Below are 110,804 nucleotides of genomic sequence, written 5' to 3'. Positions count from 1 at the left end.
TCTGCCTCCCTTGGGACCTTGGGCAGTCCACTTCCCGTCTCTGGGCCTCAGTCTCTCTGATGGGACCCTCAGGGTTGCTGTGAGGCACCCAGCAAGCACTGAGGGTGGATGGGCTACTCTGGAGCCTGCAGGAAGCTTGGTGTCCTAGCAAACATTTCCTCTGAGGGACTCAAAGGCCTTACACTCAACACATTCTGGAGACCCATCCCATTTTTCAGATGGCAGAACTGAGGCACCAAAGTATGAAGAAGCTAATTATCATTTAAGGGGAATTGCAGGCACCTATGCACGCACTGTTACTCCACCATGATCCAAAAAGGAACAGGTTTGCTGCTCAAATCTGTGAGAACAGCCGGGAGGGTAGGGTATAAGGAGGGAACATCAATAAAGAAGACTAAGTCATTGTCTTCTTCTGGGTTGTGCATACATATCCCTCCCCTGAGCTACTGCCCCACCTCTTTTCTCCTTCATAGTTAAACGTCTTGAAGGAGGAGGGACTACTTCAAACTCTACAATGACTTCCCACTGCAAATAGAATAAAATCCACTCCTCACCCTGGTCCAGGAAGCCTAGTACCTCTGACGTCACAGCCTGCCATCCTCTCCCCTCATACCTTTCGCCCCAGCCCCACAAGGCTTCCTTATGCTTTTACACCAACCTCAAATTGGACATGATGTGCTATTTTTTTACATATTGTGAAATTCAATTCGCTAATGTTTTCCTTTAAGAATTTTGCATCAGGAATTTCCTGCTGGTTAAGACTGCGCTCCCAACGCAGGGGGCCCAGATTCAATCCCTGGTCAGGGAACTAGATCCCACATGCCAAAACTAAGAGCCCGCAAGCCGCCACTAATACCCACCGCAGTCAAATAAATAAATAAAAATTTTTTTTTTTTTTTAAAAAGGAGGGATTGCCCTAGTGGCGCAGTAGTTGAGAATCTGCCTGCCCATGCAGGGGACATGGGTTTGAGCCCTAGTAGGGGAAGATCCCACATGCCGCGGAGCAACTAAGCCCGTGTGCCACAACTACTGAGCCTGCGCTCTAGAGCCCACGAGCCACAACTACTGAGCCCATGTGCCACAACTACTGTACTGAAGTCCATGCGCCTAGAGCCAGTGTTCCACAACAAGAGAAGCCACCGCAATGAGAAGCCCGTGCACCGCAAGGAAGAGCAGCCCCCGCTTGATGCAACTAGAGAAAGCCTGCACACAGCAACGACCCAATGCAGCCAAAAATAAATAAATAAATAAATAAATTTATTAAAAAAAAAAAAGATTATGCTAGCCCTGGGTCTTCCCTGGTGGTCCAGTGGTAAAGAATCTGCCTTCTAATGCAAGGGAGGGGGGTTCGATCCCTGGTTGGGGGACTAAGATCCCACATGCCGAGGGGCAACTAAGCCCGTGCGCCACAACTACTAAGCTTGCACGCCTCAATGAGAGCCTGTGTGCCGCAAATTACAGAGCCCACATGCTCTGGAGCCTGTTTGCCACAACTACAGAGCTCACGTGCCCTGGAGCCTGTGTGCCACAACTAGAGAGAGAAAACCTGAACGCCACAGCTAAGAGAGCGCCGCAACGAAGAGACCACCAGCTGCAACTAAGACCTGATGCAGCCAAGAAAGAAAGAAAGAAAGGAAGGAAGGAAGGAAGAAAGAAGGAAAGAAAGAAGGAAAGAAAGAAAGAAAGTAAAAAACAAAGCCAAAAAAATCTGAGCCTGTAGTTTTCTTTGTAGGAAGACATTTAATTACCAATTCCATTTATTTAATAGCAATGGAATTATTTAGGCTTTTCATCACCTCTTTTTTTAAATGTATTATTTCTTTGTTTTTTCTTTTTTTAAAATTTATTTTATTGAAGTATAGTTGATTTACATTCTGTTACTTGTTAAGTCTTTCACTAAATTATATTTTTCTAGGAAGTTATCCATTTAATCTAAGTTTTCAAATTTTGGCACAGAATTGTTCATAATGTTCTTATTATCTTTTTAATCCATGTGGTTTTGCTTCTTTTCACCCTTAATTTTATTTGTGCTTTCTCTTTAGTTTGTCTGAGTTTGTCAACCTTATTAGAATTTTCAAATTACCAATTTTTGGCCTTGTTATTCCTCTTTACTGGTTTTCCTGTTTGTTGTTTATATTCTCAACCTTGTGCTCTTGCTTTTATTAGTTTCTTATTTCTTTGGGTATATTTATTATTTTTTATAACATGTTTATTAAAATATAATTTGTATACCATGAAATTCACCCATATAGAGTATACACATTTCAATGGTTATTAGTGTATTCACAGAGTTGAACAGCCATTACCACAACATTTTCATTGCTCCAAAAAGAATTCTGTACCCATTATATGTTCCTCTCCATTTCCTTCCCTCCAACCCCATCCCTAGACAACAACTAATTTACTTTCTGTCTCGACAGATTTGCCTATTCTGGGTATTTCATATAAATAGAACCATATAATACGTGGGGTTTAGTGTCTGGCTTCTTTTCATTAGAATAATGTTTTCAATGTTCAACCACGTTGTAGCATGTAACAGTACATCATTTCTTTTTATGGTTGAATAATATTCCATTGTATGGATATACCACATTTGGTTACCTCTTCATTAGTTGATGGACATTTGTGTTGTTTCCACTTTTTTGCTTTTATGAATAATGATGCTGCAAACATTTTTGTGCAAGTTTTTGTGTGAACATGTTTCCAATTCTATTGAGTACATACCTAGGAGTAGAATTGCTGAATCATGTAGTATTCTATATATTTTTTTAAATACATTAACTCAGTCCTCACCACAACTTAAGACGTAAGTACTATTATTAGTAGTATTATTTTTTAATTTATTTTCTTTGGTTGCCCCAGGTGTTAGTAGCAGCAGGCAGGCTCCTTAGTTGAGGCATGCATGTGGGATCTAGTTCTGTGACCAGGGATCGAACCCGGGCCCCCTGCATTGGGAGTGCGGAGTCCTATCCACTGCGCCTCCAGGGAACTCCCTAGTATTCTATATTTAACTTTTTGAGAAACTACCAGATTTCCACCGTGGCTGCATCATTTTACAATTCCACCAAACATGTATGAAGGTTCCAATTTCTTTATGTCCTCCCCAACACTTTTATTATCTGTCTTTTGTATTCTATCCATTCTAGTGGTTGTGAGGTAATATCTCATTGTGGTTTTGACTGCATTTTCGTGATGCCTAATGATATTGATATCTTTTCATGTGCTTATTGGCCATTAGTATATCTTCTTTGGAGAAATGTCCATTCAGATCCTTTGCTCACTTTAAAATTGGGTTGTCTTTTTATTATTGAGCTGTAGGAGTTCTTCATATATTATGAATGGATATCCTTTATCAGATACATGATTTGTAAAACTTTTCTCTCTTTGTTTTGGTTTTCTTTTAATTTTCTCAACAATGTCCCTTAAAGCACAAAAGTTCTTAATTTTGATGATGTCCAATTTATCTATTTTTTCTTTTGTTGCATGTGCTTTTGTTGTCTTATCTAAGAAACCATTGCCTAATCCAAGGTCACAAAAATTTATGCTTATGTGTTCTTCTTTTTTTTTTTTAATTTATATGTTTAATTTATTTATTTTTAGCCACGTTGGATCTTTGTTGCTGTGTGTGGGCTTTCTCTAGTTGCAGCGAGCAGGGGCTGTTCTTCCTTGCGGTGTGTGGGCTTCTCATTGTGGTGGCTTCTCTTGTTGACGAGCATGGGCTCTAGGTGCGCGTGCTTCAGTAGTTGTGGCACGCGGGCTCAGTAGTTGTGGCTCGCGGCTCCAGAGCGCAGGCTCAGTAGTTGTGGCACATGGGCTTCGTTGCTCCGTGGCATGTGGGATCTTCCTGGACCAGGGCTCGAACCCATGTCCCTTACATTAGCAGGCGGATTCTTAACCACCGTGCCACCAGGAAAGTCCCTATGTGTTCTTCTAAAAACTTTAGTTTTAGTTCTTATACTTAGAATTTGATCCATTTTGAGTTAATTTTTGTATCTGGTGTGAGGGAGGGATCCAACATCATTCTCTTGTATGTGGATATCCAGTTGTCCCAGTACCATTCTTTGGGTTTATTTTGCTATTCTGTTTCTAACTTTTTACAATAAGTGTTTAGCTCATGAAGTTCTCAGTCTTTCTTCTCTTCTAAAGTAAGCATTTAAAGTTACACATTTTCCTTTAATTATTTTTTACTTTTTAATCTCAAAATAATTAGTAAAATTAACAATCCTAAAGAGGTTTATTCTGAGGCTTCAAGAACACCTTGGCACACCACTCTGTACCACCCTCTGCCAGGTATACAAACCCAAATTTAATAAGTGTAGGCTTATACTAGTCTTGAAAGACTATCTTATTATTAATTTAATAGGATTGACTCATTCATTCAACAGATATTTGTTGAGTGCCTACTGCATAGCATTATATTAAGTTCTGAGAACAGAGAAGTAAAATAGAGTCCTGCCATCCCAAAGCTTACTGACAATTGAAAGGAAGAAAAACTGAAATACTGCATGATAAATGTTAGGATAGGATATGTAATACACGTTGGAAATAGGAAACATAGGAGTAAAATTAATTTTGAGATTGTGAAAGGTTTTCTGGAGGAAATTGCTTCCTTCAAGGACCTGAAAGATGAATTGGTAGGAGCTTGCCAAGTACACAGCAGAAAAGAGTGTGCTGGGCCATTGGAGCAGCAAGTGGAAAGATCCAGAGGTATAAAAAAAACCTTGACCTTTTAGAGGAAGGAAAGGAAGTGTACTGTTCCAGGAGCAGAGAGTGTCAGGGAAAGGTACAGGATAAACCAGGAGAGGTCTACAGAGACTAGACCGTAAAGGACAATTAAACCATATTGGGGAGCTTGGGCTTCATCCTGTAATAGTTGGGAGGCCACTGAAGAGTTTTAAGTAGGATTGGGACAATAGCAGATTTGCATTTTGAAAGTTTTGCTGTGGCTGCAGAAAATAGATGAAGGGAGAGAAGGTCAAGACCAGTGGCCAGGAGACCCTTACAGAGGTTGCAGCAGTCATCAAGTCCTCGATTAAGGAGTGTCCAAGGAAATGGAAAAGAGGGAAGACTTAGGTCTTGGTGATTGACCAGATGTGAGAAAGGGGGTGGGACACAGAGGCTGACTCTCTCGTTTCTGACCTGGGTGACTAGGTACTGTCAGATGTGACAGCAGGTTGGGGGGAAGACAGTGAGGTTTTTGTTTTTTTTTTTAAGGTTTATTTTTTTAAAAAATTTTGACCATTAAAAAAAATTGAAGTATAGTTTATTTACAATGTGTTAGGTTTGGGTGTACAGCAAAGTGCTTCATTTATATGTATAAAAATATATCTATTTTTTTCAGATTCTTTTCCATTATAAGTTATTATAAGGTATTGAGTATAGTTCCCTATGCCATACAGTAGGTCCTTGTTGTTTCTCTATTTTATATGTAGTAGTGTATATATGTTAATCCCACCCTCCTGATTTATCTCCCCACTCCCACCCCGACAGTGTGCTCTGATCACAGTAGCTTGAGGTGCTTACAGGACACTTCTTCACCTCCTGGCCTTATCTGAACCCGGCTCTCTTCTAAGGACTCAGGTTCCTCAGCCCTCTCAAGGGAAGGCTGTCTTCTCTCACATTTCATGGATCTCTGGGCCAGTAGGCTTAGCATAATCTCCTGGTTCCTCACTGCTGCTTCCTAGTCTTTCTTCTCCTTTACCTTCACAAACCGGAGCTCTTTGAGGTTAATGCCATCTCCACTGTACCACTTATTACTCGTCTTTTTTTTTTTTTTGGCCGTATCGCTCCGCCTGTGGGATTTTAGTTCCCTGACCAGTGATCGAACCCTTGCCCCCTGCAGTGGAAGCACGGAGTCTTAACCACTGGACTGCCAGGGAAGTCCCACTTATTACTCTCTTTATTGCTATTATCTGTGGACCCATTCACCAATAACTTTGTCTCCTGGTTCACAGCCTTTCCCTTCATTCTACTCCACCTCTTGTCCTTGGGGACTTAATTACCCACTACCCATGTGGAAGACCTTTCCAGTACTCCTGCCTGTCACCTCCTTGACTTCCTCTCCTCCCCTCCCCACCAGCCAGCCTCTCCTATGTTCACAGGAGACCAACTCACCACCCATCACTATACCTCAACTGAATTCTAGATTTCAAACCACCCACCCTGACCACCATTTCCTGTCCTTCCAGCCAATTTGCTTTAGTGTCTATACCACACAACTCTTCAAACTCATCAAGACCCCATTATTTGTATCACTTTTTCACTATCAGCTCCCTCCCATTTTCACTTCCTTCTCTACTCAGCTTAGAGAAGAGTCCATTACTACAGGCACTCTCTTCATACAACTTCAATGAACTTGCCTGTCTGTCTCCATCTCAATCTCCAGTTACTTGACTGGTTAGCCCCCAACCCTAAGTGTACCCCAGCTATCAGAGTTTTTCGTGCCTACACCTGAGCAACTGAAAATTGCCAGAAAAAAAAAAAATTACCGGGCTGGACCTACTGGTTCCTTTTTCAGTTCATGACCACAAACCTCAAATAAGCACACGACACTGAGATCTCTATTTTTCCGTCTTGCATTTAGCCTTCAACCCACTTTGCTCTGCCTGCTGTCAATATTGCTCCATCAAAATCCTTCTATCAAGGTCAAAAACAGCTTCTCAGTTTCAAAATTCAGCGCGTGGTGGGGGAGGGGGAATGTGAAAGGAATCAAAATGTACAAACTTCCAGTTATAAAACAAGTCACGGGGATGTAATGTGTATCATGGCGACTATAGTTAATAATACTGTATTGAATAGTTGAAAGTTGTTAAGAGAGTACATCTTAAAAGTCTTGTGAGAAAAAATTTTTTTGTTAATTATGTATGGTGATGGATGGTAACTAGATTTATTGTGGTGATCTCAGTGTATACAAACATGGAATCATTATGCTGTACACCTGAAACTAATATGTCAATTATACCTCAATTAAAAAAATTCCAAAGGCAGAATAGATTATATAAAGATTTCTCTGAATAAAATGGTGTTAATACTGAGACCACCTGCAGGTTAATGCTGGAAATTTCTTCATTGAACATTTTCCTAAAAGATTTGAAAGACCAAGTGCACAAACATCCAGGTGTGAAATGTTACTAAATTCTTTCAGGTAGTGAAATGTGAAACAGGTAGTATGGTCATGCCTGGGTGAGTTGTTAAGTAACTTAATATATTAAGGAGACAGAATGCAGCCTTTTACACCTGCTGTTACGGGAGGCTGTACAGTACAGTGGGTAATAGCTCAGGTTTTGGCAACAGACAGTTGGGGTTTCACTCCCAATTCCACCATTTACTATGTTTTAAGAGGATTTGACATCTGAGCAGGCCACTGAATCTAAGCCTCAGTTTCCTCATCTGTAGAATGGAAATAATAGGGTTAATGTATGTAATCTGTGAGGTAATGCATCAAAGTGGTTATTCAGTTACTTTGTACATAGTGAATGTCCAATAAATGCCAGTTGTCTTAATTAAAAAAAAAATTCAGTGCATCCTTCTCAGTCTTCATCTTTCTCTACCTCTCAATACCCTGTTGCAGTTGACCATTCCTTCCTCCTGGGAACATTGGCTCCTGTCTTGGCTTTTGTAACACCACACACTGGTTTTTCTCCTTTGTGTTCATCCCTGTTTGGGGAACTAAGATCCTGCAAGCCGCATGGTACAGTCAAAAAAAAAAAAAATTTTCAGTTCACTCTCTCCCTAGGAAACCTGATCTCTCAAAATTTGTATCTATAGATCTATAATCTATAGCCTTGGCCTCTCCTCTGAGCTCCAGTCTTATGTATGCATATGCTAATTTGACATCTCTGCTTGGATGTCTAATAAAGAGCTAAAATATAACTCATCCAAAATAGATCTGTTTATATCACCCACTTGAACCTGTTGTTCCCGTCTTCCTTTTTGAAATAAAGCCAGTTCTTCCAGGGGTCATAAACCTAGGAGTCGTCTTTCCCCTTCACCCACATTCAATCCATCAGCATGCCCTTCCTATTTTACTTCCAAAATTTATCTCAAATCCATTCCCAATCTCCCCTCCCCACACCTACTTTACCATCCTTGCCCCCATTCTGGTTCAAGTTACCACCATCTTTTGCCTCATCTTCTGCAATAACCTTCTTACTGATCTTCCAGTAAAGTCTTCTCTTTTGTATAAGTGTCAAAGGGAGTTTTAAACAATGTAAATCACCCATCTCAAGGCTTCCACTGTAACTAAACTAAAATCCAGACTCTTTCCTGTGGTCAACAAGGCCTCCTTTGTAAGATGACCCCTGTCTGCCTCTCCAACCTGCTCTTAGCACCCTTTTCATCAGGTTCCAGTAGGGCCGCCACACCCATGCTGACCCCCTTTCTAGTCTTTGGACAAGCCGAGCTCTTTCTCCTTTTTTAAAAAAATAAATTTATTATTTATTTATTCATTTATTTATTTCTAAATTGATATTCAGGGTTTACTTTTTTTCAGGGTTTACATTCTTTTTTTTTTAAGCTTTTTTTTAAATTTATTTATTTTATTTTTTTTATTTTTGTCTGTGTTGGGTCTTCATTTCTGTGCGTGGGCTTTCTCTAGTTGCTGCGAGCAGGGGCTACTCTTCGTTGCAGTGCGCAAGCTTCTCATTGCGGTGGCTTCTCTTGTTGCGGAACATGGGCTCTAGGCGTGCGGGCTTTGGTAGTTGTGGCTTGTGGGCTCAGTAGTTGTGGCTCGCAGGCTCTAGAGCTCAGGCTCAGTAGTTGTGGCGCACGGGCTTGGTTGCTCCGTGGCATGTGGGATCTTCCCGGACCAGGGCTCGAACCCGTGTCCCCTGCATTGGTAGGCAGATTCTTAACCACTGCGCCACCAAGGAAGTCCCAAGCCGAGGTCTTTCTTACCATAGGGTCTTAGAAGTAGCTTTTCCTCAGCCTGGAATGCTCTTCCCCAGAATCCTCAAATGGCATCTCCTACTTGTAATTCAGAACTCAGCTCAAATATAATCTCTTGAGAGAGGACTTCCCTGACTACCTTATCTAAACTTTACTCTTTTCCTTACCTTTTTTATTTCTATCATATCACTTGTTATAATGATGACTTGTTTAATATTTGTTTACCTTTTTAACTGATTGTCCTCTCTCACTGGATGTCTGTGCCATGTGGGCAGGAACTTGGTCTGTCTAGTTTACTCCTGGACCCTAGGTCTTAGAATCATCTGTAGCTCACAGTAGGTGTTCAATGAACATTTGTTAGGTCAATGAACACAGAGTTAGACAGTTAGATGTGCTGACAGGAACTGGTGAAAGATCTGGGCTGGAGATAAAGATTTGGGGATTATTTTAAAAATAAATCTTAGGGCTTCCCTGGTGGTGCAGTGGTTAAGAATCTGCCTGCCAATGCAGGGGACACAGGTTTGAACCCTGGTCTGGGAAGTTCCCACATGCTGCGGAGCAACGAAGCCCATGCGCCACAACTACTGAGCCTGCACTCTAGAGCCCACGAGCCACAACTACTGAAGCCTGCATGCCTAGAGCCAGTGCTCTGCAACAAGAGAAGCCACCGCAATGAGAAGCCTGCGCACCGCAACGAAGAGTAGCCCCTGCTCGCCACAACTAGAGAAAGCCCACGCGCAGCAACGAAAACCCAACGCAGCCAAAAATAAATAAATAAAATAAATAAATAAATTTAAAAAAATCTTAATAAGCAAGGAATAGAAGGGAACTTCATTAACCTGTTAAAATGATCTACAAAAAAAATCTACAGCATGAAAAAAATAATGAAACATCAAAATAACCCTTTAAGAATGGAAAAAAACAAGGGTGCCCACTACTACTTCTACACCACTCTGCTGGAGGTCCTAGCCAGCACAGTGAGGCAAAAAGAGAAACAATGTATCAAAAGAAAGAAATAGAAACACCATTATTTGGACTTACATTATTTACATAGAAAATAAAAATAATCTATAAATTGTTAATTTAGAGTTTAGTGAGGTTGCAGGATCAACATACAAAAATCAACTGCTTTTTAAAATAATTTTTTATATACCAGAAAAATGCAGACTATCTCATTATTCTAAGCTTATTTGTGTACGTAAATGAAAACAACCATTCTGTCACTACAAAACTCACTGTGAACCCAGTTAATTAAAAAAAGAAAACATCCTAGAGACAACCAAAGCATATTATCATACTTCAAAATACAAAAAAAGGACTTTCCTGGTAGCACAGTGGTTAAGAATCCAGCTGCCAATGCAGGGCACACTGGTTCAAGCCCTAGTAAGGGAAGATCCCACACGCAGTGGAGCAACTAAGCCCGTGAGCCACAACTACTGAAGCCTGTGCTCCACAACAAGAAAAGCCACTGCAATGAGAAGCTCACACACCGCAAGGAAGAGTAGCCCCCGCTTGCTGCAACTAGAGAAAGCCTGTGTGCAGCAACAAAGACCCAACACAGCCAAAAAAAAGAAAAAAAAATCCTAAGACTATCCAGAGAAGAAAAAAAAGTAGGTCACTGAGGTCACTGACAATGGAATAAGAATCAACAGCAACACTGGATGCTAAAAGACAATGGACCAATGCTTTCACATTTTTGAAGAAAAAATATTTGACCTTAAACATAAAATTCTATACCCAGCTAAACTGGCACTTAATTATAGATGTTTAAAATAATGGCATTTTCAGCTGTTATTATAAGGACTTGGAAAATTTGCCTCATGTATACTCATCAGAAGTTATCTGATAATATGCTCCAGCAAAAGAAGGGAGTAACAAAAAATAATTAGACTTGATCTAGGATGCAGTAGACTCATCCCAGGAGAGCAGCCAAGGGGAGTCCTAAGAAGACTTCTATGTAGGAAGCGTAGCCCAAAGCAACCAGCCCAGGTTAGAGGGTAACATAGAGACTTCTAGGAGGGAGAGTTTCAAGAAAAAGGGCTTGATAGGATAAGTGGTACAATAGCACTGGGGTGGGATAGGGAAGGGAAGGATTTTAATTATACTCAAGATACTGCAAGAAAAAAAAGTATAATTAGAAATGCTAGGCCTCCAAAAAAAAAATCTGTGTAAGGAATGAAAATAATCCATTATAGTATTTGACTTTCCTATTCAACATTTACAAAGTCACAATAGTGTAAAAACCATTTATTGCTATAACTAAATATGATAATTTAATGATTTAGAATAAAAGATGGAAAGTAGCATGACAGTTAAATCCTTATCAGTTACAATAAGAATAAATATATAAGGTCTAAAATGGATAAATCAAGAAAAAGCATTATATCATTTAGAATAAATGGAGGTAACTACGAGAAGAAACTGCTAAAAGAGTTAAAAGGGATTGCCTTTGGTAAGCAGGATTTACGAATGGGGAAGGGCACATATGAGAAATACGTTTGTTTTTCACTATAATCCTTAATACACTGATTATGAACTATGTGTATTTACTACTTTGATAAAACTGAAAATTTACTTAAATAGAAAGATTTTTGGTCCAGAAAGGAGGGAGGGTGTCAGAAACGGATTTTTTTCTGGTAAAGCTAAGGAAGCTTTAGAGCCCCCGGGAAGGCTGGAATTTGTTTTAGGTGAGAGAGGAAACCATGTTGCAATCAAGCAGAATTTCTGATAACCTGCCTCAAGAGATCTCAGAGAAAGGGAACAATTTTCCAAGCATACAGCTATTTGTGGTTTATTTTCTCATTCTAAATAGACAATCCTATTCAAATGCAATTAAAAATTTTTTTTCCCTAAAGAGAGTCCTTCAAACAGGGTAAATTTTAGGTTTCACAAAACCTGGGTTAGCTCCAGGGAGTTGTTTCCCAAAGGAGTCCAGATTCACTTTTTTTTTTTAATGGTAGATTTATGTTTTTATGCAGATTCACTCTTTTTTTTTTTTTTTTTTGCTGCACTTGGGCTTTCTCTAGTTGCAGCGAGGGGGGGCTACTCTTTGTTGTGGTGCGTGGTCTTCTCATTGTGGTGGCTTCTCTTGTTGCAGAGCACCAGCTCTAGGTGCGCGGGCTTCAGTAGTTGTGGCACGCAGGCTCAGTAGTTGTGGCTCCCAGGCTCAGTAGTTGTGGCTCCCGGGCTCTAGAGCGCAGGCTCAGTCGTTGTGGCGCACGGGCTTAGTTGCTCCGCGGCATGTGGGATCTTCCCGGACCAGGGCTCGAACCGTGTCCCCTGCATAGGCAGGTGGATTCTTAACCACTGTGCCACCAGGGAAGCCCTGCAGATTCACTCTTAATGTTCATTTGTTCCTTTTAATTCTTGTTTTAGGGGGAGAGTGAGGACAATTTTTTCGGTAATTTTTGGAATCAAGAAAATGTATTAGAACCTGGTCCTCCTCTGGCTACCTTACCTGGAGCTCACAGAGACTGTAAGACCTTTGAGGATAGGAACAGAGCTGTATTCTCTGTGTCTTCTACAGTTCAGGTACAAAGTTAATGCAGGTTCAGTAAATATTTTTGAAGGAACAGATACATTTGAGTGCCATTAGGTATCATTTTTCCTTCTTCTCCGTCTCTTTATTAAGACTGTTATGCAAGGCAGAAAGCTGTGGGAATGAGGATGAGAAGAGGTAGAGCGGGGTAAGGTTGCTTTTTCCAAGCCCTAGATCCCACACTTAGACTTCACATAGTAGATGCCTTTCTGGATATTTTGTACCGTGTATATCAGATTTTGCTAATCTCAACTCACTTTACACATAGAGATTATTAACGATGTTTAAACATGTTGTGCTATGAGATGCAGAACATTTTACTTATTTCAAGAATCTTTTTGTGCAACTTTCTGTAAAGTGAATTACCAGCATATATGAAAGTCTATTTTGGGGGTGTGCTTAAAATGGGGCACACCAGTACTAAGTTCGGCTTTAACAATGACTAATTCGCACACCATGTGTGGAGTGTTAGATAGCTGTTGGGCGCTCGCCAACAACTAGGCATCACCACTTCTTTTAGCCCCTTCACTCTCAGACCACCTGCTTCGACCCGGAGGTGCTGTCTTGATCCCCCGCGACCTCTTTGTCATGGCGTCCGCGGGGCGTCTCCCGCCGAGGCCCCGGCACCCAGCCAGGCGGCGACCTTCCCAAGATGGCGGCGTCAGGGGCCACTGCGCGGAGGGGGCGGGGTTCCGCCTCCGGAGGCGGGGCAGGGAGCCAGAGGGGTCGGCCTAGCGGGAGGGCAGCTTCCGAAGTAGGCAGCCCCAGCGCGCCTGCGTGGAGCGACCCTGCGCGCAGTGAGGCAGTGGCGGGGGAAGGCACCGGTGGGGCCGACTGGCGGGTTGAAGGAGGGAAGCGGGCGAGCGAAGTCCCAGTGCGCGCCGCGGCGGCACGGGTACCCTCCCCTTCCGGGCGTGAGGCGCTGTGAGGAAAGCTGAAGCGAGCGGACTCGCACCGGCAGCGAGACGCCGCTACCGCCGCCCCAGCCCAGCCTCCCTCGGCTTCGGCGCTCCCGTCGTGGGGGCCCGGGTTCCTCAGCACACCCAGCTCCAGCAGCCCCAGAGCCTGTCCCCAGTCTTTCGGAAGCCCCGGCGCCAGCCCGGGCCCTTGGCGGGGAGGATGACGGAGCTGCAGTCGGCACTGCTACTGCGAAGACAGCTGGCAGGTGAGCGGGCGGGCGGAGGGGCGCCGGCCCGGGCCGCGATCGCGGCGAGCAGCTGCCCGCTCCTCCTCTCCTCCTCCTGGGCGCTCCCGGGCGGGCGGCCGGACGGGCGAGGGGAAGCGGCAGTCCCCGGCGAGGCCGGGCGCGGGCCTGCGAGGTTGGTGAGCCAGGGCGCCAGTCCCGGCCGGGCCCATCACTTCTTTCCCTGCTTTCTTAGGGCATTAGGGGCGGGGACGCGCCCCAGCCTCGGCCCCAGGATCTGGCCTGCCGCCCCGGGGGAAGGAGGGGAGGTTGCCCCCTCCCCCACTGTTCGGTGGGATGTTGCGGGGGAGGGGCTGTAGGTCCCCAGCCCCGGCGGACCCTCCCTGGAGGGGCGGGTCCGGGCTCAGGTGCGGCAGAGGCCGCCGGACCCCCGAGGCAGGAAGAGCGTCTGGGCCGGGCCGGCTGCGCGTCCCGGGCTCGGGTGTCCGAGCCGCGGGCGGACAGCCGGGGGCCGGGTGGGCGAGAGGAACTGGCCCCCGGGCGGATAGGTGAGGCGCGCCAAACTTCTGCCCAGGCAGCGCCGGGTCCACGGAGTTGTGGCGGACAACAAAAGCCCCGGCCTCCGCGGCCTCGTCGCGGGCCCGCGGGGTCTGAGAATCCTGCGGGGCGCGGGACGCCGCCTCGCCTGCCTCTGCCTGGCACGGGCTCCGGCTGCGCCGCCCGGCTGGGGGAGGGTAGAGAGCCGAGCGCCGAGAGCCGCTCGCTGGCCGGCTCGGGGCTTTGTGCTCCGAGCGACTCCGGCTCCTGAGCAGGCCTGCGGGTCCCCGGGGCTGAGGCCCGCGGGCTCTGGCTTGGGGCGGTGGCCGGTCTGCCTCCCCAGAGGTGCCTGCGTCCCCCCTCCCCCATTGTCCCGGCCTCCGGCCGTTTGCGGCTTCCAGGTTGACTTTTTAGGGGGTTGGCTCCGACTCTGCTAGGACTGTGTGAGCGGAGCATGCGCACTGGGGACAGGGACGTACGTGTGCGGAGTGGAAGGGGGGAGGCGGGTTGGTGGCTTCACAATGCCGCCCCACGTGCTGCCAGATTTAAAGAGAAATGAACCAGCAGTTACCACTGCTGCCCAACGCCCAGCCTGTGTCCTTCTCCGTTCTGACGGATCTTCACCTCCCCACTCCACAGCCAGCGGCCCTGAGCCCTCGGCAGAACCCAGAGGCTGGAATGAAGACATCTATTTTTGAAATAGGTTTACTAAGACTTAGGTTGAGGTGTTAGTTAAATCACCTTTATGGCTTCTTAAGGAAAAGGTTGTCAGGGGCTGTTACAGGTTGTATAATTAGGTTTATTATTAGAGCATGAGCAAGCAGGTTTGGACAAGTACTAAAGTTCTAAATGCTCAGGGGGAGTGACGGAGTGAATGGAGAATTTCTGGTGATACCTGTGTCCATCGCAAATGTATTGGGCAAGCAGTGAAAGAATAACTTTACTGAATCTTATATTTGCAAACACACGTTACTCTTCTGTGTATTTTTCTGGTTTGTTTTGTTTTGGAGGAAGGAATTAAGATGTTCTTTTTTCTCCCTAAGAATACTTTAATCAGAATAAGTTTTAATTATGTGGTGAACTGTTAAACAGTATTAAAATACTAAATCAGTATTAAAACAGTGCTCAACTCTTTCATAATGTGAAAGATACATATTTTAAAGGTGTAAAATAAGTTAAGTAGTTACTAAGAAAGTAAAGTATGACTAATAACAGTGTTACCAGCAGCAGTATTTCAAAATTCTTGCCAACCTATTTGTGAACGGACTGTAAATTTTGATAGCCACTTGGTTCAGTTTTGCACTCTTTTACAAGATTAATCCCAAATATTGATAAGACATTTCCCAAAGCTCTTTCTTAATGGTTGACTTTTTGATAAGGCACACCAAGATATGCTTTAAGTTTGGAGGACGGAATGATTTAGTTTGTAATTTTTCATGCCTCCTTATAAAGTTACTTAGCTGCTGATTAATTTTCTTGTCTTCTTGATCAGAAACAATGGACTGTTCTTAATATTTTCTTAAATTTTTGAAGGTTATTGATTAACATGCTCAAAATGTATAAAACAGGCCAAGGCCAGTGTATTAAGGAAAATGTGAAAATACCAAGTTTATTGGGAAGACTTGATAAAACTACATACTGAAATAAAGGCCCTGTTGTATTTTAGTCGTTAGTAGTACATTGAGCTTTTTGGTTTTTCAAATATCATTTGAAAACAGGAAAGAATGGTAAAGTGTAATCTCTTGAAATAATTTAGAGTGAACTTTTGGAAGGCTTAATAATAAATGCTTTGAAAATCTTGAAATGTATTGAACTGAGTAGACACACAAACCTAAGCCATTCTGGCTGCTAGAATTTCAGAAACTTAACAACAACAGTGGCTAACAATAGTACATTTATTGAGCCCCTAGTCTGCCAGTCCTGAAGGATTTTACTTCATTACTTGAGGGGAGAATTTATTGTGTGTGTGTGGTGTTTTGTTGGTAACTGTAATGAAGAACCTGGTTACTTTCTGAGTGAAGCAGAATGGTTCCTTGGGTTGCAGAGTTTCTCAGCCTCAGCACCACTGATATTTTGGGCTGATTATTGTTGTGAAGGCCTATACTATGCATAATAGAATGTTTAGCAGCATTCTTGGCCCCTACCCACCAGATGCCAGTAGTACACCTCCTCAGTTGTGACAACCAAAAATGTCTCTGTTGCCAGATGTCCCCTGAGGATCATAGTCATCTGAGGTTGAAAACTCTCTGGTTTAAGGTGTTTTAGTTAAGACCATAATGGCCATTGTGAAGCAAGTAAGAACACCTAACAGATTCATGAAATCAGATAGGTTGTGTATTTCTTTGTGGGTATTATTAGACCATGACTTACTCCGTTGCGAATTCAGCAGTCACAGTTCAGTTTTTGCAGCGCATAATGCTAAACACTAAGAAATCCCACAGCACAAGAGATAATATAATTTTTTTTTTGAAAAGGTATTGTAAACAGTGGTTAAAAATACAAAGAGTATAAAAAGGTTTAGTTTTTCCATCCCGACCCACGCTGCTTTTCTTGGAAGCAGCCATCATTGATAATTTCTTGTGTGTCTTCTTATACTGTATATGTTTATATAGCTATATATGTTTATATGGGCTAACGATTGCTGAGGACTAGCATAGCATCTACCAAGCATTTCGCTGAGAGCTTTATGTGTATTATCTCATTTAATCCTCCTAATAAGGAAATTGAGGCTAAGAGAGTATCAGTAACTTGCCCAATGTCACACAGGTAGTAAGTGGTGCTGCTAGATTCATATTCAGGACCTTCTTATTAGAGACATCGTTGTTTTTAATTGGCTATATTGTCTTCCAGGGAGCAACAATTTAACACAATTGTGAAATACGGTTTTATAAATTTAAATATTTGAGCTTAATTTATCCAGTAACTACCAAAATGATTGGGGAAATGTTCTCATCTTAATAAAATTTTATGTACGAAATAATGCACATTAAAATCTAAGTGATATTCTTAAGGTAATCATAAAAAGATGTTTTAGCCGTTGTCACTTTACGACCAACATTCTGCAGAATGTCATAGATTGAAAGTAGCGCTAAGCTTTTTTGTGTTAGCAGTTAACTCTGAGAAAATAAATTGGACTAATTGGACTTATTCCCTACTATAACCATACTAACTTTTACTTTATGACAAGCATTTATAAAGAATAAGAGGATTTTTTTTTTTTAAGATCACTTGAGTTTTTTTTAACATTGACAACACAGTAGTTGCTTTCTCATAGTTACCTGTCATCCCAGAACTAGCCAGAATCTCTTAAGCAGTAACAATAATTGAACTCCTTTTACTGTAGAAATTTTGATTGCATATTTTAAAGTAATCTGCAACATTCCCAAATCTTTGTCTCCTTGTCTACCCATGTAAGTAGGTTGTGATGAGTTAGTTATGTGTGTTTCTCAGATTTATGTGCAATAAAATCACTTGGGAGTATGTTAAAAATACAGATTCCTGGCCTCATCTTCACAGAGTATTAGTCTACATGTCCAGATGGGGCCAAAGAAAGCCCAATTTTTAATTTTTCTCATTGGCCTTTCTAGAATGTGTTGGCATTCTGACATAAAATTTCATAATCTTAAAGTAGCAGAAATATAGTAATGGATTATCGACAGGAATACCCTAGTGGTAGAAGATTCTAGGTGATGAGCAGAATGTTAATATTCGTATATTAATAGTTGTTTACCCACGTATTTAGAAATAGAAGAAAAGTCTAAAGGTAAGTTTATATTTCATCAAACTACTAATTGTTTAATAGAGTTTGGGAATTTTTATATCCAGAAATCATTACACTGTTATAGAAATAATGCAGCTACTATATGCTGTCAGAAAAAACGTATAAATGAAACAGACATTGTGGTTGAGGGAGGGGTGTTGGATGATTTGTAATCCCTGTAGTGGAGGGAGCAGCAAGGAATTATGCATCTGATGTTATGTTACAGAATCTTATTTCAAAATATGTACATATATTGAATCATGTGTATACCTTAAACACACACAATGTCATATGTCAATTTTATCTCGGTAAAGCTGGGAAAAAAGTCTAATTTTTTAGTGAGTAAGTGAATTTTCTTAACATTAGGGAGTAAATGTTTTAAGTTATAATTTGTGCTACTCTGAATATTTTTGATATATAATGAAATTTAGTTGTTTATAAGTAATGGTAGTTTAATTTTGTATAAACTCAGAATGAAACGTACTCGTCTTTTGTAATGGATGATCTCACTTTCTCAAGTACTGCTTAATATATTAAAATGCTGAAGTAAACTCTAATTTGTACGTATTAGTATATTAGTATAATCTGTACTTACTGTAAAGTAGTGCCAAAGTATATGGTTTTATTATATAGTTTATATGAGTTAATACACATTATATTTGGTGATATGGGTGCATATAAATGTGACATTAGATGCCTTCATTATTAATAGAGTGATATCGAGTGCGGAAAATCTGAAAATCCATTCACTACTACTATATTATTGTTGCTTTTTGACTTTTCAGGTGAAGAGAGTTTGTATATATCAAGAAGACTTCCAGTTCTTGGGTTATTTGATCTTGTTTACTTTAGTGCAAGTTTCTTTGAGGAGGGCATGCTAATTTATTGTAAATTGTAGTGTGGATGTGCTTTTGCTTCAAGCAAGTAAAATGCTAAGCATTCTTTTATTTTAATGGACTCACTTCAATTTAGGATGAAGGATTTTGCATTTCTGAATTATTGAGAAATATTTTTGTTAGAATTTAAAACACTAGATGACCTGCAAAAGTCTGTTTAATGCCATCCTTGACTGGTTTATAGGAAATAACTTTTCAGAGAGGAAAGCATAGTATATGCTTATGGAACCAGCCTGGCCAAGTAAACGTAGTATAGTTATATTTGGTTGAAGGCATTTCAGCCACAGAAAAGTACAAATAAAAAAAAGCAAATATTTTGCAAATTTTGGTAACAAACATGAATTATTGGTATGAACAGATAAATGAGGGAATAAGAATAAAATGCGTCTTTGGGAAATAAGATATATACATGTTAAAATACAGAATTAAAAATTTTTTCACCTAGTGCAAGATAGTATTAGGCTAATTCAAGTAAATCAGAATTTTTTTTTTTGGCTGTGCCACGCGGCTTGCGGGATTTTACTTCCCTGACCAGGGATTGAACCTGCGCCCTCGCAGTGAAAGTGTGGATGCTAACCACTGGACGGCCAGGGAATTCCCTAAAAAAGGAATTTTTATCAGTGCTGTTCCATTGATAGATTCTGGCCCTCAAAGAAACAGCTAGGAACAAATTCTGTAGTTTATTGCAGTTGCTGTAGAGATGTGTACTTCTCTTTATGATGTTAAGTTCTAGAAAATTTTTGAAAAGTTAATTTTTGTAAGTGGAAATGTTTACCTTTTATTGATGTTCTATGTTAATGTCTAATAACTTAGAAAAACTGCTACTCTTCCTTTTCTGCTTTTCTTCGCCTTTCTTGTCCATTGGTTAGGGATCTGTTAAAAGTATAAACAACAAAGAACCTAATAATGCCCTTTATATTAGAAGACACTTTTGATTTGCTTTTGAATGTACTTATGCTTTAATTATATTATCAATTTCTTATATAAGGTGTATTTTAATTAGAATTTCTATTTCAAGACAGAGTAATTTTAGGCAAAGTAGACATGGTGCCAAAAGCATGATCTATAAAAGGAGGAAATATTGGTAAACTGGACATCATCAAAATAAAAAACTTTTGTTTGTGAAAGGCAAACGAAAAGACAAGCTGCAAACTGGAAGAACAAAATTGCAAACTACCTGACAAAAGACTGATCTAGAAAATATAAAGAACTCTTCAAAACTCAACAGTAAAAGAAAACAGCCTGTTTAGAAAATGAGCAAAAGACATGAACGACATTTCAGATGGCAAATAAGCAAATAAAAAGTTATTCAACATCATTAAACACCAGGGAAATGAAAATTGAAACCACAGTAAGATATCACCACATACCTATATAGAATAGTTAAATTAAAAGAGATTAACACCAAATGCTGGCCAGGGGAGGCAGAAAAACTTCATCTCTCATACATTGCTGGTAGGAATGTAAAATGGTACAGCCAGTGTGGAAGCAGTTTGTAGTTTCTTGTTAAACTAAATATACACTTACCATACAACCCATCAAGTACACATTTGGGCATTTATTTTAGAGAAATGAAAACTTATGTCCTCATAAAAACTTACATGCAAATGTTCATAGTAGCTTTATCAGTAATAACTGCAAACTGGAAACAACCCAGATGTCCTTCAGTGGGTGAGTAAACTGTGGTACATCCATATCATGAAATATACTACTCAGCAATAAAAAGAAATATACCATTGATACACAGAACAACTTAGATGATTTCAAGGGAGTTATGCTGAATGAAAAGTTAATCTCAAAATGTTGCATATTCTGTGATTCCATTTATATAAAATTCTTTTTTCTGTGTGGTAAAAAACATAAAATTGACCATCCTAACCATTTTTAAGTGTATGTTCACATTGTTGTGAAACAAATCTCCAACTCTTTCATCTTGAAAAACTGAAAGTCTATACCCATTAAACAACTCTCCCTTTCCCCCTTGACCTAGCTGCTGCTAACAACTGTTTTACTGTTTCTCTGCATTTGATTCATATAAGTAAATTCATACAGTATTTGTCTTTTTGTGACTGGGTCATTAGTGTAACGTATGTTGTAGCATATGACAGGATTTCCTTCCTTTTAAGGCTGAATAATACTCCACTGTCTGTATACACCACATTTTGTTAATCCATTCATCTGTAGATGCATTTGGGTTGCTTTCACTTGTTAGCTATTGTGATTATTGCTGCTGTGAACATGGGTGTGCAGATATCTCTTCAAAATCCTGCTTTCAGTTCTTTTGAATATATACCCAGAAGTGGGATTGCTGGGTCATATGGTAGTTCTGTTTTTTAAAAATAAACCTTATTTTTAGAGCCATTTTATTTTTTATTTTATTATTTTATTTTATTTTATTTTTTGGCCACGCGGCACGGCTTGTGGGATCTTAGTTCCCTGATCAGGGATTGAACCTGCGCCCCAGCAGTGAAAGCGCCGAGTCCTAACCATTGGACCACCTGGGAATTCCCTTTAGAGCTGTTTTAAATTCACAGCAAAATTGAGTGAAAGATACAGAGATTTCCCATAGTACCCCCTGCCCCCACACAAGCTTAGCTTCCCCCATTCTCAGCATCCTCCGCCAGAGTAGTGCATCTGTATTGAGAAGTTTTATTTTTTATGTTTTTGAGCGACCTCCATACTGTTTTCTGTAGCAGCAGCACCATTTTACAACCCCGCCAACACTGTACAGGGCTCCAATTTTCTCCACTTGTTCTCCAACACTTGTTTTTTTGATTGTAGCCATCCTGATTGATGTGAGGTGATATGGTTTTGATTTGCATTTCTCTGATAATTACTGACATTAAGCAACTTTTCCCATCTTCGTTGGCCTTGGTAGATCGCCTTTGGCAAAATGTTGATTCAAGTCCTTTACCCGTTTTTAAAATTAGGTTATTTGATTTTTTGTTGTTAAGTTGTACATGTTCTTTATATACTATGGATATTAACCTTTTATCTGATACGTAATTTGCAAATATTTTCTCTCTTTCCATAGGTTGCCTTTTAACTCTGATTATATCCTTTGCATAAAAGTTTTTAAGTTTGATGTAGTTCCAGGTGTCTATTTTTGCTTTTGTTGCCTGTGCTTTTGGTGTCACATCCAAGAAATCAGTGCCAAGTCCAATATCACAAAACTTCTCTAGTAGTTTTATAGTTTAGGTCTCACGTTAGGTCTTTAATCCGTTGTGGGTAAATTTTTGTATGTCGTGTAAGATAAGGGTTCAACTTCATTCTTTTCTATATGAATATCCAGTTTTCCCAACACCATTCGTTGAAGAGACTTCCCTTTCCCCATTGAATGGTCTTAACACCCTTATAAAATTCTTGAAATGACAAAATTGTAGAGATGGAGAATAGATTAGTGGTTTTTAAGGATTAAGGATGGTAATAGTGTGTTGCTATAAGGCGGCTGCATAAAGGATCTTTGTGGTTATGGAACTGTTTCTATCTTATAGTGGCTACACAAATCTGCAAATGTGATAAAATTGCATAGAGCTATACACACACACAAATAAGAGTGATACAATAAGAATAAAGTGTGTGGATTGTGCCAATGTCAATTTCTTGGGTCCGCTATTATACGATAGTGATGCAGGATGTTAGCATTGAGAGAAACTGGGTAAAGGGTATAGGAGATCTTTCTGTTCTGTTTTTTCCATTGCCCTATAAATCTGTGTATTAAAATAAAAAACTTTAAAAAGTCACTTGTAACCAGAGCATTTTTATCAGTCTTTTTTCATGTAGAGAACTCCTTTTTAAACTTACTATTCATAGTTATAAACATAGCAACATAATTGCCATAACAACACTTTCAAGGAATAGGAAGTTGGAATTGAGAAATCTGTAGTTTGAGGTAGAAATTGCATCTTAATTTTAAATAATCCTCCTTTAAACTTCTTGTGTTGTCGTTTGGAAAATAGAAGAGAGGATCAGTACAAAAGCTCATTTATTGAGCTCTTCAGTTGCATTGAGAAATGCTGGGGGAATGCAAAGATAATTGATATGGTATTCCTGCCTTGAGGTGCTACATTTTGTAGGCGTTGATGGACATGTAAACAAAGTTATAATGCAACATAAGTACATATTGCAGTATAAGTATAAAATACATGTGGAAGGAGCAGAAGGTAGCACTGAGGAAGGAGTGATTAATTATGGGAGAGTACAGTGAAGTCAGGGAAGGCTGCATAGGAAAAGGACTATATTTTGGATACAGCAGAATCAAGATGTCAGTTCTTTTAAGAGCATTAACTTATATATTAAAAAAAACTTTGCATTTAGCAGTGTAGAAAAAACAGTAATTAGAATTACTTAGCATGACAGAAGTCTAAAGTTGACAGATTTAAAACAAATAGGTATTTATGAAAGACAAATAACCCTGTTGAAGATTTCCAAGAAAATAGTCTGGGCACAACTTTCAAGGGATGGCAGTAATTTGTAATTAAAAAAATTTTGTAAAGAACTTAAGCCTGCTTACTTCACTAACATATAAAAGAGGGAAGAGGGCAGGAAGGAAACAGGTTACTCTTCATGATCCTAGACTTTCCATATGTGGTCACATTCAGTTCTTACAGCAAATGTTTGGAGTAAATATTATCACCTTTTTGAGATAAGGAAATTAAGGTTTATATTATATCTCGTATTTCGCCAAGCTAACCCTGATGGAGCTGGCTGGCAGAAATATCTGTCTGCCGATGAAACCCAAGCCCTTTCCATATCAATAGTTTCTTTAACATTTGGGGGCTTCTTAGACTCCTTTGAGAATTTAGTAAGCATTAAAGACCTTCTCCTGAGAAAAATGCATACAATTTTGGGTATAATTTTGGAGGTTTTTGTGATCTCTTGAGTGAAGCTCATTTATGCACATATAGTACTGTCTCTTACATCATTCAGCAAATTTGATGCCTGTTTTGTATAGTATATAGGGATGCCAAATGAATAAGTTATTCTTGTATTCTAGGAACTTGTAGTCTGTAGAAAATCCTCAGAGGGCTGCTTTAAAATACTGTATCAGAGAAAGTCAGGGAAAGCTTGCTTCTACCTGGAAGGCTTTTGAGGAGTTGGTGGCATTTATTTGTGCTTGACTTTTAAAGGATATGTAAAATTTGATCACATAAAATAGGAAAGTATTTAAAGCTGAGGGAAAAGAACAAGCAAGACAGAAAGCTTGTTCTGAAAACAATTCAGTGTGATTGGAGTATATGATAAACTGAACTAGTGGGAAAATAATATTTGGAAAGGTTGGTTTTATTTGTGGAATACTGTAAAGATACTGAAGAATAGAGTCACTGGGGGTGGGGGGAGGTGATGTGATCCAAAGTATGTGGGACCAGTGCTTCTCATTATCTGTGGTGAAAGACCAATTTAAAAAAATTTTCCAGGGACTTCCCTGGTGGTCCAGTGACTAAGACTCCATGCTGCCAATGCAGGGGGCCCAGGTTCGATTCCCTGGTCAGGGAACTGGATCCCACATGCCATAACTAAGAGTTTGAATGTCGCAACTAAAAGATCCCGCGTGCGGCAACGAAGACCCGACACAGCCAAGTAAGTAAATAAATATTAAAAAAATATTTCAATTCATTATATAATATTTTAAAAAGCAATAAAAATGAATTATTAGAAAAATGAAATAAAGACAGATTCCAGCCCATATTTATAATGTTAGGTTCATCGTATAAAATGACCATCAAATTGCTATCTGAGTTTTGAAATGCTTCCTTTGGCTTGTGGTCACGGACCAGTAACAGTTTGGTGGATTGGCACCAGTTAAGGGGCCACACTTCAGCACTGCTTTGGGCAGAGTGGAGAATGATACTAGACTACGGTCTCTCCATAAGGACAGAGATTTTTGTTTTTGTTTATTAACTGACATATCACAGATGCCTAGAAGGGTGACTGAAACAGCAAGCAACCAGTAAATACTTATTGAATGGATTAAAATTACCATTCTAGATCTGTCCCCCCCCCCCACAGGATTTAAGCACATGTGAACTGAACCTTTTAAGGTAGAAAGGGAAACAATTAGAATACTTCCATTCAGTAAACATTTAATTCCTTCTATATGCCAGGCCCTGGGAATACAAAGATTCATGATACAATTCCAGGCTTCCCCTTCTAGTGGGGAGCGTAGACTTTTATAAATAAATATTGGTTGATAATTAGAATATATATACTTCACCACAGTAGTATAGACATTCTTGCCCCTATACCACACCCCCCTTCACTTATTTACAGTATAGCTTTGACCAGATGATACTTGTTGGGCACCTTCAGTGCCTCAGCAAGGTCCTTATTTTTCTCTCAAAGCAGTTTCTCTAATGGACAACTTTATCTACTATGACTAGTTTTTCTAACTCTTTATAATTTACCTCAAAAATTAAAGGTTTTCTCCCCCCACCTTTTAAAGCTTTTTTTACTTTTTTTAAAAAAAAATTAATTTATTTTTGGCTGCATCGGGTCTTCATTGCTGCGCGCGGGCTTTTCTCTAGTTGTAGTGAGCGGGGGCTACTCTTCGTTGTGGTACGCAGGCTTCTCATTGCAGTGGCTTCTCTTGTTGCCGAGCATGGGCTCTAGGCGCGTGGGCTTCAGTAGTTGCGGCACATGGGCTCAGTAGTTGTGGCTCCCGGGCTCTAGAGCGCAGGCTCAGTAGTGGCGCACGGGCTTAGTTGCTCCACGGCATGTGGGATCTTCCCGGACCAGGGCTCGAACCCATGTCCCCTGCATTGGCAGGCGGATTCTTAACCACTGCGCCACCAGGGAAGTCCCTTTTTTAACTTTTTTTTCTTTCTTTTTTTTTTTAAATGTCTTCAAAGTTTCTTTCCGGTCCTCAACCTTAGCTATCTTAGGTTTCCTACCAAGGTGGTTAGCCACATTTTCCAGAGGAGGAAACTAAGTTTGGCTTATTCACAATAGCAGAACCAAGACAGCTAGATTTCATTACTCTCTGAGCCTGTTCTTTAACAGTATTTAAACAAGGTCTATATAGAGACTGTAAAAATGTGTTGATCCAATTATTCCTTTCCTACTTGGGTCCTAGGGTGTCTGTGGGGTCATATGTTCTTTGATTTTCTTATGTTTTTGAGGGTGAGTTAAATGTTCTTAAAATAGATGTCAGGTAACCTAAATCAAGGTATTCTAAAGGAAAATGGAATGTGTATGTTTTAAAATACAACTTTCCTAATTACAAATGAACATGTTTATTGTAGATTTGGAAAAGATAAAACATGATACAAACATCAGCCATCCCTTTGTAGCTTAACATTTGATTATTTTTCTTTTCATTGCATTTTGCCTTTTTTGTAAATTGAAATTCTGAAAGGAAGAACCTTTTTTTTTTTGATGTGGACCACTTTTAAAGTCTTTATTGAATTTATTACAATTTTTTTTTAAGCTTTTAAAAATTTTTTTTGGCTGCGTTGGGTCTTCGTTGCTGCGCATGGGCTTTCTCTAGTTGCGGCGAGCGGGGCCTACTCTTCGTTGAGGTGCGCGGGCTTCTCACTGCAGTGGCTTCTCTTGTTGCGGAGCACGGGCTCCAGGCGTGTGGGCTCAGTAGTTGTGGCTCGCGGGCTCTAGAGCACAGGCTCAATAGTTGTGGCGCACGGGCTTAGTTGCTCCGCAGCATGTGGGATCTTCCCGGACCAGGGCTTGAACCAGTATCCCTTGCGTTGGCAGGCGGATTCTTAACCCCTGTGCCACCAGGGAAGCCCTTAAACTCGATTTTAAACTCGGGTCATCCATCTTATTACCAAAACTACTGCTTTTTATACAATAGTACACTGTTAAATTCTGAAAACTTTGTGACTTTTGGAAGGGGAACTACTATTGCTTGTGGCCTCACCTGACATTTTGAGTTTGTCTGTTTCTCATCTTCTACGCTGTAGGATTCTAAAACTAAAATATCTGTCTATTTCAAGGCTTATGTAGAGAGGGGTGTTACTCTGAGACTTCCCTTAATATTCTTTTACCTAGTAGGATAATATTTATTTTTTGTATTTAGTAGTGTATAGGGTGGTTTATATTGTCATCATTAGCAGTCTAGGACTTTGGACTGTGCTTTATTCAAACTGCTGTGGAGCTCTGTGGTGGGTAATTCCCCAGGGAAATACTGTATCTTCAATGTCTCTTCTGGTTGTTTTTACATCTCTCCCTTAGGATTATACCTTTGCTGCAACTTCTGCCCTTAGCATTTGCCTGGTGGAAAAAGAACAAAACTGTCATTAACCAGTTTGGTTTATATTTAACTCTTGCAGGTGCAGCAGTGGCACAGTGAGGGTGCTGTGCTTCCCGCTGCCCTCTTCAGGGTCTAAGGCATATGGTATGGCTGTTGGGGGAAGCAGTGCCACTGTGATAGGCCTTTTTTTTCTTTAAATAAACGTTTTTTAAAAAATGTATTTATTTTATTTATTTATATTTGGCTGTGTTGGGTCTTCGCTGCTGCACACGGGCTTTCTCTAGTTGCGGCGAGCGGGGGCTACTCTTCATTGCAGTGCGTGGGCTTCTCATTGCGGTGGCTTCTCATTGCGGAGCACAGGCTCTAGGTGCGTGGGCTTCAGTAGTTGTGGCACGCGGGCTCAGTAGTTGTGGCTCGTGGGCTCTAGAGCACAGGCTCGGTAGTTGTGGCGCACAGGCTTAGTTGCTCCGCGGCATGTGGGATCCTCCCGGCCCAGGGCTCGAACCCGTGTCCCCTGCATTGGCAGGCGGATTCTTAACCACTGCGCCACCAGGGAAGTCCCGATAGATTATTATTAACTAAAGTCCATACTTTATTCAGATTTCCATATTTATTTATTTATTTATTTAATTTTTTGGCTGTGCCGCATGGCATGTGGAATCGTAGTTCCCCGACCAGGGATCGAACCCACACCCCTTGCAGTGGAAGCTCAGAGTCTTAACCACTGGACCGCCAGGGAAGTCCCAGATTTCCATAGTTTTTACCTTATGTCCATTTTTCTGTTCCAGGTGCCCATCCGGGATATCACATTGCATTTAGTTGTCTTAAGTCTTGTCTGTTCTTGGAGAATTTCTCAAGAGTTTCCTTGTTTTTTGTATCTTACAATATTCGGGAATACCTCTCATGTATTTTGTAGGATGTCTCTCAAATTGGGGTTGTCTAATGCTTTTCTCTTGATTAGACTGGGGTTTTCAGAAAGAATACCACAGAGGTGAAGTGCCCTTCTTACCACATGCCAGTTGATAACCACACAACAACACTGGTGATGTGAACCTTGATCCCTTGGTTAAGGCAGTGGTGAGCAGGTTTCTCCACTGTAAAGTTACTGTTTTTCTCTTCTCCTACCCTTATCTTTGTAAACTACTCACTTAACGATGTCCAGCCCATACTCATGTGGGAAGGAGGGACTAGGCCCCACCTACTGAAGGGGACACTACGTACATCATTTGGAATTCATCTGTAAGGAAGACTTGTCACTTCTCCCATTTATTTGTTAATTCAATCATTTACTCAGTATGGGCTTATATATTTTATATTTTGGGGGTTAAAATCTGTATTGGACAGGGTTCTGCAGAGAAACAGAACCAATAGGATGGATATATAGATATATCTATATGTCATGTGATTGTAGAGGCTGGCTAGTCCAAATTCTGCAGGGTACCCTGGCGCCCTAGAGACGAGTCAGTGTTGTAGTACAACTCCTAAGGCAGTGTGCTGGCAGAATTTCCTCTTGGGGGAGGTCAGTCTTTTTAAAAATTAAGGCCTTCAACTGATTGGATGAGACCCACTCACATTACGGAGGGTGATCTGCTTTACTGAAAGTCTGCTGATTTAAATTGTAATCTCATTTATTAAAACCCCTTCACAGAAACATCTGGAGTAATGTTTGACAACATATCTGGGTACTGTGGCCCAGCAAAGTTGACATAAATTAATCATCATATATTTATTTTGTTCCTTATGTCATTCATTTTGTCCCTAAATTGTTCCAGCTTTGGTCATTGAGAGTTCTTTCAACTTGGCTCTGATGTTGCTTTGATACGCAGTCAACCTTTTAGTTTTTAAGCACTTCCTTATTTTCTGATGACTACAGGATGTGTCAGACCTATCTTGTATTTTCTCTATCTCAGCCCTGGAGTCAGCTGTTTCTCCAAGAATAGTATCTAGAAACCAAGATCTGAGCATTGAAAGTGCTCGTTACTACTGGAGTGTCATTATCTTATAGGACAGCAGTAGGCAATATGTGTATTTTTTTTTAAATTAATTAATTAATTAATTAATTAATTTATGGCTGTGTTGGGTCTTCGTTTCTGTGCGAGGGCTTTCTCTAGTTGCAGCGAGCGGGGGCCACTCTTTATCGCGGTGTGTGGGCCTCTCACTATCGCGGCCTCACTTGTTGCAGAGCACAGGCTCCAGACGCGCAGGCTCAGTAATTGTGGCTCACGGGCCCAGTTGCTCCGCGGCATGTGGGATCTTCCCAGACCAGGGCTTGAACCCGTGTCCCCTGCATTAGCAGGCAGATTCTCAACCGCTGCGCCACCAGGGAAGCCCCCAGCAATTTTATTTCTAATTTCCAAGAACTTAAGTCTCTGCTTCTCCTCCCCCCCCATATGAAAGTATATTTTTTATGGCAGATTTATTGAGGCTTAATTTGCATATCATAAAACCTACTCATTTTAGGTGTACAGTCAGTATGTTTAGAGTTGTGCAACCATCATCATAGTGTAATTTTATTTTATTTTTTAAATAATTTAAAAATTTTGTTTATTTGGTTGTGCTGGGTCTTCGTGGCGGCAGGTGGGCTTCTTAGTTGCAGCTTGCTGGCTCCTTTAGTTGTGGCATGTGAACTCTTGATTGCGCATGCATGTGGGATCTAGATCCCTGACCAGGGATCAAACCCTGTACCCCTGCATTGGGAGTGTGGAGTCTTATCCACTGTGCCACCAGGGAAGTCCCCCATAGTGTAATTTTAGAACATTTCCATCACCTCAGCAAGAAGTCTTGTGCCCATTAGGAGACACTCCCCTTTCCCAGCCCCACACCCAGGCAACTGCTAATCTGCTTTCTGGTCCTATGAACTTGCCTTTTCTGGACATTTCATGAAAATGAGATAATACAATATGTTCTTTCGTTATGGCTTTTTTCACTTGGCATAATGTTTTTAAGAGTGATCTGGGTTGGGCTTCCCTGGTGGTGCAGTGGTTAAGAATCCGCCTGCCAATGCAGGGGACATGGGTTCGAGCCCTGGTCTGGGAAGATCCCATATGCCGTGGAGCAACTAAGCCCGTGAGCTACAACTACTGAAGCCCACATGCCTAGAGCCCATGCTCCACGACAAGAGAAGCCACCGCAATGAGAAGCCCTCACACCGCAACAAAGAGTAGCCCCCACTCGACGCGACTAGAGAAAGCCTGCGCGCAGCAATGAAGACCCAACACAGCCATAAATAAATAAATAAATAAATAAATAAGGAAGGAAGGAAGGAAGGAAGGAAGGAAGGAAGGAAGGAAGGTTGATCTGGGTTGTAGCATATTGTTCCAGCATCATTTGTTGAAGACACTAAACTTTTTCTACTGAATTACCTTGGAACTTCTGTTGAAAATCTATTGACCAACCTATGGTAGGTGTCCTTGGGGACTCTGTATTCAGTTACATTGATCTTTATGTCTACCTTATGCTGATATCACAGTTTGATTATTGCTGTATAGTAAGTCCTAAAATCATGCAGTGTAAGTCTTCTAACTTTGTTTTTCTTTTAAAAATTGTGTAGGCTTTTTGAGGTCTTTTCAAGTCAGTTTGACACAGTTTCTACAAAAAAGCCTACTGTGATTGTGAGTGGAATTGCAGTGAATATATAGATTAATTTGAGGAGAAATGACATCTTAACAATACTGAGTCTTCCATTAATATGGTATATTTCTCCATTTAAGTCTTTTAATTTTATTTATTTATTAAAAAATATTTACCTATTTATTTGGCTACACTGGGTCTTAGTTGCAGCATGCGGGATCTTTAGTTGTGGCATGCGGGATCTTTTAGTTGTGGCATGTGAACTCTTAGTTGTGGCATGTGGGATCTAGTTCCCTGACTGGGGATTGAACATGGCCCCCTGCATTGGGAGCATGGAGTCTTAGCCACTGGACCATCAGGGAAGTCCCTATTTAGGTCTTTTTAAATTTTAGCAAGTTTGTAGTTTTTGCTGTATAGATTTTGTATCTGCTTTGTTAAGTGTATCCCGAAGTATTTCATGTAGAAATACAATTGATATTTTTTTTTCTTTTCTTTCTTTTAAATTTTTATTGGAATGTAGTTGATTTACAATGTTGTGTTTCAGGTGTACAGCAAAGTGAATCAGTTATACATATACATATATCCACTCTTTTTTAGATTCTTTTCCCATATAGGTCATTACAGAGTAGTAAGTTGAGTAGCCTGTACTATATAGTTATCTATTTTATATATAGTAGTGTGTATATATATAGTCAATCCCAGTCTCCCAGTTCCCACCCACCCCCTTCCCCCTGGCAACCAAAAGTTTGTTTTCTACATCTGTGACTCTATTTCTCTTTTGTAAGTAAGTTTATTTGTACCATTTTTTCTTTTTAGATTCCACATATAAGCGATATCATATATTTGTCTTTCTCTGTCTGACTTACTTCACTTAGTATGACAATCTCTAGGTCCATCCATGTTGCTGCAAATGGCATTATTTTGTTCTTTTTTATGGCTGAGTAATATTTCACTGTATATATGTACCACATCTTCTTTATCCATTCCTCTGTTGATGGACATTTAACAATTGATGTTTTTGGTATTTTGACCTTGTACTGTGCAGCCTTGCTGAATTATTAGATCTAGTAGGCTTTTTATATTTTCCTTAGTATTTTTTACATACACAGCTATAGTCTGCAAATAAACACAGTTTTATTTCTTTAATCTATATGCTTTTAAATTATTTTTCTTGCTACACTCGCCATGATTTGCCGTACAACGTTGCATAGAAGTGATGTAGTGATTTCTCCTTGATTTCATGTTCTGAATCTGGATCACTGTTGCCGTACTCTGTTCTTGACCTCTTGGCGCCAGGGTTGCTGGTAGGTCAGTTCTGTATCTCTCTGGTTGTCGTACTGGAAGTTCTTTCCCTAACTCATTCTTTTAGCCATTTGAATAACTTTGTAAGCACCTAATTTCCCATTAAATTCCTTTCATTAAAATACCGGATGTATTTTCTGTTTTCTGCACCCTGAACCTTGACTGATAACACTTCCATTTACCATATGGCTCGTTCTTAGGGTCCTTGGAGACTATTTTTTTATGGGTCAGGTAATAATTAACATTGGAGTAAAAAAATTAATGTTCTGGCCAGTCTCCTTTTTAATAGTTCCTTCATGATCTGATTCCACTTCTCAATGAGCTACATAGAAACCTTTTCTTTATAGAGATTGGGAAGGCAGTATTATCTTGAAGATGATACGGTTATATTATCTAAGAGTGGTTTAAATAAATAACAGTGGCCCTGCCATTTAATTATAAGTTGCTTCTTTCAGTCCCTGGGTACACATTTTTACAAATAGTTTAATTTGGGGAGTACAGCAGGAAGTACTGCTCAAAACCAGACATTCTGTAAATGCTTTGTTATTCATTTTGAAGTGTTCAAGGTGGTGCCTTGACAGTGTTCTTAGCTAATTAGCTGAGCCATACTATACGGGATAGAAATTTGCTCATTTGTGTATAAGAAAGGAGATCGAAAAACTTCTAAGGCTAATTTGCTTTTCATCAGAGGTAGTCTTGTCCTTTAGGTAAACATTTGAATGCTGACTTTAAATATTACTGGGTTTGGAGACACTGTAGAAATTGCTTCTGAAAGGAAGTACATATGTTTTTTTTTTTTTTTATTTTTGGCTGCATTGGGTCTTTGTTGCTGCGCACGGGCTTTCTCTAGTTGTGGCGAGTGGGGGCTACTCTTTGTTGCAGTGCACGGGCTTATCATTGTGGTGGCTCCTCTTGTTGCAGATCACGGGCTCTAGGCACACGGGCTTCAGTAGTTGTGGCTCATAGGCTCAGTAGTTGTGGCTCGCAGGCTCTAGAGGGCAGGCTCAGTAGTTGTGGTGCACGGGCTTAGTTGCCCCGAGGCATGTGGGATCTTCCTGGACCAGGGCTTGAACCCGTGTCCCCTGCATTGGCAGGCGGATTCTTAACCACTGCGCCACCAGGGAAGCCCAGTACATTTGTTTAGCAGGGAAGACAGTCAGTTAAATTTGTAATTGCCATAAGATATGAGGTTCATATAGTAGGAAGAGTTGGTGAGAGCATCATTTAGGAAGTGATATCTAAGCTAAGACTAAAGGATAATTATAGGAACTAGCCAGATGTTTGTAAAGGCCAGGACATTTGGGGAAACAGAGAGATCCAGAAGGGCTAGGGGTGGTGGTGGCATGAGTCAGTGAAGAGTATTAAGCCATTTTAAGTATCCATTGGAATAGTCTTCTCTTCAGTAGTAAGGCCTCATTAAGGCTTTCTAGAAGATGTGTGCTCTGCACTAGGTATTTATTCTCTGTTGGCCACATAGAGTATATGTATCTGCACTATAGGTAACTGGTCAGTGAGTATAGTCTGATATTTGCTGCTGCCATATTCAGTTAAGATTACCAAGATTAAATTATATTTTTTGAGAATTGCCTAAAGATTCTGGGGTCATTCCCTTCCTCTTGGGTTCTTAAATGGATATTGTAGTCTGGAATCCTCTGAACTTTTCTATTCAAAATTGTCTGTGCATTTAGTGGAGGGAGAGGAAGATCTGTCTCTTAATTTAGATTCTGAGTTTTGAAACCACCTGCCTGCTGATCTCCCTTTATTCCCTCTCCCCCTCAACAAGTTAAATATCATTGTTATGGATACCCTTAAATGCTTCCTCAGACTCTGCAGAGCGCTGTGCACCTGCCCTGCCGCACACCGCCCTCCACAGAGGTGTCTGTACTGAATTGGGCTTTGGGTGAAAGCACTGCTGTCTCCATCTGTGGAGATAATGCTGTCAGCAGCAGCCTTGTGAAATTCATTGTGGGTGTTGTGAAGATACTATATAACAGTGTCCTTTTTAAGGGGACCTTCAAGGAGTAAGTTCATTCTTTTTGTTAGCAATGCAAATAATTCTTTTTAATCAGAAAAATAATTTTTTCAACTTCAGTGGTACTTAGTTTTGTGGCTTTCTGATCATAGTTCTTTTTCAAATCAGCTGCTAGAAATCTTGAGTTAATTGAACTAGTCATTCATCAAAAAGAGACAGTAAGTAGCCTTAATGACTACTACATTATATTAGTAGCACATAAAACAGTACTTTGCTTGACATATAGTAGGCATTCAGTAAATATATGTTGAATGGATGGCATTGTTCAAGTAGCTGCTAAGTTTAAATCTCTAGAAGGTATGTTAGAAAAGAAATTGCTGGAAGATTATATTAGAAGAGCCAAGCAGTCTTTTTCTTGGATTTCTACAGTTGTATTACTTCCTCTTTAGTATCTTTTTCTGAAGCATATTTCTTCTTTTCTCTGTTCCTCCTTTCTAGACTCCTGTGGAAAGTATAGGTTACATAGATGAGACTGCAGTATCTTACCTACTTCGAAGGACCATAAAAACTGAGTTCACCGGCTATGTAATCTGTATATTTAGGATTATTTCAGTTGAGGTCTGGATACAATGTTCATACTTATTTTTTTTAATTAATTAATTTATTTATTTTTGGCTACACCAGGTCTTAGTTGTGGCTAGTGGGATCTTTCTTGCAGCGTGTGGACTTCTTAGTTGCTGCATGTGGACTTCTTAGTAGTGGCATGTGAACTCTTAGTTGCAGCACGCATGTGGGATCTAGTTCCCCAAACAGGGATCGAACCCCGTGCCCCCTGCATTGGGAGCATGGACTCTTACCCACTGGACCACTGGGGAAGTCCCTATACTTACCGTTGACTTGCATTGATAATTCGATATTCATTGGATTAGTATAAAGAATGATCTACATGTAAAGACTTCTTTCGGTAGGTAGAAAATATACCTAAGATGAGAATTAAAATTGGTCTTCATATTAATGGCAGTAAATGATATTTGTCTTTTAAGGATAGTCATTTTTATAATGAGAAGTTGTAAGTTGTGTAGCAGTTCTGAATACTGTATTGTTGAAACATCAATAGCAGATACGAGCATCCTATTAGTAATTGTAATGTGAAAATAGTTTGAAAAGTGCAGTCGTGAATTATTCAACACTTCTATTTCATATTATGGGAAATAACTATTTTATGATTTTGAATAGAACCATAGGTTGTTTACTTAAAAAAGGATGGCTGTGTTCTTCCTCTCCCTTCTCACTTTGAGTCTCTGGAATCTGTTCTATTTTTACTTGTGGATCTACATACTGAAGCTGTCTCTGATTTCATGCTCTGAAGATCAACAAGAGATCTTCTCTTGTAAGATGAGAGTTGTATAATTGGTGACTATTAGAAGAGTAAACAAGTCTTAGTAAGTCAGTAAACATTTATTGAGGTTTTTTTTTTCAGTAAAAGCAATGCTGTACCAAATGTCTCTTGGTACTATGACTAAAGATAATTCAATAATTCAGTGGCTGGCTTTATGCCTGATAAATAATTGCTAGAAGTAATTTTTTTTTTAGTATTGTTGAAGCTTTATTTTCTTTATGCTTAATTTTTAAACTCTTTTTAAGTGATCAGTGAAAGTAATACATATGAAATATTTACAAATTGTTGGAAATAAGCCAGGATTATTGAATTTGAAAAAAGTCTGGCAAATCAAATTTAATCTTCATTTTTATTATAAACTGAAAGTGAAGTAGTACTGTTTAAAATTCAAATTGAGCAACATTATACTTTTCAAGGCATTAGAATCTGCTTAGGGCTTGGTTTGAAAAGATTTGGGGCGGGGGGCTGTGCTGTGCGGTTTGCAGGATCTTAGTTCCCCCACCAGGGACTGAACCCCGGCCCCGTCAGTGACAGTGTCAAGTTCTAACCACTGGACTGTCAGGGAATTTCCTGAAAAGATTTTTAATTCTTAGAAGATTACCTTTGCTAAACACTGCAGAGAAGACCTAATGACAGCCCTCCCTCCCCCCAAAAAGTAATGAACGTTAGGTTGTTGTTATGAGGCTGGGCCCTGTGTTTCTAGCTGCCCATTTGGTGCTATCGTTCTGCTTGTTCTTTCTGGATCTCTGGCCTAACATGGCATCATATCAGACTTTAATTATGCATCCATTTATTTTGCAAAGCTGATTTAAAGTTTTCAGATAATGTTTTCAAGTTGAAGTTTGATCTTTTATTTCTTTGGCGCATGAATACATATAATAAGCAAAACTTGTTTGAATTTTGAATTGTAGGAAATTTCTAAAGACAGGGGAAATATGTAGTTTTTTCCCACCCTTAGCTCTCATCACTTTTAAAATTCTGGTGTTGTCTGTATATTCATGGTTTGTTCTTTGAAATTGGTATGTTCCATTCTTTATTTTTACCTAAAGTTTTTTTTTAAGGTTATGGCATCCTTCGCCCTCCCCCCCTGCCCCCTGAATTTTGCCTGCTCCTCACCCGTCTTTTATTTCCCCTTAATCTGTGGCAGGGTAGACCTAGGGGCAGATAGCCATATGGAACTTGTCTGTTAGTTAAATAGACAGTTGGGCATACTTTTTTTAAAAAAAGGATTTTATTTATTTATTTATTTGGCTGCATTGGGTCTTTGTTGCTGCACGTGGGCTTTCTCTACTTGCGGCGAGCGGGGGGCTACTCTTTTGTTGCAGTGCGCGGGCTTCTCATTGTGGTGGCGTCTCGTTGTGGAGCACCGGTTCTAGGTGTGCAGACTTCAGTAGTTGTGGCTCGCGGGCTCTAGCGTGCAGGCTCAGTAGTTGTGGTGCACGGACTTAGTTCGTCTGCGGCATGTGGGATCTTCCTGGACCAGGGCTCGAGCCTATGTCCCCTGCATTGGCAGGTGGATTCTTAACCACTGCGCCACCAGGGAAGCCCCAGCTGTGAAATTTTCTTGCAAAAAATTCACGTCTGAATCTGATCAAGCCTCTGGATCTACCAATTTATAGGAAATACAGGGTACAGAAAAAACATGTTCAAAGACACCACAGGAAGATACAATCAGTAAAATCTAGAAGGAAATTTTATAGGACAAGTGTCTTGTTTTTTTTTTTTTCAATAAATAAGTGACAGGAAAAGAAAAAGGCTCAGGAAACCTATAAATTATTAACTAAATACAGTGTGGGGATCTTGCTTGGATGGATCCTGATTCTAACCAACTAACTGTAAAAATAGTCTTTACGGAGAAAGTGGTAATTTGAGCACTGGGTATCTGATACTAACAAATTGTTCATTTTTCTTAGGCTGTGATAATAATATTGTGGTTATGTTTTAGAACTTTTAATTTTAGTATGACAGCTGGAATTTAAAATCCAGGTTGAGGGGGTCTGGGTAGGGGAATACATAAACAAGATGGGCCATGTATTGATAATTGAACCTGGATCATGGGTACATGGTAAACCGTTTTACTATTCTACTCTGCTGATAATTTGGTAAGTTTAAAAAGGGAAATATATGCTTATGCTTTGGTCTTATCTGAATTGCATGAAATCCAGTTTTTATATACGAGGCAAATGAGTTTTCTCAATTGTTAAATTTTTTTCTTGAGTTGTCTTCTCAGACTAAGACCAGTAGAACTTTTGGGAGATAGTATTTATCATTTGAATTATCTGTGAGACTTAAATTCATGCCTCATTTTTTGTGTGTTTCATGGTTGGGCTAAGGATTTTTTTTTTTTTTTTTTTAAAGAAATAAGATTAAAATAACTTCTGAGACCCATTCCTTTTGACATTTGCTTCAGTACTAGGGCAAGCTGTATAGAGAACCTTTTTTCGTATTATTGATTGGGCTTCTTATTTGGAGATCCTTTGAAATACAGACTGCTATATGTTGTGTGCTCTAGTGTTAATATCAATAATTAGCTATTCTTTGATTGCTTCTTTTCTTGTTATGCTGTTTATTCCTCATTAACTTGATTTACTGTTGAGGATAACTTTGGCTCTGCCTTCAATAAATGAAGGACATAGTGCTGTTTTAGAAACCTGCTGGAGCACCAGTGTATTTGTTTGCCTCAGTTTTTTCTTTTGGCTAATAGTCATTGCTGTTTTTTTCCAGGGACATCCCTGGAGCTTTAGTTTCCAGAGTTTATATCTGTTGCAACCAAAGAGAAATTTACCAATAATATGTATTTTTTACCTTCTGGAAAAAAGGTTTGAAGAAGAGTATAGTGAAATCTCTCACCCTCTTATATAGGAAAAGAGGACTTGGCCTTGTTTTAAAGCTTTATAGCTTTTAAGTGATTGGATCATGTAAAAACTATCTCACATAGCACTTTCAACTCAAAGTGCTGACATATCAAATTTAATCTCTAAATTTAATTCTATAGTCATTTAGCAAATATTGAGTGCCTACTTTTATAAGCATTGTAGTACTTTAAAGAACAGAATATAAAAGTCTTGCTGGCACAGAATTTACATTTAGTGTGGGAAGACAGATAATAAACTAGATAATTAAGTTAAAATGTGGTGTGTTAGTGATAAGTGCCCTGAAGGGAAAATAAAGTGGGGAAAGAGGATGGAAAGTTGAGGGTGGAGCACTGGTGTCTGGGGGCCAAGCTTCCCAGGCAGTGAGGCTCTGAGGTAGGAGGAGGGGCCTGGTTGTCAACGGACAGCAAGGTGAGGGTTGATAGTGTGGTCTTTATAGGGAAGAACTTTCGCTTTTATGCTGAGGCAAACCATTAGAAGGTTTTCAGCATAGGAGTTGACATGATTTGATTTACATTTTAACAGGATCACGCTTGACTTGTGATGCTGAGTATATAGACTGCAGAGAGAGAAGGGCAGAAACAAATAGACTATGAAACTTTAGCAGTAAGCCAGAAGAGATATGACATTGGCCTGGACCAGAATGGTGGCAGTGGAGATGATAAATGGTTGAATTTTTGGTTATATTTGCTAAATCGAGTGGTCAGGATTTACTGATGAGCCAGATTTTGGGAGGGAGGAGTGTGTGTGTGAGTGTGTGTGTGTATGGAGAGAGAGAGAGAGAGAGAGAGAGAGAGAGAATGTGTCCAAGATGCCTTCAAGGTTTTTGGCCTGAGCAACTGAAAGGAGGGAGTTGGCATTAACTGCGATGGAAAAGATTGCAGGACCAGGTAGAGGGATTACCAGGGGCTGGGTTCTGAATACACTGATTTTGAACAGCCTATTAGGCATTGAAGTAGAAAAGCCTTATAGTCAGTTTATCATATATGATCAGGAAATCAGTGAAAAGGTATGGCTTAGAGACATAAACTGGGGAATTGCTAGTGTATAGATTGTAAATAAACCATGAGACTGGTTGGGGTCAGTAAGAGAAGAGGATTAAGGACCAAATCTTGGGGCACACCAGCATTAAGAGGTCAGAGAAATTATCAGAAACTAGGGAAGGAGTGTGAGGGGGCATGGTCAGGGAGGTAAGTGGAAAACCAAAATATGGTGGCCTGTAAGCCAAGTGAAGAAATTTCAGGGAGGGAGGGAGATCAGCTGTGTCAAATAAGAGGTCAGGTAAGACAAGGACAGATAAATGACTACTTGAGGTGAGTGGAGACTTTGAAAAGGACAGTTTAAGTGCTACTGGTGGGGGCAAAAGCCAGGTTGGTGTGAGCTTAAGTGAATAGGAGAGGAACTGGAGACAGGGAATGCAGATGACCCCTAGAAGTTGTGCTCTTAAAGTAGGGCAGCAGAGAAATGGGGCAGTAACTGGAGCAAGTGTGGGCTTCATTTTTGTGTTTGTAAAGGTTGGAAAATGATAGCATGTATGTTGATGGGATTGAATTCAGTAGAGAGGGAAGAATTGCTACACAGGAGAGGGTAGGAATTTCTGGAGCAATGTCTGAGTGGAGGAAATTAGATGGGATCTAATTACTGCCCAGTTTGGAAGCCTTAGCTAGGAGCATGGGCAGCTAGCTCATCTAGAGTAACACACGAGAAGGTAGAGTAATGAGTCTATGGGCAGAGATTCAGGGAAGACATTGGATTTGTATACAGTGTGGAAAATTTTATTACTTACCTCATAGGATTTTTGTGAGTATTAAATAGGTTAATACTTGTAAAGGGATGATTATAGAACATAGCAAAGCACTCAATACGTGTTGACTATTATTATCATCACTTGTAGAGGTAACTGTAAACAATTTGGTGTATGAAATTGTTAAGGTGGTAATATTTGTTTATAAACTCACAATGTTATTTACATGACCAGTTAAATCTTTTGTGTGTGTAATTCTCTGGAAATACTGGGTTTTCACTTTACTGAATTGATCCACCTGGCTCAAATTCAGTGATTTCTGGTTATGCTATCGTTTCTTTGCAAAGATGCTGGTGGCCACTAGAGGTGCTACTCACACAGAATATTAACTTAAAGCATATCACAGAAAGACAAGATATTCATAGATCTAATCAGAAACATTATAATTGTATGTTATGGCTTTGAAGGTGGTCCGTTTTCTTTACTATGTGGGTAAAAGTCTCTTTACCAAAATTGTAGCATTGCCTAATGGAAAATAGAATTCTTTTTATACTTTGCTTAGGATAGAAGTAGCAGAGAAATAATATATATTTATATAAACTGTAATTGCAATTTTAGGACCAGTTTTAAAGCTGGGGCAGTTAATACAGGAGTATTAAAGGGAGAGTTGGAAATGCTTGGGAAATCTGCTCAGACTCTCACCTGGCTTTAGGTATATTCATATTTTGAAAATGAGATGGAGAATATTTAAAATCGATAAGTACATTAGTGTCATTTTAGGGTGATATGGGGGGAGTGAAAGCTGAAAAAGAGAAATGTGGAGAAGTCTGATCAGAGAACCCAGAGCTTCTGTTAGACGCAGGGTTTCTCTGACGGAGAATCAGATCTTGGTATACAGAATCCCAGGTTCTGACTGGGTTGTTGTGTAAGAAGCAATAGGACTAAGGTATATAGATTTGGTAAGACAAGACCTAGGATGTAAAAACCTTTAGGAGGCTTTTAAATGATCTGGGAAAGTTGGAAACTAGAGAGAGGAAGGTTAAAGAGGAGTTGATTTGAATCAAGGGCCGATAATTGATAAGAATTTAAAATTTACTGTTTGAAATACCTTTGGACCTAAATTATTTTTATATTTATAAAACTATAAAGTATAAAAACATTTATAAAATTATGCTTTCGAGCACCCATCATTTGCTAACTGAATGTTCAACACTGGACAATATTCTGAGATATAAATATTTAGACATGGATCCTGTAGTCGACAAAACCATATCAAACTAAGGGAAGTAATATACCATAAGAAAGATAAAAGTTATGATGCTGTAGCTTTTTATAAGAGGTGGAGACTACCTTCAGTTAAAAAGGGTTCATGGAGGAAGCAACATTGTGGGATGGCCCTTGAAAATGGAAGATAGAAATGTTTGTGAGGATATTTTAGATAACAGCACGCATTACTAGGTAGGAAAGAGTAGGTAGTGTGTTAGGTAGGAAAGAGTAGTGCTATAAATAGTTCAGGTTAAAATTAAATCCAAATAAATGTCTCAGAGCAGGGATTTTTTTCCCCCCCCTTCCTTTTCTTTCTTTTTGTCCACCAGTGAATCCTTTGGAAGTTTGTGGGTGAGGTGGGTAGGAAGTGGAAAAGGGTGAGAGGGTGAAGCAGAAAGCTATGGTAACCAACCATATAAAGAAATTACTTTTTTTAATTATGAAAGAGAATATGCTTAAAAAGCATAGGGATATAGAAGTAAAGAAAAAAGCTGTTAAGCAGAGAGAAAAATACTGTGAACAATTTATGTTCTTAGTTTTTATTTATTTATTTTTAAAATTTAAAATATTTATTTATTTTTAAAATTTTTGGCTGCGTTGGGTCTTTGTTGCTGCGGGCAGGCTAAGCGGCAAGCGGGGGCTACTCTTCGTTTTGGTGCCTGGGCTTCTCGTTGGGTGGCTTCTCTTGTTGCAGAGCACAGGCTCTAGGTGCACGGGCTTCACTAGGTGTGGCACTTGGGCTCAGTAGTTGTGGCTTGCGGGCTCTAGAGCACAGTCTCAGTAGTTGTGCCACATGGGCTTAGTTGCTCCGCGGCATGTGGGATCTTCCCGGAGCAGGGCTCTAACCCGTGTCCCCTGCCTTGGCAGGCAGATTCTTAACCACTGTGCCACCAGGGAAGCCCTGTTCTTAGTTTTTAAAATTAAAATTAATTTTGTTAAGAATTACAGGACAGGTAAAGTCAAATTATCTTGAAATAAAATTTCTTAAAATAAATTTCTTAAAAATAAATGAGCACAAGGACCCACTAGAAAAAAAGGACAAGGGCATGAACAGTCTATTTAAGGAAAGTTAGAGATGACTTTGAAAAATGTTGAAGATGCTAGACTTCATAGAAGCACAAATTAAAGCTACACTGAGATACTCTTTTTCACCCAGACACGAGCCAGAGCATCTTATAGTACATGAAGCTATCAATCCTTACCTCCTACCCACGTGCTCAGTTTCCAGTCCCCCTGTTCATTTTAGTCGTCTACTCTTAAATATGGACAGTCAAGTTTTATCAGATAAGTAAAATAATGTTTCCTCATATGAAAGAAGTCAGTGGAGGTAGAAAACGACTAGGAGGAAATAAATATACCTCAGACATGGAGAAGGAAACATTTAAAAAAGAAAAAAAGTTAGTAACAAAGATTAAGTTTATAAATAGGAGCAGAATTCTGTAAAGAAGGAAAGGAGCTCTTAGAAAATAAAATTGAAGAAATCTTCCAGAAAGTACAACAAATAGGACATTGTAAAAGAGGAGCAAATATTTTTGAGAGGCTAATACTGTAAAAGTATTTGTGATTTCTGTGTGTGAATATGACTGATAAGAAATTTTTTAAAACTTTAAAAGTATGATGCATTAGGAGAAATTAAGTGATAATTTTCTCAATGGTGCCAGTTTTTCTGTAGAACAAATTCCTAAAAATGGAATTTAAATGAAAGGGTGAAAAGTAAAGTTTAATAATACCAAATTGCCTTCTATAAAAATTAAATCGTGACATTTTTGCCTACTGCTTATTGGCTCATATCTTGGCCAATTCTGGTTAAAACTGAGACTCACTTTCCAATCTTAAGATATAAGTGATATTTACAATTTTGAAATAGGTTAAACAGTTGTTCATGTATTTATTGGACATTTGTATTTACTCCACTGTGCACTTGTTGGATCTCGTCTTATTTATTTTTTTGTCAGTGCCCTGTACTTATTTGGGGATTACCTCTGTCACGTGTGCAAATGTTTGCTTCTTAGTTTGTGTTAACGGATTCCTCCTCTTCTCCCTCTTAAACCTTTCAGAAGTTTAAAGTTTTTGTATTGTATTTAAAGTTTTAATTTGTGGCTTCTAGGTTCTGTATCTGATTTAAGACCTTCTTCTTCTTTATTTTATTTAAAAAAATTTTTTTGATGTGGACCATTTTTAAAGTCGTTATTGAATTTGTTACAATATTTCTTCAGTTTTATGTTTTGGTGTTTTGGCCACGAGGTGTGTGGGATCCCAGCTCCCCAACCAGGGATCGAACCTGCACCCGCTGTGTTGGAAGGCAAAGTCCCAACCACTGGATCGCCAGGGAAGTCCCTAAGAATTTTTTTGGTTTTTAAAAATAATTAATTAATTAATTAATTAATTGTTTTTTGGCTGCGTTGCATCTTTGTTGCTGCCTGTGGGCTTTCTCTAGTTGTGGTGAGCGGGGGCTACTCTTCAGTAGTTGTGGAGTGCGGGCTCAGTAGTTGTGGCTCGTGGGCTCTAGAGCACAGGCTCAGTAGTTGTGGTGCACAGGCTTAGTTGCTCCATGGCATGTGGGACCTTCCCGGACCAGGGATCGAACCCATGTCCCCTGCATTGGCAGGCGGATTCTTAACCACTGCACCACCAGGGAAGTCCCCCTAAGACTTTTTCTAAACCAGGATTTTAAAAATGTTTCTCATTCTCCCATATTTTCTTTCTGTACTTTAATGGTTTTATTTTCTACATTAAATTTTTTTATCCATCTTGACTTTATTGTTGTTGTAAGGAATTAGGTAGAGATTGACTTTATTTTCTTTAATGAATCAGTTGGCCTAACACACCATTTTTGACTCATTCATTTTCCTCTCTCCTGATTTGAACTGCTATCAGATTTATCATATACCAAATTTCCATGTGTATTTTGGTTCATTTCTGGACACTTCTCTAGATCTCCAAGTCTGTTCTTAGTCCAGATTATACTATGTTAGTTATTGTAATTTTAGAAAGTTTTTCATTTATACATCATCTTATTTTCATCAGTTATAAACAAATAGAATTTTAAAAATCAGTTGTAAAGAGATTATAACAAACAGCTGCCTGTGTCTCTTCTCATTTGGAAAGTTCAAGACTAATGTTGAAGTTTTGATTAGAAAAAAAAAAGTCAACTGTTTTTCTCTCTGGAAGCTGTTAGGATTTGGTGTTCTGAAATTTTATTTTGCTCTTAGTGTGAGCCTCTCTGTTAATGTTTTGTGCATTTTGAGGGCCCTATTATAAATTTTATGTCTTGCAGTTCTGGGAAAATTGTGTGTATGTATGTATGTGTCCATTCCTCTTTCTGTTTTCTGTTATCTCTTTTTGGAACTTCTGTTAATGGGATGCTAGACTTGTTGATGTGGGAAGATTAAGGTGAGCAGGGGGAAGAGAAGTAGGAGATGGGGTCAGACAGCTAAAGGGAAAGATGTGTGCCAGGTCCTGTTGGGCATCGTGGGCCATTATGAGGATGCGGGCTTTCGCTCTAAGTGAGGTGGAGAGCCGACATGTGTTTTCAGCAGAGGAGAGAGATGATCTGACCCTTATTTTAGTAGGCTCACTCTTTGAGACAAAAACTGCAGCTCTCAGCCTTTCTGAATAAGAGATGGGATTATTCAAAGTTGTAGTTAGAATAGTTTTAGCACCTATAAAAATTTGTCCCTGAATACTTACAATTCAAGTGATATTTTAACTGTATTTTTTTAGCTCCATCTTGAAAAATTTTTTTTCTGTGTGTATTTTAAGTAAATTTTTAATGTTTTAGTTTTGAATAGCTTAGTTTTATCAGTTTATATTGGATTGTATGTTTAACATTTATTTTAATAAGTTTACATTTTCTTGATATTTCACAATTAACACTTTTTTGCATTGAGATTATTTTTACAAATTCTACGAATTGTTAAAAATTCTTAGCACTTTAATTAAAATGCAAATATTAATGCTGTTATTTTGATGATACTGGCATCTTTTTGCTTCAGAGTTGCATGCACTAGAATCACTTTGTCAAGTTTTACTCACCGCTATCCCTCACCCTGCCCCCCAGTACTTTGCAGTTTTGATCAAGTGCATTGCATTGAATTTATAGATTGATTAAAGGTGATTTGACATCTTTACAGTGTTGTTATCTTTTCCAAGAACGAAATCTGGCTTCCTATGTATTCCTAGCTTTCAGTGGGCATTTTAATTATTTATTTTTAAAACAGGCTCTACATTTTTCTGTTAGACTTGAATTGCTTCTGGGTACAGGATTATTTTTCCACTTTTTTTTTTTTTTTTTGATTAGCTGGTATTTATGTATAAGAAAGCTGTTAATTTGTTTAATTTTGTAATTGCCCGCTTTGTTTAGTTTTTCATTTGGTTTTGTTAGCTTTCCTAGCTATGCAATAATCATATTCATATCTCCTCTTTAAATATTTTTTTAAACCAGAGCACATTGCTTAATTTTTCTAAAACATTGTTAAATGTTTTACTATTATTTATTATTATTAATAGTTTTTTTAAACTATTAGTGTTATTTGCTTTCATTTTTCTTTCCTCAAAGAACATTAGTTTTATGATTGCTCATCTTCATTTCCTTTCTTTCATAATGGTTGTCATGGAGGGAATCCTTGTTTTGTTTTGTTACCTGACTTCAATGGGAATACTTCTAGTTTTTGCCTTACTGGCTTAATGTATTATTTGTGTACATAAAATCTTTAATGAATATACACAGTATATAGCTGCATGTGTATTATATGGTATGTCTTTCTTAAAAATATTGGTGCTATATCCACCTCTGTTTTATTAGGATTCTCTTTCCTTTTAATATCGGGAATGTGTATTGCTGGTTTTTTTAATAGCTGCATTTCTTTTAGCTTTTTATTTTTAAAAGTTTTTTGGCCTCGCCGTGCGGCATGTGGGATTTTAGTTCCCTGACCAGGGATCGAACCCACACCACCTGCAGTGGAAGCATGGAGTCTTAACCACCAGACCGCCAGGGAAGTCCCTATATTGCCATTTTATGAAAAGTTTTCAACAGTAAAAACAAATGCCTTTTCTCATTTGATCTTAATATGATGTTAGCTCAAAAGATTGAGCCTCTCTTGAATTTGTGGAAGATTGACACCTTTTAAATTTACTGTTGGGTTATATTTACTAGTATTTTTTATTTTAGAAAGGTGGTATGGCTTAGAGGTTAAGTGCCCTAGCCTCTCTGTTATCTAACTTTTCTGTTTCTGTTTCCTCAGCTGTAAAGTGGAGATAACAGATAGTTCTCAGCTCATAAGCAGGTAGTGGTAATCAGTCAGTAGGCACCAGCACTATTGTGATGTACAGGTTGTTAAACTACTTGCTCCCTTCCTTGGCTGTTACCCTTCCTCCTTGTGATCTAGCCACTAAAGGGGTACTGTGTGGCAAAAAAGAGGGCCTCTGGGATGGTGTTCCAGCATAGCCTAGTCCTGGCATGCTTCTGATGGGTTGGTGACTGTTCTGTACCTGCTGTTAAATATTTTGGTTCTCCAGCTTGTCGGATTGTTTTGAGAGTAAATGAGTTGATGTTACATTGCCTATCTAAGACCAGTGTCTGGAGTATAGTAAATACTATATATTAGTGTTTGCTGTTATTTAGAATTTTTGTCAAAGAGTATCCTCTGTGCTGTCCGTGCACGATTGGCTCCATGAAATGTAGAAAACTTTTGTTTCTGGATATACTTTAATAAAGGAACTACCTTTTGAAATTACTATGAACATGTCCAGGACTGGTGTTTGGAGTGGTTGGAGAGATAACTCTTTGGCAGCTTAGTTCTTTGGAGGTTATTGAAGTGTTTGCTTTCTAATTCTACTTGATTCCACTTGACAATTTGTATTTTCCTAGAAAATCATTTATTTTATCTACATTTAAAAATTTAGTAACTTAAAATTTACTGGAAACTTATTTTGGTTTCCTCTGTATCATCTTACTGCTTCTTTTTCAGTTCTAATTTTATATAGTTGTTTTTTTAGTCTAGCTAATGGTTTATCTGTTAGAGTTTTTCCCCTTCCCTTCAAAATGCAGCTGCTAGGTTTTAGAATTAAATCTACTAGCTTCTGATTTCTAATTGAGTAACTTATGAATTTCTTTAATTCCTTTATTTTGCTTTTTAAAATTGAAGTATAGTTGATTTACAATGTTAATTTCTGCTGTACAGCAGTGACTGAGTTACACACACACACACACACACACACACACACACACACACACACATTTTTGTTTATATTCTTTTCCATTGTGATTTATCCCAGGACCCACTGAATATAGTTCCCTGTGCTACACAGTAGGACCTTCTTGTCCATCCATTCTATATGCTATTGGTTGCATCTGCTAACCCCAAACTCCCAGTCCATACCCCCCTCCCCCCTCCCTATTCTGCTTGGTTTTTTAGTTCTATTTATTTTCTAACCTTGAGTTGAATGCTTAATATTTAATTTTAATTCTTGATCCGTTGATACTATTTAGGCTGTGGATCTTCCTTTGAGTATAGCTTTATTTATGTATCAAAGGTTTTTTTATATTGGTAGTTTCTATAATTGTTATTTATTAGATAATCTGTATTAATTTTGATTTCCATCTTTGAATGGAGTAGTTTAGGGAGAGATAGTACATAAATGGTCAAGTCTCTTCCACTAAGGGGAGTAGTTTAATTGTTTCATCTTCAGATGGTGGTCTCTATTATTTCTGCTTGCTTAAATTTTTAGGTGTTATGGCCTAAATAGACGATCAGTTTTTATAAACTGTTCCATAGGGATTTTATCTCATCCCATCATATGTTGTTCAGCCGTTTTATCGTTTTATCTGTTTGGTCTTTAAGGACTGAAATGGTGATTGCCTTCTACTTTTATTTCTGCCCAGTTTTCTTGTATTTCTTTAAAGTTTGGGCTCCAAATATATATATATATATATACACACACACACACACACACACACACACACACACACACACATATATATATATATATATATATATATATATATATATATGGAGAGAGGGAGAAGGTTTTGGTGTACATAGTTTTATATACATTATATCTTCTTTATGGATTGTAATCTTGAGCATTCTGAAAAGTGACCTTTTTGCCACCTTTAATGTTCTTCTACTTTGAATTCAACTGATAAGAGTGTTTATACTTGCTTGCTTATACTTATGTCTAACCTTTTATTGTTAACCTCTCAAAGTCTTTGTTTTAGGTTTGTCTCATTTAGACCCCATGTAGTTGGATAAAGAAAGGTTAGTCTTTTTGGACCCAATCTGAGATGCTTTTAATCATTTACATTAATATTGTATGTTTGGTTTTGCTTCTGTAATACTGTTCTTTTCATTGCCTATCTTTCTGTTTGGTTTTCTTTTTTCTGTGTTAAACTACATGGTTTATTGCCTTTATTTTCTCTTCCTTCTCTCATTTTGGAAGTTTATACTGTATTTCATTATGTCTAAAGTACCATTGATTGTAAGATTGTACGACAACCACTAACATGGTTAAGTTCTGTCAAAGAAACTATGACATGCCATTGGTTGTAACATGCATGCTGATTTCAGATATACTAAAATGTGAAAAAAAGTGCATCTTAGAATAGATGAAATATGGTAGCTTATAGTTCTGTGGCTACTATTATAAAGGTATAGCTTTAATATTCTTAAATCTATTATGTTTATCAAATAGATTTTTCTATTTGAGGAGTGGTTGTTTGAATGCTCTATTCTCAGGAGTCTAGTATGTTTAAAAATGTTGGAGGATTTCACAAGTGAAGTTATATTTTGGCTGGTTATAGAATTTTTGAGCTATGTTGCCTTCCCCTTAATACCCAGTAGACATTTCTCCATTATCTTCTGGCATCTAGGGTTACTCTAGAGAAGTCTGGGGCCAGCCTGACTTTTTTTTTCCCTTTGTAGGTGACCTACTTCTGCCTGGGTATTGGTAGAATTCTTTCTTTATCCTTGAAGTTCAGTAACTTCATCAGGATATATCTCGGTCTTGGTGTGATTCTCTATTACATTTTCCTGTTACATGGTAAGCCGTTTCAATCTGCGATTCAGGAATATTTTCTTATATATCTTGTAATATGCTTTCATTTTTATTTTTCCTCAAAAGACATCAGTTTTATGATTGTTCATCTTCATTTCCTGTCTTCATTTTATTTTTCTAAATGCTTCCTTCGTTCTCTTCTGCTGTGTTCTAGTGAATTTTCTTGAGGTTCTCTTTCATTTCATAAATTTGTTTTCATCAACATCAGGTCTGCTACTTCCTTTATGCTATGTAGTTTTCATTGTGCCAGTGGCTTGAGTACTTCATTCAATTTTATTTATGTCTGTGAGCTGCCCTTTCAGCTTGTCTCGTTTATTTCCCTCTTTAAAAAACCTTTACTTCTTGTGGTAAAAACAGGTAAAACCACATTGTTTTTTGAGAAAATGGATGGGTAGAACCAGTTGCAAAACAGCTAATACCAAAATTTATTCTCCAAGAACACAAAAAACAAGTGATTAGTGAAACTTTTTTTTGTAAAGTCATGCTGTTAAGTGTGCTTTATTAATGGCACGAAATATGGAAAAACTGTTATTCATTTGCAGGCTTAAAGACATTTCTTTTTGCAGTTGGATAAGCTTCTTTTTAACTCAGTAGAAATCTGTTTTGCCATGTGTGCTTCTGTGTGTATGAGGGAGAAGTGTTCAAGGATTTTTCTTATTAATCATTGAAAATCTGTTGAAGATTTCTTTTTTTCATCCAGTGAGTTGTAATGTAGACTAGAAAAAAATTCATTGAAAAAGAAAATCATGACTGACAAAGGCTCTGTCATCCGTATGTGCCACAGTAAAAGACCTGCTATGTGAATTTCACAGGAATGCTAACTTGCTCTTTGTTTTATTCTGAAGAAATGAAGGTGATCAACAGCGTGCCCCTTGATCTCCATTCGGGGTTGAAGGAAATAGTGAAAATTGTGAATGTGTGCAAATTGTGGTTACTGAGCATGAGACTTTCACTGTGACATATTTAAAAAGGTATAAGACTTCTGTACTTTAAAGTATCTTAGCTCTTTAGGGGATAGGTTCTCCCTTTTTTTTTTTTTTTAAATGGTGGCAGATACCAGCATTTAAAATTTTACTTTTGATGTTAAGAAAGGTTGTTTTAATTATTTCAACAGACTTGCACATTCATTATGGCCCAGTATGCCAGCAACATACTCAGTATTGTGAATAACCTGAATTTACCACTCCAGAGTCTAAGTCATAGCGTATCCTTAAAATTGAAATTGCCAGAATTTCTTAAAGGTTCCAAACTGTTGTGCTTGTTTGCTAATAATCTGGCAATTCCTAAGATGATATATATGTTTTATCTAATCTGTTAATTCAACAGATACTTACAGAGGGCCTACTACATGCCAGGGACTGTAACAGGTGCTGGACTACATCAGCAAACAAACAAAAATCCATGTTCTTTTAGAGCTTGCATTCTAGTGGGGGTAGGGGAGAGAAACAATTAATAGAAAGTTGTATGCTGCGGGGGAAGTATCCATAAAACGGAATAAAATAGGGACTATGAAGAGTAATAAGGAGTAAGGGGATAAAATAGGGAGTAGAGCGTAAGAGTGTGAGGGTTATGATTTAAAATAGGATGACATTTAAATAATTGAATTAGCTGAGGAAGGGAATCATGCAGAGGGTACAGCAAACACAAAGGCCCTGAAGTGGAGATAGTCTTGAATGTCAGAGGAAGATGAGGGAGAGCAGTTAGCTGAAGCCAAGTGTACAAGGTAGCAAGTAGAAGGTTGAAAAGATACTGGTTGATTCTAAAGGACCTTTTAGGCAATTATGCAGGCTGTTCATTACTGTGAGGCAGAACTCAAAGCCATTGGAGTAGTAACATGATCTGAATTCACAGTTTGACAGGATTGTTCTGGGTGCTGGGTTGAGAATAGACACACGAGAAAGAGATGTTTCATAGTACCCCAGTACACACATTTAAGTAAACATTTATAATTGAAATGAAAGCTTCACCAACAATATCCCTATTTTATTTTTCCTTTTATTAGGAAAAAATGCTGTTTATATCCCACTAGATCTGTTTCATGACTGCATAACTTATAGTTGAAAAACACTGCTAAATGAGGTGCATACAGCCTCTGCCTTGGTGGGAAGGAAGTAGAACGTAGGATGTTGTGTATTAAAAGGAAAATGAACAAAGTATAAAATAAAAAAGGATGAAAACTTAAAATCAATATTATACACACACTTAGCTTAAAAAATCAAGTAATCAAATATCAGTGATACAAAAGGCCTAATAATGAAGAGCCACACTCTCCAGAGGCAACTACTTTGAAAAAAACCTTTTTGGTTCACATTTCCTGGGGCTGAACTCCATGTTCTAAATAATATGCTTATAGTGTTTATTTTTTGGTTTATCAACTTTAGACATTCTCTGTTGACTTCTTGCTATGACAGATGTTTTCAGTCCCACTTCTCACTACGACGGTCACTGAACTGGCGCCTCTCTGGGGTTCTGCCCAGAAGATTAGCCTTCCTCGCCCGCTGCACCCCCTCTGTGAGTATTCTGCTCTTCTCCCTCCACTGTGCCTAATCCACATTCCTCCATCCGTTTTCCATCTTTTCAGAACCATGGGCAATCTACCTAGGCTTTTTAAAAAATATTTTTAGTTAAAAAGTTATTTTAAAATTTCTTTAGAAAGGCTTATTTAATAAAGTTATTAGAAAGGAGAAGAGATAAACACATGTGCTCATGCTGGCACCTTGAACTGGAAGATAGATTAGAGGTTTGGGCCAAATTTTTTGGTTTCACTTTTTAAAAATACATGTAGTGTATGTGTTTTTAAGAGTTAGATATATTTACAATATTTTATCTTTTAAAAACAAATTGTAAATATTTTTCCATGTCATTAAATACTCTTTCAAAGTATTTTACATTGATACATAGCATTCTTTCATATGCAAATATTGATACCATAGGATTCCCCCAATTTTTGACTTCAGGTTGTTTTTATATTACAAATTATTTAAATTATAGCTAATGCTTCTGTGAATTTTCCTTATGAAAAATATTTACACATAATCTTTTATTATTTCTCTTAGGATAAATCTCTAGGAGTGGTTATTGCGGAATCAAAGAAGATAAAACATTTTTTGAGGTTCTTTTTTTTCTTTCAGTTTTATTGAGATGTAACTGATATACAGCACTAAGTTTAAGGTATACAGTATAATGCCTTACGTATATTGTGAAATGCTTATTACAATAAAAATAGTTAGCATTCATCGTGTTATATAGTTAACTTCAAAAAAAGAAAAATAAAGACTTTTTTCCCTTGTGATGAGAACTTTTAGGATCTGCTCTCTTAGCAACTTTCAAGTATACCATACAGCAGTCTTAGCTATAGTCATCATGTTGTCCATTACACCCCCAGTACTTACGTATCTTACAGCTGGAAGTTTGTACCCTTTTGAGCTTCCTAACAAATATCACCACTTACCTGCTAGGAAGGTTATAGTTCCACTATCACTGTATTAAAATTCCATTTTTTATTGCGTGCTTACTATCAGGGACTTCTAAAAATGTTTGATTCTGCAAGGTGAAAAGAAATAATTTTAGGGACTTCCCTGGTGGTCCAGTGGTTAGACTCCGCGCTCCCAATGCAGGGGGCCCTGGTTCCATCCCTGGCAGGAACTAGATCCCGCACGCCACAACTAAAGATCCCGTATGCCGCAAGGAAGATCCTGTGTGCCGCAACTAAGTGCCGGTGCAGCCAAATAAATGAATAAATAAATAGTAAAAGAAAAAGATATAATTTTATTTTAAAAATTCCCAATAAAATTGAACACTTCTTGACAGTTTTGAATTGTGTGGGTTGCGGGGTGGGGGGCTTGTTTTAAAGGTTTGTAAGAGTAGTTGTTTGCCTTTTAATTTTTCTTTGGCTGCACCGAGCAGCTTGTGGGATTCCCTGACCAGGGATTGAACCCGGGCCCGGGCAGTGAAAGCACCAAGTCCTAACCACTGGACCACCAGGGAACTCCCAATGCCTTTTAATTTTGTATGGTGATTTTTGACATGGAAAAGTTTTTTTCAGTTATCCAATTACTTAGGCTTTGCTGTGTTTTCTTTAACAGAATATTTCCTATTCCTAAGATCAGATAAGACTGTGGAAAATTTGAAGATAGCTTTGAAATGCATTGGGGGGGGCGGAGAAACTTTTGAAAACAGTTGATTTAGAAACACTTGGCCTCCTGCTTGTATTGAGAAAAATCTATCATGATAATTTAGATTTTGGATTGTTGTTGCTGCTTCTAAATATGATCAATTGCCTTGTGTTACAGAGTGTTGAATTATTAAACACTTCCATCAAAGTACAATGTACAAAGTTTTTTGTGTGTTTTTTTTAAGATATATGAGATGTTATTAGTACTAGTAACTCTGTGCTTGGGTAATCTGGCTAAACTAGTCTTTCCACCCAAAGGGCATGATACTTAATCTTTCTTTTAGTGAGTCATGGAACTTGTCACTATTTGGCATAATTCCATTAGGAACTTCTACTGGTGATAGTTTAGTCATTTTGGGGAAAAATTAACTTCATTTTAGATTAAGAGAACTTTACTGAAATTTTAAGCTACTTATAAGTAGCAGCATTTTATAAAAATGTTTTAAAAAATACCTTTAAAAAAGCCTAAATGGCAAGGAACCAGGCTTCATAGTAAAAGTTATACTGGGAACAGAAAGATTGGTTTATGAATTGGCTGCAAAAGATAGATCAATATTATTTTGAAGGGATCCCTATTTTTTGGGGTTATTGAAATCTTTAACCATTATAAAAATGTCTTGAATTTTCAGTGTATTAAAGTCTTTATTGAAATAAATTCCTATTCGTGAGCCGTGGATTAATTGTAGAGAGAGAGAGAGAAATCTCAGTCTCATGTCACCTGAAAGCAATTACTTACGTTATTGGTGTATTTTTTTCTTCCAACCTTTTTACTGTATTTTGTAATCATATGTGTTACTCTACTTAGTAATATAAACATTTTTTATTTTGCTACACTGTTGTCTCCACTTTCATTCTCAATGTGGCACAAGAGCTCACCAAGTGGCAGTCACGTAATTTTTTGTTCACACTCTTTTTTTGAAAAAGTTTAGTTAAACTCCAATTTTCCATGTAGGTGCTTAGGTTTCCTTTATAAGTTTGAGTAAATATATAAGTGATTTCAGGATTGTCTCATGGATTCTAGGGGGGAGGGGAGGAACTGATGTAGAGGAATGAAAATGGAAACAAAGAAGCAAAGCACAACAGCATCCTTTTATTTTGTTTCACCTCCACGCCCCCCCAACCCCCACCCCCCCCACCCCCCGCCCCCAGTAGTCTGGGTGCAAGGCAGTGAATTCGGACCAAAATCTTAAGCTTTACTGTGTCTCTTGTTAGCTAAAATAATTTGTGAATTCACTTGACGTTTATTATGCCCATCAGAGCTGGTATGTGTAAGGTACTAAAGTGCTTTTACAAAAAAGAAAAATCAGTATGTCAGTATTTTGAAGAACATAAAATAATTGCAGCTTGTACATTTACTTAAATAATTAATTTGTGAAAAGTATTTCTAGTTGTGTGTGTTTTGTTTTTTTAAATCAAGACTAATTTATCTTCACATTCTGGTTCTCAGCTGGAGAACCAGACTAGCCATTCTTTTTCTAGTCCAGGCTTTGAGTTCCCACTCCATAAAAATGATGACTGGCAACTTGGTGGAATTTGATATCCCTCACAAACCTAAGAAGTCTGTTAGGTGGTCCATTTGGAGTTGTTTTTTATATACATGTCGTTAACAATGAGAATGAGAGTTTTGGCTTACTTGAACCTCACACAGACTAAAGTGGCCCTTTCATTTAGGAGAAGCTCCACAGAAAACAAGGGAGAAAGGGTTCCCACATAGGAAGAGAAGGGCAGATTTGTTTTCAAAGGTCACATATTAAGGCAAGGATAGCAAATGTCTCATCATGTGTTCATTTGGCTGGAGTGGCTCCTGAGTACTACATCGAGAAATTTTGAGCTCCATGATTGGTTTTTGTTTTATTTTTTTAAAAATTTATTTATTTATTTATTTGGCTGCACCAGGGTCTCAGTTGTGGCCTGGGAGATTTTTTTAGTTGAGGCATGCATGCGGGATCTAGTTCCCTGACCAGGGATCGAACCCGGGCCCCCTGCATTGGGAGTGCAGAGTCTTAGCCACTCACTGGACTACCAGGAAGTCCCCCATGATTGAATATTAATGGTGCCTTCCTTGAGTGTGGACCACATCAAAAGTGTGAGAGTGATTAAGAGCAGTGATATCCTCAATCTGTACTTCAGGATCTGTCACACAAAGCAGTAGGAAGATGACTGGCTTCTGTTTGAGGTGTTACCCATTTATCTAATTTGTATGTTTGGACTGTTTTTTGTTGTGATAAAATACACATAAAATTGATCATTTTAACCATTTTTAAGTGTATAGTTCAGTGGCATTAAGTACATTCACACTGCTTTGTAACCATTACCACTATTTCCAAAACTTTTTCATCATCTCAAATTGAAAAACTCTGTACCCACTAAACAATTTAACCCATTCTTGCCTTTCACTGGCCCCTAATAACCACCATTCTACTTTCTGTCTCTATGAGTTTGACTACTCTAGAGACCTCATGTAAGAATCACAAAGTATTTGTCCTTTTGTGTCTGGCTTGTTTCACTTACCATAATGTTTTCAATTTTCATCCATGTTGTAGCATGTTTTCATGCTACAGTCTATGTATGTTGTTTACCCATTCATCTACCAGTGAACACTTGGGTTGTTTCCACATTGTTTGGCTATTGCAAATAATGCTGTGCTTAACGTGGGTATACAAGTATCTGTTTGAGTCCCTGCTTTTAAATTCTTTTGGGTATATACCCAAAAGTAGAGTTGCTGGATCATATGGTAATTCAATTTTTAATTTTTTGAGGAAATGCTATACTGTCTTCTACAGTGGCTGCACTACTAAACATTCCCACCAGCAGTGCACAGGGCTCCAGTTTCTCTGTGTTCTTGTTAACACTTGCTATTTTGATTTGTTTTGATTTTTTTTAAAAACAAGAGCCAACCTAACAGTTATGAAGTGGTATCTTGTAGTTTTGATTCATTTGATTTCTCTGATGAATAGTGATACTGAGCATCTTTTCATATTCTTCTTTCTTTTTTAAAATTTATCTTGGCTGCACTGGGTCTTTGTTGCTGCGCGCGGGCTTTCTCTAGTTGCGGAGAGCGGAGGCCACTCTTTGTTGCGGTGCGCGGGCTTCCCACTGGGGTGGCTTCTCTTGTTGCGGAGTATGGGCTCTAGAGTGCAGGCTCAGTAGTTGTGGCACACGAGTTTAGTTGCTCTGTGGCATGTGGGATCTTCCCGGACCAGGGCTTGAACCCGTGTCCCCTGCATTGGCAGGCGGATTCTCAACCACTGTGCCACCAGAAAGCCTCATCTTATGTTCTTATTGGCCAACTGTATGTCTTCTTTGGGAAAATGTCTACTCAAGTCCTTAAATTTATGAGGTTTGTATATTCTGGATATTAATCCCATGTCAAGATATGCAATTTGCAGACTTCTCCCATTCTGTGGGTTGCCTTTGATGCACAAGTTTTAAATTTTGATAAGTCTAATTTATCTATTGTTTTCTTTTTCTAATTATTATTTTATTTATTATTATTTTTTCTTGGCTGCGTTGGGTCTTTGTTTCTGTGCGAGGGCTTTCTCTAGTTGCGGCGAGCGGGGGCCACTCTTCATCGCGGTGCGCGGGCCTCTCACTATCGTGGCCTCTCTTGTTGCGGAGCACAGGCTGCAGACGCACAGGCTCCAGACGCGCAGGCTCAGTAGCTGTGGCTCACGGGCCTAGTTGCTCCGCGGCATGTGGGATCTTCCCAGACCAGGGCTCGAACCCGTGTCCCCTGCATTGGCAGGCAGATTCTCAACCACTGCGCCACCAGGGAAGCCCAATCTATTGTTTTCTTATGTTGCCTGTTCTTTTGGTTTTCATATCCAAGTAATTGTTGCCAAGTCTAATGTCATGAAGATTTCCCCCTATGTTTTCTTCTAAGAATTTTAGAGTTTTAGTTTTAGCATTTATGTCTTTGATTCATTTTGAATTAATTTTTGCATCTTATGTGTGGAAAGTGTCCAACTTCATTCTTTTGCATGTGGATATCCAGTTTTCCCAACACCATTTGTTGAAAAGATTGTCCTTTCCCCATTGAATGGTCTTGACACCCTTGGCAAAAATCATGTGATGATGTATGCAAGGGGTTTTTCCTGGGCTATTATTTTATTCTGTTGTTCTATGTTTGTTTTTATGCCATACTACACTGTTTTGATTCTTGCAGCTTTGTAGTAAGTTTTGAAATTAGAAAATGTGAGTCTTCCAACTTTGTTCGTTTTTAAGATTGTTCGAGGAAAAGATTCAGTTGTTTAACGGTTTCTCTCTCTCTGAAATTTTAAAATTACTTCTCAGTCTGTTTTACTCTTATGCTGTATAGTCATATCTACAGAATAGTGTATGTGTGTATGATGTATGCAATATAAAACATGTGCAGTTTAAAGAGTTGTTATAAAGCAAGGTATAGCTACTATCCAGGTGAAGAAATAGTTGTGCGAAGTTTTTTTTTTTCTTTTATTAACTGATTTATTTTTGGCTGCGTTGGGTCTTCATTGCGGCGAGCGGGGGCTACTCTTCGTTGTGGTGCGTGGGCTTCCCATTGCGGTGGCTTCTCTTGTTGCGAGGCGCAGGTTCTAGGCACGCGGGCTTCTGTAGTTGTGGCACGTGGGCTCTAGAGCGCAGGCTCAGTAGTTTTGGCACACGGGCTTAGTTGCTCCACGGCACATGGGATCTTCCCGGACCAGGGGTCAAACCTGTGTCCCCTGCGTTGGCGGGCAGATTCTCAACCACTGCACCACCAGGGCAGTCCTGTGTAAAGTTTTAAAACCACTGAACTAGAGCATGGACAATCAAGTGATTCTGTCGGACGAAGTAAGAAAACAGAACCATGTTTCTCAGGATGCACTGGGAAGAATACTATATTGGGGATGTGTTATTAGTTAGGGGATTGGAGCCCTGGGGACACAGGAGGACAGGATTTCCTAGAGCATGGTGGTGTAGCTAGAGTAGGGAACCTTTTTTAAACCTGAAAATACTTTGCTCTGGAGACGAGTCAGTTAGCAACTAAATTTGTAGTCTGTTTTGGCCAGGATTAAGAGGGAATAGGTTAAGAGTAATGTAGCTAGAAAGCAGTGCCTATTAAAGCTGAGTCATAATGTAATAAGAATTGAAGCTATTTTGAAACCCAAAGTAAGTTGATCTTGTCTTTCCTAATCACTACTGTCAAAACCCCAAGCTCTTTACATAATTATAGTCAAGTGTGATTGTATATCCAGTTGGATTGCCTAGATTTAAATGTCATTTTGGCAAAATATAATGGTAGGTACTTAATAATTATTAAATATGTTTAGCATGGTTCTTATATAAAGGGTTTAAACTTAGGGTTCATATGTTGTAGCAGTCAGGTGAGTTTTTGTATCTTCCTTCCCCCAAATAAATGGCTCCCTTTGAGCCTCTTAAAATGTAGTTGAGTTATAAGGACAAACATAATTCATACAGCTAGAATGTGGCAAATTCACTAATACAAAATACCAGGGAGCACAGATGAGAAGGTTAATTTACATTCCTGATTTGGGAAGGTTTATAGGAGGATCTGACATTTGAACCAGCCCGTTAAGATTTGGTAGACTTTCGGGAGCTCCCTGGCAGTCCAGTGGTTAGGACTTGGTGCTTTCACTGCTGTGGCCCAGGTTCAATCCCTGGTGGGGGAACTAAGGTCCTGCAAGCCTTGTGGTGCGGCCAAAAAAAAAAAGTTTGGTAGAAGTATGAATTACTGTTTAAGTATAGGGGATTGGCATTAGTAAAAAGAGGGAGGGGATATGATTTAGGAGTATGAGTATGATGGTGTGTATATTCAGAGGAGGGAAGGATGTAAAGTAAGAGATAAAGATGGAAAGCTTTCTTTTGAGGTCAGATCATAGAGGAACATGAGTGCTGGGTTAAGGACCAAACTTTTGTCCAAGAAAGATCAATCTGGTGACAGTTTGTAGGTCAGATTATTGGGGAAGATACTGGAAGTTAGGGTCATTTAGTAGGCTAGTTGGATGTAATGGGTGAAGAAGAGGGAGGAATAGGGAATGATTGCCAGGTTTCAAGGTTGGATGACTAAGGGGAAATAATGAAAGTCAGGTGGATGAACAGGTTTGGCGGGGACGATGAGCTTCGGTTGAGGTCCTGTTGGGAAATGGATTCTGAAGCTCATGAGAGGTAAATTTGGAGGTAACACCCCACACAAGGTAATACTTGAAGCCTTGGTGTGTGCAAGTACCTAAGAGTAGATTGTTGGACAAATAGAAAAGGGCAAATGATGGGTTACTCTTGGAAGGCTGTGTTTGGGGGGCAGGTGGAGGAAAAGGAGCCATTAAAATGCTGAGAAGTGGTGTTCAGAGAGGGAGGAGAAAACTAGGAAAGAAAGAGGGGAGTCATCAAAGCCTGAGGGAGGAAAGTCTGAGGGGCAGTGGGAGTGTAAATCACAGGCTCAGGTTGTGTTTGGAGTGTCAGTGATTCAGGGAAGTAGAGGATGAGAAAGGATTGAGACGGAGCTAAATTTTAGAGGGAGAGTTTGTCTAAGAAATTTGGTTATATACCATGAGAGAGTGAGAGGATCAGAAAGCCTTTTTAAAAATTGTGGTAAAATATATGTAACGTAAAACTCACCATTTTAACCATTTTGAAGTGTATGGTTTAGAGGCATCAAGTGCATTGATGTTGTTGTACAGTGTTAGAGTGGGGAAAATGATGCGGTAAGACGTTGCTTAAATATTTTTTGGTTTGATAAGTTGTCAGACTATTGTCTTTCCCATCTTGCTCAAAAAGTAGTTTACAGTGGCTTATCACCATTTGATATACTATAGTTTATCTTTCCCCATCAGCGTGAAAGATCCTTGAGACCCTTTTGTCTCAAGAGCAAAGAGAGCAGAAACTATTTTGTTCATTGTTATATCCCCAACGCCTAGCACATACTTAAATAAATATTTGAATGAATGAATAAATTCCAACAAGTTGACATCAATTAGAAGTGAGAATGAAAGGAAAAAAATGGATACAGGCATAAAGTATTCATTAGAATTAGCTTTGCTAAAAATACATACGAGGGCTTCCCTGGTGGCGCAGTGGTTAAGAATCTGCCTGCCAATGCAGGGGACACGAGTTCGAGCCCTGGTCTGGGAAGATCCCACATGCCGCGGAGCAACTAAGCCTGTGAGCCACAACTACTGAGCCTGCGCGTCTAGAGCCTGTGCTCCGCGACAAGAGAAGCCACGACAATGAGAAGCCCGCGCACCGCGATGAAGAGTAGCCCCTGCTTGCCGCAACTAGAGAAAGCCCGCGCACAGAAACGAAAACCCATCATAGCCAAAAATAAATAAATAAATAAATAAATTTATTTAAAAAAAATACATACGAAATAATTCTTTGTACTTATCACTGGTGTAAACTGGCTCTTAAGTTTCTCACAGCCAAAGTGTAAAGGCAGATGTGATCAGTTACACAACTCATGGTATAGATAAGATAAAAATAAAGCACACACTCTGAAGAAGCCTAAGTATTACTGAGATCAGAAAATTATTTCTCCTGAATTCCTTTTCTCATAAGAAAGGAATATAATATAATATACAGCATCCTCAAAAAACATCCTTACCGTTAATACAGAAAAAAATAACCTTCAGTATGGGAGGAAAACAGTTGGGATAATTTTAATCATATTTTAAGATTAAACCTAGACTTTATGTTGACAGTAGCAATGCTAAAAGTAGATGGTCACTAGAGACATTTAAGAAACGTCAGGGATGATGAATAGATGGAATAAATGAAAAGAGTAGGGCATGGTTGAACATGATAAGTCTGGAACCTGCACAGTTGATTCAGAAAATGGGGAAGTTGAGAACGAAAGAATGTATAGGATGAAAATAAACTCAATGCTCTTCCTGCCTTGGAAATAGCTTTATTTTCTGATTACAAAAAGATTGTATGCGGGAATTCCCTGGTGGTCCAGTGGTTAGGACTCCGTGCTTCCACTGATCAGGGAACTAAGATCCCACAAGCTGAGCTGCGTTCCCCGCCCCACCCCTCAAAAAAGTATGTTTTACAAAAAGTGCCCCCCTCCAGACTTTTTCAGAAAATACTAAAAAAGTACATAGAAAAAAACATTCCACATTTTAGGTATTGCATTTTCAAAGTATACCAACAAAGAATTTAGGTTAACATCCCCTTCAGTTTTTCTTTATAAAAGCAAGGTTCGTCTGACAAATTTTTCTTGTTTTATGAAATGAAAGTATAAGATGGCTTTCATTTCCCAAAAAAGATCTGTTTTCATTGAGATTACAAATTTGCTCTTCAGCACTACCATATTTATTAATAGCTTTCCGCAATTCACTGGGGGAAATTTGTTGTAGCCTCGCTATCAGAAGAAGCCGTTTTACCAATGATATTTAAATTTGTGCATTTTTGCACTGTTCTTAAACCTCTGAAATAATTCAGGACTTGCTTTGCAATGTAATAACTCCTCTACCGAATTCTCTTCTTCCTCCACTTTCACCTTCTTCATAATTTTGAAGATACAAAATCCTACTGCTATATCCGCATAGTGCTTAGTGGCATACATGCCGATTATGGTTATAAATCTATTGTACCGAGTATTTCTTGGCTTTTCAGAAAGGCACCATGCCATGCCCAAGTCAATGTTACCTTCATTTTTCTTTCTCTTGCATAGAAATAAACACTGTCTTTTATATGGTGGAGGGGGGATGTGGTCATAGTCAAGCTCTTGTCTTACGGTTTTCTTCCCTTAATAAGCTTTATCACTTCCAACTTTTTTGTTTGACTGTATGTCCTTTTCTAGGCCTCTTATGCTCACCTGTATTTTTTTACAGGGCATCCCATTTTCTAGAAGCCATTTTTACTCAATGTGGAGAAAATCGCTATTATGCACAGTATGCCTTTCAGTAAAGGTATATTGCATGTACTCCATTTCTCATCAGGCAGCAGGGTTCTCTCCTTTTGCTAATGTGATTATACATACAAATAAAGTAAATAAATTGTGATTAGAATTAGAGAAACATATCAAGTAGTACCAACTTAAGGAAAGGTTTGAGGAGGAGTTTAAAGCATGATGGTGAGATATACCAGAAAGTGAATTAATAGCAATATATCACTGCTGTTTTCACATAGTCACACGTGTTACCTCTCCTCTCTGGAAGAAATCTTGTATTGGAACTGGAATGGCCTGCTGCTTAGATTTATTTTTTTCTCCCTGTGGCACGAGGGGGATTGGGCCTACTTAGAGGAAATAGTAGAAGAACCAGAAATCACATTGTTTTAATATGCATTTGAGTTAGAACATCTTACATTTATATTACCCATTCCAGTTTTGACTTTGTGCATTGCCTTTTTTGTCTTTGCAATATGAATCCACTTACGTGCACTAAGAGAAGATTAACGCTTGGTCATATGTTAGTAATTTTCCCCTGTCATTCAAGTGGTTACATTTCTATGCAGACAAAGCTGTCATTCTGATTTATGGACCCTCCCCCCTTTTCCTTTTTTTGGCTGCACTGTGTGGCAGGCGAGTTCCCTGACCAGGGATGGAACCTGCGCCCCCTGCAGTGGAAGCTCAGAGTCTTAACCGCTGGACCTCCAGGAAAGTCACCTGACTTTTATGACTTTTGTGATTCATGTCTTGCTTAGTCCAGCCAAAAAATAAAAAAATATTTTTACTAAGTTATTTTGGTAAAATGTATATTATATATAAATGTTATATAAGTTTTGGATTTATTCCCCTCTCCACCAATGGACAATTCTGTAAATTCCCAAAGAACCTGCTTTTGTCTAGCATGTTCCAATAATCTGTTTATTCTGGTTCCCACTTTATTTTAATTATGCTATTGTAAAAATTGTAAAGCTTCCTGTTTCATTTTGAGTCTGAGTCCAATATCAATATCTGACAGGGCACACAGAAACCCTCTGAACCAATCCCAGTTATAGATACCAGTGTCTTCAGTAAAATCTTAGCAAGTTGAAATCAACAAAATAGTATCGATAAATGAATAATGGGATTCTACTTAGGATTGCTAAGATAATGTGTTCCTATTACTACTCGTACTATATATTAATACATTAAGGAAGAAACAGTCCCTTGATTGTGATGAGTAATAATATACACATATGTTGAAAAGGCATTTGAAAAAATTTGGCTTCCATTCTTTACCTTAAAAAACAAAGCATGGGGGGACTTCCCTGGTGGTCCAGTGGCTAAGATTCCGCATTCCCAATGTAGGGGGCCTGGGTATGATCCCTGGTCAGGGAACTAGGTCCCACACACCGCAACTCAAGATCCTGCATGCTGCAACGAAGATCCTAGGTGCAGCAACTAAGACCCGGCACAGCCAAATAAATAAATAAAAACCAAAAACAAATAAACCAGGATTTCCCTGGCAGTCCAGTGGTTAAGACTCCCCACTTCCAGTGCAGGGGACATGGGTTTGATCCCTGGTTGAGGAAGTAAGATCCCACATGCCATGGGCGGTGCGGCCAAAAAAAATTTTATTTAAATAAAAACAAACCAAAGCACCCCCCCCCCAAACAGACAAACAAACAAAAACCAAAAAAAACCCCAGAAAACAACCCCAAAGCAAAAAAATAACTTAGGACCTGCTTTAATGTATAAATAATAGTTGTTGGAAATTAGCAGTAATTACATGTATTTTAAAAGTGAGAAATAATAAAAAGATGTATATAACTACTGTTGTTCATATTTTTTGGTACTGTTCTATAGCCCGTGTAGGAAAACAAGACAAAAGCAAAACACAATAATGGAAACAAAGATACCAAATATGTTGCCGAATGATGAATCTGCTTTAAAAATCCAGGAGAATCAACTGTAAGTTAGAAACAAGAGCAAAGGTAGATGTCTGAGTATAATATTTAAAATTGATAATTTTATTTAATAAAAGAATTAAGAAAAAGATGAAAATCTATAAAAAAATAAATGACAAGAATAGCATGGCATTTCATTGTAATTAGCATATAAAATAAAACTCACCCCACGATTAAAGTAAGTTACATTCTTGCCTACCAGATTAGAATACAAAATACTATTTGTAGCTGCAGTAAATTTAAAACAACTATAAATAGGGAATTTACTAATTAAAATTTAGCGCATATCCACAGTGAAATATTTTAAACTCTGGGATATATTTTATTTTATTTTTTAAATTAATTTTTATTGGAGTATAGTTGCTTTACAATGTTGTGTTAGTTTCTGCTGTACAGCAGCAAAGTGAATCAGTTATACGTATACATAATAACCCCTCTTTTTTAGATTTCCTTCCCATTTAGGTCACCACAGAGCATTGAGTAGAATTCCCTGTGTTATACAGTAGGTTCTCATTAGTTAATCTATTTTTTACATAGTAGTATATATATGTCAGTCCCGTGGGATATATTTAAATTTATATAAACAATTAAAAAATATGTGCTTACCTGTTCTTCATTTATGAGGAAGACTATGAAAGGACTTCTGCTTAGAGTGCAAGTAAGCACAGGATGGATATGCATTTTCATAATTAAAAACTAAATTTGACTAAGCTGTCATTCAGATTGATAATGCACTAACACGTAGCTTTTCTTTTTTTTTTAATATGAAAGAGTTAAGGACACAGCAAGAGAATTTTGACTTTTGCCTGCTAGTATGTAAGTCAGATTTGTATAATGAATCATTGGCTCCTGTCTTAAGTAAATGATGAGAGTTTGGATGTTGTAAATATCAGGTGCATTTGGCCCTAAATATCACACAGTCTTGTAACTTTGTGTTTAGAGTTTATCAAGGAAATGAGATTGGAAGGGGACCTCATGTGGTTCAATCAGTGTGTTATCCTAACCTTCATCTGATAGCATATGTTGCTGCATCTCATTTCTTTATGAAATTGTTTTCTTTCATTCTTTTAAAGCCAGTGGAATGCAGTTAAGCCAAACCACTAGTTAGCATAGGAAACATTTTCTGTTGGCTTTGAAGCCAGCTCCTTTTCTTAGATTGCCTTAACAACTACTTAAACTTTCCATCTAGATGGTCAGTGACCATCTACCTCTAGCCTCAGTGCTTCTTTTTCATTTTCTGGGTTTAAGTCCAGTTTTCTCATGTATTATTTTAGGGATCTGTCCTTCCCTTCAGTTGGAAATAGTCTGATGTTTGACTGTCTATCAGTCGTTTTATCTGGGCTATATGTAATTTTTGTTTTAAGTTTCTATCATAGCTATAGATACACTGTAAAGCTACTGGAGACTTTGAAATACTTGTGTGTGTGTACAGACAAAATCAACTTTTATTAAAAAAAGACTCACTGTCAGTAAGCTCTTCTTTCTTTTCTCTTTACCTAAAACAAGCATTTCCCAATCATAAAAACAAGGCTGTGTTGTTTGGCTGCATTGGTCTTCGTTGCTGTGTACGGGCTTTTCTCTAGTTGCGACGAGTGGGGGCTACTCTTCGTTGCGGTGCGCGGGCTTCTCATTGCGGTGGCTTCTCGTTGTGGAGCACGGGCTCTAGGCGCACAGGCTTCAGTAGTTGTACGTGGGCTCAGTAGTTGTGGCACGTGGGTTCAGTAGTTGTGGCTTACGGGCTCTAGAGCACAGGCTAAGTAGTTGTGGTGCACGGGCTTAGTTGCTCCGCAGCATGTGGGATCTTCCCAGACCAGGGCTTGAACCCGTGTCCCCTGCATTGGCAGGCAGGTTCTTAACCTCTGCGCCACCAGGGAAGTCCCTAGGGAGTTTAATTTTTAATTATTTAGGATGCTTTCTTTCTAGGTGCTCTGTATTCAATTTAGAAATTTATATATGTGTACAACAAGTGAGAGAATGGGACTATCAGTTTGAATTATTTTCTTTTCTTGGTAGATTTTAAGGTAAGTCAAACATTTTAAAAGGAAATGCTGTTATAGGCAAATAGGCAACCAAAGCCAGAATTCAGTGCCATAGTGGAAAGAAGCAGTGAATTTAGAGTTCAGTGACCTTCAAGTCCAGGATCTACCAATGGCTGGCTTTCAACTCTTGGGGAAAAGGTGGATTATTTAATAAAATGCCTTGGAACAACTGGCTTATCATATTGGCGTTAGGTGGAGGGGAGCTAGATTTATGTCTTTATGTTTACATAAATTATGAAAGGATCGTGATAGTTACTGATTACTTACAATGTGCCAACTGCTGGGTTAGACACTGTATGTGCATGAATGTGTTCCTCAAACACACCTTATGAAGTAGACACTGTTATCCTCACTTTACAGATGGAGGAACCTGCCCATGGTCAACAATTAGCCAATGGTTAAGATAAAACAAAAGATAAGATCATTAAAATAAAAGAAAGTAATCAAGAATGTTTTAGTCTGGGCTTGAGGGAGAGAGGCTTTTTTCTATGCACGACAAACCAAAGAGCTGTGAAAAAAGATTGACTTTTTAAAAAAACTTATACTCCTTGAACTTCTCTGTTTAGCAAAAAATAACACAAATCAAGAACATTTTAAAACAAAAATGGCAGTTATAAAGAGCCATACAGCTTATAAAGCTCACCCAAATCAATAAGAAAAGGCTGAATCACTTAATGTAAAAAAGGGCAAAAAATACAAATAGGTAATGCATGTAGGAAGTATAAATTATCAGCTGTCAGCGGGAAAAGGATAATACCCAAGGCTGTGGAGAAATAGATACCTACAGTGTTTCTGGGACTATAAATTGAATTGAACTTTTGGTAGATGATATGCATGTTCCTTTGACTCACAATTCAACTTACAGGAGCTTAGGTTCTAGGTATGCTTCCACAGATGTACAGGACAGTACAAAAAATTTTATGGCAGTATTATAAGTGAATGAAGAGGGGGAGAAAGTATCTAATGTTCATACCATACTTAAGTGACTAAGGTATAAAATGATATGATCTTACTTTCTGTACTATGTGGTAGTATACTTAAAATCTGAAAGACTATAGAGCTAGTTATTAATAATGGTTATTTTTGAAGGATGAGGAGGTAGAGTGACTGCTTACAATTTATTTTCCTGTGTTATTTTAGAATAAATGGCTTTTTTCATAATTTAAAGAAAAAGTTAAAAAGAAACCAAGCACTTAGTAATAACCGTCACCTACGTTTGATGAACATCATTCCAGATATTTTTAATGCATATATAATGAATGTAGAAATAGGGAGTTATAATATGCATGCCGTTTATAAATTTTTAATTAAATTGGTTGCATTTGACTGAAAAAAAGAAACTAAGATACTATGACAAACATGATTGATGTTTGTTACTACAAGAAGGAATGAATTCCTAAAATAGTCCTAAAGCGGAGAGAAGAAAATTACAAAAACCTCTAAATAGTTTTGAGTCTCTTTTAGTACAACCCATTGACGTATTGATAAACCAGGATAAGGGAATAAACACATGCATAAATTCTTTCTTCCCATTCTTCCTTTCTCCTGACTACCTACCTACCTATCTATTTTTATTTTATTTTATGTTATTTATTTTTTGGTTAGACCTATTTTAACATTATCAGGATTTATAATATGTTTTTAAAAGCTTATAACCATTCATGGTTGTTTAGTTTTAGTCATGTATTTAAACGGTCAGTAAGTACATTGGTCTTTTCACCTTGGTTTTTCTATTACAGCATTCTTTATTTTAATTTCCCAGCAGTTATTTCAAGAAGTGAAATAACTTATTAAGTCCTTAAGTTCACAATACTTGTGAGAGCTTAATGCCATCCTGTTTCTACCCCTTCTTTATGTTTCACATTTTTTGTATCACACTTTTCCTCAGAATTCTGTGATTATTCATTCAGTGTTCCTGAATTCCCTGTTGTGGAAGAATCTTGAGGCCAACCAGATTCTACCTACCCGCCTACATTTGACTTGATTTTTTTCTGTCTGGATGCTCATGATACTGTTTTGCTTTAAAGCTCAGTACCTCTCATTTGACAGATGTTTTGGTGGTGTTTATTTTGTACCAAGTTTTTTGTGGGTTGTAGAGTATGTTTTCAGCCTGCATATTTAGTTATTTATTACAGGAGAGTTTCATATATTTATTTATGACATTTTAATATTATAATCTCTTCAAGAGTATCAATTTAACTTTAAGTATATCTCCTTAATCTATTATCTTTACTCTGTTCAACATGTAATTGTTTACCTTTTCATTTAAGGTGTATTTCCTTTTTTGGGGGGGAGACGCTGCTGCCCTCCCAGGGACTATGGTGGGTGGGGGTGGAGCAGCAGGTGTGCCTCATCTTTGTTTCTGGGAACTCTCTCAGTTCTGGCTTCTGACACCGGGATCCTTATAGGCAGCAGCTTTTAAAAAAAATATTTTTAAAGATTTATTTTTTGTTTATTTATTTCATTTATATTTTGGATGCGTTGGGTCTTAGTTGCGGCACACGGGGATCTTTGCGGTGCGAGGGCTCTTTGTTGTGATGCGTGGGTTTTCTCTTCTCTAGCTGTGGCACACGGGCTCTAGAGCGCAGACTCATTAGTTGTGGCGCACGGGCTTAGTTGCCCCGCAGCATGTGGGATCTTAGTTCCCTGACCAGGGTTCGAACCCGAGTCCCCCTGCATTGTAAGGTGGAGTCTTTACCACGGGGCCACCAGGGAAGTCCCATTTAATGTGTATTTCTTAAAGTTATGACCATGATTTGTTTTTACTTGTTTTTTATCCCCCCCCCGGCCCCCAATTTTTAAATTTCTGAAATGACTGTAATCCCTGTCTTTGTTCTTTTCTAAACTCTTATAGTTTGCCTTTCAGGTTTCTGTTCTTTTATAATATCTTCTTTCATATTTCTGTAATTTCTTTGAGGCTGTTTTTCTAAAGTCTTCCGGGTTTTGATGTGTAGTGTTAGGTGGTTGCAGAGAGCTCGAAGTGAATTGGAATGGAGATTCGAGAACCTCATCATCGTGTTAGGGGAATTTTGATGGTGACGCTGTTCATGCAAGTGATTATAACGGGATGGTACGGAGATGTAGACTTCACTTTGAGGTTGCTGAAACCTGGAGAAATACAAAAGAAAGCACATTCCAGGGACTTCCCTGGTGGTCCAGTGGTTAGGACTCTGCGCTTTCACTGCCATGACCAGGGTTCAATCCCTGGTCGGAGAACTAAGATCCTGCAAGCTGTGACATGCCCCCCTCCAACCCGCCCCCCCCCCCCGCCCCCCGCAAAAAAAAGAAAGAAAAAAAGCACATTCCATGTATTGATACATGAAGCAGAGCAACTTGCCTAGTTTTATACAAAACAAACAGATAAGGAGATAAGAGCTACTAGAAATGTTAATTTGAGTCCTACTTAAGAAAATCAGCATGGGGTGAAGTGGTTAATGATTCTCACCCTCAGCAGTTGGTGGCAGAGTGAATAGATTACCCCATTCATCTGCCTTTGGGGGTGATCTGCCTTTGGGGGTGATCATACCCTGCCAGCCCTGCTGAGAACTAATTGTAGCCCCTGTGTAATGTGACTGAGGGTAAAGGAAAGCTAGGAACCACTGCTATAGGGTATTAGAGGGGAAACTGACTAGAGACCAACTGGGACATAAGCTTAAAAATACGACTCTTTGAATGGAGAAAAGGGTACTCTTAGTTGGAAGCGACAGGAATTGAACTAGAATAAGTTTAGACAAAAAAGGAAAAATGACCCTTAACCAAATTTATGGAAGAGGGCAGGTACCAAGTTTAAGGAACTAGAATTCTGTTAGGACCTCTCTTCTTGTTGCTTACTTTTGTTTATTTGACTTCATTTTGGCTTCATTTTCACATATCTGTTTTCTCCTTGAGATTTGAGCTGTGGCTATTGGCAGCTCTCAGGCTCCCCCATGGATTGGGGCTCCCTTTGTTTAATTCCGATTTTAAAAATCCTCAGCGAGATCTCATTCTTTTGACTTGTCAGGTATTCATTCACTCATTTTTATGGCCCTGGGGTATGGGGTACAGAATAAACAACACCAAAACAAGCAGTTCAGTGTGATGTTCAGGGGTGGATAGTATTTCCAAAAAGAAGTATTTAAGGTATGGCTTGTTCTTGAGATTCTAAAGAACATTGTATTCATTTTATTTTATTTTTTTTTAAATTTATTTATTTATTTTTGGCTGCATTGGGTCTTCATTGCTGCATGCAGGCTTCCTCTAGTTGCGGCGTGCCAGGGCCAATCTTCATTGCGGTGCACAGGCTTCTCATTGCCATGGCTTCTCTTGTTGCAGAGCACGGGCTCTAGGCACGTGGGCTTCAGTAGTTGTGGTGTGCGGACTCAGTAGTTGTGGCTCTCGGGCTCTAGAGCGCAGGCTCTGTAGTTGTGGTGCATGGGCTTAGTTGCTTCGCGGCATGTGGGATCCTCCCCGACCAGGGCTCAAACCCTTGTCCCCTGCATTGGCAGGCGGATTCCCAACCACCGTGCCACCAGGGAAGTCCCTGTATTCATTTTATAGCCTGTAGTCTAACCAGCAATTTCAAAGGAGGAAAATGGACAGTTGACATTTATTGTACTCTAAGATGGACAGTGTTTTGCATATTACAGTATTGCTCATCTGTCCTGCAACACTGCCATGGGTTTTTTACTGTGCTTTACAGATGAAGAAAGTGACACTCAAAAGAAGAGAAATTACTTGTTTAAGATGCTAAGGGTAGTGAGAGAGGTTGGCATTCAAACCCAGGTTTGACTGACATAATACCATGCTCTGTGCCAAACTATGGCCCATATTTTCTCTTGTGAGATGAAATTCACAAGTGTTGTGTCCGCCCCCCTCCCCCCCACGCATCGTGTCTTTATCAAATTATTTCTAAAAAATAAGTGAGAAGTTTATATAAAACCGTAGACTATAGTGTCAAGGTGTAACATTTTATGTACTGTGGGGAATTCCTGCCACAGCAAATCTTGTCAGAGATACGAGCTGCTGCTGCTGTATTTAAGCACAAGCAACAACATACTCAGGACTTACTGTTGAAGAGCCCTTAGGTAGTAAGTGTTTGAAGAGGATGTAAGCAAGGTGAAACATTGCAGGCAGCAGGACTTCCTTAAGTGCTATTTTAGGAATGTGGTCTGGAATTCTGCCAAGCAAATCCTTTCAGAAGCATGTTGGCAAAATCTTTGCAAGATACGATCTCTGACCTCTTCTGCTTGTCTGTTCCATATTCCTTATGTTTTAGAAGCACAGTGAAAGAAATTCATCTAGGTTGAAAATGTTTTGGATTAGGAAATCAGCTAGCCCTACCTAGCCCTGGCTTATGACATAGTGTAAAGAAAAAATTTCTGATTTTAAGCAAACTTATAAAGTTTACCAGAAATCTGTAAAAGTGATTTAATTGATGCATTTTAAAAAACTTGAGAGGAAATATGAACAAACCTTTGGTTGTTTGCTGATACATCACTTTTTTCGATATTGATTAGTTAATGGACGTTTGCAAGACAGGAATATTTTCCCAGTTAATTTTGGTGACTTGGTTTCTGGCGATGTGTGTTTTAAAGTAATATGGCAGTTTATTCCTCTGATAATAAGGTCAAAATTATTTTGACAAACCATCTCAATACTTAGGAAGAGTAATTAGATAGTGTCTGGATAAACGGTTCTATCTGAGATTTCAGCAGTTCAAAATGAAGCCAGCATAAAAATAGTCACTTTACAGAAATGCACCTTACAGCCAGCTGTGTGTTACATAAATAAGCTTGACAGGAATGCACATTCCCCAGAGCAGGAGACTACAACCATTGAGACATAAAGGAACATCATTTCTAGACTATAAATAACAGTTTGTTTTTAGCTTTGTAGCTGTTAGACTTAGTCAACTCTTGGTCTTGGCAAAGTGTATTTACAGTTAAAGTAGCTTATTTTCTTAATAGCCAAGTATAAAATGACATACTTGGGTCTTTGAATGTTGTTATTTTGAGACACCTTATATTTTTGCTAAGGCTCAGTGAAGGTTTATTTTCACATGATCAACAAAATACTGTAAACCATTATTTTAGACTACATTAAAACTGGTGGGGGTTTTTTTTTGCATTTAAAAAAACTTTCATGGAGAAAAAAATTTAAACATATAATAATACCAAAGTAGACTGACTGTACAGCAAACCTCCATGTGCTCGCCTAGCCTCAACAGTTATTAGGTCACAGCCACTCTTGATTGATCTGTCTCTGCCCCGTCCCTTGTGATTTTGAAGCACATCCCAAACATCATCATCGTTTGTCTGTAAATATTTCAGTAACTCTAAAGATTCATGTATCTCTAAAACAAAATGGGAGTAAAAAACCAACACATTATCATTACCACACTTGAAAAAATTAACAATAATTTAATATTGTTAGATCTAGTCAGCCTCTAAATTTGTGCACATGTCATACATTATTTAAAAGTTTAAATTCAGTCCGCTCTGTTGTTTCCTGTTGCAGTATATTTATTGAGGATTCTAGGCCTTGCTTTTTAGAATTTTCCAAAGTATAGATTTTGCTAATTGTGTCTCGGGAATGTTCTTAAACATATTTCTCTGTATTTTCTATAAATTGGTAATTGTGTCTAGGGGTTCTGGTGAGATCAGGTGAGATCACTTCGTAAGTGGTGGTTTATTTATCAGGAGACATTAATGTCTGGTTGTCCTTTCTAAAATGCCTAGGTTAAAATGAAAAAAATGGCAATGTTTCAATAATTTTTCTTTTTTTTTTTAACATCTTTATTGGAGTGTAATTGCTTTACAATGTTGTGTTAGTTTCTGCTGTATAACAAAGTGAATCAACTATATGTATACATATATCCCCATATCCCCTCCCTCTTGAGCCTCCCTCCCATAATTTTTCATTTTTTAACTGCACCATTTCTATAGAGAGATAACTCATTTGATCAAATAGTAGTTACTGTTTGATTTCCTGACAATACCGTTTGTATAGAAAAGGAAGAATAAATCTTGATTCTTTTGCCTTTTTTTTAAAAAATTCATTTTCAAAATAACAAAATGGTTTATTAGCATCCTGTAATGGGACCAATTAGTTTGTTGTTTTTTAAGTCACTGTTTTTAAACTCATGGGTTGAAACATATGTTTCAATCCTTTGTGGTTATTAACTGTTAATACTCAGATTGTCCCATATTGAGCCAGTGGGAATCTCTTCAAGTTGGCTGAGTACTTTTAACAAGACGATAGTATTATTTGATAGCTTCCTTTTTTATCTGGTATGAGATGATCCTAGAACATTTCCTACCCCAGACCTGGAATCAGCCATTTTTCTGAAGAGCCCTGCTCCCGTTAAGTATAACTCATATTTGGAGACCATGTTCTGGGCACTAAGGATGCTCATTGCTACAGAGTTGTCATTTTTCTCGACCTTTTTAGTGGACAGAGCTCAGCATTTTTAAAGCTATAGCTTTATATCGTGAATTCACATCGATACTTCTGATTCAGATTCAGGACTGTAGAGTTTTTACTTTTCATATGTGCTCCCCATTCTCTTTTAGTCTTATTCTTAAATAATGACTATCATAGCAAGCCTGCTCATGCATTATTTTCCATTACTTATACCTATCTAAGTCATTATTCTCAAGGACATTACCTTGTCCTTGATTTCTTTTTTAATTCATGGTTTGTAGGCCATTTTGGCCCACAGTGATTTCCAGATTCACAGCATGCATACATAACTTTCATTTAACAATCACTGGCACTTTGGGATTTACTGAGTTTTAAAAATTGAATTATTATATACACAAAGAAAAATGCATGAATATTATGTACAGCATGCCATTACTAGCATCCCAGAAGTCTCTTTCATCCTTCATCCCATATGCCACTCTCATTCACCACTCTGAAAGAAAAAGAAGAAAAGATGATATTGTTCTGATTTCTAATATTATTGATTAGTTTTGTGTGCTTTAGAACTTTAAAATTTTGTTTTAGCATTTGTGATATGAGGGAAAGAGAGCTCTTTCTAGCTCTTTCCAACTCTACTTGTGTCCAGGTAGCATTCAGAAAAAATGTATCTTTATCTTTGTCACATTCAAAACTTCTCTGTAATGCCTTAGGAATCTAAGAAGAAATCCAAGCATAGGCACTTCTTGGTTTAAATATTTATCTTAAGTAGGCTAGATTTTTGTGTTTGTTAGCAATTTCCATTTTCCCCCATTATGTCTTTACCCTTTGCATGTTTACTTTCTTTTGATTTACAGTAACTTTATTTGTATTAGGGATATTAGACTTTTACCTATTGTGCTGCAAATATTCTCTCCCAGTCTCTCATTTGTATTTAAACTTTATTGTTGTAGTGGATTTAAAATATGTTGTGTAGTATAATCTGACTGTTGAGTTTTGTGTTCTGCTTAGGAAGGCCACCTCCACCCAAGAGTATGTTAAAAAATAAATCTGCATTTTTTTCCAGCTAAATTTTGTTTGTTTATATTTGGATACAAATACAGTATGAGGTATCTCTATTAACATTTAAATGTGATAGGATGTTTAAACATCTTTCGTTGGCCTTTCCCTTTAAAAAAAAAAAACCTCGAATTTCATCTACTTATGGCTACTACACTTTTCCATCATAAACTTCTAGAAAAAGTTTCCACCTGTATTTTTCTGCTTCACCTTCTTTTTGTCAATTCAGTGTTGCCGGCATGGCCTGTCTCTGCCTTACCATTGCACTGAAACTAAATACTTAGGCCTAAGGCAGCCTTGCCCTTCTTTTAACTGAACCCAGTAGACTGAATTTAGACCCCCTCTTTCCTGAGCAGCATGTAATTATCATTGTTGGTAACTTTCTCCTTGGAATGCATCTACTTTGGCTTCTTTGATCTAGCTTTTTCCTGGTTTTCTTCCTACTTCTATCACTTTTGTAGCCACTTCTTTTCTTTAATCCCCCCAATATTGGTATTCTCTAGAATTCCTTCAGTTAGATTCTCTACAGTTCACACTTCAGTCTCTTCCTTGGGTGATGCCATCAACTACTCTTATGGCTTCACTTATCAGCAATATTCTGATAACCCTAAGTCTCTATCTTTAGCTCAAATTTCTTTTTAAAACAATGTATTTAACGGTACTGATGAACCTAGTGGCAGGGCAGGAATAAAGACGCAGACGTAGAGAACGTACTTGAGGACACGGTGGGGGATGGGGAAGCTGGAATGAAGTAAGAGAGTGGCATGGACATGTATACACTACCAAATGTAAAATAGCTAGTGGGAAGCAGCTGCATAGCACAGGGAGATCAGCTCGGTGCTTTGTGACCACCTAGAGGGGTGGGATAGGGAGGGAGACACAAGAGGGAGGGGATATGGGGATATATGTATACATAAAGCTGATTCACTTTGTTGTACAGCAGAAACTAACACAACATTGTAAAGCAATTATACTCCAGTAAAGATATTTTAAAAAACCCAAAACAATGTGTTTATGCCCCGTAGGTACTTAAAACCAAACCTATCATTATTTCTTTCCCTCACCCCTAAAATCAGCACATCTTTATTATAATTCCCACTTCAGAGAAAAAAACAGACTCCTACCCAGTTGCCCTATGTAGAAACCTATTTATCATTTTTAAAAATTGAGTTGAAATTCAGATAACATAAAACTAACCATTTTTTTTTAAAACTAGCCATGTTAAAGTGTACAGTTCAGTGGTATGTAGTGTATTCACAATGTTGTGGAACCACCATCTCTCTTCAGTTTCGAAACATTTTCATCACCCCACCAAAAACTCCCATACTCATTTATCATACTCTATCTCCATCCCATCCCACCCCCACACCCGCACCCCCCATTTTGCTTTCTGTCTCTGGATTTGTGGATATAAAAGGAGTCATACAATATGTTACCTTATGTGTCTGGTTTCTTTCACTTAGCCTGATGTTTTTGAGGTTCATCTAAGTTGTAGCATGTATCAGCACTTAAATTCCTTTTTAGTGGCTGAATAATATTCCATTGTATGTATATATCATAATTTGTTCGTTCATTGATGGGCATTTGGGTTGTTTCCACTTTTTGACTGTTATGGATAATGCTGCAGTATAAACATTTGGGTACAAATTCCTATGTGGGTAGATGTTTTCATTTCTCTTGGGTGTATACCTAGGAGTGTAATTACTGGGGTATATGGTAACTATATTTATAAACTTTTTGAGGAAATGTGTGTCAATTTTGGCTTATTATCTAAAACCCCCCACATCACCAAGCTTGGTTGATTGATTCTATCTCCTGTGTATCCCTGTTTATTATTCCCACTACCATATACTAAAGGTACACTTTTCATGATTACTTTAATAACTTCCTTTCTGGTTCCTTTGTCATCACATGGCCTTACTCTTTCACATACTTTTTTTCACATATCTTTCACATACTGAGAGATAGGTTTTTGAAAATGTAAATCTCATGAGGTCACCTCATTGTTTTAAAAACAAAACAAAACAAAAACAAACTCTTCAAAGGCTCATCATTTCTCTCTGGATAAAGTCTAAACTAACATGGCTTCTAAAGGCTCTTTGCGGTCCTTCTGACATGCTATCTAGCTTCAGCTGTATGGCACCCCCCCGCCCCCCTTATGCTGATCTCCATATTTCAGGTTTTTGTATATGTTCCTCTGTCTAAGGCTTGCACCTTCTCCACCAAAATCCTTTGTCTTATTTCAGATGTCTCTTCTCTTTTTAGACGTCTTTCTGTCTCTTCATGATTATAATGTGCCCTTCTTTGTGCCCCTCCAAATTCTTGTACTAATGTTGGAGCAGTTAATTGCCTGTTTACTTCTGTGGGAATCAGGAGCTGATAGTTAAGTGCCAGGTGATGCAGTACAGACTAAAAGTATGATTAATAGGAATTTATCAGAAGTCAAAAGAAGATTATTTGGTAAGTTATTTAGGGAAGGCCCCATGGAGGAATTGGACCTTGAAGGAATCATGAAGGTACGGTAATGATCTGCCACTGATAGGTAGATTAAGCCTGTTAAATATCCATGGATCTAGGCTGTGAGGGTCCTCGCTAGAGGCAAAAGCCATGACAAAACTGAGATAGATGGACATCTTGCAGCATTACTTTTGCATTACTTAATGAAACAAGCAATGGACACAATCACTCCTGTAGAAGAAAAGCATGGAAAGAATGTGCAAAAGATTTTTAAAGAACTTATGGTGTATTGACAAAAGTGAGAAGGAATAATTTACTTTATGGAAAGTGTAAGGAAGTTTTCAAGGGTAATTTTGACCATGTATGCTAATTTAAGAATTTACCCACCTACCTTTATAAAATTCCACTAGACTTCTGATGTAAAATGCAACAATTAGGTGATTTCTAGATAAATTATAGAATCTTCCATAAGACTCTTGCATATAGTGTTGGAGAAAATGGTCTAAGTAATATACCAGTGTTTGTCTAGAGAAAGGTTAGAGATGAGATAACTCAGTGTAGAATTTACCTGCCCAGATTGTAATTGTCTGTGCTCCACTCTGTCCCTCAGTTGACAGGAAAAGTGGGACTTTCAGATCTTTTCCAGTATGTCTGCAGCATATTGGCACTCAGTAAATGTTTGCATTCATAAACAAAATAACAAGATTGAAATACAATTTCTTTGCATTTTCAGTATTTAAAAAATGCCTTAGAATAGCTGTTTAAAAGTAAAAATGCATTTCTTGTGTTTCAAAACACAGTACTGATTTAAAATTATTTATAAAAATCTGTTTTGCCAGTTAGGCAAAAATACTAGACTTATAAAAAAAAAAAAAAAATCTCCCCTCAAATTTTGAGAAAAGAAGCCATTCATGTTTAAATATAAATAAACTTTCACTTTTGGCGCTCTCTGTGTTTCACTGGCATGTTGGAGCGTTAAATCTGTTGAAATAACCACCTCTGATTCCTCAAAAAATTAACATTTTCTTCTCAGTTACTAACACACTTTGTTCAGTCTTTATAGCACTCTGAGTTGTATTATACTTACTTATCATGAGACTGAGCTCCTTGAGGATGATGGCAGGAATTATATGAGAATTACAAACCTGTTCAGCCTCCCAGCAAGCCCTCTCTCAATTGCTCTCCTGTGCGCTTTGTCCCACTTCTCAATTTGAGCCAACCAGTGCCCCTTGTTGGTGATTCATATATTTATACACACACACACAATCGTGACTGTGGTGATGGCTTCACAGCTGTATACATATATCAATATGTAAAAACATTATGTAATTTAAATATGCGCAACTTACCGAATGTCAATTATATCTCATTAAAGCTGTTTAAAAAATCCTGACATGACGCTCACCATGGATGGGTCATTACTTTATTAAGCTCTGTGTCTCTAGGAACTGTTTCTCACCTGGCTCCTCTAAGGTGCCCTCATGGCCTGTGTCCCCACCACCTCACTAGTTCTTTGCCTCTGTTCTCGTCCCCAGCCCCCATCATTCTCTGTCCGTGCTAGAGCACTCTCTCTAGAGGAAGAGGAAAATCTCATGTTGCTACTGCCGTTCCTGTAGGCTCCAGCTGTTATTCTTAAGCTACTCCTGGGTGCTGGAAACTCTGGTCGGCATGGGATTCAACACACATAGGCAGGATGGATGGAGCCTCTGCTCTCTCTGTGTTCAGAGTCTGATGGGCCACACGTGAACACCAACTGTAGTTTTATATCCCCAAGAATACAGAGGACTTACTCATGTAGACATATAGTTATTAGTATAAATGAAGGTTGGTTAAGCAGCAAATTCCAATGAAAAGGTATCAGACACTCTGTTGGTGTTTCTGCATATGTATCCTAAAGACCACAGCATAAGAATTACCAGAAATATTGGTTTGATTTCCCTCTGAACCAGAATCTCTAGGGGGTGGGCCTGACACCTGCATTTTATTTTATTTAATTTATTTTCTATTTAAAAAAAATGTTTATTTATTTATTTGGCTGTTCTGGGTCTTAGTTGCGACGTGCGGGATCTAGTTCCCTGACCAGGGATCAAACCCGGGCCCCCTGCATTGGGAGTGTGGAGTCTTAACCGCTGGACCACCAGGGAAGTCCTGACACCTGCATTTTAATAAGCTCTCTGTATGGCTATACCTATATACCACTAGAGAGCTACTAGAATGGTAAGAACCTAGCTGGAAACCAGGGTAGAAGTAAAAGGGCACAGTAGAAGTTGATCTTCTGGATAGTTTGCTTTACCCATTGCTTCTTTGTGTTATAGAAATGGAAATGTTTTGGACATCAGGTAGCATTTTGCTAATGGATCCAGGTGTGTTCATTTAACAGGTTAGAATTTATAACATGTATATTCAAGTTCTGTAATGAATGTTGGGTGAAGATTATTTACTTAAAATTTTTGGTAAACATTTTCTTTTTCCACAGAACTCAACAAAAACCCAGTGGAAGGCTTTTCAGCAGGTTTAATAGATGACAATGATCTCTACCGATGGGAAGTCCTTATTATTGGTCCTCCAGATACACTTTAGTAAGTATAATGGAACTAACATCCAAGTGGAGCTCTTTTAGTAATTGAAATATAAACTATTTTGACAAACTGAAGTTTCCCAGCTTATAAAAGTGATAAAGTTAATCACTCTTAATTAATCACTATTAACTGATGTAAAGATACACAACAGAATGTGGTGTAATCAAAGAGCAATAGAAAAAGATGGAATTTCTTAAATATGTTATGTAATACATTTTTAGATTGAAAGACCACAGTCTGATTTTCTGTTCTGTGTGTTTGCAGATCAACTTAAACTTGCTAATATTTAATGTTCTGTGAGATGGATCATGACTATCTGATGTTAGTGACTAGCACAAGTCTCACACTTTTCATAGAAGTTGAGGTATTGGAAAAAAGTGCAGCAACCTTCTCAAAGCCATACAACTGAAGGACAGCAGGGACTTTCTTGGGGAGTATACTTGGTCACTCAACTGTGTTCCTTGATGGTACTAAGCAGCAAGGATTTGGATACATCAAACATTTTTTTTGACGGTGAAATAGTTTTATTTTAGATGTTCTGAGATGTTAACTCCTTTGTCTCCCGTTCGCCAACACCTGATGTAAGAGAAAATTCAGAGCTAGTTCTATACCAGAGCAAACTGGTATATGACATATAGAATTGAGCTGTAGTATTGATTTGGGGGTTTTCTGAGGTCTGAAAAAAATGGTTTATGTTTTGTCGCAACTATTCCCAATCAAAATTTTTGCTGATTTCCTAGTGGTATGTTTGCATTGGTAATTGTTTTTTTAATGGTATTATTTTTATTTATTTATTTTAAAATATTTATTTGTTTATTTGGTTGCACCAGGTCTTAGTTGCGGCTCGCAGGCTCCTTAGTTGTGGCATGTGAACTCTTAGTTGTGGCATGCATGTGGGATCCAGTTCCCTGACCAGGATTGAACCCGGGCCCCCTGCATTGGGAGCTCGGAGTCTTATCCACTGTGCCACCAGGGAAGTCCCTGCATTGGTAATTGTTGCAAACTAAAATAACACAATTTAGTCATTCTACAATGTTAGTTTAGTAAATAACAGTAGCCAATGAAAGCCATCCTAGAGGTATTCCTCCACAACCTTAATATTATTTATTTGAAAGCAAATTTCTTACCAAATTTTGCACACAAAAATCATACATACAGCCTGGCCTATGAGCCTGATGAGGTTCTGGTCTTCTAGGTTTTTAAATCAAAACATATTGCGTGAAGGTTTACTCAAGGGAGATACAGCAACATTCCAGTGACAGAATCTTGTTAATCTTAAAGTTGATATGTGATAACAAGAGAAATTCTTCTGACCTAATGTCTGTGTAGAAGATGACTTAGGCATCCAGGTTTGACCTCGATCTCTAAGGACCTTGCAGAATTCTTACACTATTTTCGTGCGATGGTGGCAAGCATCTCTAAATATTATCAGCTGGTCCATATATATGTTGTGTCCCTTCAGCTTCACCAAAGAGAGACACTTTAATACTCATTGCACTAATTAACAGGCCATTCTTGCCGCCAATAAAAATCTATTTCTGGCCTTTCGTATACATTTAAAAAGTGCCGACTGTTGATCTGAGGTGTGGACAGCAGAAGCATTTGTGGCAGCTCCTCTGGAGTTGCTGACGAGACAACCGGCTGCCACTTCTGCACTGTCCCTTCCTGATGAGAGCACTGGCTGCACCTGGGCTGCAGTTTAACCTCAGTGCCACACGTACTTTGAACATCCTGTGAGTAATGAAGCCTTAATGCAATTGACAGACCTTATAATAATCATCCAAAATTACTTTGGTATGATTGCTTTTTATTAATGACCTTTTCTAAAATTCATGTGCTGATAGTTATAAAATTGTTTTTAAAGCCCTCAAAAAAGAGGTTTACGATTTATTGAGTTTAGGCCGTCCCTTTTAGCGACTTCCTACTTAGAATGGTTGCAAAAATAAAGCAGTATACTGGCATTTACATTACTCATTCATTTAGTTTCCAAATGTTTTTTCAGCATTCTTATGCTAGATGCTGGGAACATGATCTTGAATTAGCTAATAGTCACTGCTCCCAAAGAGGTTACAGTTTAGTCGGCAAGACAGCTCATTGCATAGTTATTTAATACACTTTGAGGACAGCCATGATGGAGGGAGGCATTAGGTGTTGTGAGAACTCGTTGGTAGCATGGCAGGTTTTGAGTGTGTCAGGGAATTTTTCCCAGAGGAAGAGCTGTCTAAAGTGGGAACTGAAGAGTTAGTAACTGTAATAGTTAGTAGGCTTTTGGCTACAAGCAACAGAAATCAGATTTTAGCTGGCTTAGAAAATAAGGAATTTTTAAAAAAAATAAAATTATTTATTTATTTTTGGCTGCATTGGGTCTTCGTTGCTGCAGGCGGGCTTTCTCTGCATGCCGTGCCACTTATCATTTAGTGCTTAAGAACGGGAGTTTTGCAGACTGTCTTTGTTAGCTCCCTGAGTCCACCACTGTTATCGTGTGACTTTAAACAGTTATTTAAACTTTGTCTTGTTTCATTTCTAGGGTAAAACCCAATGCCTAGAAAGAGTTCAGAATGTTCAACATTCTGTTGTTTGTAATAGCAAAAGAAATCGGAAGCAAATATTTTGATTGTAATAGAAAAATTGTGGCAGGTAAAAATGAATAAACAGGAGACAGATAGTAACAGGAATATATAAAAGAACAGTGTTGAGCAAAATTTCAGATGGCAGCATATGGTATATCATTTAAATAAGTAAATATGGCAGAATGATAGGATCTGACAAAGTAGAATGATAGGATCTGATACTTGTAAGATTTTTATAATTTTAATACAAAAACAGTAAGGGAAGTCTAATAGAAGAAACTTGAACTAGGCCTAGATTTCTCAACCTTTTCAAATGTGAAACTATTGGTTTCATACCTCTTTTTAACATCATGCTAGTAATTATACTATTAATATCTGTGAAGAGAATGTATAATGGGAGGGAAGGTATTTTTAATTCATCGATGCTTGTCATAAACTTTCATTTTGTTCATCATAGTAGCATCTTTATATATTTGAAAAATAGTGAATATGTGACATTTTAATATTTAGTTTACTATGTTTTGTACTCTTTGAGTGTTTTGAGTTTTTTGCTAACTTGGCTGTTCTCTGTTCACTAGAAGTTTGTGCCCACAAGTTGGGACTACTGAACTAGGCTTTTAAAAATAACAAGTAGGATTTTCACAGGTATTAGAGAAGTTAAAGATATTCCACCTGTAGGAGAAAAACTGTAAGGAACTGCATGATTAGTTTAGAATGGGTGAGGACATTGCAGACAGAGTTAAAATTGTGTACTTTAAACTTTTAAGGATAGTCCTATTAAAATTTAAAGATTGAAAATAATTTAATAGACTAAGGCAATTTTTCATGATAGGAATTCCAGTCAGCTAATGTAAAGCTTTTTTTTTTTTTTTAATTTATTTTATTTATTTATTTTTGGCTGTGTTAGGTCTTTGTGGCGCCGGCTTTCTCTAGTTGCAGCGAGTGGAGGCTACTCTTTGTTGCGGTGCGCGGGCTTCTCATTGCAGTGGCTTCTCTTGTGGAGCACGGGTTCTAGACGCGCGGGCTTCAGTAGTTGTGGTGCGCGGGCTCAGTAGCTGTGGCTCGCGGGCTCTAGAAGGCAAGCTCAGTAGTTGTGGCTCACAGGCTTAGTTGTTCTGCGGCATGTGGGATCTTTGCAGACCAGGGCTCGAACCCGTGTCCCCTGCATTGGCAGGCGGATTCTTAACCACTATGCCACCAGGGAAGCCCCTAATATAAAGCTTTTAAGTAGACCTGATATCAGTCAGAACTCAGGGACCCAGGAAAGCTAACTTAGTTATCAGGGAATAGTCTTACCAGTGGGATAAAGTACATGGGCTTTGTGGTAGCTGTTTTGATGTTCTTTTACATAGATTCTTGGCTATTTTCTGTATTTGTGGCTTTCAAAGTGTTTTTGTTTTTGTTTTTTTTAAAACCACAACCCATAATCAGAAATATTTTACATCATGACCCAGTGTATACTTAATACACTTTAATGAATAGAAAGAAATATGCATGTAGATTTTATAACTGAAACAAACTACTTGTGATAAGCGCCCATGTTTTTTTATTCTATTTTTATTTGTTTATAAAGAAAACTGGTTAGTGACTCACTTAATTAGCTTTGCAGCCCCAGTTTGAAAAACTAGTTCATAGAATTAATATGTCCTAAGGCCAGTTTTGGCACTAATTTATCCAGTTGGGGTAACATAGTCCGAGAAGGTAGACTTATCTCTTAACGGTGTAATGCGCTCTTTACGACTGCTGTTCTAGTCTCCATTTCCCTCAAGTTTTCATGTTTTTTCCCTTCAATAGATAGTCTCATAGATTATGAAAATTAAGACCATAAGGCAGGCATAAAATTTGTCAGCTTTCTTCCTTTTTACCCCTGGATATCTGTACTACATTCAGTCTGTTTTCTTCCTGTGCAAAAGGAAAGGATATTCTTTCTTTTTCTTGGTAAGCCCTTTACTACCCTTATTTTCTTTCTTCTAATTTCTCAGTTACTCTGTTTTGAGGTTTTTAAAATCGAGGTTACTTTTTATACTCGGAATCTAGTGGCCTTTCCTAAGTATTCAGAAGTATTTGGTGTTAATGATCTACCTTTCTTTGTTTAACTCCCCTCTCCCCTCATCTTGCTTTTATGATTAGAAAAAGGCAATAAGAATTAATACTTGCTTGTGGTTAAAAATTCATGGTATATCAAAATGTACAAAGCAGAAAGTAAAAAAATCTCATAATCTTGCGCTTCAGAGTTAATTAACCATTATTATTATATATTGGTGTCATGTTTCCAGACATTTTTCTATTTGTATACAAACATACCCTCACTTTTTCTTCGTAAAGGCAAATGGGCTTATTCTATAGATTAAAAAAAAAAAATTTAACAGTAGATTGCTCATATCATTCCAGTATTTATTACTGGTATTTTTCTTGATATTTTCCTCTGACTCTAGAATGCTAAGTGCCGTAAATCAGTGATCTCTAATGTCTTGTTCCCTGTTGTATTCTTTTACATACAACAGTGCCTCCCATAGGTAGATAATCATTATCTATTTGTTTAATGAATGAAAACCATTTTAATGAGCTGAGGATTTCATTTCTCGCTGATCTGAAACAAACACAGTCAGATGACCCTGCTCTGATGGAGTGTACATCTTACAATAAGAGAATCAGAGGTGTGAATTGCTTTTGCAATAAAGAAATGAAAAGAGGTCCCTGTGATAGAGGGACACTGGCTAGTTAAGATTGGGTAGTCAAGTAAAGTCATTCTCAAGAGGTAACATTTAAGCTGAGTTCTGAATATGACAAAGGTGTGAATTGCTTTTGCAATAAAGAAATGAAAAGAGGTCCCTGTGATAGAGGGACACTGGCTAGTTAAGATTGGGTAGTCAAGTAAAGTCATTCTCAAGAGGTAACATTTAAGCTGAGTTCTGAATATGACAAGGGGAGAACAGTGTTTCAAACAAAGGAAACAGCTAGTACCAAGGACACAGGTCAGGAACTTTGTCATTTTTGCCCCATAAGGCTGACTTTTTTTCATTGGTTTTCTTTAACATTGACTTACGTTGTTCTGACAGTTGTTCAGGAACAGTTCCTAAGTAAATGACAGTGCTCTGCACTGCCTTAACACAACAGTCACAGCCACATGTGCCTATTAGAATTAAACAAAATTAAAAATTCCCTTCCTCAGTTGTACTAGCCATATTATTGATACAAGTGGTTGGTGGCTAACATGTTGGCCAGCATAACTATAGACCATCTCTAGTGTGTGAAAGTTCTGTTGCACAGCCCTACTTTGGAAAGTCACCAGATTATAAACTCCTTGAAAGACTTTATGCTTTGTTCACTGCTGTACTCCCAGTGTCTGACACGTAAAGACTGAATAAATATTTGTTAAATGATAAGATGAATAAATGGATGGATGGATTGAAGGTCAGCACAACTGTTCCCAGAGAGGGAGTAAGAAAATGCATAAGCTCTCAGATGAGAAAAAGCTTGTTGTGTTTGAAGAACAGAAAGAAGACTGGCTGGAACGAGAGAGAAGAGTGGAAGATTGAGATCAACGTAGAGAAATTGGCAACTTGACCCTGATAGGCAATATTAAACTTAACTTTTAAATTTTGTTTTAAGTGCAGTGGGAAGAGATTAAAAGGTTTGTAGCACAGCAGTCATGTAATCTGATCTGGATGCCTTTTTTTAAAGCTGTTTCTTTCATTTTACTTTTTTTTGAGAGTTTAATAAGGTGGTAGGTATGACAGTTTATTAAACTGGATATTTGAGTAAAGTAAACTGCTTGAAATCCAGATTATTTATTTTGTTTATAGTGTAAGCACTAGCATCCTTGTTTTATGTTTGTTTTAATAATTTTCTTATTTATAAGCAGGAACTTATAGGCAAGAACTTGTTTTTGTTTTTGTATTTCCAGTGAAGGTGGTGTTTTTAAGGCTCATCTCACTTTCCCAAAAGATTATCCCCTTCGGCCTCCTAAAATGAAATTCATTACAGAAATCTGGCACCCAAATGGTAAGTTTATCTAGTTTTACTTTTACATTTGCAAGTATGATGGCCTGTCATTGAAGTTTTCAAGGTCAATAAGTAAGATGTAGTTCTCAATGAAATTGCGTTGGAATTTTTGTACTAAGTTTGTTGTGTTTGTTATGCACATGGGCTTGGATTTAGATTCCTTAGAAGAGAAGGAGTGACAGAGATCACATGGGGGAAATCTTTATTTATTTATTTACTTACTTACTTACTTAGTTTTCAGCTCGTTTTGGGACTCATGATGTTCCTAACTAGAGGCAGGGTTGGTGGGTGATATTCAGCATTAATAGAGCTCTTATAATTGAGGAGATAATTTCCAAGGTATTAGGTGACTCATTGGCTATTACAAAGAGCATAGAAGTAATTAAACCTGGATTTTTAATTTCTATTTTCTCATCTTAGCTCCTAGACTATGGACAACGCTTAACTTTTAATGTATATTCTTAGCTGTCAAAAAGGAATGTCTTACCTACTTCATAAGGTGATTGATAGGATCAAATGAGATACAATACTGTGTGTTTAAACCTTTCAAAAGTACCCAGTACTGCTGTGCATAAAATGGTGACATTGACTTTTTTACCCAAAGATGTACTACCATTTAAAATTCACTTTGTGAGCCAAAGGTTAGGCTAGATAAACTATGTGTATACACAGTCTCCCTGAACTTTTGGCCTTGTTTTGTATGATAGAGCTTGCAAGAATTTCTTTCCTAAGTATTTTGACTATCAGTATTTTGTAATCAAAGTTGTCTTTTTAGACAGTTACACTAATCTGCATTCTATTTCTCATAGTCCAGACTTTCAGTTGCAAGGAAGAGAAACCCTTATATATTAGTTTAAGCAAAAATCAGTGAGGGTAACGGATGCATGAATAAACCAAGGCTTTGTTTCAAGAAGTGTAATAGCACCCAGTGACTTGAAAAACAGATGAGTCTTACTGAGGAGAGACTAGACTGGCAAATGGAAAACTATTGGGAACCAAGGAAGCCACCATATTTCATCACATCTAAGATAGCAGTGATCACAAAAGACATGGTTATTTTTTGCACCAGTAAGAAGGGAGAAAAATAATTTCTTTCTGGTAGAACACATTAGCGATAGTCCTACAAGATATATGGAAGCACGAATTGACCACATCTGCCTTGGACGTTTCTTTCATTTCTTCCTAGCCTTTTGGCAGTTTCCCCTGCCTTCTCTTGAATTATTTGATGTGTAATAGTCAATCTTTTTGCACCTATTTCAAAGGAAAATGTAACAAAGTTTCTGAATGTCGTCTCTACCACGAATTAGCTATATTACTGTAGGTAAAGCCTCTTGAACCTTAGTTTCTCTATCTGTGAGAGTTACATGAGAGCATATATGTAAGCAGTACATGGAACCTCTGTTAAGAGGAACAATAGCAATGGCCTCAGTAGTTTTAAGAGGGCAACTGAAATGAGTGTTTATTTTGTTTGTTTTTTAAGGTTGAAGAGATTGTTGGTTTGCAGGCCATAAGGGAGAAGGCATTAGAGAGTGAAGTAATTAAGACTTGATTTGAGAGAAGGGATGCTTTGTGAAGAAAGGATACCCGAGGAGGCAATGGGCCAGGGATGGCAGGTTCAGAAGGATCTATACTTAGGAAGGGGAGTGAGAGTGGTCTGCAATGGGAATGAGAGGAAAAACCAGCATTTGAGTTTCTGCTAGGTGCTGGAGATACAAAGATGATCGAGTTATGGTCTTTCTGTAAGGATATTATGGTATGTGTAGGGGAAAGATGGACATAAATTTAATGGTGAAACAGAGACAACAGTGATGTTGTTATAAAGGTGTTTGGTAGCATAGAATAGGGAGTCAGGGAATGATGGAGAATGTGATTCTTAAATAGAATTTTGAATATGTATCTTTAGTCGTGGGGACTCAATAGTTTTAAAGCTGTATAGTAGGTTCCTCATGACTATATTTATGTCTAGAAAGTTTATACTCATGGGGGAAGGTTTGGAAGGGAAAACCAGACAAAATAGCCAGGAGACAGAGGATTTTATCAATTGCTAATGGGTACGGCATTTCTTTCTGTGGTGATGGTTATACAACTCTTTAAACATACTAGAAACCATTAAATTGTGTACTTCAAATACATGAATTGTATCTCAAAAAGCTGTTTTATTAACAATTATTATATGGTAAAGTCATACAAGTTATTTGTATGACTTAGATGCATTCAATTTGGGACTTGTTTTTCTGGAGGTGCAGTTGCCATAACCACTTAGGTAATTAAAGAAAACTAGTCAAGGCTCAGCAGTGAGCTTAGGGCCTTGGAAGTTACTGACATCAAGGTGACAGGTAATGTATATCAAATCATTATGTGGTATACCTTAAACTTACACAACGTTTTATGTCAATTATATCTTAATAAAGCTGGCGGGGACACAGCGTTTTATGTCAATTATATCTTAATAAAGCTGGCTGGGGGGAGATGGTGGGTAACACTGTGATATAATGAACGGTTTAATTTACTTAGGGAAAAGATGATTAATTTTAGAGATTAGGATAACATCAAAAGTCAGACCAAGGAAAAGGAAAAGAAGAAAGTGATTGAGAGAATGACTTCAAGAACCAGGGAAAGGAAGTGTGCCATGGAAGTAAGAGAGGAAAATGTGTCCAGGAAGGTGTCCTCAACAGTATCAGTTGTTTTGGCCCAGAAGGGTTGACTTTAAAAGTACCCAGGAGAATATGGTCTCCCAATCACTTTGTGAGAATAGTCATAGCATCCTGTTTGGAAGCAGAAGACAGTTTCCCGTAAGGCAAAAAAGAGAGTACCCAAGTGATGGGTAAATAGAGAAGACGAGGGGAAATCAGATTTTCCTAATTTTAGAGCACAGCTTCAAGAGAAGGGAGATAGCTTGAAGGGTATGCATGGTTCAGGTAGTTTAGTTTCAAGATGGAGGAAGAGCTGTGTTTTCTTTTCAGTCATTGATGCTGAGACAGTTGGCTAGCTATTTATGGGGAAATTGATTTAGAAATTTTCTTCACACCAAACAGCAAAGTTAAAGTGATTTTTAAAAATAGTGAATATTATTTTCTGGGTGTTAGGAATTTATAGTTTCAAAAGCAATAAATATTGGAAGACTATAAAGAGGAAAGAGAAGTGGTAACTAAATTCAGTATGGGATTCTTAAATGGATCTTGTGTCAGATAATAAGGCCAGCTATTAAAAAATATTATTGGGGTATTGAAATGAAAGAAAAAAAATAACAGGCAGAAATTAAACAAGGAAAATTAAGAAGCAGTTTGGCAAGAAGAAAACTAAACATTGAGTACGTAAATGGGTAAAGGATATGAACAGACATTTGACTAAAGAGGAAATACATAAAGTTTCTGTACATGGAAAAATTTAGCCCCTAAAAGTATTTTAAACTAGATTTCAGTTGTGAAATTTAAAAATTTTTCAATAAAGAAAAATCTTAGTTTTATTGCCTTGTCACTCAGAATTATCAGCTCATATCTTGCATTTTTAAAGTATAATTTGGTAATAGGTATTAAGCATAAAAACCTCTTTCTAAGAAACTAAATTGTATGTTTAAAATGAAATGACACAAGGTTAAAATTTTAAAGGTGCTAAATTACGATAATTTCTATAAAAGGAAAATGGGTCTTAAATAGATTCTCTCTGATAGAATTCTATACAAACATTTGATGTTAAATGTTCTCAAAGAAAATGACTTCCTTTTCTCAAAGAAAAAATTTTAAGTGATAAGTGAGGAAAATATCTTAATACTGTGTAAGCATTTTCTGTTCAACTTTATAGTGCTGTTACAAGTTTTGCTGTTGTTATTCTTGCCTCTTGATCTAGTTAGTTATTTCATTTTAGTTAAGAGATTTTACTAGGAGGTGTAGGTGAGTTGGGAAAAGGAACCTTAATTGAAGAACAGCTCATATACAAGACATTGAAGGCATGGGTCTTGAATGTTGCATTCACTGCTGAACTCCATGTCAGGTGGTGGGCGCCTGGCACACGACACGTGTTCAAGAAGCATTTATCGGAGAGCCACAGTGCACACGAACTTTGACTCTGGTTACCCAGAGTTTATAACAGCAGGGGAGTGCTTGAGTTAGGAGGTAAAAAGTAGGCTTTAACATTATACCTATCATAAATTGGTTGGACTTTAGGTAGGAAGTCAGGGATGAAATATACATAAATAGTGTCATTGGTTATTTATATGATTTGGAAATTTGGTTAAAAAATATTTAACCAAAATTTTATACTTTTCTGTCTTTTCTAACATTTCTCCAATAAGTATGCTTTTTGCAATAGGGAAAATTTCACTGTAGAAGATTAATGAATGTTATGATTTTGATAGTTCCCCAATAGGGAATATTTGTGTGATATAAATATGGATTAGGACCCCTCTGCCCCTTTTGATCAACAATTAATTTGTGGCTTGGATTTTAGAACCGTTTTATAGATTAGGGGCCTAATGAATATCACTTATGTTGATGAATTTTCACTAACAATATGACATGTTCCTTTTGTGGATTTGAGTATACTTTTCCCCTGAAAATATAATTTTGCCTTTATGTGATTTTAAAAGTATATTATCATGTTACCTTTTGTGTTTTTCTTAGGAAAGTCTCTAGACCTTTGACTATTAAAAATTTCAATCAATAAGTTAGTGGGGAAACTAGGAATTCATTATCTAGAAACTCAATTCTGGTGTTTGGACCATATGCTTTCTACAAATGAAGAACAGATTCAATAGATGCCGTTTCTTCATTTCATTGTATTTATTACATGTAAATGCTAGGCACCATCTACATACTAGGTGTCTTGAAATTTTGTACAAATGAAAAAGGTAGCTTACATTCCTTTTGGGTTTGTCAGGTGGATCCTACTTGGTAAAATCTTTGGTCTTCCTAAAAGGTTAACAGGTTCCATTTTGGAAATTAACTTCTGTATCTTTTCAGTGGTACAGTGGTATTGAATTTTATACAGATGCCATGGGAATCGGGACCATGTTTATTATAATATGTATTTTATGTATAGCCAAATTATTTTAAATATTTAAAACAGTAATCTTATTCTCTAATTTTGCAGTTGATAAAAATGGTGACGTATGCATTTCTATTCTTCACGAGCCCGGGGAAGATAAATATGGTTATGAAAAGCCAGAGGAACGCTGGCTGCCTATTCACACCGTGGAAACCATCATGATTAGTGTCATTTCTATGCTGGCAGACCCTAATGGAGACTCACCTGCTAATGTTGACGCTGCGGTAAGGTGGTCCCATGCACACATCTCCCCTCCCGTTTAATTAAACTTGATTAGAACTATAGTAGCTTTATAAGTATATATGTGTGGGTGTGTATCGATATATCTGTTTTTATTCATTTAATTTTTTCATGAATCTGTACAAAGATAAGTAAGATGTAACTAAGCTTTACCCCTAAATATTTGTACCTGCATCTTTTAAGAATAAGGACACTATGGACTTCCCTGTTGGCACAGTGGTTAAGAATCCTCCTGCCAATGCAGGGGACACGGGTTCGATCCCTGGTCCAGGAAGATCCTACATGCTGTCGACCAGCTAAGCCCATGTGCCACAACTACTGAGACTGCATTCTAGAGCCTGTGAGCCACAACTACTGAAGCCCGCGTGCCTAGGGCCGGTGCTCCGCAACAAGAGACGCCACCGCAGTGAGAAGCCCGCGCACCGCAACGAAGAGTAGCCCGTGCTCGCCGCAACTAGAGAAAGCCTGCGAGCAGCAACAAAGACCCAATGCAGCCCCCCCTAAAAAAATAAATTAAAAAAAAAAAAAGGAATAAGGACACTATCCTATATAACTATAAAACAGCTGTCATACCTATGAGAACTTACTATCAAGTCCCTAGTAGGTCCATATTATTATTCCCAAGCTTTTATTTTTAAAACTTTCAGACCTACAAAATGTTGCATTAGTTAAATAAACACCCTTAAACACCCCTATACCCTACACATATAGGTTCACAAATGTGGAGATTTTACAACGTTGTTATTATCATTATCATTATTATTATTTGCTAAACGGAGAATACTTTACAGATCTTTATGTTTAAGTATATACTTAAATACTTCAGCATGTATCTCCTAAGAACGAAATGGGTGGGGCGGCAGAATCCAGAATTTTAGGAACCCACATTACTTTTTAAAAATTAGTTAATTAATTTTGGCTGTGTTGGGTCTTTGTTGCTGCACGAGGGCTTTCTCTAGTTGTGTTGAGTGGGGGCTACTCTTCATCGTGGTGCTCAGGCTTCTCATTGCGGTGGCATCTCTTGTTGTGGAGCACAGGCTCTAGGCGTGTGGGCGTCAGTAGTTGTGGCACTTGGGCTCAGTAGTTGTGGCACACGGGCTTAGTTGCTTTGTGGCATGTGGGATCTTCTGGACCAGGGCTTGAATCCATGTCCCCTGCATTGGCAGGCGGATTCTTAACCAGTGCGCCACCAGGGACGTCCTCACATTACATTTTGTATTCGTTTTATTTATTTATTTTTTACTTATTTTTTTATTTTTTATTTTGTAAAGGATGGTGTTTCTTACCATTTTATTGTAGGTTTCTCATTTTTACATTATTTTTATTTTCATTTTTTTGGTCTTCTCTTCCTTCTCCTTTTCCTTTTTTTAAAAATTATTTTATTTATTTGTTAATTTTTTTGGGCTGCACTGCACTGCATGGCATGTGGGATCTTAGTTCCCCGACCAGGGATCGAACCCGTGCCCCCTGCAGTGGAAGCGTGGAGTCTTAACCACTGGACCGCCAGGGAAGTCCTGTATTCATGTTTTATTAGTCTCCTTTAATCTAGAATAGTCCTAGTTCCTCAGCCGTCTACCCTTCTTTAACAATCCTTTTGTTCTAATTCTTATTCTTGGAAACTTTGTTAGTATATGTGAAAGCTGGGAGGTTAAATTCACCCTTTTTTCTTGTTATTTCAAACCTGCATAAAAACTTGGGTGAAATCTTACATGTAGAAAAACAGTACATATATAACCCCCTTTCAAATCTCTGGCTTTGAATTTTTGAATTTAGTAATTGAATTGAAGTAAACACTGGCAGAAAACCATTCTAACTTCTAATAAGTCAAGTATCAGTCCAGACAACATAAGGGGCTCATGTGTGCAGAATTGGTTCCACTCAAAAGAGTGTGTGAGTAATAAGCCAGATGTTAAACTAAGAGTGAAAAATTAAATAAGAGTGAGTTGAAGGAAGAGGGGTACCATTTAAATGCCAAAGTGAAGAAGTAATTACTTTCAGTACCAATACCCACACTAGCAGCTCTAATTCTAGTGGTCTTCAGTATATTTATATAAAATCTATATATCATTATTATTTTAGGAAGGTATTAAAATTTTGGGTGTAAGTAGGAGGAAAGGCCAAGCTATTGAGTCATACAGACTTTCTGTCAATCTCTTTTCAACCCCACTTCATTTATTTATTTGTTTGTTTGTTTGTTTGGCTGCTCTGGGTCTTAGTTGCGGTATGCGAGATGTTAAGTTGCGGTATGCAAGATCTTAAGTTGCAGCATGCGGGATCTTATGTTGCGGCATGCAGGATCTTCAGTTGTGGCATGCAGGCTCTTAGTTGCAGCATGCAGGATCTAGTTTCATGACCAGGGATCTAACCTGAGCCCCCTGCATTGGGAGCATGAAGTCTTAACCACTGGACCACCAGGGAAGTCCCTCAGCCCCACATCTTTTTTTTTTTTTTAATATTTATTTATTTATTTATTTATTTATTTGGCTGCACTGGGTCTTCTTTAGCTGTGGCATGCACCTCAACCCCACTTCTTACTGACTTCTCAGAGCTGTCATTTCCAGACTTTAACTTCAGAGTTCTGTTCAGTAGGTCCTTTCCCCTCCTTTGCTGGGGTTCCATTGAGACTCCTGTAGGCTACTACTTTCTCTCCTCTGCTGCGTGTTTCATTGTTCTTCCATCTACTTTTGGTCTTCCAGAAAAAATTTCTCCCCATTATTAGATGATTTTAATGCCATTTTCTTTGATAGTGAGGATTTATACCTTAAAAAAATAATTCCGGTATGATCATTTTAATAGGATCTTAGGAGAGCTAAGAGATAAACATATCTGCTTTTTGGTCTGTTGATTCCATAGGTTCTTCACATGTAAAATGCAGATGATAACACCACCCATCTGGTCATCCACAGTGTGTGGCATAGTGGATTCAACAAATGGCGACTCTGTTATTAGCTAGCTCCTGCTTTGAACCATCATCTACCAATCTGTCTTCTACCTAGAAGTCATCCTTGCCCAGTCTTGTGTGTCACCAGAGAATGTCAGTCAAATTATATATCTAAATTCCTTTCCACCCCTCTGCCATTGATTTGAGTCCTTTTAACTTCTTACCTACGTTATTGTGATAGCTTTCTATCTGATCTCCCTGCTCTCAGTCTTACTTCTCTCTGCTAAGTGCTCTTTTTAGGTGATTTTTTTTTTCTTTTCCTGAGATTGACCTTCCTTCTTTTCTGGAATTGACCCTTTCTCCTTAAAAATTTCTTAAATATGATAATGAGGTAATTACAGACAATAACATTTTATCCATAAATACTTCATCAAACATCTCCAAATCTCTGTACATGTTAGCATTATAGTTTATCTCTTAATTTATTATAATGTTTGGCTTTCTGGGGTGCCTTGCTTTGAGGGCAAAAATTGTTGTTCAGATCTCTTCCTCTGCACGGGCAAGTATTGAAGATTTCTATACTTTTTGCTGTTCCTAAATGGATGATACAGGGGGGGAAAAAGGGGCTGGGCATTTTTGTGAGAATTTCCTGCTATTTACTTGCTAAGTAAAATCAGCTCTATTCTCCTGTGAAACTATGCTGGTGCTGTTTTGTGTTCCATTTTCATGGGCCACGCAGTGATAGTGATATTGTCACTGTCATGTGTCCCACCCCCTCATCCCCCCGCCCCCACTAGAAATAGTACTCATTATCATCTCAGTATGATGCATTACGCCCATGTACTTGGTATTGGAGGCACTGTTATGTCTACTTTATTTTCTGGTTGCTACCAGTAGGGAGAGTTGGTGATCCTTTAGATAGCCTGGATATCTTATTTGTAAGTCGTAGCTTTCTTCTTAGCATAATACAAAACCTCTAATGATCTTCAGGGCCTTGTCCTTTTTTAAAGAAACTTTTGCCTGTAGAGGTCATTTGCATGTATCCTAGCAGAGTGCCTTGCAAAAGTGTTTCTTGACTACTTTTCTACCTTGTCAACTTTTTAACATTTTAAAAGTGTTCACATTGCCAAAGCATTACATTCAAAATTAAAATTAGTATTTGAGATTGTAAGAGGAATTTACATAAAATCAGTTGCTGTTACTTTGGTACTTACAGAAAGAATGGAGGGAAGACAGAAATGGAGAATTCAAAAGGAAAGTTGCCCGCTGTGTAAGAAAAAGCCAAGAGACTGCTTTTGAGTGACATTTATTCAACAGCTGTAACTTCACTTATTTCAGGGTAAGTTCATTTTAAAAATTGTCCTATTCTTTTGCATTTTTATACATGTCATAAATGTTTTTAGAAATTGTGTGATTTGGGTATTTGAATTGCTTGTTTTCATTGGCCTCATTTTTTAGTGGTAGTATCCAGTAGTCTCCTATTTCTCAGCAGAAATAGTGTCATCCGCTTGCTTTTTCCTTCAGTAAATGCAGCTGTTTTTTACTAGATATTCTGTGTTAAACTGGTTGTTAGTATGGTAGCAGTCTATTTCTTCTCACTGATGGTAAAATTTCTCATTATAAAGTTCTGTTCTGTTTTTTTTTAAAGCTAAGTTTCCTCCGTTTTACCTTTTGGTTTACCATCTTTGATTAAGCTAGGCATTGAAGTTTCTTGTATCTTTTCATACTGTGCTATATGAATAAAGAATGACTTAAATTTTTGTTTCCCAGTTTTTTTTAAAAAAGGATCATATTTTATATTAAACATCTACCTTTCTTGTTTTAATTGGTCTTTATCTCCTTGTTTATTACTTATAGGGCCAGTAGGAAAATTTTCCCTTTTGTTGTATACCATGTGTCCACAAGTCCGTTTTAAGTCTAGCAAGGAGCCAAAGATAGCAGCCACCCATCTGGCTTAGAAGAGGACATGGTGTAGATGAATTGACCAAATGTGTGATATTTAAGTTATTTGGTTTCCCTTTTTAAAATCAAATATCGAGGTGATAAAACCTGTTTATGAAGCGTAGCATCTAAAAAATCAGAATACATGATACATCCCTGTACCTGGCCACCTATTTAAAGCAAAAGAACTTTAGGAATTCCCAGGTGGTCCAGTGGTTAGGACTCTGTGTTCTCACTGCCGAGGGCCCGGATTCAATCCCTGGTGGGGAACTAAGATCCCACAAGCTGTGTGGTGTGGCCAATCAATCAATCAATCAATATTAAAAAAGAAAAAGAACTTTATTACCTGTTACATCTCCTATATTCCCCTCCTACCCCATCCTTTTTTCATATTCCCAATTCTTTGTTTACCATTGCTTTTCTTCACAATTTCATCAAGTTTGTATTCCTAAACAACATATTCCATGTTTTTGAACTGAATATATGTGGAATTATAATGTATGCATTCTTTTGTGACTTTTAGCTCATCATTATATTCTTGAAATTGGTCTTTGTTATGTGCAGTTATATTTCTTCTGTTTTCACTGTTAAGTAGTATTTCATTAGATAAATTACTCTTGATTCTCATTGCATTATTTCTCTATTTGGGGAGGGGTTCTTTTGTTTGTTTTGCTTTTTTTGTTGTTGTTTTGTTTTGTTTTTGCTTGGGTTTTTTTGTTTGTTTGTTTTTTGTTCTTTTGGGGTTTTTTGGCCATGCCTCCTGGCTTGCAGGATCTTAGTTCCCCAATCAGGGATTGAACCTGGGCCCAGGGCAGTGAAAGCACAGAGTCCTAACCACTGGACCACAAGGGAATTCCCCGATTTTGCTCTGTTTTTGCTATTACAGAGAATGTGGCTATCCTTGTTTCTTGTTGCAGAGATACTACAAGAGTTTCTTGGGTGTTTATGTAGGGGTGGCATTAAGTTAAAGGTATATGCACATCACTTTGAGTAGATAATGCCAAATTGTCTTCCAAAATGTTGCATCTATTTATACTCCTTTTGGCAAGGACAAGGATTCCATTTGTTCCATATTCTCTTTAACATTTGATATTATCAGACTTCTTCAAAGTTTGCTTTCCCAAAGTTTTTGATCTGGTGTAAAATGATATGTCATTATGGACTTAATGTGTGTTGCCTTAGTTACCAATGCAATTGCGTATTGTAACATGTGTTTGACCATTGACACTTCCTCTGTGAAATGCTTATTCTGGTCTTTCCTGTTTTTCAGTTAGGTTATTGATTTGTATCCTTGTCAGTTCACTTTTTCCATGGTGTCTTTGGATGAACAGAGGTGCTTAATTTTAATGCAGTTTAATTTTTTAGTTCTTTCCTGTATGCGTTTTACTTTTTGTGTCTTAGTTTCTTCCCTGCCATCAGAAAGCTACTATTGTATATTGTCTTCTAAAAGTTATTATGGTTTTGCCTTTCACAAATGTGTTGAATTCACTGAAATTGGTTGATGTATGGTGTGAGTTGGAGTTCAACTTTACCCTTTGATTCCCCCTAATATATAACTGTTGACTGCATCATTTATTGACAAGTCCATCCTTTCACCACTGATATGCAGTGTCAGTTATGTTGTAAAACTACATTCCAGGTATGTGTTGATCTGTTTCTGACCTTTCTAGGTTTCTTTGGTTGGCTTGTCTATCCTTGAACCGGTATCACACTGTCTTAATTTTTATTTATGATTTTTATGATTAAACGTATCAAATGCAAAGGTAAATCAGAAGTTAAGCTAAAGTCTACCCACTTTTCATTCTGTTTTCATGTTTGATATCTCTAAGTTTCTGAAAAGACTCATATCTACTTTTAGATCTTGTTATAATAACCTAAAATGCTGAAAATTAACCTTACTTCTCTTTGTTCCCAACAGATATAGCAATAACCTTGCAGTCTTCAAATTATTTGTTTTTCACCATCTTATTTATATCTGTTTTGTTTATTTTTGCTAACAGTCCTGTCCTGATTTCATTATCATTACATCTAATACCTCCCACACGTCTAGTCAGTGATCCTCATCTTTTCTTTTGACTCTTGCTTTCCACCACCTTAGGTCAAGTTCTTTGTTACTAGTTGAACATCTTTTGTGTCGGCCTGCACTTCATCCTAGATATTTGTCCTGGATACAACTGCCATGTTAGTCTTCACAAAGCTCAGCTCATTCATTGCATTGGTTCTTTTATGGGTCGGACAATATCTTAGGAACAACAAACACTTCAGGGCTTGTTTTCTTTACCCATACTATTTTCCAGTCAGAAAAGAGCTTGGCGACAACAACGAATTGAGTGGAAGGAAATAATAGGTTGGAGCCTAAGCTTATGCGTGATTTTACCTTATAAACAGTACTTTATAAATTTAGGAAATAATCAAGAATTTTATTTACCTTGATAGTATATTGCAAATAAAATAAATAAATACGAATGAAGTGTCACGAACCAGTCTTGTAAGGGATTATATATTATCTTTGTTGGTGGGATTAGAGTTAATTTATACTTGATCATAACATACACATCTTTAAAGTATACTTATCAAGATTAAGGTTCACGTAAAAAGAAGATGGAGGCAAATAATAATGTTGAATCAAAATACCTCCTTGCATAGAATAGGTTAATTGAAAAACAGTATAGTATACTGTTAATGATGAAACTAAACTGAGAACTTACAATTAAAGGTGTAGGAAGCAATAACTGGAAATCTTGGCAAACAGGTCAGCACTGCTTACACATCCTTCTTTAAAGTCGCAAGTCCTACATATAGATTCATTCGTGCATTGTAATGTCTGTGCACTGTTGTAGAAGGGTATGTGTGGCAGCTGGATGTTAGATAGGACAGAATTTTGAATTAAATTAATGCACTAATATTTTAATGGTTAATTTTAGTTACTCTTCCTAACTTATTGTGTTAGTATTAAGCTCAGGCTTCTGTGTAAAAAATTATAGTCTTTGAACTGTGTGTTTTTCACTGGTAAGAACTGAGTAAACGATTTTGCGTTTTGTTTTCAGTCTGAAGCTCATCCTCATCACGAGGATCCTTTGGCCCCCCTGTGGCCAAAGACAAACATTCTTTGGGAAACATTGATGAATAAGTAATTAAGGGGAGTTTCCTGGTGGTCTGGTGGTTAAGATTTCACTGCCGTGGCACAGGTTCAATTCCTGGTTGGGGAACTGAGATCCCACAAGCTGTGTGGTGCCGCCAAAAAAAAAAAAAAGTAATTCAAGCAGACGTACTTAACTAGCATTCAGGGACCCAATCTTGTCTATTGTATGTTGATTAAAAATTGCTAGTAGCTTCCCTCGTATGCTCATATAGTCCCCCTCTTTCTGAAATGTATCTTGTCATTCATTCAACTCAAATACTCAACCCATTTCCCGTGCCAAGGGTCTGGAATATGTGTCCTGTTTCTTTTGCCACTTGAGATGAGGTCCATTTCAAATTCCCCTTCTTTCATGAAGTTATTGCTCTTCATCCCCAAGCAAATTCTTCCCTTTCTGAAGCACTGTAGCACATAGTCTTAACTTTTAGCCATTTATGAATTTGTCTTACTGCTCTTGTTACGTATGATATGATGCAGTTGGGAAGTAATGCCTCAGTAAGTACCCAATTCCAGTCATCTGTTTGGATTGCACTAAAAGTGAAATCATTTGAAAATTAAATTAAGAAATCACATCAGACTCCATGACTTAACTAATATCTTCTAAAAAAGGGTCTATGTTTTACTCATCTACCTAATGCACAGAACAAGGTGGGCTGTAGGGTTGAGGTGCCCACATAATCTTTATTTTTTTATTATTATTATTTTTTATAAAGTTATTTATTTTTACTTATTTATTTTTGGCTGTGTTGGGTCTTCGTTGTTGCTCGCGGGCTTTCTCTAGTTGCAGCAAGTGGGGGCTACTCTTCGTTGTGGTGCGCGGTCTTCTCATTGCGGTGGCTTCTTTTGTTGCGGAGCACAGACTCTAGGCATGCGGGCTTCAGTAGTTGTGGCACGCAGGCTCAGTAGTTGTGGTACACAGGCTTAGTTGCTCCGTGGCATATGGGATCTTCCTGGATCAGGGCTCGAACCCGTGTCCCCTGTGTTGTCAGGCGGATTCATAACCACTGCGCCACCAGGGAAGCCCCACATAATCTAAATGTCTCTGTCATTACATGATTTTTATGCCCACGGCTATACTGTAGAAACCTGTTGCTTTGTGGCAGATTTAGCGAGCTCTAGTCTATCACTCAAACTCTTCTTAAAGACTTGCTTTTTTCATGCACTTTCTGAATATCCTCAGTCTCTGTAGTCTTGTGATAGGATGATGCGAAATAAAACCCACAATAAGCACTTGAAAAATGTACATTCTATTTGGGTTGAATGAAAAGTTTAATTTAGTATTTTTTATGATGTAATTTTTTACATCGAAATCCATAACTTAATGTAATTTTTTTTAAACTGGAAGCATTAGTGTTGATGTACTTGACCCAGATTTTCATTTCACTTTTATTGTGGTAAACACACGACCTAAATCTACCCTCTTAACAATTTTTATGTGTACAGTATTGTTAACTATATGCACATTGTTGTACAGTACATCTCTAGAGCTTTTTCATTTTGCACGACTGAAACTTCTCTACCCCTTGAACAACAACTCTCCATTCCCCCTCTCCCCAGGCCTTGGCAACCACCACTCTATGTTTCTTATCAGTGTGACTACTTTAGATACCTCATATAAGTATAATCATGTAGTATTTGTGTCTCCTATATAAAGATTATTAATAATAACCATATCCTTTTTCTAATTCAGGTGTGGGATGGGATGAAGAGAGAGGAAAAAGGGAGAAACAAATCCTCCCTTTCCCATAGATCAGCAGCATGGCCACATTCTATACCACTAGACAAAAGGACTTTGGTCTTTTGGTTCTGTATCAAGGCTAGAGGGATTGTATTAGTTCTCTATTGCTATGCTACAAATTACCTAAAATTCAGTGACTTAAAACAGCATTTCTTATCTCATGGTTTCCATAGGCCAGGGTTCCGTGTATGACTCGGCTGACTCTTCTGGCTCTGGGCTCCTTATTATGCTGCAGTCAAGGTGTTGGTTGGCACTGCAGCCATCTCAGGGCTCAGCTGTGGGTGGATCTGCTTCCAAATTCAGTCAACTAGTTTTTGTCAGGTTTCTATTCCTTACAGGCCATTGACTGAGTCCTAAGTTTTTTGTCACATGGGCCTCTTCATAGGTCAACTCACAACTTGCTGGTTGGCTTCATCAGGGAATAAGTAAGATGATAAGAGAAGATAAGCTATGGGTGTAGTGGATGTTACTGTCTCCTGTCCAGAGGGAAATAATCATATCCCAGCCTGCTGGGAATGTTGCCTACTGATAACTCATAGCTGAGTTGCTTCCTAGGAGTTGCCCTTAGCTAAAAGAGATCACTTGCCCAAGTTAGTCCCCTTCTCCAGAGGCCACTTGCATCCAAGGACTAGTTGGTTTGGGTAAGGGATGGGTTGATACAAAGGCTTGGACTTTTTTCTCAATTTGGGAATTATCTGAAGGGCCATTCTAGTGTGGGATTGACTGAAGCCTTTATTTCAACTGCCCCCCTCAGTTCATCTTCTTCTTCTGCTTAGACCTATTTCCCTCACTCTTGTTTTTGGAAGCACTTCCCAGTAAACGTTTTACAAATACCTGTCTGAGAATCTGTTTCGTAGATACCCTGACCCAGGATAGTAGGCACTGTGTAACCCAGCACAGTAAGATAGAAGATTTTCTGCCTTACCTCGTTGCATATGTGTACACATGAATCTAGAGTCATTTCTCACAAATAGAAGTATATGTGGCTCCATGTATATGGCTTCTGTTCCTCCTAGGCGGCCATATTTTCTTCATGGCTTACTTGAGACCACATTTGGAGTATGTGATTATCACAATAGGACCACATCCTTGATGGGTTTCATATTCAGATCATTTAGGGATTAGCCTCCACATCTCACCCGTATCTCCTTAAAATTAGAGCTCCTTAAACGTTGAGGCTTTCTGATCTCTTGTGTTACAATAAGATTATGAAGAAAAGTGCAAACTCTACTCAACCTGCTTCAAGGATGCATCCATCTCACTCCCACTAATACAGGTGATCTATAGTGATCTTGTTGACTGAGGTAAGGAGGAGACTAAGCTATCTCCAGTAAATTTTAAAACATAAGACAGATACGAAAAACAAAACTATCAGAACAAAATACAGGAGAATATCAAGGTAGAGAAGGATTTATTAGGCACCAGTAACACCCATAAAAGGAAAAAATTTGATAAATTTGGTTGTATCAAAACCAAAAACTTAAATATTATGACAAGATAAAGTTAACAAAAATAAGTGGCAAACTGGGAAAAATTTTCTGTAAATCTAATATTCAGGATTTCTATCTAGAATCTACAAACTTTTGCAAAGCAATAAGAAAAATATCAGCACAAAGGAAAATGATATGAATAGATAATAAATAGAAACAAAAAGAAAGATGATTGTTGTTATGCATGCAAAAATTAATTCAGCTGTATTTGTAAGCAGAAATACAAAGCTACAGGGGATGACATCAAATCCATCAGGTTGTCAAAAATCAAAATGTCCAAGAAACCCAAGTGTTGGTGAGGATTTCGGGAAATGGTGTACCTGAAATATTGGCATAAGTGAAGTTGTTCTGTCAACATTGGAGAGCAATTTGGTAATAGCTAGTCAATTTGAAAACATATATCCTGCGATTTAGGTGTATAGGTTAGAGAAACTCTAGCACATGTGTACAGAGAGACATGATGCAAGGATATTGCTTGCAGTATTGTGTGTAATTTTTAAAAGGCCTATTAGAATTGATCAGTTACTATTAATATCAGTTACAATATTCTATCGTATCAGCTAAAATACCTAATGTAGACTTAGTTATATATAATCACATGGTTTAATCTCAACACAATCTTGAGTAGGAAAAGCAATTTTCAAAAAAAAAGTATGATATTTATGTAAATTATAAAGTAAAACCGGGGACTTCCCCGGTGGTCCAGTGGTTGAGAATCCGCCTGCCAATGCAGGAGACACGGGTTCGAGCCCTGGTCTAGGAGGATCCCACATGCCGCGGAGCAACTAGGCCCATGGGCCACAACTACTGAGCCTGTGCTCTAGAGCCCGCGAGCCACAACTAGAGAAAGTGCAGCAATGAAGACCCAACGGGAAAAAAAAAAAAAAAAGTAAAACCGACTATATTTTATTCTATCATAGTAATCTGATAGAATAAAAGTTTTTTTAAAAAGAAAGGACTAGAAGAAATATGGAAAATTCTTAAAATTTGTAGTACTACTTAACTTTAGGGAGGAAGAGAGGGACCTGGGAAACAAAGGGGCTTTGCCTTGTTTTTTTTTTTAAACTGTCTATCTTCCAGCACATTTGGCTCACCTTCTTCCCTCTCCACAGAAAACTAAAGTAATAAGGAAACCAGGGGCTGCCTGTTTGCCACATCCAAAGGCTTAATTTTAGTTTAGTGGGGTTTTTTTGGCCGCACCATGAGGCATGTGTGATCTTAGTTTGCCCGACCAGGGATCGAACCTGTGCCCCCTGCAGTGGAAGTGGGGAGTGTTAACCACTGGATTGCCAGGGAAGTCCCTTAGTTTTGATTTTTAATCTCTGTAGCAATTGAATTGAATTGACTATTGACGTCCCTTCTAGAAACATCTTCTCTAACCCATAAATATCATGGCTCTATTTTGGTTCCCTCTGAATCTGACTGCTACCTTTATAGTTGCAGCTATATATAAGGAAAAGTAAATCTCTTTCCCATCTCAGCTCCCCAGTTCTGCTATCAGAAGTAAACACTTTAATCTTTCAGAAATCTTACTCTCCCCCAACACACATGTACACACAAGTGTGATTTTGTGTGTCTGTGTTTATAACAAATGTATACATAGCATACACTCTGTACTTTCAACATTGTCTTGATATTTTACTAGCTCAGTAATATATATCTGCTTCCCTTTTAACAGTTGCGTGCTATTAAGGATTAAGATTTATATCTTGAAATGAGAGGTAACACCAAGAACAGCTGACCCTGAGCTCATTTCATTTCTTGTTAATGAATATTTACAAAGGCACTGTTTTCTTGGGAAAGAAGGGGCTCTGTAGGAGTGCCATAGACATTATCCAGGCCATTAGAGAGCTGTTCACCTAGCCAGTTAGATCAGGCATAAAAAAGGTTAAACCACACGCGGAGCTCTAGTGGGAGTAGAAGCACGGTGCCGCTTTGAGAAAGTATGACTGGTACTGAGTGGTTAGGACGGAGGTTAGACGTAGGGCTGCGAGTGAGATTAGAAGTCTCTAGAGTAGAGATGACCATTCATTTGGTATAGAGAGCAGTACATACTAGGGCCAAAGACAGCATCTTGCACAATTTCCACATTTAGGGGACAGAAACATGTGGGCTGCTTGGTCACAAGGAGGAGAGCTAGGAGAGTGAGGTATTACCGACCTCAGAAAGGAAGTGTGTGGATGGTCACCAGTGCATGACATAAGGAAAAGAAAAAGAATAGTTCAGTTTGGGGGAAAAACGGATGGATTGGTGATAGGGGGAGAGTTGTTGTTTAGTAAGTAGTATATTTGGTGGCAGTGTAGAATGAATTGGAACTTTTGGAATCATCTGTGTGAAAGATAATGGGGAAAACTTCCTTGATACTAAGCTATTTAACTCATGGACTGCTTTCACTTAAGAATGGTTGAGCTTATTGGGACACTTACCCTTGAATGACGAATTACTTTCAATATTGTCTTTAACATCAAAAAGTGTTAAAAAAAAAAGTGTTTTTTTTTTTTGGAAATCACACTTGTCTTTTTATTTTTTAGGCCTTTTAAAAAGATTAAATTGTGTAACCACATGGAAAACTAATGATTTGATTCTAGTTTTAGAAATAAATGGAACAAGACACTTTCCAACTAAACCATCTCCGGATTTGTAGGTTAGAAATCAAGAATAATGAAGTGTAAGTTTGAGGCAAAAAATAGACAAGTTATTTTGTAAAGACATACAGTTGATATAATTTCCATTAATATAAAAATGGTGTGATTTTTTAACAACGTCACACAACAGAAGATTTATTTTAAACCAGAAATGGGATATGCTTACAAATTGTAAATGACTGTTTTAGGTCAGCACCGTTTATTTGAGTGTTATGCAGGTAATTCAGTTTCACACTTCTCTTTCTAGAGAAAAGAACAACAAACTTGCTTTTTCTGTACCAAGGCCTTTTTTCTGTTTAGAATATATTTTATTTAAAGGGTGGGGGGGAGTAGATTTTTCTTTTCCTGCTGAAGAAGCTAAAGCTATTTAAAGCTGGGTCCTAACTACTAAAAGGCTCCAATACCTGATTTTAGGTCGTTAATGACTTTCTATAGTCAGCCCTCTCTGGAGTATTTTTCTTTAAAACCTCACATGGAAACAGTTTAAATGGTTCTTTTGTGGCCCTGAAATTTCTTGTTCATATCATAAGGGAATGATTACTGAATGCCCAAGCTCTATACCCAGTTCTTTTTCAGCCCTGAGAGGTTAATTGGGCAGGGGTAAATTTGGGTGTGATATGTAGTCTTTGGAAAAACATTTAAGTAACATAACCTAAAAGTTACAGTCCTATTCATAATGATTTCTCTTGAGTATCAGTCTGTGTCTTTAGATTTTCTAATAAAACATGTGCACATATGTGTATCTGTGTGCAAACGATAGAACCTGATTGCTGGTGAAGGTGGTATATTCATATTTGGTGGATTCAGTGCTTTGCTGGGGACCATTTACATTGATTGGTATGAGCCCTTTGGAGAGAAATTTAGCAGTCATTCTACTTCTCAGGAGCTGTCTTAGGGAGGCAGTCTAAATTCGGGAAATAGGCACATGTTCGGCCATAGATAAGCCCACAGCTTTCTTCCTGCCCACGTCAGAGCTCTGGTATGGTTGAATTCGGGTGATTGTAATATTGATAAATTCATTCGGGGATTTAGAAGACACACTGAACTTTTCACACGTCTGGTGTGAGTTAAATATTTGCCATGGCTCTAAGTACATTGGGCTTCATTGTTAGGAGTTTAAAATTATATCCCTTGGATTCCCAGTCGTCTTCTATTAGACTTCTTTGTGACCAGCATTGGCTTGGCAGGTGATTCAGACTTCTGTGTTTCTGGAGTACTTGATCCGATGTAATAGTAATAGGTATTCTCCTCCCCTGCCCCCTTCTATTGCTTCCCCTACATACTCAAAGGACACGTTCATATAATAAAAGCTCTGAAAAGTCCAATCATTTAATTCGACTTTTTTTTTTTAATTGAAACTAGTGTTTTCCTAAACTTTTGAACAGGAAACTCTGCCACTTATTAATTAGCTCTGTGACCTTGTCTCTCTTTTCTCTGTAAAATGGGGGAAACCCTTTCATATGGTGATTATGAGCATTACATGAGATAAGTTTGTATAACACTTTGTATACTGCTTGGCACATAATAAGCACTCGATAAGGTGGTAGTTGTTTTTATTTAGCTGTGGTTCTTCTAGTCCAATTGAACACATGAGATCAGCAGATACAAAACAATAGGAAACTAATTGGGAGAGAAGGTCAGTTGTCGGAGGCTTCGTGGATAAAATAGGTTTGGACTGAACCTAGAGAAATCTAAGTTAAGGCTTAGTAATAGAACTTTCTTCACTGATGGAAATAATCTATATTTGCAGTGTCCAACATGGTAGTCAGTGGACATACTGAGCACTCGATATGTGGGTAGTGTGACTGAGGAACTAAATTTAAAATTTTATTAACGATTACTTGAATTTAAAATGAAATGGTTGTATGTGGCTATCATATTGGAAAAGCACAAAAGTGAGCTTAAAGTGAAATGAAAAATTTGTTTCCCAAGAAATGGAATACAAATAAATATTTCTAATCAATTAATTCTTTTGTAATTTATAATATCATTATATAATGCTGTTTGCTTTCTTGTAGGTCTCCAATTGAGAAACATGGCACTGTTTTTCCTGCACTCTACCCACCTATTGCTGGACTTCTGTTGTAACAAGTTGGCAAACACTGGCTGGAACTGGGCTGCAATAAAACATGCCAGTATCAATGCTGACAAGAGCCTAACAAGTGCCAACTTACAGATGATTACGCATTTTGAATTCTAATGAACTGTTTTAACCTTCAGGAAGAATTGTAAAGACCTGTACATAGCACAACATGATCCGGATAATATATATACTGTTCATGTACATCCACAAACACACCTTGTACCAAATAATGCTTTCTTGTAGTAGAATAAGAATCGTGTAAATTCTAAAAGATTTTAGCAGGTTTTCTTTCCCTATTCATTGTTTCTTATCAGTTTTAAAAGACTCCTTAAAGCATGTCAGATAAAAAGCAATTAGGATTAAAAGTTTCCATTTAATTTCCTTTAAACCATTGAGGCTTCATTAAACTCTTTTCACTTACTAAACTTTGTATCTTCTTTGTTTGGACACACTCCCCTTTGCTTTTATCTCTTCTGTCTGCCAGGAAGTTTTCAAATCATTTAGTTCAAATACTGAAACACTCAATAAGCAACTACTTGATTTTTAATGATGACTTCAGAGGAATGGTCATCACTAGGTGCTTCATCCCTTTTGTATTATACTTGCACCCATCTCTTGGATTGGATATAGCAATAACATTTTTTCATTGTTGAGAGCTCTTGAATTCAGTCATTTTCCCCAAGAACTAAAAAGAGTTGGTTCTGAATTCAATTCAGATTTAAAATTATTGAAATTTACCCCAAACAATACAAAATTCTGATTTGGTTTTATTTTTGCCCTCAGTTACCTAATGTGAAGGTTGGATGAATAAAGCATGCACAGCTGCAGGCTTTCTACTTAACTTCTGGGTTTGCTATTAAAAATGCTGTTTACCCACACACCCTTCTCCTTAGCCCTTCATATTTCTTTGCCTCTATTCTCTATACTGCAGATTTTTCTCACCTATTGTACAAAGAAATTGCGATGTATATTTTCATGTAATTTGATTTTGGAATTCTGTCACCTTATGTAGTGAGTTCTTCCAAAATATAATTTTTTTCCAATAATTGTCAAGTTGTTGGCTTTTATTGTATTGAATGAAGGTTATAATAGAGTGCCAGAGAAGTGCAGTTTAGAAAAATCTCAGGTTGTTTCCTTATGCAAACAAATTTAATACTTGAAAATCACATGGCCATGGCAGTATATGTATTGGGTTCTGTATAGATTCTTATGTGAATCTCAAAGCATTACAGGGATGGAAAGGCTTTGCTATTTGACATATACAGATTTTGCCACTGACATAGTGCACTTGGATTTTTATTACTGTTTGAGCATAAGTATATTTCATATCATAAGTTTTCGAAAATAATTTCAGGAAATGTAAAATGAGCATGTGCAGTGTTAAAGGTGGGCCCAGGTTCCTCTGTGTTTGAGGCTGGGACTGGGAGGTAGTCTTTGGCATATAAGGGATAGAACTTGAGACAGTACCCGATGGGACATGGTGTTTAATTGTGAGAATCAGTGAGAATTGGTGCATCTCTGCTCTGTGGGGTTTGGAGAAATGCTTTGGCAGAAGAGTGAAAGGATTCCTGCAAGGAGCCCGTCCTTTACGAACTTTGCATGTCTTTTTTAAAGCAGAAGTAAAATAATTGAGGATGTAGTCACAGTAGAGAGTGATTTTTCTAAATCTCAGTCTCTTCTTCACTCTGAAGCATTAAAAAAGCCCATAAATGTGTAATGGCTGAATGTGAAATTGTTTGATTCATTGCAGCCCAATTTTCTTCAAGAACTTGGCGTGTGACTTTACTTTTTCAAAGACTCTGTAAACATTGTTGCCCCAAAGTGCCAGTACTGCATGCCTACCTGGGACTTTGAATGCAATCCCTTTTTATTCTTAAATCAGAAATTGTTCACATGGTGCTTGCTTGTGGCAAGATGGAGTCTGAATTTTGCTCTCCTATTGCTGTAATTCTGCTAGCAATCTCTTGAGTTAAAACCTGGGATTTGACTCTTCAGAGAGGAGCAAATGACCTAGTAACTCAGGGACAACTATTCTTGAACTTTAAGTGCCACATTAATGCAGTTACTTTGGTGGAACCATGTGTTCTTTAGGGCTAGATCTTGGGGAGTAGAAGGAGAGCCAGGAATGAGTGCAGGTCTCATGACACCCCTTTCCATATGGTGCCCTGAGCGTGCTACATATGGAAACACAGGCCTCGAGAGATGTTTTGGCTTCTTTTCCTCTGTCAGAGGTGTCATCTGTGCCTTTCCCAGTGTTCATCTGACTGTGAATCTAAATGCCTCTACATTTGATGTTAAACCACACTCAGGTGACACTGATCCAGGTGGCTTTTGTCCCAGCAGTGCCTCATCATTAGTGTGAGTCTTGTCTGCTTTAGGAAAAGGATTTTTCTCCCTGACCTTGTGCCAACTATCAACAACACCTGCATAGTCTTATGGATTGTAGAACCGTTGCCTGTTTCCTAAATTTATTCCAAGTTCTTGTAAAGGCTTATCGATTTCAGTCTATGCTTATAATGGGATGGATGATCTCAGTGGCTTTCTGGCCTCTTGTGAGTTTAAAATCCAAATGAGGTTGGTTTTCTTGTCATTACAAGCTAATATTTTTGTGAGGTTATTCCACTAGTTCTGTGATTACTTGGGTGTCATAGTGTCTTTAATGGCCTTCATTCTTGGTTGTGAAATTTTATTTTATATGCTCATTCACCCTCTACAAATCTGCCCGTTTGGGGTTGTGGTGCCTGTGTATTTGCCTGTCTGGTCCCCAGTTGGTGGAATTACCTTTTGTGTACTGCCACTTCTCAGCATCTTTGAAATTTGACATAATGTTGCTTCATTCCAGTTTTTTTGTTTGTTTGTTTGTTTTTTTAGTTCTGTAATTTGTTGATTGTATTTAACTATGTGAGTTCTGTTGTGATGTTTACTGTATTGTAAAGCACCTCGATCATGTGATGGGTGCTCTATAAATCAATAAATGATGACTTAGAGGCTGTATCATGAGCTATTTTGGTTTCAGGATGCAGGTCTCCAAAGCAAGTTATGGGATTCTTTCTATATAAACAGCACATGATAGCAAAGGGTCCACAGGGGAATCTAGATAAAAAATTTTTTAAACCTTATTTAAAGAAGGAACCAGAGGGTAGGAAGTTCACTTGACTTCCAACCTGATATAATGGTCTTAAAATTTCCAGTACGCGGCCAACCACCATTCTTAATCAGAATTTCGTGCATGCTGATTTAGAACCTTATATAAAATAAAATGAGCACATGTTAGAGCATTATTTGGGATTTTGTCTTTGGCCTAGACTGGTTCTACCATGAAGATAAGCCAAAAGGTGAAGAACCCAGTCTCAAAGGTCAACTGGA

The 110,804-nt window shown here is 38.1% G+C and overlaps 1 protein-coding gene and 1 long non-coding RNA gene across 3 annotated transcripts; both read left to right on the top strand.

The window, feature by feature from the left end:
* The first annotated feature begins 13,132 nt into the window (after nt 1–13,132).
* UBE2G1 (ubiquitin conjugating enzyme E2 G1) lies at nt 13,133–110,432 on the top strand. 2 transcript variants are annotated; one of them, XM_082370841.1, is made up of 6 exons: nt 13,149–13,589; nt 79,561–79,663; nt 86,141–86,238; nt 91,327–91,505; nt 95,619–95,741; nt 107,374–110,432. In XM_082370841.1, exons 1-5 carry the CDS (start codon nt 13,544–13,546, stop codon nt 95,703–95,705), a joined length of 513 nt encoding a protein of 170 aa, XP_082226967.1. In that variant the 5' UTR covers nt 13,149–13,543; the 3' UTR covers nt 95,706–95,741; nt 107,374–110,432. The 2 variants fall into 2 exon arrangements, with proteins under 2 accessions (XP_082226968.1, XP_082226967.1); XM_082370842.1 differs by lacking the exons at nt 95,619–95,741; nt 107,374–110,432 and adding an exon at nt 94,375–94,555 and having other exon boundaries at nt 13,133–13,589.
* Nucleotides 17,875–53,476, top strand: LOC309617902. Its single transcript, XR_014238174.1, has 3 exons — nt 17,875–39,883; nt 51,530–51,659; nt 52,205–53,476. It is a non-coding gene; the product is annotated as an uncharacterized lncRNA (long non-coding RNA).
* Nucleotides 110,433–110,804: the final 372 nt, after the last annotated feature.

Source organism: Balaenoptera borealis (assembly GCF_965194805.1).
Source record: "Balaenoptera borealis genome assembly, chromosome: 20".
NCBI lineage: Eukaryota > Metazoa > Chordata > Mammalia > Artiodactyla > Balaenopteridae > Balaenoptera > Balaenoptera borealis.
This window is presented reverse-complemented; position numbering and strand designations above follow the sequence as displayed.

Excerpts from the sequence above, each read along its gene's own strand:
- UBE2G1 (XM_082370841.1), top strand. The coding sequence starts at position 13,544 with ATGACGGAGCTGCAGTCGGCACTGCTACTGCGAAGACAGCTGGCAG. Across the intron at positions 79,664-86,140 it reads GGTCCTCCAGATACACTTTA|TGAAGGTGGTGTTTTTAAGG; the intron begins GTAAGTATAATG and ends TTGTATTTCCAG. Across the intron at positions 86,239-91,326 it reads AGAAATCTGGCACCCAAATG|TTGATAAAAATGGTGACGTA; the intron begins GTAAGTTTATCT and ends CTAATTTTGCAG.